Genomic DNA, 118,977 nt, shown 5'->3' with positions numbered 1-118,977 from the left:
TTATGTTGTGTTGCTCTATTACATCTCCAACACTGACAGTTTATAAGCAATTGACCTCAAACTGTTAATTCCAGGTGCTGCAAAAACTGCATGTACTAGTTACAGAACAGTTTTGGATTTGTGGACATAGCTAAACACCACTGTTTTCTCTGAATGGCAAATGCAGGCAGGGGACAAGTGAAAGTAGTATTTTGAACTGACTTGGTAGTAACTCAAGACATATTAGATAAATAGTTAGGAGGATGAAGAAACACCATAGACCAGTGGAAGACTGCTAAGTACAAGGACACCAGAAATAATTTCCCCTTCTAGCCAGACTTCCAAATTACATGTTGTGTTATATTGTTACTCACCACCAACACTGAGAAATCCATCTGTGGTTAATCACAATAACAATTCTATGAAATGCTGCGTTATGTAGAGTACAAATATGCAGCAATGCATCTGTAGAGTACTACATACACGCTGGATCAGGTCTGTAGCTCAGACCAGGTAAAGTTGCTCCTAGAATTTTTGCATTTTCCAGGTGAATAGAGAAGGGAGGAAAGAGCAGTAGTTGTCTTGGATTTTTTATGCTTTACCATAGTATTTTTAGTTACCATGTATACTATGAAAAAAAATCAAATACTTGAATTGAAATCTAATAAACACATTAATTTTAGACATGTCACAGCAACGAATCCTACAAGCTAGCAATTATGGTGTTACAGACTCGTGTCTTGGAAACAAACCTTCAGCTCTTGCAATGAAAACAGGTCAATTTACTTTTTCTTATTCCCAGACTAAGGAAGCCCAAAGAATTGATTTTTATAGAATACAAGAATTTGACAACACCTCCTCTTGTACTTGTTAAATAAGATGAAACACAATGTGCCTATATTGAACTCACTCTGTTAACGTTCCCATTTGCACTTCATTTTATTTCTAGACATTAAACTTTAGTAGTACGTGAATGGGAGTTTTTTTCCATTGCACTCAATAAACATTAAATCCTTTGAGGAAAAAAAATCTCACACATATTAACTACCTAATCTCTCACCCTACCTCTTCAGTAAGTTACGGTTCCTGAACATATATTTTTTTCCTTTAATTTCTCAAGGTTGATCTGTGACAAAAATTTAAAACTAAAGCAAAAATCTTGCTTCAAAGAAAATTTGAAGGCAAAATTTTCTTCCAAGTATTGAAAGATAAACCAATGCTTAAGTATATAGTAAGCTAAAATTCACAATGTTCCAATAGGAAAAGTCTCACAGTAGTTAAAATAGTCGTAGACTTACAGGATTTTCTTCATCTTGATTGTAAAAGCTGAGGAAAGGAGTGTGATTGTAATAACACACAAACACATCGCTAGAGGCAAGGTTCCCCTCCCACTTCATGACTGAAATAGTCCAAATCTGGATTGCATCCTTATCTTGATTTTGGATTTGCTTAAACTGTTCTATTATTGAATGTTAAGAATTTTTATTGGAAGCTGAGCAAGAACTTTAAAATCAGCATGACTGAAAACTCATTGCTGCTTCCTCATTAATATGCCAGAAGGACTGTCTGACATTTCTATGGAATGTCTGTGCTCTTGGGACTGATGATTCAGTGCAGAGCTGTTTGGAATTTCTACAAAATTTCAGCCCTCCTCCCTTCCCAAATGGCTTAATTTTACCAATCTGTCAAGTAATGCTAAAAATAATGAGTTTGTGTGCAATTACAAGGGGAAGGATGGAAATTTCACTGCAAAGTATATTAGGTAACTCATTAGAAAGCAGAAGCTGCATTTTCAAAAGCAGTGTGAAACATATCTCCCATGCTTAATTTTTTTTTTTCCACAGTTAGAAAAACAAACTATGCTAAAATTTTAAGGTGCATAGTAATACTCAAACTAAAGGAGGATGCAATTAAGAATTCTGTGAGGTCAATTTGATGAAAAGTGTTCCTTGCCTTGTCAGAGTTTCATGAAAGATAAGGAAAAAAGTGATTAGGGTTAGCAACTCACAAATTCAGTGGTCAATTCCACTGGAGCCTGCTAGCCCAGAAGAAGCAGCTTAGCCTCAAGAGCTGCCAATGATTCTAATAAACAGGTAAACTCAAAGTCCAAACCCAGTGCAGTTGTTCCTGTAATCCTTCTGCACAGGTCAACTGCTGTTGGAGCAAGTGGGGATATAAAATGTCATAGACATATACAAAGAAGAAAATAACCATATCATTTTTGCATATGCCCAGAAATATAGTCAAACACTTTCTATTTACTATACAAACATTTCAGGTTTCAACTGCTGAGTTTAGCAATGGCCAATCTGAGCTGGCTGAAACAGAAGAAAATCTGCTTCCTTCACAAGGACATCCACAGAGTTCGAAGGATGGCAGTAAGGGTTGAACTAGATGATCTTTAAGGGTCCTTCTAACTCAATCCAATCTATGATTCTTTGATTCATTGCATTGGTAGGAAAAACTGACAGCCAGGGGGTAAAAAGAGAAAGGCTGCACCTACATAAGAGTCTACTTTGGGAAGGAAAGAAACCACTAAGCTGAATTTCAAAGCCAAAAAGGATTTCAACTCAATCCAAAACAGACTCAGTCCATTACTACTTTTATGAAGTTCCAGCTAGAGACCACAGTTCATCAGCCTCAGACATATGTTACCAAAACACCAAATATAAAGATGCCACTAGAACCCTGCTAGCTGATTTTCCTCTCTTATCCCAGCCACTACAACTGCTAGCTCCTAGCTACCCACTTTACCTGCTAGTTGGGTCTGTGGAAGAACATCTGTTACTGGTAGCTACAGAAAATTCTTCTCACAGCCCATTTTTACCTTGTAATTTCACATACCCTCTGCTAGTTGTCGCTACCACAGGTTTTCCATAAGTAAGCTGAGTTCTTGCTACCCGGCTCTGCAAGACAATTTTTATTTCCTGACCACTCTAATGTTTCATGCCTAGGTATAGCAGCTATGTAGTACTGATTAAACATTCGTGCTTCTGCACGTAGACCGCGAAAAAGATATTCACCATTCTCTAACGTTGCACACATGAATGCTTTCCAATTTCTGTCTTCCCCAAAAGTTATTTGCCATTACAATTCACATAGGTCTCCTAGATGCTTAACAGCAACAGTATTCTGCAGGAACAAAAAGGCCACCTAACAAATACACTTGTGATAGGTATCCAAGTCCTCAGTTAACAGCTGGGAAGTGGACACAACCTGAGAGTGAGGAACATTTATGTTCCTGTATAATGCCAGGCCAGGACAAACCAGATTCCCAAAATTTGCCTTATTTTTAAGGCAAATAGCAGAAATAGCAGGACTTTGTGTTCATTTTCATATATTTATTCATTCAACAATGGAGAGGTGGAAAGGCAGAAGACTAATCACATAAGACATGAAGATAAACTAAAATGATTTAGGAGCACAATTTGAAAAGATAACAAAACATCATTTTTTAAAATAATATCCACAGGCATCAGTAGCAAGAAACTGGGGCATGAGGGGGGGAGAAAGGTATGTAAACTCACTAAAAAATAACAAAAAGCCATACCTTCAACTAATAAATCTATAAGCCTATTCTGATGACACACAGAGATTTAAATTCAAAGTATCTGAGACATTTATCTGTCAAAATAAACTGGAAATAAAAAGTGAATAAATAACTTCTAGAATCTTTCTCTCTCACCCACATCAATAACTAAACCTTACCACAGCAACTTTTTCTTTAGAGGTGCCATCATAGACTTGTGATCAGTTGTTCCTGGGAGTACCACTTACCAGAGAGACCCACATGAGACAGTAGCAAGAAGTAGTGTTCAAAATTTAGTCCTTAGATGATGCCTTTTTGGTCTCATCAGCAATCTTCACCAAGTTGATAAATAAGCCTAAATAGACATAGTAAAATGAGCTTTTCCAAATAGTCTCCAACCCGAACAGAAGGGCTGTCTTTCCATGTGTATGACCCTGATACGTCAGAAGGGAACTTAGCCAGGAAAGCCATTTCTAGTGGAAATGTCAAAATAATTGAGAACAGAAATAAGGACTAGTTGCCATCCTGTGGAACAAGAGCACATGTGCATTGATAAAACCTTTTGTATTATACTCTGGATAGAAATGGAAGATAAGCAATGGGCCCTTTAAAATAAGCACTTAAAAAAAGAGACTGTTAAAAGATACCTAAGAAGAAAGCACAACGCAAGACTTAGGTTTTGTACATTTAAGTCATTATACTGCAGCAAGTGACCAGACTTAATGACCACAAAAATTAGTTACAGATTTTCAACAACTCCTCCTCTTAGGAAAACTCTATTAACTCAGTCATTTAACACCACGGTGCTTCAGCACATGGGTAAAAAAGTGACAGTGTCGTAACGAGGCATTTTCCAATGTGTGTTTAATTCCAAACTACCCTCTGATTATCAAATAAACTGAGCAGTATCAGAGACAGGACACTGGACTAGCTGAACTAATTCAGTTTGTGTTGGCCTTTTCTCTGCTTTCCCTTTTTGGCAGTAAATAGCCTTCCTGCACTACAATGGCTCCAGGCATCAGTTACCATATTCTTGTAGTAAATACAGAATGGTCACAATAGCTGGTTACAAAAATTAAACTATCAAATGCTGCTTAATTCTATTTAATTCAATATATTCATCACCCCAAATAAGCAAGCGATAGCAACAATGTTATAATTTCCATTCAGTTGCTAGATTCCCCAACAGAACCTAGGAAAAAGGAAAAGGTTGGAAAAAAAAAAATCTGTGCTTTAGTTTTGGCTAAACTTACATCAGCACACTTCCTATAAAACCAACACTGAGTGTTGACAGTAGAGAGCCTTTATGTTAGTTCTATACAGGCAGAGATAAATAAACTACATACAAGGCTTAGCCACAAAAGCCAATTCCTACCTCCCTCAAAAATAAGTTAATTTCTTATAACTCTTTAAATCTTTACTAAATGTTTTGTAGAATGTGCTACATGCTTTTGAGATGGGGCATGTCAGGGCAATCCATAACTTGTACTTGAAATTTAGCACCTGCCCAAAAGCACTGTGTTGGTTTACATAAGGCCGATCATATGATGGGAAAATAGAAACATATTCAATATATTTTATTCTTCATGCTTTTCCCCCTGATGTCTGACATTGAAGAATCCCCAGGACTATTCTAGATTCTGTTTCTCTTTCCTACAGAAACCTCCTGGTATGTCCTGGATCCTCCTTTAGTCTGCAAGTCTCCATCTATGCTGTTGCAAATAAAAGAATTTCTCAACATTGGAAAGAATCTCATACTGTTACATTATGTTCTAATATCAGCTTTTCCTTGTAAGAATGTGAAAATCCCATGGACTCATATTATCCTGTATGGTTAACAAATACAAAAAGTCGAGTTTGTTTTGTGAAATGCGTGCACCATTAATTGACTTAAAAAAATAACCAAAACAACAAAACAAACAAAAAAACAACCAACCAAATCTGTGTCTGTTCTTCAGAATGCTAACTCTCTGTTGCCATGGTCACAAATTACCATAGTAACATTAGATACATCTGTATTTTTAGATTAAAATTGCTTCTCTTTTCAGAGAAAACAGACCCAACTAAAAGAAAATACTCATCCTTACCAGGAAATACTACTAAAATTCAGAGTATAAAGTAGAGGAACACACAGCAATTGGTTAATTACAAAAGCTGGCGGGGGGAAGAGGGCTGCAGGGAGGGGGTGAATCACAAACATTGCCATTTTCAGAGCTGCTCCCTACAGCTAGAAAATTGTTTGAATATACAACAAAAATTAAAAAGTGAGGACAGTTATTCTGTAACACTATTGTCTCAGCAAGCCTTACTGGATAGTGGCTCAATAAGAATGCCGAGAATAGCCTTTTCAGTCAGATGTTAATAGCAGTATTATTTAATGAAATATTTCTCCATTAGAACCCCAGCTTGTTTTCCCTCTCACTCCCAAGGAGGACCTTCACTCATACCTAGGAAATATTGCTGTTCAACTGCCATAATTGAACTAACTGTTACGAGACATGTCTCTGCTCTCTCATGTTCAGTGGTTTTATGTTATGCTTATACCCTCTAGTGGACAAAAAGTAATTCACAACCCTCCTGGTGCCTTACTGCCTTTAGATCAGCACTGTGCTAACAGGGACTTGAGGATGTTAAAATGCTGAGTCAAACCCAAGCATCTCTTGAGATTAATTTCAGAAATAATCTAAGAGTCAGAAATGATGAATTAATTAATGCAGTGCTTTCCCAAATAAGGCAGCAACACAAACACAGAAAGCTTATATTCGATACTAGGTGTGACAATCATGAAAATTTCTCTTCATTTTATAATTTTAGTCAATTTTTTTACTTCTTTCTTTCTGGTAAGTTACTAAGCATTATTTGTGATAAAAACTTAGTTCCTTGGTATGTAAAACTTTATATCCAGACTTGCCATCCAGACAAACTTTCCTCCCAAACCTACTACAAAGACCATGACTGAATGCCCTACCTTTTTAAGTCAGTATAGCAATGCATTTCCACTGTGGCCAGAAATGCTTTAGTGTTTTACATACTCTCAGTCAGTCATATATTACAGAAGACTTGAGCTTTGCTCCTTTAATGTTCACTAATTTTTGCATTATTCCCATAAATGCTATTTCTAACATGATCTGGTTAAACACTGACAGAATGCTCTTGGTCCAAAGGGTCTGCAGTAAGCACATTTCAGCCAGAATCCACTGCAAGAAAAGGGAAATATGTCAACCTATGCTATTTGCAATAGATACTTACATTCCACCCGCGAATCTAGCCTTAGGCCTTGTTGTACCAGTTACATGTATCAATCTAGGTCATAGGTTTAAATAACAAAAAAAAGGCTAAATTAAAGCTCTAATACAGTATATTTCAAATCTCCACAGTCAGTAGAACGGAAGCCAGCCCTTGCTTAATAAGAATAAACATAAAAACTTCACAGAAAAACAGGAGCTCTGAAATAGAGAAAAAGTAACAGCTTGCAAGGTGCTTTAGGCAAAGATTTTAGGCATATAAATAGCAATGACCTGAATTTACCTGCAAAATTGCAAAAAAAAAAAAAACCAAAACAGCAACAACAACAAAACACCCAAAAAACAAAAAAAAACCCCAAAAAAACAACAAAAAAACCCAACAACAACAAAAAAAAAAAAACAGCTTGCAACTGTTTCTTTTCACTTTATATTATTTTAATTCCTATTATCATCAGAAATAGAGCACTAGAAATTCTGACATTGAGTTGTGGGATTCTACAGATAACTGTGTATATGAGCATAGCTAAGCCCAGCATTTGGTTCGCCCAAAAATGCAGGCTTTGGCAGGGGACAGAGGGTAGAATTTCCCAGGCAAACATATCCTCTGAAGCCTCCTGCTACTGCTTCTCCAGTGTAATGCATCTACAAAAGAGACCAGAGATGCTTGATATTCATCTGGTCCTCCCTGCAGATCAGCTGCCTGCTGAAGTAAAAGAAAAATTTTATTGCTCTGAAGGAGTGAAAGTTTGAAGAATCTTAATGTATGTAGCTCAAGCCCGGTTTGAAAGGGATGGAGAGGCGGGGGAAAGCAAAGGGGGAAAGAGGGAGGGAGGAGACAGACTGACTCCAAGCGAGAACTCAGGCTCAAAAAAGAAATCAAGCTCTCATCTGTAGAATGCACAGTTGTTAAATGTTGCTTGAGGCTCAGGAAGTTAGCAGTATTTACTGGACAGCTCTGTAATATACACAGCTCATTTTCTACTCTAATGCTATCTATCAATCTATTTGTCTCACAGGAAAGGTTCTTAGCTGCTATGCAGTTATTGTCTCCATTTACTGTTGATACCAACTGTTTTCACAATTTACTCTGCATACCTCAAGATCTTTTTTGAGACTCTAGGCTTCTTAACAGTACCTATAAGGAACATAAGAATGGAGTTATGTTTATAGTGTCTTGCAACAGAGCCAAATTCCAGATGAAAAGTGACCAGGAAACATTTCTCCTCAATAACACTAAAATGCATTCCCATGCAGCATATGCATTTCTGCACATATTATCAGCCCTTAGGGTCAGCAGATTCCAGACCAGAAATAGCACACAGGAACTGGCAGTGAGTGGCTCTGACTGAGTTGCAAGGTTGAACCAGATGACCCCCAGAGGCCCCTTCCGACTCTGACACCTCTATGGTTCTACAAGCTCATGTAACTTTGCAGTGCTTTTCCTGTTTTTTCACATCTCTGACTTTGCAAGACAACTCACAAAGCAGCACGTCAAGGTGCTTCAGCCAGATAGCACATCACAAATTCCTAGTGGCTAAAGCAAGAAAAGCTTGCTTATAGTACAGACCCAGTTACATAGAGATGTCATTCAGCATCTGCCCAGTAAGCAGTAATGTGACAATACAGTGTCCCCATTATAATACAACTTCTTTCCCCAGATTTCTCTCTTAGGGAGCAACACTTTACAGCATTATATGCAACTTTGGAAGACAGAAAGGAAACAGGTCAATTCAACAGCTGCTCTCAAACACACAATGACACTTCACAGTTAACTTGTGAGCCTCCTTGATACAACGCTCTATGTGGACCAGAGAACCAGCATAGTTCTCCATATCTTACTTTTCTCCTAAGGCACTAAATTTCCTGCTGATTAAGATGGCACAGAATAAATAACCATTTCTTGAAAGTTGGTGGTTCTCTTGTTTTCCAAGGAAGTATATTGTGAAGGAGTCATACTTCCAAGAGCGATGTATTAAAAAAAAGCCCAGCACTGCAAAAGCACAATGAGTGGAAATCAATTCACTAAAATGAGGGAAGGTAAAACTTCCCCAGAAAAAGCTTTGCAATTTTAACACCAGAACCCCTCTCTATATATATGCTCTACATACCAAGGAAATCATTCTAGTCTAAAGGAAATCAGTCCCAGAAATGTAAAGCTGGAGAATCACAAACTCCATTTTAAAAAAGTAGGTAACAATGATGTTTAGGTAAAGTGTAAAGGGTTAAAACCTGACAGTTGTCTCCCCCATATTTTCATATTTCTTACCCACCACGGAGGATTATTGCCAAACAAGAAAACACTTTCCCTTTTATGCAACAAATTATTAAGTTTCTTACACAGGAAACCCCATTTCAGTATTTTCTTTTCCAACAGCAGAACACTGACTCATCCTACAGCAAAGCATGAAAGTAAAACATTTCTTTTCAAAAGGCAGTCATGGCTTCAACTTTGTATGTCATGGTACAGGTATTTTAGGATAACCTTTAGGCACATGAAGTTTGACACACACATACCACCCTCTTTAGCCTCCACCTTCAAGTATCATTTTCTGTTACTGCACTTCTCTCTATGGCCAGGCAGATTAGGAAAAGGCTCTAAACATTTACCAAACACAACAGGGTTCTACTGCTAGGTGAAGACTTAACCATTTGCTTAATTGCATGATGAAGCCCACAGATGATACTGAAGAGAAACTACATTCCAGCATTTCCTGCTGAAAACACCGAACAGCAGCTGATAAAAGCATTTTATCAAAACAGCACATTCAGCGTTCTCATTAACAAGAGAAATTCTATGCAAGACAGTGCATCCAATGCAGAACTAGATCTAGAAGCTCACTAAGAGGTCACGTGGGTGGTGGCAGATCTGCAGTGGCTTTGATCAAGCAAAGTACAATCTAGCAGTCACACTTGTACTACAAGAAGAAAACAGTATCCATGCTAAGACATTGGTCTTGCTCTGGGTAAGTTCTGCTGCTTGACATCATCAGCTTCATATCACACACTAGACAGTCCCTGACTCTACTGTAGACTCCCTCTTGCAACCAAAAAGCCAATTAGAGTAAAACTGACCCGTATTTACCCACAAGCTAACGACATCAAGCATCAATGCTAAGTAAATGCTACTTAGCACAGACCCCAGCTCAGGAAGACAAAGACAAATCCAAACACCAGAACTGACTGAATCTTCAGAAATTCTTCCCGTGCTTCAAAGCAGAAAAGCCATTACAAATAAATGTATTCTAGAGAGGATTCTGGAAAGTTGCTCTGTGGAAACATAGTAATCGTAGACTATCACAGTGCATGCACAAGGAAAGGGCAAGAAGAACAGCACAAAGGGAGACTTGGCTTCCAAATCAAGTCCCTCACAATGATTTACATAAATAATTTGCTATGCACAATTTTAATTTTGAAAAAAAAAAAAAATCAAGAAACATGGTCACAGACATACTAGGTATATAGAGAACAATGGCTCTCGCTCAGTACAGTAAAGTCTAGGACAGCAATATCTCACAACTGCATCTTCCACATAACCATGAAAGATTTTATCTGTTGTCTGAAGAGAAGAATTTCCTTTGGAAACAGCAAGTATTCCTGCTTCAGGACATGCATTTGCATGTGCTGGTAAAACACGAATATGAAGTGAACAAAATAATTGTTTGGTTTTTTTTTTTATGAAATGCAGAGCCAAATCAAGCATTTTCTACTGGCTTCTGGATAAGGCCTTGTGGATAATTTAGGACAAATATTTCTGACAAGACGCAAGTTTCTAATGGACCGTAAAGTTTAAATTTTTTAAAGCTGCAAAAAATAGTAAACCCAACTTAACTGGCTTCCTGAAATAACTGGTGTATTCAACAGCAAACAATTTGCCACCAAGACAGTGGAAAACAATAAAAAAATTCAGTCCTAATCTTCACCTTTATAAACTTTTGAAAGGCTATTCTCTAGGTCAGAAATACTTGTGGAGCATTAGCTGCAGAAGTGCTTCTATACCTTGTCAACAGCAAAATACTGGGCTCTGTGAAGAATTCACTGTAATTTCAGAAATGTGACAACAAAAGTATGGGATGCTAACACCTGCATGTAGGAGCCAGGTTCCTTTGATAACTAATTTCACTGAAAATTAAGACCATCAAGTATTCATTCAGACATCCATGTCTAAAATGGTGCACCTTCATTATCGATCTTGATAACAAGAACCCAACTCTTAAATTTTCATAGGCTCAGCCAGCATGTGTATAGGGGTTCACCCCTGAAAAACGTTCAAGAGTCTAGTATGGCTTGTCATTAAGCAAATTTTCTCTCTAGCACTACAATTTCCTTCTCACAATACATATTCTACATTCCTTGTAGTTTTCTGTCCCAAGCATTAAGTATTGCTCGAGTCTCAGGACACTGATAAGCACAGCACATATCAGACAGAAAATCTGTGCAAGGGCTGCAGCAGGATAAAGCAAGAGGACAGATTAATCAGTATTTACCAGTATTGTGCCCTAGTGCCTGCTTTTTATCCCCCATAAACAAAATCCTGAAGTTAGAGGAACTCGACCATTAATAAATCAACTGTTTCAGTTCTTATGGCCTGAGGATTGACTCTCCTAAAGCTGAGAGGTGGGGGCTTCTGATATTCTCAAGTATGTTTGCAGACTATTTTGAGACAGATTTTCCCCAGACATCTGCTAGAATAAAAGAATTTGTCTGAAGTAACAAGCAACACAACGACATGAGTTCAACCACTAAATGGCAAAGCGAGTATGCTTGCTATGGAACTGCATGAGACTCGCCTCATTCTGATGCTCTCAGTGAAGTCAAAGTGAGCATTAGAACCTGAAATAAAATTCAAGCAGTTTAAAAAAGAGCCAAAATCTTAGATATGTCACACTTTCCTTCTCAACAGTAACTCCTACCTACTCCATCATATAATGTGCATGTAATAGCACATTTCCTTTATCAGTTTTTCAAATTATCACCCTTCTAGAAAAAATTATCACCTTCCAGAAAAAATAAAATTAAACCCAATCTCTTCATCTTCCAGTATGAGTAGTGGGAATCTAGCATATACCTCCCATGAGCCAGTCCTTTATGTTCTAAAGCACTCAGTATAATATCACTTCGACCACTTTCTCAAAGGCAATGGACATATCCATTCTTAAGGAATATGACTCATGATGGGCACTTCTTAACAACACACAGCTGCAGGAGAATACCCAGAGCAAGAGAAGACATTTTTGAGCGCCACCCACCCTATGGAACTCCAGTGTCTAGTATTTTTCCAGCTTCTGTGCAATGGATGCCTTTAACCCTAGTAGGTTTTTCCAGCAAAAACTCTCAACTAGAGTTATACAGTGGGAATTCCAAAGCATCTGGCTATGTACAGACATATCAGCATTCCCTCCAACAGAGAGATGAAAAGGAGAAAATTTGTGAGGATTTGTATCCTCTACTCTGCTTTCTGAATCCCAGCCTCCCCCTTGCCTTGGAATGAGCTCTGTAAAGCAGTATCAGTTATGTACAAGAATCTCAGCTCCCTTCCTTTGGAGAGTTTCCCCATAAAAAGCGAAAGGCAAATCCCAGGACAGAGACAGGTGCTGGAGGGGGCAGGTTGCCTTAGGATGACTCGCCAGAAGCAAGAGAGCCAGCAGCTTTCTTCTTAGGGCGGGCTTTTACACTTCTCACGGGAAGCTGAGGAGAAATAAAAAGAGGCATCTTAGGCTAGTTTATTTTAACATCTAAATGTGTAACAGAAAGATGCAAGAATGCAGAGTGAAAAATAAGACAAAAAAACAACAACATGACCCTAATAATGTCATCTGTTGTCTCAAAATGTCTGTTTAACCATTTTTTTTTTTTTTCAATAAACAAATCACTCAATATATCCATCAAATAGCAACCAGAAAAAGGCATTCTAGAACAAGGTATGTACAGTAGTAAAATCAAAGCTGGCTGTCCAAACAAAAGGTTAAACACAGATATTTCTGACTGGTAACATTCACATAACATTTCACTGCTCCAACTTTTCTGCTTCTTAACGTCCATCACCAGTGCAGTTCTCCGAAAGCTGTAGAAACAACCTGAACTAATTTGCACACTTTACTTCTGTGCCTTACATTCTAGATACTGGTAAGAAGAGCACATTTATTCATCTGTGATGCATTCAGCCCTGGCTGGAAATCTCAGATCTCAGTCAAAGACCTCCTACAAGTCCTGCATCTGACCCAAACACCCAACAATCTGAGCATAAATACCAATATGCCTGCAAAGGGCTTTATCGGTACTTCTGTATTCACAACAAACAGCAAAGAAGAGTTCTTTCTGTCTTTTCATAATTTCACTTTGAAAAGTCCTCTCTAGGAAGCTTCCACTCAAATTTTGAGCCTCTTTTTTCCCTGCTCCTGTCTAATAGAGAAGACAAGAAAGAAGAGGGGTCAACTCCGAAATAAGCCATAGAAAGATCCTAGTTAAATTAAAATGCATCTTTGGACAGAGATGTCTGTTTTTGGAGAAAATCAAAAGCCACCTGGACCTGGTCCTGGGAACTGGCTCTACATGAGCAGTGGTGAATTCAGAGAACCCCTCCAACCTCAATTATTTTGTGATTCTATTACAAGGAGCACTGAAGCACATGCAAAGGTTTCCCACACACTGTAAAATCAGTTTAACAGTACAACTTCAAATCATGCCCTAAGCAATTACTTTCCTTCAAACTATTTCATATTTAGCCTGAATAGCTCGACAATGTGAGTCAGCTATATAGCATTCTTTATCTTAGATAAAAATAATAACGTTAGAAGTCCAAGTTGAATCAACCCCAACTTCATAAAAAGGGAGAAGCATTTTATCATGTACAAATCAAACCATAAGAAACACGCAAGCAAGTGTCAAGACCTGGAAAGTAGCACCTCAAAAAACATTTTCTACAAAACACAGATGAAAACACCTGGAAAAAAGATTGCTATGCTCAAGTGATTCTTGGACACAACTGCATCTACTTTCATGTATGGTTTATTTGAATAATAAGAAATCAGGCATCTCATATCCCACTGAATGGCTGTAAATACCTTGGATCATCACGTGAACATAAGGAGACAGCTGAGCAATCACTAGTTACTCAAACTTCAGGAACAAACTCCAGGAATGGGGTAGGTAGGACTGGTGTAATTTCCCATACCTAAGGTGTAAAAGTCAAGGGAGGCCTAAGAGGGTACACAGCTGCTGCATTTAGATCAAGAGAAAATGGCTGTCCCAGGGATAAATGTCACTATTATGTATTCAGACTGCAGTAGATAAGAGAGAGGATATTGTCAACAAAACATGTTAAAGATATCTAATGCTCCACCCTTCAATACAAAATCCAGATGAAAGAAAAGCTGGGTTCTGGCTTATGACAGAGACTTACATGCATGATAAAAATGCAAAAGCTAGAGACAAGTATAGCAAGTAGATGACAAGTCCTCTCATGTAGGACTCAACTAGAAAAGACAGTCCAACAAAATTTATATATACAGCTTCTAAATGCTGAGACTATAAAGCTATAGCCTTTCAACCAAGCTCACAAATCAATGTCAGTGCTGGAAATTATCTATACACCAACTAACTCACTTCAGCTTTCATCACCTTTTTAGGAGTTTTGAGACTCTGAGTTCGTTTAGGAAGTTTGTCTCCTGCATCTTCATCTGATGGGTCTGTTCTAGCATCTGATGGGGTTCCATTAGACCGATGTGCCACACTGCTCTCCTCTCCTGAGGAGTAACACGAAGCTAAGGAACAAGAGCAAAAGTTTTAGCAAATACTTTTAAAAAATCTCATGGTTTTAAATGGCCCATCCTCAAGGAACACATGACAGAGAGACCATCTTGAATAATGATTATGGGATAAGTATGGGATAAGTACAGAGATGTATATTAAATAAGAAGGGTCTAGGGAAGACAATGCAACTTCTCACAGATAATTTACAATCTTGTACTACTTTCTGAGACCCAAGGCTCAGGGAAGCCCTCCTGGCTCACTATCAGAGGTCTCATACAATGGCCCAGCTGGTGCTCTGTACCTGAGTCTTCAATAGTTTCCAGAAGACTTGCACCAGAGGGGTGCAGCTGTGGATCACGGCTTCGCATATGCACAGTATCTTCATCTCGGATCAGAGTGAGATCCTGCATGCTGAAACTTCGAAGCTTCTCAGACAAAACTCCCTGGCCCTAAGAGGACATAAAATTAGGGTGAAAGGCACCTCACCAAGATCATCTCACATGGAATTATTCATTCAGAAGAGGAGCAAAGGTGCCCTATTCCCCACTAGGGTACTCTGAAAAAAAACAGAGAAGTGAAAACAACAAGAGGTTAAAGCAAAATCCACTCCACTCCCCCTCTACTTTTTCTAAGTCAAAGGATGGGATTATCTGCAGGACAAACTGGAAGGAAGGAAAAGTAGGTTGCTGCCAAACAAGTACTAGTATCTCTAACAGACCCACAGCACCTAACTGCTGGTACACAAAAATAAACTGCTGGAGAATTCATGAATATTACAGAAGGCACTGCATTACCTTTGCAGCTGCAGTAACCGCTGCATTGGCAGCAAGGTTTAACCCTCTCTTGCCAACTCGCATCATGGTTTCGTAGCTCTTGTCACAAGCCTGAGTAATGTATTCATCAATTTCCTAGGAATGCAACATGGAACATGGCATTTAGTTGCTCGTTACAAACATGATCAAAGTTTCCTCATCATCACTCTTAAAAACACAAAGCTCATCTCTTTTTTCAGACTATTAGCATCAGGTGTCATTGATCACATAACTTGAGTTTCTCTGCTAATTACAGAAAACATGTAAAGGCAGCTTTAAAATACAGTACGCTATTTCCAAATTATAATTACTGAAACAAAGCAGCTGCTTATACCAACAATGTGAAAAAACAGACTGGCTACAGAACATGCTCCTCCTATCGTGATTCAAGAGGCTTAACTACTGACAGTGACTGTAAGGGCTCATGACACTGGGTTAGCCAAACATGCTTTCTAAGCATTAGGCAAACTATTGGCTACACTGCAATCTTCAGTAAGCTGCAGTATGACATCATTGTCAGACACAATCATTCTACATTCACTAAGGTCAGCACAAACAAGATTCATTGATTTCAGTTTTTATTGTGGCATAACTGAATTAGAAGTCAATCAAGTCCCAGACAGGTCAGTATCTTCCAACAAGCAAGTACCTTCTCCTTATTGGAGAGCGTTGGGTGCACAAACTTCCTGTAGAGGACACTGGAGCCCTTTGTGTAAGGGGAGAGCAGCCAAATCACAAATGCGATTTTCAGCTCGAAATAAAAGGGAAACCTGAGAGAAAGAGGAAAAAAAAAAAGAAGAAGAAAGAGAAAGATGGAGAACTGGAATCAAGATCAGCACAGAGACAGATGGAGATAACTAGCAGAGAGCAGCACAGGCAGAAAGAGTGCAGGCAAGGTAAAGGCTCAGAAACAAGAGAATCAATTATTCAGGTCAGAAAAGCAGAACCCTTTTTAGAATCCTAGGACATACCTTCTTCGAGTATCATTTAGTCTTTCATCCATAGCCATGAAAACTCCATAAACAGGGCATCTCTCAGCCCTGCAAACACACCAAATTACAATCTGATAGCTACTCTCATAATTCTGAAGCTTCTTCAGAGAGCATCCACCGGATGTTAACATCACATTATTTTCCCTTCTCAGTTTCCAAAATTTTCAACTATGTATCTTAGTAATGTCACATTGCTGCTAAAGCTGATGGCTGTTTCTGAAACTTCCAACAGGTACTCCTCAGATAAGACACAAAAGCAGGGCCAGTGTAAATGAAAAAGAGCAGGCAGAACGTATGCCTGTCCTCTCTAACCCTTACCCAATAAAGTCTAGAAGATACAATAGCAGAGATTGAAACAAGTGAATAGAAATTCTCTACTGACTCAATCAGTAGGAAGAAACTCCTGTTTTCAGAAGTCCTTTATGTGAATAAGCTGAAGTTCTTATACTTTCTCAATCTTTGTCTGCTTTTCAGATTTTATGCAGGTAAAAACAAAGCTGCTGAGCACGTTTGTATGGCATGTATAGTACCTCATGGCTCTTAAGAAGATGAAACTCTTGACTAACATTGTTTCAGAGATGTATGCAAAGCTCAAACACTAAAGCAATGAGACAACTGAAAATACCCTGGTTCAAAGTTGAAGCCCTGTAACAATGAATTGTCATTTTTGGAGGCCTCCATATTGCCAAGCATGACACAGAACATCGAATGGAGTAACAATCTGCTTTCTTCTATTCCAGTCTGTCCCATCCTTCCTAGAGAAAGCCAAGTTCATCATGCAAACCAATCACAGCACTGACATGTGTGTGATCTGTTCTTCCACATAAAAGGCTGTCAAAGCAAAATAGGTCCCTTCCTTCTACCATTTTAAGGTGTCTTTTAGACTATCATTATTCAAACTGTACCAGTTCACATTAACAGCTTCTCAAAAATATTTCAAGTTATGAATGGATGAAGATCCTTTTACAGATACTGTGCATTTACCCTAACTTTGCAAGCAAAGGAGTTGAAACAGCTAAGATGGCAGATGCTACCCACAGTATCTCGAAACCTGCTAACTCTTCACAGGGACTGAAAACTCCTAAAGGAGACAAGAGTTGATTTTCTTAACATCCCAACAGTTCTCCTCTCTGCTTAAAAAAAAAGGCAAAAAACCAAAACAAAAACACAGCAATAACAAAAAAAAACCCACCAAAAAAACCAACAAAAAAAACAAACAAAAAACCCACAACATGCCGCTAAGGAACTCACCAAGAAAGAACAATGTCTGTGAGTGTTTCTGCAGTGGTGAAAAAGGCAAATACAATCCAGTACATCATCCACTTCACCTGCAAAAGAGCAGTCACTCAATGGACACACATCAGAACCCAGAAAAAAAAGTCAAATGTCTTCTCAGTATAAATGACTCATCTCCACACATTAAGACGGATTCAAAAAGAAGGCATATATAATCTGTAATGGACACATACTAAACGGTACATTTTGGTCTGAGAAAACATGTAGGATTAACTGTGCTCTAAATAAACACAAACAGATACATTGATGAACGCATGCCCTGAAGCAACATTATGGTTCAACAGCATTAAGGTCCCAAATGACCTATCCAAAAGGATTTATCCATTCACTTGAAGTAAAGTTACATTCTTCCATATACCATGAATACCATAAAAAAATATATACATGCACATATGTAAAAGCTTAAGTTTCAGCTGCAGCCCTGTATTTTCCTGATGGAAAAAAGAAAAACAACAAACCAAGCAACCTATTACTTTGTGCTAACTCACTAGTAAGCATTCTTTGCCTTAATCATTACTCCCAGAAATCCCACAAGCAATTAATTTTTCTTTTTAAATAAAGGCTCACTGAGAGAGGTATAAAAGCAAAGAACATGCCACATCAACCTAATCTTCTTGTTTAAGGGTTAGAGTAGATGTATGTACTACTATGACACATTTGGACGCCTTTTATCTATCTCTCTACTTCCTCACACCCTTATCTGGGGCAGTATTTCTTTCAAAGCACAAAATAACTCCCCCCCTAACAAACACAGATACACACTGCTGTTTTGGTAACTGGCTACAAGCTTAGAATTCACTCAGCTTACTCCTCAAGAGGAGTCAGCTGAATTATAAGGGAAATTGCTAGTTTTCTATCCTGTTGAGAATTAAAAAAGAGCAGAAGTAGCAGATAAATGAAGAGGACAACTCAATTAAAAGCAATTTAACACCCTGAGTGTCATCAAGAATTGGAAAAAAGGACTAAACTGAATCGGGGAAATGCCACATACTATATCCATACATTAATCAATCGATTAAAATGATACAAACAATTACGTTCATATAATAACGACTTGTTGACAATCCTTGCAAATACTATAAAAGCAGGTATTTCCCCAACCCTGCACGTATTGGAAAATTTGGTGATCTGTTCTTGAAAGACTCTCCACAAGTTTCTCATAAAAGAAAATTAATCTGTCTCCAGCTGCTCTAACACAGTGATGAGTAGTTAATAATCCAAATTATTTCCACTTTACTTCAAACCTTTTCACAACAGAAAATAGCAAAAACTTGTATGGCTCTCTCCTGCCTTTTTCTTTTTCTTGTATCATCAGTTTGGACAAGACCAGGAGCCATTCAGCTGATCTAAAGCAACTTTTCAAAAAGAATGATTAAGTCCTCAGTGCAGCAACATGAAGCAGCTCGTACATGAAGAAGTGTGTGAATAATGATAAATCTAAGTTTGCAAAAAGGTATCCAAAAGGGTGACAGATTTCAGAAAGCCTATACACCAGTAAATCTTACTTCAGCATTAGGCAAAATGACGGTAATAATAGTAATAAAAGCAATTAGCAAATACCTACATATACATAATAAAACAAAGATTAAGAGCTTTTTTCAGAAAAAAAAATCACAAGTATAGCAGAACTCTTATATTTCCATAAGACTCTGCTAGCTATAGTGCTTTCCTTACAGGGCAAGGGTATATGAAGCTTCTAAATAGTTTATAACAGGTCTATACAAACACTTAAAGAAACAAAATCGTCAGGGATAAAAATGAAGGGACTATTGAGGATTAACAATTGGTTAAAAAAAAGGAAACAAAGGATAAAAGTAAATGGCCACTTTTCACAATGAGGAAAGTTACCAGTGGAATCCCACAGGAATCTGTTGAGATCTGTGCTGCTCATCTTCATGAAACATCTGGAAAAGGCTGTGAATAGTGAGATGACAAACTGTGCAGAAGATACTTTTCTATCCAAGAGATTAGATAGGAGTTGATTAAAGGATTCAAAAAAGGATCCTGATTGATCTCCAGCTGACATTTTGTCTCTAAATGGGATTAAATACAAAGCAATGAATTTACAGTGTCTCCTTTTTCCTAGTGAAAACTATTGCATTTACATATATTAGTAGATTTCACTCAAAAGAGGTCACTGTCGGCAGCCTTAGTGTAAGCTTTGTGTTTATTTTTCACTCTGCTTTGTGTTTTATTTTCACTCTGCTAACAGAATGTTCAGAGTATGAACTGAGAACAGAAAACATTGTTTTGTTACTGTTTAAATAAACTTCATGTTCACATCTTTGATACTGGACACATCTCTCACCTCTGTCTCCTTCTGGCACCCTTCACCCTATGCTTTAAAGCCAAGGAAAAAAAAGAAGTATAGCTCCTAAACAAACTAGAAGGATCCTAGTTTTAGAAGTCCCTACAGATGATCAGAAACTAAAAGAAGAGAAAGCAGATGGGAAGAAGCCCTATTTTTTTCTTACAGATTACAAACACCTTCCAAAATTGTGGGTTGAATGAGGCTGCATTTTTTTTTCAATTTACTAAAAGGAGGCAGGAGTCATTTGCTGCTCACCCTGATGATGACCAGCTTCAGGCACATATATAGTCTCCCGAACTTGCACCAAGAACCTAAACAAATTCAGCAAATGCGGAAGCAAAACTGGAATGTAGACTTGACCAACGCTGAAGACAACACGTAAAAAGAAAGAAATTGCTCTTAGGACAATCTGAGCTACTAGAAGTAGTTTGCCACAACTGATCAAGGATTTATCCTGAATTTTTATCATGGTGGTAGAGAACAGTAAATTAGCACTGTACTCTGGTGTCACTGATGAACTGTTTGTGGTAGCTTTGTCTGTGTCAAGTCAAGCTTCACTACAATACTTAAGCACAGATACACCTCTAAGACCTTTCTCCACCACCAAACCCTAATCAATGCTGGTTCTTAAGCACTATGAGCAGGCAGCAGTACATAAAAGAGCTAGATTTGAAAATGGGCAGAACAGCATTCAAGTTTTCTGCTGACTTTTCACATGAAGAACATTTTGAACAGATATTGCCCCTTCTGCTACATTTTCTCCTGTCTTTCTACTTGTGTTGAAAAGGAAGAAGTGTTTCAAATGTAACTGAATTAGACAGATGGCAGTCCAACATCTAACTGCTTATTTCTGATGCGGTCCTCTCAAGGAAAAATTATTAATGTGCAAGTTTTCGCAGTTCAAATAAATTTTCTTGAACCACTCTGCTGGAATCCAGAGTAACTACTTCAGGAAACCTATACCATTGAATCACTAAACAAAACCCAAAAATTAGTGCCATACTTTTCCACATCATAGGTCTTGTCTCAAATGATCTACTCAGAATATCGCTTCTGTAAGAAGGCAACACATTACCACAAAAAACATCTGGTGTTGTAAGTATGGTAATTGCAGCAAGAGAGAGGGAAACGGTTTCAGAAGGGAAGGAGAATGAAGTTTTAACCAACATAAAACACTGATCGCAAGCAGATGGCAAGCAAAGTTGATAGAAAGCCACAAACTAAGCAGGATTATTCAACCCTTTGGAAGAAAACAAAAGTAGTACTGAAAAAGCAGTAAAGGACACAAAGCAAGGATAAAGTTACAAGAAAGAACTTGTCCTGGACTTTCATCTGCTTCCAGACTGCAGTGTTTCCCCCACTTTCCCCTCCTCACTCAGCATCGCCTGAGGAAATACAGCCCACATTTACGGGTTGAAAGCTCCCGTTTCAGTAAGCACCCATCCTTGGCAGCTTTTTCAGAGACGACTGGAGCTGCTGCTCGGGCGGCCTGGCTGACCCGAGCCCCTGCGGAGCCGGAGTGCCATCGTCCCGAGGACAGCCCAGGGGCTTTCGAGGCGGCCGCGAAGGACGAGGCGGGCGCTGCGCCGGCACGGTGAGCTCGTACTCACATATTCCTTTACGTTTTTCGTCTTCACGGCCTTGTAGGACGAGTACGCGGGGTAAAGGGTGCCGAAGATCAGCCTACGAGAAGAACAGACCCCTCAGCGCCTCGCGACGCCCTGCACCGTCCCCGGCCGCAGTGGCGGGCACTCCCCCTGGGATGCCGGTGCCGGCGTGATGCCGATCTCCGGGCGGGGCTCAGCCGCCCTCACCGCGGCACCGCCCGTGGGCCGCAGCAGCCCGCGCGAACCCGCCCGTCTGCGGCCGCAGCCACCCGCGAGGGCGCCCGCCCCCCCCCGCCGCCCCTTCCCGGGCGTGGGGTCCCGCGGGGCAGCACCGACGCCACCGCCGGAGCCCCGCTCTGGGCCGCGGCCCCCGAGGGACCGCCGAGGAAGGGCCCCGCCAGCGGCCCACACCTCCCCGCGCCCCGGCCGCACGCACTCACACCACGAGGCGGGAGATTATCCAAGAAACCATGGCGGCACCGGGCGCGGCTCAGGGCTGAGCAGCGGCGGGAGGCGGCTCTTAAAGGACAGGTTCCTGCAGCAAGCGCAGCTCCGCCCCGTGTGCTCGCATGGGAGGAGCCGACGCGGCGGAGGGAGAGGCCGCCAGGCCCTCAGCATCCCGCCGCGCTGCGGAGCCCCGCGAGGCCGCCCCGCGCTGGGGAAAACCCCGCGTTCGCTCGCACCAGGTCGGGAGGTGCAGCGGGATCCCGGGAACGGAGCCACGGCGGCGGAACGGCAGCAGCGAGGTAGACGAGTGGCCTTGTTGGAACGATGGCAGAGAAGCAACATGCACAACGTAAGGAAAATTACAGGAGAGTGCTGAATTGAGATCACGAGCACTTGGGAGGACAGAGTAAGAGAGACAGCCGAAGAAGCCATCTTCGTTCCAGTTGCCTCCTCCAAGGAAATCAAGACAACAGCTATTTCATGCTGCAAACAGGGTACTTACGTGTAAGAGCGTTTCAGAGTTCTACGGCTCCGAGTTTCGCCCAAAACCGGATGCAAAACAAAACTCAGCTAGCCAATACTGACGTTTACGTTATCAAACCAGAAGAATAAAGGCTGTTACTTGTAGTTTCCAGGTAATTTCAGTGTTGCCAGATACTCTTTCTCGTAAACTGAGAGGTCAAGGATTCCTTTGCTAACTACACAAACGAGGCTGAACAGTGTAGTGTTGGAATATTATTCTTAGTGTGAGGTGGGAAATGGGTATAAATGTGTATTCTTAAGCATACTGGAGTACCGGAAACTGTTGTATTTTAACAGGTCACCAATGAATACTGTTAAAAGAATCTTCCTCCTCAGTCAATGCCAGAGTTCGTTACTGGGTCCCTGGGAGCCTGTATGTATATTACAGTCATGGATTGATTAGGCCCTGTACACAGATCTCTGAATCACGCTGAGATAACTATTACATAAGTTGGTTTTTAATGGAAAAAAAATCACTAGAAATCTGTCATGGTTCTTCAGCTAACAAAAAACAAAACAAAAACAAACAAAACACCAACACACAAACAAACAAAAACCCCCACAAAAAAACCCCACCACTAAAAACCAAAAAACTCAAATCCAAAACCCTCTCCAAAAAAAATCTCACAAAAAACCCAACCAGCCAAACAAAACAAAACAAAAATGGACGGAAAGCACTACGGCAAAGTCTCATTAGTTACCGATGGTTGCTGAACAGCCTTTATGAAAAGAAATGAGACCAAGGAAAGAGTCATAACAAAAACAAAGAGCTGTTAGGGAAAATATTTCTCATGAATGTATGAAATTCAGTATAATGAGCAAAGAGAAAAATACAAAACATTGACAACTTCCCATTACATGCAAGAGGTGAAAAAACAAATGTCTCTACAGACAGCAACAAAGAACATTTTATCACGGTCTGCTTTTGGATATGAATGGCCACAAAATGATTGCATAAGGGACTCCACAATTTACACCACTGATGGCATAACTGACTTACTAATAGGATAAAAGGAATCTGCTTTCACACGTCCAAATAACAAGCAAAACCTTCAACAAAATGACTACATTTCTAACTGCATCTGTTTCCTACTGGTGACCAACACAGCAACAGGTCTGTTACTTGAGTAATTTGTTCATGCTTGGGTGAGTGGAAGATGCAAACAGGAGAGGGAAAATGCAGAGATCTGGTGAGTAACACACATGATTGTGTGAGAGCGCTAAATAACTGCAGCATGGGTAAGTTACACCTAAATAAAATATGCCTTAGTGTTTTAAGCTATTTAATGTGCCATGGGGCATTATGAAAATCTACAGTGCATTAAACACAAATGGTGATAAGAACAACAGAATCTCAACATCATTAGAGAAGGTGGTGTTGTAAATGTAGTGCCAGCTCACTGTTTAGTAGCATGTTATACTTTAGAACAACTTCAGAAAATATATTTTAAGCCAGCAATTTACATTTAGCAATAAGTTGCTCATTTTTTCCATATCATAAATAAAAATGAAAGATTAATTATTTAACTGACCTTTCCACAAGAAGAAATTACTGGTAGTTTAAGGGCTATTTTTGCAATAAAAGTCAGCTGCAGGTTAAGTGAAAATAAAAATATCAGTAATATTCTTTTTATTAAGTTATTAATAATATTGTATAATGCAGTGTAAATAAGACCTAACCAGGAAAGCAATTCATCACTTTTTTTCAAATTAAGGCTGTATGGGGTTTTTCTGCAGCTGTGTTACTGCTGAAACAACTCATGATAAACTTGTGTTCTACAAATAGTCCAAATAGGTCACCAGATATCTATCAATCTGCTACGGCTAAACAACAAAGCATGGAAATCAAATAAGTTGTTCCTCGAATAAAGCAGCTTAAGCAAAGCTACATTAAGAAAAATGCCAGGTGAGATTCAGAGATCCTGCTGAAGCTGAGGTTCAGGCAGAAGCTGCAGTGATGAAGAAACAGCAATTCATCACGGCTCAAGAATATAGGATTCCCTCTGGAAAAGTTTAGCAGACTAAATATGGGTCTTAGGAATACAGGTGAAGTCGAAGAACACAATGGGAACCCCCTCTGAAGCATAAAAGTGCAGATTGTAGTGGAAGAGTATCAAAAGTTGAAAGAAGCAGAGAAAACAGAAAAAGTGCAAGCTGACAGCCAAAAATGACACCGTGGACATGACAGCTGGAAATTGTTCTGAGAACATTTCTTTAACAGTTTTGCTTTGCGAAGGAAAGCTGTTCTTTTAGAAGATACCTTCCTAGAGGAAACAGCTGTATTTTGTTGTATCCAGCTCTTGAAACTTATATTACCATTTTCCTATTAGACTATATAAAGGCAGAGATAAATAAAAAGCTCCCCTGCAAGGCAAGGGAATGAGGGACATAGGAGGGAAAAGTAAGATGATTTCTGCCTGGTTATTTTTCAAATACATGGTGGGAACGTGCAGCTCTTTTTCAAAAGTTGAGAACAGGAATCTTTAAGACACTGCCAATTAAGAGGAAAGAAGCTGTGGGCTGATTTTAGATTCTGAGATGCACTGGAAGATAGTACACACAAGCAGGCATTGGCATGCATACCAGCTATTGGGGTAAGTTTGGGGAAACACTGAAGTTGACAATCAGAAGATAAGATTCATTACTGTAACCAGAACTGGGAAGATGCACTGTCAACATCTCCTTCTATGCTATGCTTCACTCACATGCTGTGTAGTTTCACAATCATTTTCCACTGAATCAATGCTTACAAGGTGTGGTTGATACATGAATAAATCACTAGTGTGTCATATACCTCAACCAATACCTCAACTGTAGAAGCTCAGAGCTATCTGAGGTATCAAAGGGCTATCAGGAGTGAGGAAGAAAGGAAATTATACATACAGGGGAGCAATAGTTTTAAATAATATTCAGGCCTCGTAACTTTTATCTTATTTGGATTGTAGGTAAATTCCAGTTACTGCTTAGTATCGAACATCGCTGCTCCAATTCTGATTCCACATCTTCAGGTTTTACAAAAGGCTGTCCAAGAATCTTTCACAGAAACAACACATGGAACATAACTTTAGATGTGTTAGGTACTTATTTTTTTCCTATATTTATGTTGCCTGGTACAGTTGCATCAGAGTAAAGATTTAGGTTTTGTAAAATTAAACGTTGCATGCTGCTACATTTTTATTCATTATCAAGAAAAGGGAGGCTTTTGGTTGAAAAGAAGTGAAATCTTCAGGCGGGGACATTATGGGGACATTACACCTTTACACGGTTGAGTATACACCAACTTTCAGTATTGTGAATGCAATCTAAATTCACTAGGTCAGGTCAACAGCTATATATTCCTGAATTCTTGCTTCATCTTGTCTGTAGTTACAGAGGACATTGGCTAAAAGATATCAGAGTTTAAAGCCCATATTAAAAAATGGTGCTGCCCACTGTCTCATGCCCCTCCATTTAGTAATGGCAAGAGAGCATTAGATAGAATAAGTGTGATGACTGCAGCAAACTATATTAAGTCATGTAAACTCAAATTTTTATTCTCCCTCTGCTAAAATCCCTACGCTTTTATGATGTCTGCTTTATTCTGTTTACATTCTATGTAAAATACCAGCTGCCCCTTAAAATCTTGATCTAGAAAATACTGTGATAAAAACTACTGATTTTATATCTTAAGTCAATTCTATAACCACTTTGGCTGGCTACTTGTGGTATAATCTCTCTATGATATGTCAGAACAATTTGATGATCTTTGAGATCTCTTCCAATGTAGGCCATTTTATGATTCTATGGTATTTCTTAATTTTAGTAATCCCTCTGATTTTGGCTGAATATATTACTTTAGGTTGATTGTACTCCATGATTAGTAAAAAAAATTCAAGAGACAGAAGCAGTACTTGATAGACTCAAACTAAACAAAGGTTTAGAATGAGACGCAAAACCCTTATTGTAGATCACTGGATTCAAAATTACTCATGCTACTGTATTAAGATATAGCCAAGTCTCTACCTTTTTGATCTCTATCCAATTCTAATGCTTATACACACACATTCAGAAATGAGGGAAACATCTCAGCTATAATTAATCTGTATGTACAGAGTACAACAGATGTGCACAAGAAATTGTACGCAACAGAATACAGTGAAGCTGAATGATTCATGTGTCTGGAATAACCCTTTTTATCTCCAGCCGATAAATTAGCCCATATTCACAGGATAGCTTCAAGGGTATGAGGCAGCAAAAGCCTGTGACTGGACTTTGCACCTAACAACCAAACTGAGAAGCTGCTAGAATGCCACATGTCAGTGAACAGAACTGCTGCTGCCATCACAAACTCCAATGTCAGAAACCACAGAACTTTTACCACCCCATCCCTATCTCCAGTGGAGAGGGCATCTCTGGACCTGCTGGGAAGATAAGAAACAGGAAGCACAGTACAAGAGATGTTTTTTATGACAAGACAAATCCTCTACCCAAACTACCTTGAAGAATCAACAATTAGCAGGCAGCTTGGTGTGCTCCCAGCACATACTTGGGATGCCAGGCTAAACCACATAAGCCTTCTGGCCAAGCACAGCAGGTCAAAATTAGCAGGCAGCCTATACTGCCAGGGGCAGAGGCTGAGACAACCTCAAGGCAGGAAGATCAGTGTACAGGTATGAAAAAAACTGCCCAGGCTGTTACAGTAAATGACTTTTATTTTTTAAAAAATGAAATAACCGTGAACATATTAACAGGCCTGCAAGTGGCACTACAGTACAGCTGGAGATAAGGTCAATACATTTCCCCATGTACCTGGACAATGAAATCCATTGCATCAATGCTGACATTAGTAAATTCTGAATACAGTTCTATCAAGCAGGAACATTTTACTTAAAATAGTTCTGGACAAAGTTGACACCAAAAGTTAACTTTTCCTTCACTTTGGAAAGGATATATGTTTTATAGATGTTTTCAGGTAGCACTGGTATTGGGTGAATATTGCCTGCAGTCACCAGTGCAGGGAGAGATGTACAACATCTCCTTGTGAGAACAGAGTTTATACTCCTTTTTACTTTTCATTCTGAGGAAGCAGGGTGGTGTAGAGAGAGGGGGGACAATAGGTGAGGTAATATGGGCAAGAGAGGTGGGATGTCAATTTCTATTCAATTCTCCTTTGGCTGTTTTTGTGCTATTTTGGACTGCTTTTTAAAAATCACTTCTTGATTTTATTGAAAGGAAGACTAAATGTAATACACCTTTCCTTGAAAATCCAGGAACAATTGTGGTACTTCAAAAATACTAAAAATATCTACTTTCATGAAATATTAACTGTTTCACTACAAACCTATTTTTTCACTAAATACACAATTCTCTTATTTCTGGAGTCTCCCTGGGGGAAAAAAAGTGGGTTCTCCCTTTAGTTCTGCAACTCTACAGAGTATAGAGAAACAGCTAGAAGAATGGGAGTGCAGAGAATAGCTTTATCCTTTTCCTTGGCCAGTATCTCACACAGGGAGTTTGTTTGAATTTCTGCAGTTGGGCTACTGTTGGTCACATTCTTTCAGCAGTTATCAACCAAGTCTGCAGTAGGACAACCCACCTCCAGCACGTTCTGTCTAACTTTGTGGAGACTAAGTAGGCATGAGGGAAAAAAAACATCCACACTCTTTCTACCATTTTTGATCATAGTATGCAGGAACACCAAGTGGTTTCCATGTTCTCTCAATTTGCGAAGGCCACAGGAAAGGGATATGGCACCTTTTAGAATCTGGAATTCTGCATTTAAGAGTGCGACCTTCCATTAGACCTTCGGTGTTGAGGCAGCGTAGAAAACAGTGGCTGAAGAGTGTAATACTGACCACACCAGCTCCCAGTGAGAAGCTTTTGCTCCTGCAGAGGCAGTCGCGTGCAGTCCCTGTATATACCGTGAGCAATAGGCCTACTTGACAGGGCATTTGGAATTAGCAATTCCTACGATCTAGCTAGTTTAGATTCATGAGCTTTCAGTGTGCCAACAGCATCTTTCACTGCATGGTAGATAATGTTCTTCACCTGCAACAGGAAAAAAGAAAAATCAACTTCTACAGACTAACAAGGAGAGTCTTACATAGCTATGCAATCAGCTTTGACAGCTGAATTTGTAATAGTTGGCAAGTATACATGAAATATATATACTATTTTGCTTCAGAATACCAACAGCACAAATTTTAACTGTCACAGATGACAAGTATCTTAGACACTTGCACTGATTCATTAACTCATTTTCTGGTCACCCAGCAACATATATTTACTTGTGTTGTTTTAAGATAATTCCTTCTCTTGTGAGAGCTAGGAGGAAGTGCAGTACGAAGTTATACATATATATATATATATATACATACATATATATAGATATATTAGTTTATTTTGAAGAAGTCCTTGTGATTGAAGTCACTTAGAGACTCACATGAATCAAATCTAAAAGCTGCAAGATAATTATATGGTTTAATCCTATGAAAACTAATATGATGCAACAAATCATCTTGTTGTCTTTGCATGGCGGCTAGAAATACTTCAAATTTGTGAATCTTGCAGAAAGACAAGCCCATGATGAGAAATCCACTAGTACTCACTGCTATCTTTTTCACAGTTACCTATTTAAGAATCAAAGTTCTGTCTAGTTTCTGATTTTTTTCTGATCTAAGTTTATTTGAATTCTGTTTCCAGGTGCTGAACAGAACAGTTTCGCCTCCTAAGTGAGTAGCTCAATTGCACTTGCTCAACTAACTGGCAACCACCATCATCTTTTCCTGATGTACATGTGACCTCATTTTTGGTATAATTTATGCAGCTGTTATTGTCTCTGTGTATTTTAATATATGAAAATATAGACAGAGGTTTGTATAAAAATATACATTAAAAATGACAAAGTTTTTTTAAAAAAAGATGGAGACAAATAAAACCAGTATTTCTTTTCACAGGGTTACTGAGTTGCACTTTTCTTGGTTTTTTTTTTTTAATAATAAGCATTATTCATTTGCAACCTCTTAATTTACAGAAACATTTCTGCATTTGTATCATCACAGCTGAAGAGGCACAGTGTTAGATGCCAGAATGAGAGTTGATAATACTTCTGCTTTCCTTTATAATCCCATGAAAATTCACATAGAAATTTATAGCAAACTTTCACTGAATTGGTATGAGAAAATTAACAATGTAGATTCTGACATCCTGGGGTGACATTCTGGAGAGTGACTGTACTTTGATGAGGACAATCATTCTTCAGATCTCCACCCTCCTTCCTTTCACATACGTGCAATTACTAATACACAAAAAATGCTGACAACAAAATCTGCAAACAGAGCAGTTACTAAAGTTGCTTCAGAAGCATTAGACAAAATCCAACACAATATCCTATGGCCTTCTCTCCGTACAACTTACTGTCTTACATCAAGTGTCCTTGTGTATCTATTATGTTCTGTGCATAATTATTAGTTGAAGCAGTCATGGTTCCTCAAACCAAATCACATTTAATTTTAGGACTAACATATGTTGGATAAGACCTTTAAGATCATCGAATCCAACCACACACCTAACAATGTCAAGTCCATCACTAAACCATATCCCTGACTTAATTAAGCCATTCGCTTTCAGAGGAGTTTTCCTTTAGGCAATAAAGAAACAAATATAAGAGTACTTGGTCAAAAAAACCATCTCTCTTCAAAACAAAGCACTGCTCTTTCCTTTTTAAGATTTTTTTTTCTTCTGGTCTGCTCTGCTGTCATTAGGATTCAGCCATTCAAAAGCTTATTAACACCAATGCGTGCATTAATCTAATGGGGGAAAGTTCTCTGCAAATGCAAAAGTCTATTACTAATTTTTGTTTACATAATACTGTAGACAGAAGTACTTTATTTTAAGTAACGTACCTATCAAATGAGAACCTCCAGATTTGTGGGAAGTCGTTACTCTTTCCTTAGAGATACATTTCTAGTACTGAAGTAAGCTGGCCAAACACAGGATGTATTTAATATTTACTGACATAAAAAAGGTTACCTGCAGTTTATCCTCATGGTTTGTATGAGTATTAGACAGATGCCTGAACTCCTGGGTCAGACGGAAGCAGTGCTTCACGTGTTCGGGAGATACAAAATCTTCTGCCACTTTAATGCAGCTGTACAAATTATGGACCTAAAAATCCATACCAAATGACTGATATATAAAGACAATACAAACCATACAAAACAAAACAAATAAAACCTCAACACCCAAAAGAAACATCAACAACAAACAACAAAAACCAAACCCCCAGACACCCCCCCCCCAAATATTTAGGGTCTGCTACATTTACTTATCGAAACCAGAAACTGACAGAGTTGTATCTAATAGTAAAATGAGAACAAAATACACGACATCTAACAGGTTTCCTCTTCTCCCATATATATCAGTGTTCCCTAAAGCGAGTTCTCTTAACCTTTGAATTTGGTTTCCTTGGCTGAAGTTTCACTACACAGAAATGCTTTCCCTCCATTCATACCAGTTTTTTTCCCCCTGCAATTTCATCAGTTACGTACACATCATTCAGATTTTTAGTAATGTAAGAACTGCATATGTAGAAAAAGAAACTTTAAGTGTGCAATATTAATTACCAGTTATTTTAAAACTGCAGCTGTTGTGCCTCCAATTCAATTCTATCTGTCAATATGGCCTATAGTTGGTATAGTTACCTGATGGGGAGCACCTGCAGGAATGAACACGGCATCACCAAGGAACTGCACTATTGCCCAGCCTTGCACACCATACTCATCATATAGTCTCTTACGTAAGGTCTGGTCCAAGTACCAGCTTTGGTCATGAATGGGGTCATGATCTGGAGGATTTTCTTGGCCTTGTTCTTCTCCAACCTAGGGCCAAGATATGGGGTGGAAGGAAACCATGACACAGCACCTTGATATTGCTGGCTCACAAAATGGTCTGTATCTAAAAATTTAACAAACTATTTCAAGGTAGAACATGATTTTCATCAAGGTCATTTAGGTCTTAAACAGCAACATGCATTAGTATGAAGATTCCAGACCAGGCTGCAAACCTGTGAACATACTAACTATCAGTGCCCTCAAAGACAGAAGTGCAATACCTACACACTTGATGTTGATAGCAATTTGAATCATTCAGCTGCTATAAGCAAGCTAGTCAAGGAACCCTGTAAGATTAAGCTTTCTTTGCAACTAGCATACCTTCCGGAGAAGTTCCCGTATCTTTTCAGCATCCTTGGCAGCATAGATGTGCCACAATGCTCCAGGTTTCTCTCTTCCTTCATGGATTCGCTGCTTTGTTACATCATCAGCATCTCCCTCATCAATTGTTTTCAGAACCTCTGAAAGGGGAATCCATGTAAGAACTGCTCATGTTTTGACACAGAGAAGAGGAAGGAGCATTTTGAGCTACTAAATTCAGTCACACTGCAACTGATCATATAGTGCCCTTCCTAAGCCCATCAAGCTTCACAGAATTCAGTGAATGTGTCAATTGACAGCTAAAAAAGCTCCGTTCACAAAGCTCAGTCTTGAATTTAAACTAAGCTACAATTATTTAAACACAAGGAGAAGAAAGGGGAGTAAGCTACTCTTTCTTTTCTTCAGGAATGTACCTAATTTCTAGGTACAAAACTCTGCTGCTCCCACAGTTGGAAACTAATGAAGCATTACTGCACTTTTAACTATGTGCTGCAAATGTTGCAAACTGTCTTGTATATCTGAACTATGTATCATAGAAATGACAAGCTTAAACAATAAAAGATACTCTTTTTACAAACACAATTGATTTTTAGTGTACAGAAAACAGCTTTCCTTAAGCATTACCATCATCATGGCTCCCTTCCCCAATGGGAATCCCAACATACACCATGACGTTAACAGCATCAGACACATCCAAGTGTAGGTTTGTGGTACCCACTCGTCTGTCTTCTGCAGTAATTAAGCCTATAACAGAGTGCAAAATAAAATAAAATTCTGTGACTAATCTCTTATAGAAATAACCTAGCTGAAAAACCTGTTTAAACAGCTAACTTTGTACGGCAATGAGAGCAGAAAACAAAGTCAAAGAGCAACTGAAACAGGTATATTCATGTCACGTGTAGCGTAAGTAAAAAGTTTACTGATAACTAGTATTTTTATTTTACAGGAAAACAGAAGCAAACCTTACCCAAGTCATGAGAAAACAAGCATTTTAACACCAAAGCCGTAACTTGTACTTCACAATTTTCTCTTTGAGAGTCTTTTATACAGCCTGTACTAGAGAACTTAGCTATCCAAAGCACAAAGCAAGTCTTCCTATGCTTGGAGGCAAGAGAGAACTGCTTTAAATGGCATTAGCATCCTACTGTGTGCAGCAAGTCAATGGTCTGTTAGAAGTATAAGCCTCCAGCCATTTTTTATTTTCTCATGCTAGCTGTAAAATCCATGACCAGCTGAATTCACAGCAGTTAGTGATCAACTCATCATTAACAATTCAGATTACAATTCAGTAAGGAGAAACACCTGCAGACTCAAGTGCTTGTACCTTTGCACATTGAAGGAACTTATGTCTCTCTCAAGTGACTGTAGGTAATGGAGAAAGATTTCAAATGTTTGCTTCTTAACTCTTTGACCTTCTTATTAACATGTTCCCTTTTTTTCCCTCTGGCCTTTCAATAGCACCCTCTCTTTCTACCTCTGCTTAACCATGTCTAGCAAGGAACATGGCATGGAACCAGAATATAAAAAAAAAAAAAAATAAAAATCTTTGTATCAGCAAACAGTAACAGAAGTGTGTGCCCACAAGAGTTTTCAGGATCACCATCGTATTTATCTATTTTCTGTTTAAAATACAAGCTTCTGAAGTTAGGAACTCAACTCACTGAACAGTACCTATCATAACAGATCAGAAACAGGTCGAAGTCCCCAGAAGGTGAGTAATTTTCCTCTTAAATACTTCAGTTGCTCTCAAAAACATACTAACTTTTCCTTGAACCCTGTATTGGTATGATGCCTGTTATATGTATCAACAATTGCTTGCAAAACTAACTTACTGTATGTACATCTCTTGGATACACAAAGCAGAAAAGGGCACATCTGACAGAGTGAGCTAATGTAAGAATAGTTTTGCAGGACTAAATGAAAAAGAAGAAACAGCAGGCTCCAGGATAAGCACTGTGTTTTGCCACAGTCACAGCCTTGTGTAATGCCACAGCCTTGTATTTGCCCTAAGTGTAATAAAGAGTCACAAAAACCAGTATCTGCAGACCTATACTCACATACCATACGCATTGTACATTTTAGGACCCAAGTCAGGACGGACAAAGTAGCTTGGCAGCCTAGAAGCCAAATTCAGTCTGCCATCTCTCTTGGTATATTCAGGAAGAGGAAGATTTTCCATCAAGTCCTCAAACCTAGAGAATAAAGACAGACAAAGGCAGGTTATCCTCCTGTAGCACCTACAGCTGTCCTGTCAGCACTGATACTAAAGGTTACTTACCTTGTAGGCATCATATCTCTGAAGTCCTCCCCTGGAGGCCAATCCTTTAACTTTAGTACCATTGGCTGACCATCATCTGACCTGAGCCGTTCTGCAAGAAACAAATTAAGATTTCTTCATGCAGTATCTTTTTACCACAGCCCACTACCTTTTTAAAGCTGCAAGGGTTTTTGTACCTCTCACAATGCACAGCAAAATGGATCCTGGTTTTGTTTTGGGCTTCCAAGCAATATCATAGTATGATAAACAACAGTTTAACAACTATATAAGTATATATGCACAGATATAATCACTGACAGCAGAAGTTTGACAGATCTTGCACAGCTGCTAAGTCTCAGAATAGTTTTTATTCAGCTTCAAAAGCCTTTCCAAAACATTCTTCCTTACTCCTTTTACCAAAGTTTATGGGAGGTTATCATTAATTTCAAGAGAAGTGGTACTTCTATAAAATTAAAGTTATTGGTTCTTGTTCTGAAATCAGTCCTAACTTCAGTGTAAAGCAAGAAACCATCGTACACTACATTCAAAAAAGCTAAAGAGCAGGTGCTCACAAAGGAAGATAGCCTTTAGATTTCTTTAATTCTTATTTGCTGGAGGAACTCAAATTAGCAGAGTACCAAAACCAAACATTTGTTCCTCACTTTAGGAGTTTTACACAAGTCCTGACTGGAAACGGAAAACGAGCAGCACAGAAAGATGCCATTACGTATGCAACAGTGGATGTATGCTCTGACAGTACTGACCATAACAACTGCTGTTCTACCTCAGGTCTTAGGGCTAAGAGAGTCTATCTGGAAGTGGTACGCAAGTAGCAGAGAACTCACTGTAACATTTAGAGAAAACCATAGCTCATTCTTCTACCAGATTTTTCACAACTCTACATGAAGCCACCAATTAAAAAACTAGGTGTACAGCAGTCTTAGGAATTTAGCATCCCCATTTCCCCAGAGAGTAACACCCTTCACTGCTTCCTACCTTACTGAGAATTGTCAGCCAAACTGATCTAGCAGAGCTCCTGACAGCATCGGAAAAGAAAGCATATCTAAGAAATTAGGACTTGGAGATCTGTGAATCACATCTGTTACATATCATCAGGCTACAGAAGACAGTCTGAGTTTGCAATATAAAAAAATATTTTATTGAAATTAAAAGGAATTAAGAACCGCAGATATGTAGTGATAAAAGTGACTGATTTAAAGATAAACTTTGATAAGCTACAGATTTTAGAGAGGTGAGCGAACTGAAAAGCTCAAGGACTTGAATTTCAAGATGTTTCACCACTTCCCATATTCAAGATTTTGAATTCGTGAAGGATCTTTGATCTAAAGAAGAAGCAGTTTGTAGGGAGGCTATTCAGAAAGGACAGAGTGAAGAACTACTTGGATGATAACACACAGATCTGACAAATTACATGAAACTGGACAAACCCCAGAAAATACCAGCAAAGAAAAGCAGGTGTAAGAAGGATCAAAACAAAAGTCCAATTTGAGCCCAAAAATATTAAAAGAAACAGCAAAAGATTGAAATTAATTAAAGTATCATACAGAATAATCTCAATAACACCTCCAAAGTCAGTGGCTGTTCTACAGCTCCTTGATAACTTAATGTGAGGGTGGGAGCCAGCCACATATTTAAAAAATTTAGAATTCATGTAATGCAGAGAAGTCAGAGACATTAGGTAATATACCAACAGTTTTCATAAGAATTAGAATGTGAAATATCTGGACTAGCAGCAAATAATATTCCTCTCTACTGGGGATTAACATGGCTGAAGAAACTCTAAATAAAATGTATTTAAAAGAAACTATCATGAGTGATAAGGTTTTCCAACCTAGGTAATTAATATTTCTCATGTATAGTATGGTAAAGGGTTTGTCTAAAAGAAAAGCCAAAGGTGATTTTGCTGAAAGAAGCATATCTGTCTGGAGACAAACTGCAAGTAACATTTCTCAAAGATAACTTGACCCGTACAAATTCAATATTTTCATTCATCACCCCAGCACAAAAGTGAAGAGTTTGTGAACTTTCCCAGTTACTGTTAATACACAAAGACCACACCATTATATCCTCAAAGGCCATTTATTCTGATTAATAACAAAACCACTATGAAATTTAACAGTACAAAATACAACACTCTGTAGTAACCATATAAAAAAACAAGTCAAAAGCAGGGAGTTTATTGATTGGAAAATTACTACGAAAGGCATTTTCTTGGTCTGCAAATCTATAATTTCGTTGACTGTTGAATGAACATTCCATTAAGTCATCCAACACTTCACCATTTCTGCAATATGCACACAGCAATAAATACAGAAAACATTTTATACACAACTCGAAAATCAGCAATACTGCAATGAACTTACACCTGTAACTATAAGACCACTCAGATCTAGGTAAATACAATCTAAAATGGAGCACTCAGCTTGTCAGAAGCTCTTTAACCTGACCTATAATGTCCTCAGAAATTTTAGTTGGTTAGTTTCCCCATCCACACTTGACAGAAGGTTTTCTCAAAGACCTTGAGCATTAAATAATGTGTTATCATGTGAGGCACACATATAGCATTGCTATTCATAATAGATATAAATTTGCATTTGTATGTCAGATTTACTTGACTGATGTATTCCACCAAATCCAAATTTTCATATCGAAAGTCTCCATCTGTTTTAGGAGAGCAGGTTCCCTTTAGTTTTACAATAAAAACTGAGGTTGAAAGGAGAGCAAAGGTAGACACATTACTCACTTTCTTAAAAATGGTAACTGAGGATTAATTTCACTGGGAAAAGTTAAAACAAACAAACAGGCAGTTTCCCATGAAAGTTTGACACATGAAAGTTACACACACCAACACACTGCAGTACAGACAGTTCTCTTGGACAGTCCTGCCCTAATCCCCACCAATAAAGCATTTTCCAGGGTGTGCTACATATAAGGAGCAATGGCTTCTTTGGATGAGACTGATAGGTATTCAGATTTTTTCTTCATTTATTTTTTAGGAAAACAGGTGGAAAATTAAGAGTTGAAGATAACAAGACAGACTGCTCAGTTAAACTAGTCAGCCATAAATATTACTTACTAGATATTATCTCAAAGCCATCCCAGAAGTCACGCACTTTCACGTCTGAAATTATGGCACAGTTCCTGCAGTTCACCAAATCTACATCTTGATCTCCAAATTCCAGGCTGAAAGCTTCTGGTTTCCAAAGTTCTGACTTCAACTTCTTATGGACACCAGATACCAGCACGGGCTGAGAATACAAAGATGAATGCTTACTCCACCATAACCAATTATCTTATATATGCAGCCAAACTTTCTTAAGAGAGCCAAGACTCCTGCTACCACCATATAAAATACACCACAAATCTGTTTTCATCATGTCTGGCTTTTGTGCATCAAGCAAATAACCAGAGTCAAAGCAAGCTTCAGTTCCATGCCATGTGCAGTTGCCTTAGAAGTGGCGTTGGATTAGACTTGCCGAAGCAAGTGCATTAGGTCTCCATGGCAAGGTGTTGGCAGCAGGTATAAGCTCTGTCAGAGGAGGCTGGGAGCTGCCCCATGGTGGACACAGATGGTTCCACCAGGCTCAACAGACCCATCACTGGCAAAAGCTGAGCCCACAACTGATGCTGGTAGCATTCTCTGTAATAATGAGAAAGGGTAAAAAGTTCTCCACAGCTAACGCATGCACGCCTGTGTGTGAGAGAGAGAGAGAAAGAGAGAGAGAGAGAGAGAGAGACCGGGGACACACAACACACGGATGGCAGGCAGGAGGGAGGGAGAGAAACAGCTCTGCATACATCAAGGTCAGTGATGGAGGAGGTGCTCGCAGCCCATTGAAGAGCATGGTGAGGCAGGCTGTCCCCTGCAACCTGTAGAGGACCACGGTGAACCAGAGATCCACCTGCAGTCTACAGAGGATCCACTGCAGCAGAGGGATATTTGCTGGAGGAAGTCCATGGAGAGCCCATGCTGGAGCAGGTTCTGGCAGAAGCCGTAGGGAGAATCCCACTTATAAGCAAACTTTCTGGCAAAAGCTACCCACTGGGGACCCACACTGGAGCAGCCCATGGGGACAACTCATGTTAGAGCCATTTGTGAAGGACACTATCCTGTGAGAGGAACGCCACACAGAGGAAGCAGCAGGAAAGTGTGAGGAGGAAAGGGCAGCAGACACTGTGTTGTGAACTGACCACAACCCCCATCATCCACCCTGCAGGAAGGAGGTAGAATAGTCAGAGATAAGAGAGTAAAGTTGAGTCTTTAGGAAAAAGTTGAAGTGGGTGGGGAGAGGTAAGGTGTTTACTGATTTGTCTTTCTTCTCTTCCAGCCTACTCTATTTTTAATTTGCAATAAATTCAACTCCTTTATCACAAATTAAACCTCTTTTGCCCATGATAGCAATCCCTAAGGGACCTCCCTGGCTTTATCTTGACCCAGAAACTTCTTCACCTGATTTTCTTCCCATATTATGTTGAGAAGGGGGAGTGAGAAAGCAGCTGGGTAGAGGGGTCTGGCAGCCAGACAGGGTCAATCCACCTGTGGCAGTAGAGTAGGTGTAGAATCCCACCACCTGACCTTCTTCTTAGGCACACATACAACTACCACTAGAAACAGCATTTGTAGTAAAGCCTTCTCTAAAATGTGAAATTTTAGTATTTTAATATGAATTGTTTAACTATTTCACTTGTTATTTATGTATAATCACAGATCAACATTAACTCTGTAGGACAAAACCAAGTAGTGGAAAAAAGGCTGCTCACTAGCAAAAGGGGTTTTAAGATGCTTATGCTAATGATGTACATGTATTCCAAACAGCTATTTCAGTGGCCTCTCCCCATAAAAGCATTTAAAATGCTTTAATTAATTAATTAATTAAATTAACCTCAAAGCATTTGCTAAACTGACAATTGGAAAAGTTATACCAGACAAACCTCCCAACACTGCCAAAACTTTCTCAGCTCCTCTCACCCTGCCATCTCAAAAGAGAGTTACCAAACTTGAGAGAAAATGAAGAGGGTATAAAGTGAACTTGCACATGAACTATTCCCACCCAAAAAGCTTTACTTTTGTAACTGCTACCTATGTTCAAATGGCAGTTCCCATGGCTATGCAAGTTTGAATTAATTCCAAGCTGTGCCCTATACATTAACAATGTATAGTGATGGTGGGTCTTGGTTTATTCACATGAAGAGCTCAGCACAACCCTGAGAAGCACACATGACCCTAGATGTAATATCAGTGTGCTAGGCAAAGATACCGACAGAGCTATATACAAGCAACTTCAAAGTTATGCTGCTTAAACACACTCCAGTAACTAACTGCTGCTTCTTTTGTATTGTCCAATAGCCTCTAAAAGGCCTAGTTTTGATTTTAGTCCCTAAATGAGGACAACTATTTTTACATCCAGAAATGAATGTAAAAATCCCAAGTCTGGGGATAATGGGAATGGCCTTGGTTTTCAAATACAATACAACACAGCCATTAAGTTATAGAAGGCAGCACTGAAACCTCAACTTCAGATGAGTGAGATTTAAGAAAACAAAAAGGGGTTGTTTACTTTACTCCTGTGAATTTCAGGGGAATAGGGGAATGAAAAAAAAAAAAAAAAAACCAACACAGAAACGTTTAGACTACCCTCACATCAAAAAAGAGTATTTTCTTGTATTGAGGCTGAACTTTCTGCACCCACTCCCACTTCTCCTGTCAGTGGGCACTGACAAGAAGAGCCTAGCTCCCTCTTAAGATTTCCTCCCCACACTCTCCTGAGCCTCTTTTTCTATAGGCTGAACAGTCCTAACTTGTTCAGCCTCTCTTCAGCTAAGTGATGCTCTAGTCCCTTCATCATCTTTGTGACCCTTCACTGGGATTCCCCCTCCCCTCCTTCACATTGGGGAGCCCAGAACTGAACACAGTAAGAGGAACCATCACTTCCTTTGACTTGCTGACAACCCTCTTTGTCGTGAGGACACATTCTTGGCTCACAGTCACTCCCTTGCCCACTGGGACCCCAAGATTCTTCCAGGCAAAGCTACCTCCCAAATGGTTGCTTCTCAGCAGCTGCTGTAGGATGTTATTCTTCCTTGATGTACAGGACATTACATTTTCCCCTGCTGAACATCACTAGATTCTTCTCGGTCCAATTCTCCAGCCTGTTCGGACCCTCTGAATAGCAGCAGAACCCATCTGCTGTATCAGTCATTCCTCCTAGTTTTGTATTGCCTGTAAACTTGCTAAGGGTGTATGAACCCTACCCCATCTAGGCCACTAATGACACGACAAGTACTACTTACTGCAGAAGTGACTGACGATATACCACTAGTGATAGTGCTCTCACACATGGCATTTCAGTCAGTTTTAAGTCCGTCACACTGTTCACTTACCAAGTCACTTTGATGATATTATGACAGTGTAAAAAACGTTTATTAAAGTTAAGACAAAAAACATCCACTACTTTTCTTTCATGTACCAAGCCAGTCATATCATCACAGAAAGCTACAAGGCAGGTTAAGCATGATTCAACCAGTATTCCTGATCTCCTTTTCTCTTCACGACCATATCCCCATGGGATTCTTCCAAGCAAGTATCTGAAAAGGCAAAAGCCTGCTCTCCCAAAGCCCAAATTTGTGATCATGATTTTTTGTTTTGCTCCCTCCTCTCAGAATCTTGATCTGAATGCCACCATCTAATAGTCACTGCAGGCAAAGGTGCCCCATATCTCCACATCAACCACCAGTTCTTCCTTGTGTGAAAGCACAAGGTCCAGAACAAGTGCCCTTCCCCAGCAGCTGTCTCAGAACATTGACATCAATGTTCTGAGAATGAACGCACTTCAGAAAACTTCAGGACTGCTTGTGACCTGTTGTGTTGTTCCTCCAGCAGGTATCAGGGTGGTCCCATGAGGCCCAGGAAATGTGAACACAGGGCTTCCTCCAGTTTTTTAAGGCCTTATCACATTTTTATGGTCAGCTGGTCTGTAGCAGATACTTGCCATAATGTTGTCCATAATTGCTGCTCAATAATCCTGGCCCCTAAGTTCTTGGATGGCTCATCATCAGTTCCTACACAATTTCAAGCATTCTAGGTTCTTCCTCACAAAAACAGCAATGCTCCCTGCTTACTTTCCTGGCTTGTCATTCCTGCGTTGTCCTTCCTGAACAGCCTCTACCTATTCCTTCCCATACTACAGCTGCATGAGCTATCTCACCACTTTGTCATACCAATGAGATCACGGCTGTGCAAATGCACACTAATTCCTCCTCTTTGTTCAATGTGCTGCATGCATTAGGGTACGGGTACTTCAGAAAGACATCGAGTCATGTTAATTTCCCAGAAACAGTGTGAGAACTTTCTTCACAATGCTGTAATGCACACAGATCCTTACTTACATGCATATACTTGAGGTGGACATCTTTCATCCTTTGTTTCTTGAGTACGGGATTATCCCTGTTCACATCACCTCACATTGCTTGCTTGCCAAATCAATCAATTCCTTCCTTGATATCACTGGTCATACTCTCCATCTCTCCATCCCTTGCTCCTGCTTATAGCTTTTTTCATAAGGTTAGCCAGCCTGTTGGCAAAGATCCTTTTTTTTTTTTTTTGCTTAGATGGATCCTATCTCTTCCACACAACCCTCAATCCTCAAAGAGGTTCCCATGATCACAAAACCCTCTTGGCTAAAACTGGCTGTGCAAACCACAGTTGACATGCAGGATCTGTCCACTCCCCTACCCTTCACTGGCAGGAGTAAGAAAACCATGAGGGCTCCACGGCCTTGATTAACACTTCCAGAGCCATACAGCCACTTTTGATACTCTCCCGGTCTCCCCAGTAGTACTCTGAGTGCCAATATGGAAAAGCAGCAGAGGGCACATGTTTGAGGGACAGATAAGCTTTGGTAGTCTTCCCACTATGTCCCAAACGTGACACCCTGACAAGTAGCAAACCTCCCTAAGATAACAAACCAAATACAGCAATCTCAAATCTGAATATACTCTCATCCCAGCAAAAATGGTAACATTAGGGCAATTAAAAAGTTCAGGCATATTATACAACAAACACTAGGGATCACCTATGAGTAAAATAACTTTTCACAGTACCTTTCACAGGATGTGTAGAAAGCATGGCATGGTAGACTTTAAGCTGACAGCTAAACCAGCTGTCTTCAGTGCGAAAAAATAATGACATTTTGATCCCTGCTGCATTCACCTGACCACTTGTAAACAGCAATTAAAAGAAACCCTAAAACAACCAAATTGCTTAACTTGGTAGAACCCTTCTGGCTATTAAGCAGCAAATTTGCAATGGAAGAAAAAATTATTCTCTCTAGTGAATAACACAGCTAGGGCTCCAAGATAAAATGACAGTGGACTTGCGTGGTAGACATCTCCTGCCAAATCTGCTCTCAAACTACAGGGAGATAAAAATAACAAAAAAACCTAAAAAAACCCAAAAAGCTCCAGTACCATATCATATTTTCAGTGTCTCAAAAAAGAGAAATCCTAACATGGAAAGTCAGAAAAAGTCAGAAAATACCAGGTTGCTATAGGATGAGGATCCTAACAGTATACCCAGATGAGCAAAAACCATTTTCAGGAGAAAAAAATGCTCTTTAAATACAACTTCAAGAATTACTCTTACGGCCTCAGTGAATTCTGGGATAAGACGAAGTTTAACTAGTTTCTGACAATTTCTAAGATGAAGGACTCAAAAAATGTTGCTCCTTTTGAGTGACACTGAAAGAGTGCCATTATTATCTAAGCATTAAGGGAAAAGAATTTTCTCTTTTAACAATTTCGGATGCCATCATATCCAACATCTTCATATGGCACAGACCTAGTGTACAGCGTTATTGCACTGGGGAGGGTGGCTAAGGGTTTTTTTCCAAGTAACTTTTCCCAAAACACAAAACAGGAAGGGGATTTAGGAAATAGTGGTAGAATTAATGTTCTTTCACTTCACTTTTAAAGGTGCAGCTGGGATGTACAGGAGGATGTAAGCCAAGGAACTACAGTGACAGAGAACAGTTTCTTCAGAGAGTCTCTGCTTGAAAAAATTATTTTTAAAATACCCTTGTTGAGACAGTAACACCTGTCTGGGTCACATGCTCTCTTATGTAGGAACAAGGGAGGTTGTTCAATTCCTTTTCTCATTTCAACAGGAAACTCCAATGACTGCAACACCACCTTGAGGACTGCTGAATGAGCAAAGGACTTTCCCAGTCTGTTCCTATTCAAGGGGTCCTCTGAATGCTAAAATGATCCAGAAGCATCAATAGCATACCTTGGGGCAAAGGCTAAAATAGCAGGTGACAAAGTACCTGCTATTGTACAGGTACACGAGCATGGCAATTGCAGCCAGAGTCTCAGGGTGTACACCAACTTGGATGGTGCTGCACTCTGCAAGCTACACACCGGACACAAGATTCATAATCACATCTCTAGACTCCCTAAGCAGTCTCTCAAGACTCATTGCCAGTCAAGAACCCCATGGTCACAAACAGCATGTTGCACATGGTGATTAACCAGTCTCATTGGCAAAGAAACTGACAAGCACATTTTTTGTAGGCATTCCCAAGATGTTTAAGATCCTCCTAGGAGAGGCAGTAGTATTTCCCAACAGAAAGTGTTGAGAAAATTATCAAAGTATGCTAACCAGAAACTAAGAAGCTCTTAGAAAAGATGATGGACACCACAGCACTGCAAAAGAATGATCTGAAATCTCTCATAAATCAGAAAAATATAACAGGATGAAAAATAAAATAAATTAAAAAAAAAAAGAGATTCCCATGTACCCCAAAAAAGTCAGGACAGGAAAACAACTGCACTTAATCGGAAGCTGGCAGTGAAGTTTCTAGTCAGACAAGCAAGGGTGTGCTTCACAGTACCTTCCTCCAACTATTAGGAGCTGGCCAGAGGAATCATGAACAGAAATGAGGCCTGTGGCACAACACCCATCTTTGCAGTTCTCACAGCTATGTGCTAACTGTGCTTGTGCCCAGGCAACCCAGACAATGTGCAGTTCCATGGGACTACATTTAAATGAAAAGTACTCTACTGTCAGGAGTAGACTCTGAGTGCCAAAAGAGGTATATGCAGCCTATTCCTCCACCACACCTCAGTGTCTTGTGAAAAACCACAAATAAGCATGGAATATGACTGCCAAGCGCATTAGCACTGTAACATAAACTATCCGACAACAAGCACTTCTCCAGAAAAGATGATGATGGACCTAATGGTCTAGCACTAATGGCCTCAATTCTGAGTAGTTAGTGAAGGTAACTGTGTCAGAGGCAGCTGCAGAACCAAGTGCCAAAAATACAGTTTGAATGGCAATGGCCATTATCCTCCGTTAGAGCTGTGGGTACACTTCTTTGCAGCAGCAATTACTCATCCATTTTTTAAGATTCAGGTTGTCAGACCAGGCTGATCTTACTGTCCCTCTGAAGAAGTCTAAGCTGCAGCACTACAGACTGACATCTGAAAAAGTGGCTGTGCTGAGAGCAGGTCTAAGGTATAGTCTGTTGTCTGAAGGCCTAACTGCTTGATGGCACCTCAGACAATCCACGAGAGTGCTCCATGCATGAGTTGCTGAGTCCACAACAATACTTGGGTTCCCACAGGCTGTAGGGCTCAGGATGAGACACTCTATCAAGTACATCCAAAATTCAGTAGATTATTGCATGCAGCATTTTCACTCTTGTACACACTGTAGCTGGAAGAAAACGCATATTTCCCTGAGGCTATAAAGCATCAAGTGTGGAGTAGATGCTAAGGTGCACTCAGGAAATCAGAGTGGATTCTCTACTGGGCTGTAGTAGAGCAAAGGACGTTCAGCCCAAAGCACACTACAACTAAAAGGGCTGTCACAGCAAACACTCTCATGATGGTAAGCTGAGAAAAGCTCAACGTGCAAGAGGACATGGACCCAAATAAATATAGCATAAAGTGAACAGGGCTGCTGTGTCCCCTCTTTATAAAGCTACAGTTGAAATATTCATTCACCATATTCACTCAGGAGCCAAAGTTTGAAGAGACTGTTTTTACCAATGTACAGACTGCAATTTCAGGACACTAACAAGCAATAAGGGTTGGATACTTATCACCCACCTGGCCTTGTTTCCAGCATTCCCTGAAGATCTTCCAGTTGTTTTTATTGCTGGGATCATGAAGGCAAAGAAGTCTACCATCACACAGCCAAGAGTGGGAAGTGTGTGGATCCAGCACATTTAATCCCATTACCATTTCTTTCACCTCCTTCTGTGTGTCAGCTAAATTACTAGCTCGTTTTGCAGCATCAGACGTCTTCTTATTTTCCACCACAGAAGCAATGATATGGTCCAAGAAGTTTGGCAGGCTGGCTTTACCTTTGACCCCCTAGAAGACGTAAATCCAGAGGTAAGTTTAGTCTTGCAACAGTACAAGTATTAAGGTATATCTGCTCTCCTTCAGACTTTAGCACAGACACCTTGCTACCAGGAAAACATGCATCAGAAACAAACTGGCTCAGAGACAGACATGTATCCAACAGAACTGAACAGAAATGGCTACGGCTCTGTTTTACAATGGTAGAGGTTAAAATAACCAGCTAAACGCTACCTATAAAAATATTATGCAGACATAAAATAGAAAACTTTACTTTGATTGTAAAAATAGTTCATAGTTTTCCCAACTTCATTAATATCTAAACTCCATTTCCCCATTTTCCTCATTCCATTACTAAGGAAGTCAATTCAACCTTGGGAGACATAAGCTGTTCACATATGTGAACACTAAGTAAACATGGACAGAGAAAGGAGAAAGTGCTTCCTGTATGTTAGTGGAACCACTAGTACAGAGACTCTCTGGTTCTGGTAGCCATGCTCCTCAAGGGACATTTAAAACTCAAGGGGTGTTTAAAATTTGTAACAGGTTATCAACACAATCTTAAAATTTCGTTTTAACTTAAAAAAATAAAAAGCCTGCTTATAGGCCTTGCTTATAGCAAAATACTTAATACACTAAATAAATTTTATATATTCAACAGACGATAAACACTTATTGGACCTTGTTTCACACATTTGTGGGAGAAGGCAGAGCAGTGAAAGATTTCTGGTAGAAAAAACCTTCTCATTCAAGTGAAAAACAAAAGAAACATAGCAAACCAATCAACACCACTCTCTCCTCCCTCCCAAAAACTGCCATCATCTTAAAAACTAAAGTTCAATAGATAAAAAATTCACCATATATAGAGCTATCAATCTAAAACACAACATTATTCATTACTGAATATATTAATTCAGTAAAAAATACTTATGGAATTGTAGAAGAGTCTCGGTCCAACAGAAGTTCTAGAGATCATCTGGTGTAAATTTCTGTTGAAACTAGGTTTTGTTCCCCTGGGCTGGGTCATGTCAACTTTAACTTGACAGGAAAGGAGATTAATTCACTTCTTACGGCAGCCTATTCCACTCTTTGAATGTAAAGGGAGAATTTTTCCTTAGATTCAGATAGAATTTCTCCTAAAAGAAACTTGTATTGCCCCTTGCCCTATTAACCATGCATCTTTATGAAATGAGTACCTCCATATTCCCTACAAACACCTTTTAGAAATTATAAGATTGATCAGATCCCCAAAGCATTCTCTTCTCTAAGATGAAGAGAACCATTTACTAGAACCTTTCTAAATGTGTCGAGCTCTCCAATGCCTTAATCATTCTTTATGGCCCTTCGCTGGATCCCATACAATTTTTCACTGTCATCTTCACCCGGGGAAACCAAAACTGGAAAGTGTTCCAGGTGTAATCTGACAGGAGCTGAATGAAATAACCACATTCCTTGATGTGCTTCAGCTGTATGCTTCCTGATACAGCCCAGGACTGTTTACCTTTGCAGCTGCAGGTGTGCAGTGCTGGCCCAGGTGCAGCTTGTTGTCCTCCAGGACCCTGGGCTCCTTTAACAGGCACTACCTCACTGCTAGTCTGATTCCACTCTCTACTGCTGCCTGGAATTATGTTAGTTTCCTACAGCCCATCTTACCCAAATAAGACTAGATCATAACATCATCCGCTTTGGATGGTCTTAAAAATGTACCATTACTCTGACTTGCTAGAGGCTGTAAGATAGATAATATGCAGCTTAATTATTAAAGATAATGCTTATTATTCTTCACAACAAACTATCAATGCTCCAGAAAGATCGAGATGATCCTCTCCATGAGCAGCAGTCTTGCTTCTCTCAATTTGAGTAACACACTTGTTTCTCAGTGTTTTGTTCATTCTATTTTGTTCATTCTATATGAAGCATCCAGACATTCAAGTCAGGAGATGTACCAGAGTTCTCCATAAGTTCTTTAAATCTAAGTTACTCAGTGAAGATCAGAAGCCAGGAAAGTGAAAAAAACACATTACACAATACATCTGATTAGATGTGGTGAGACAATGCGTAGAGTTGCCAGGACAGGGATACAAGTTCAGACAGGCTATCTCAAGCCTTGAAGGAATAAGTTGCTTTAACACAAGTGACCACAATTTCTTTGCCTGTACTCAGTGATGACAGACAGAAGTATTCTTGGATTCACTTTCCTGTAGCAGCATCATATTTTCATGTATAGTTCCCTCTCCCAAAACCAACCAACATGAACTATTATTGAGGTGCTGGCCTGCCAGCCTGCCTGTCAGAGTTTAAAAAAAAATCCACTATGAGACAAGCCATTTCAACTTCCTTCTTACTCTATCTGCCTAAGCTTTTGGAGAAAGTATTCACCAAAAAGAGATAAGTGTTGATAAATTCCACAGAATTTATCCTTCTCCTCAAACAAAATGTTTCTAACCACTCCAAATAGCATTGATTTGTTCAGGTTTTTTTTCAAAGCTATTTCTTCCAAAATGGATTTAAGTATCCTTATTCCAGAAAAGGCATTCAGAAATGGCAACTACACCTTAAACTCACAGGATCACAGAACCATAGAAAATGCTAAGTTGGAAGCAACCCATCAGAATCATCGAGTCCAACTCCTGGCCCTCCACAGGACAGGCTAAGAATCGCACCCTGTGCCTGAGCATGTTGTCCAAATGTGGCTATTCAGCTGTCTGCTGGACATTTTGTCCAGAAGGATATTTAGAGAGACATCATCAAAAATTTACTTCCAGAAAGATGACATCTACTGGCTTTCCCTGATGAATGAGGTGGTGTCGTCATAGAAGGAAATCGCATTCAACAAGTAGGACTTTCCACCCACACTGCAGTGACCAGTGACTGCATTGTATTCCAGATGCTTTCAAATACTTCCCAGAATAATATTTTCCATTATTTTACTGGACACTTAAGTGAGACTGACACACCTGTGGTTTCCATGGTACTGCTTTTTGCCATTTTAGGAAATCAGGACAACCTTTGCCAGCTTCCAGTCAGCTGGAACCACTCCAGACTCCCAAGACCACATGAAACTCATTGAGAGAGGCTTTTTGATGACATCAGCAGCTCTCTGAAGATTCTTGGATTTATCCCATCAGGCCCCATAGATTTGTAGTGTTGCAGGTGGAGCAGCAGATCCTGGCCAAGTATATTCTAGCTCAAATGCCTTTCAAGTATACATAAGTTTAAGGAACTGGTTTACTCTGAAGTTTTTGTCTTTTTTTCTGTGGTATGCTCTTACAATATTTTTAAAGATGTGAAATTTAATGTGAACTTTGCAGGGATTCTGATTATCAAGTTATAGGCTGTATTTAAACAAAAACAAGTTATAGGCTGTATTTAACCCACTTTCTTGGTCTCTTGAAGAGAATAGCCTCTCCTCAGCAGTAGTACACTAAAACTAAAAATTAGCATGAAAATTCTCTACAAATTTGTGGGGTGGTGAGTTTTGGTGAGGCATTACATTTGTTTCAACATTCAAGAGTAGAATACGATTAAAACATCCAGATGAAAATTCTTCCCTAGAACAGACATCATTGAAGGAATACAAAATTATTTACCGTAGAAGCTGCAGAAAAGACTGGAGGAAAGGGGATTCCTGTGTCTGATGGGACCTGAGGAAGCTTTCCTGGCCCTGTGTGTAGCAGATCTCTGAGGCTGGAGCCTTCAGCTTTGTTGCTAGATGTCACTGGGCCCAACAAGAGGCTATTAAACAGCTTTGGGGTTAGCGGGGAAACCTTTGTACTGGAGTTGAAGGAATCTAATCCAAAGGGTGAATGGGATTCTTTATTAAGCACTGATCTCAGTGATCCTGATTCTGCAAGATAAATATAAACATTACAGGGAGGGGAGAGAAAAAAAAATCCCCAAGAGGCAAAGTCAAAACGATCACAAAGTTTTCTGAAATTATTTCCTCTTGCATTAAATAGGATATTAACAGAATCTTGTGGTAACGGTAAATTATCACTGTAACAGTGAATGAGGCACCTCAATGAGCATCAAAGATACTTCACATAGATTTTGCCCTTCATATGCTGCTATGGTTTTGAATAGCACAATAGATCCAATCAAAGATCTGACACATGTAAACACAACTTTTTAATGTACTCAGTTAAAAAACATTTCCCTGACTTTCTGAATTTATGTTTTGATTTTAAATATTTCAAATTTTAATGGTAGACAAAATATTAAAGTGACCTGCAAAACTTGCAAGTGATTCATCAACATTTAACATCAATATGTAAAGTAGTCCCTTCTAGACATATGGACAGGAATAAATCCTGTGTTAGTCATGTTACCTCTGACTTCTAGGAAGTGTAGTCATTCCAACTACTGAGTATTAGAGATGCTCTAAGCTTTCATCTAACTCTCCAACTGGACTCGTCTCAGCTCCTTGAAAATATATTCTTCACATACCACACAAAAAAGCTGTATTTACTTCAACAGTTATAAAGTGACAAAGCCGTATCTGAAGTTAATTACCGTCATTTTACATCAGGATATCAGCTTCTGAGAAAATAAATATACAGCCTGGCACAGAAATAAACTGTGAGACAGTACTGTCTGCAGCTGCATCATCTTTCCAGCTTTGCATTTTTCTAAGCCTGTAGAGCAAAACTGGTTCTAAGATGCAAAGGAAGAAAACTTACCTTTTTCTTTTCTGTTTAGGGCTAGACACTCTCACAAAGTACAGCAATCAAACAGTATGTTATCATTTATCTTTTAATTGCAACCCCAGTGGGCATTTCTTCTGCTCACCTTTTGTTTCCTCTTTCGCTTTTTGCGTTGCTAAATCTGCAAGCCAGTGTAAAGCTGATGATGGAGCTGTTTCTGGACAAAGTGGTCTGTTAGACTTTACTTCCCCAGTGTTATTGGTTGGTAATGTCTCTGCTTTTGCAGATTCTTCTATCCTAATGTCAGTTGCTTCAGATTTTGATACAGTGTCCATTTCTACTTGCCCCACTCCTGCTGTCCCTGCTCCAGTGGAAAAGGCGTTCTCATTTCCAGAGACTGATGCACTGGGATTTACAGTTGGAAGCTAAAACAAAAAATATAAAAAAAAACCTGCTAAATGTTGAATAAAGGGAAGAGTTCAACTTGGAGACATTTTCAATATCCAATGCAATCGATTTTGTCAGTTGTTTTTCTTTTTCCATTTGCTACAAGCTCACAGTAAAATTCATTTATGCTTAGCAGAATACAGAAGCTTCCTTATCTGCGTGTATTCACCTTTGCACTGTGGTGTGAATTCTTACCATGTCATCTTTTAGACATTTTTTAACTTAAGCCCAATCTTTTTGAGTTCTTTCCTTTTCTTTCTGGGTTTTTTTTTTATTACAGGAGGATTTTTTGTGTTGATAGTTACAGAACTGCTCTAGATTCCTTCAGGAAGCACAACAAAATAAAAACACATGTTGCAAGCTACTCATAGTGGTTTGTTTTAAAATACAGCATCAATATTAATGGCTTCCTCCCCAATTTCTACATAAGAGTATTAGCCCAAATAATATCTTACTTGGTAGATAACAGATGCAATTCGTGTCCCTAAAAAGTGATATGGAGAAAGTAAAATTCCTGTTTCACAACAGATTAGCTTAATGGATCTAACATACTAATAGATCTTTAAAATGTAAATGTTGAACAAGGTAATTTCAGCTTCAAATTACATACCTGTGATATTCCATTAGTGACAGCTGGTCTCAACACTGATTTGTTCTGTCTGTTAATACATGGACAGTTGGCCTTAATACCCCATTTGCCTCGTGCTGCATGAACCATGTCTCCAATATTGTAAAGTGCTGTAAATGAAGTTAGATCTTGAATATCACATGCAAAGAAATCTAAAAAAAGGCCAAAACTACATGTAGTTTTTTTAGTATTACCGCCAAAGTATCTTTAAGGTCACATGCTATATAACAAGACATTGTCCCTGATCAGTAGAGTGCGGCGAACAGTGCTAACACTGCCTTCACAATGTCACTGAGAGGCTGCCAAACCTGGCAAATCCTACAGATTATCATCTGCTTCTACTATTCCATGTAGGGTCCAATGATACTGCAATGAGGTGACTTTACACCACCACAAGAAGCTATATAACCCTTGAAGCAATGCTGAAAGGATCTGGAACACAGGTGTTCACCTCTATCCTCCTGGTACACAGACAGATGTAATGAATTGACCAGATGAATACCTGGTGCCATATTCAACAGTTTTGCTTCTATGACCACAAATCTACTTCCAAGAAGTCAGGTCTCTTGGGAGCAGATGGGATTCACGTGCCCAAGCAGAGCAAGAAAGCCTCTGCCAACAAGTTGACCAGACTTTTCTGGAGAACTTTAAAACTAGATTTAATGGGGAAAGGGGGTGAAGATTTGAGCAACAGGCAAAAGCCAGGGGTTACCAACATATTAGGAAGCAACAGGTAAACACCTGTGAAATAACTCAAAGGAATTTGGGTATGTTCCTATCAAGAGGGGTAAGGTTGATAGCCCAGCTGGAGGGCCTCTTCATACTAATGCATGCAGATCAGGTGATGAGCAGGAGGAGACAGAAGCCATTATGCAACTAGAAAGCGACAATCTAATCTTTATCACTGAAGCATGATACAATTAATTGTGGAACTGGTGAACTGTGGGAAGGTGCTCTCCATGTAGAACAACATACTGACCACAGAGAACTATCTTTGAAAAACAGCGATGAACAGTCAAGAATTTATGGGCAAACTGAGGGACAAAGCCAACAAAGAAAACCTCACTGCTGGGGTTTACTCCAGTCCACTCAGCCAAAGGGAGCCTGTTGAAAAAGTGTTCTTATTTCAACTACAGGAAGCATCATGCTCACATGATGATTAGGGAAATTCAATCACCTTGACGTCTGCTGGAAAAGCAACATAGCAAGCTGCAAGCAATGAAGGACAATTCTGGAGTGTTTTGAGGGTAACTTAATCCATGACATAGAGACCAACCACAAAAGAAGTGTTACTGGACCTGTCATATACCAACATGAAAGAACTAATCAGACATGTCAAGACTGGTGGTACCCTGGACTGCAGCGATCAGGTCCTGGTGGAATTCCCAACCTTGAGGAGTGTAAGCCAGATCAAGAGTAGAGTCAGAATTCAGTCAGACTGAATTTCAGGAGAATCCTTAAGGAATTAGTGTATGGGATGCTATGGAAAACTGCACTCAGGGACAAAGGAACAGAACAGAGCTTGCAGCACTTTAAGAACATTTTTCTTCGAGTGCAAGCGCTGTCAATTCCCCCATGTAAAAAATTAAATAAGGAAGGCAAGGGAAGAACATGGGTCAAGAAGGACGTCGTGATCAAACTAAAATCTAAGAATGAAATGCAGAGGCAGTAGAACCCGGACACATAATCCTGGATGCTGCCTGGATGTGCAGAGATGGCATCAAGAAACCTAACACAAAGACAAAAATGGATTCGACAAGGGATGAAGAGAATAATAAGGGTTTCAACAGTTATCCTGGCCAGAAAAAGACGATTAAAGAAAACGTATACAACACGCACTATCTGCACTAAATAAGATGTCCAGGCAAGTGACAGCTGACATGGACAAAGCTGACATACTCAACATTTTTATTTCCCATCATTTTTCAGTTTTATTCCCTTTTCTCACCTCTCTTGAGACCCTGAACCTCAAAGGAGAAACTGGGGGAATAAAGTTCCTCCTCTCATTGGAGAACCATACAGAATCTCAAGCAGGAAGAAGACCATGAGGATCACTGAGAACAACTCCCTGCTCCCCCACAGGAGCACCTAACACTAAACCATACAACTAAGAGCATCATCCAGACTCCTTGAACCTGACAGGCTTGGTGCCCTGACCACTTCCCTGGAAAGTCTGTTTCAGTGCCCAACCACCCACTCAGTGAAGCAGAGTCTGAACCTCCCCTGATGCAGCTTCATTCCATTTCCTTGTGTCCTACTGCTGGTCACCAGAGAGAGGAGATCAGCACCTCCCCATCTGCTGACCCCCTTGAGGAAGCTGTAGACTGTGATGGGGTCACCACTCAGCCTTCTTTTCTCTAAGCTAAACAAAACAAGTGACCTCAGCTGCTCCTCCTAAGCTTTGTGCTGTGACACCTTTCCCCATCTTGGTTGCCCTGCTCTGGACACACTCCCACAGCTTGGTGTCCTTCTTATACTGAGATGCCCAAAACTGCAGACAGTATTTGAGGTGGGGCTGCAACTGAGGAACTGGAACATATAAAAGTCCATGAAACCTGGTAAGATGCACCCCAGGGTCCTGAGGGATTGGGCTGATGTAGTTGCCAATCACACTTGGAAAGTCCTGGCAGTCTGATGAAGTCCCTAGGGACTGGGAAAAGGGAAACATTACGCCCATTTTTAAAATGGTTCAAAACTAGGACCCTGAGAATTATTGACCCGTCAGCCTCACCACAGTAACCAGGTAAGATCATGTAGCAGATTCTCCTAGAAGGCATGTCAAAACATATGGAAGTTAGAAGAGATTAGAGACAGCCAGCACAGCTTCACCAAGGGCAAATCACACTTGACTAATCTAGTGGTTTTCTTCAATGGAGTGATTGCATCATTAAGCAACAAAAAAACTAATAGCTGCAATCTACCTATACTTCTGCAAGGCCTTCAATATAGTACCTCACAAAGTTCTTGTCACTAAATTGGAGAGATACATTTTAATGAATGGACGATTCTGTGGGTAAGGAAGTGGCTGGATGATCACATCCAAAGGTTATCATAAATGTCTCTAGGCCCAAATGGAGAACACTAACAGGAGGTGCCCCTCAAAGGTCCTTACTGGGACCAATAATATTTTGCATCTTCATCAATGACATTGACAGTGAGATTGACCACTCCCTCAACAAACTTGCGGATGACACCAAGCTAAGGTGTGCAACTGATTCCAGCACGTCCTTGACAAGCCTAAGGAGTGGACCCACCCAAGCCTCATTAAGTGCAACAAGTCCAAGTGCAAGGTCCCACATCTGGTTTGGGGCAACCCTCAATATCAGTACAGAGTGGGGGAGTGAAATGGATTGAGAGTAGCCCTGCAGCAAAGGACTTGGATACATGGCTAGATGGAAAACTAGACATGATTCGGTAAAATGCACTTGCAGCCCAGAAAGCCATCCTGCAGCCTAGGCTACATAAAAAGAAGCATGGCCAGCAGGCTGAGAGGCGATTCTTCCCCTCTACCCCAGCCCACCTCCCCACCCGGAGTTCAGCATTCCAACTCTGGGGCGCCCAGTACGTGACAGACATGGGCCTCTTCAAGCAGGTTCAGATGAGGCCATGAAAATTACAAGAGGGCTAGAACTCCCCTCCTATGAAGAAGGGCCAAGACAGTTGATGTGGTTTGGCCTGGAGAAGAGAATGCCCTGTGGAGATCTTGTTGTGCCTTTTCAATACATCAGGGGGGATGATAAGCACTGAGACTTTTTTTTCAGGATCTCTAGGGACAGGATATGGAACAACGTTTTTAAACCGAAAGAGGGTATGTTTAGATTGACTATTAGGAAAAAATTATTCCCTGTGAGGGTGGTGATGCACTGGCATAGATTCTCCAGAGAAGCTGAGCTTGCCCCATCCCTTCAAGTGTTCAAGGCCACGTTGAATGGGGCTTGCAGCAACCTGGTCTAGTGGAAGACAGTCCCTGCCCGTGGCATGGGGGTTGAAGCCAAATGATTTTTTAAGGTCCCTTCAAACCCAAACCATGTTATGATTCTGTGATTTTTATGACCAGTTATGTAAATAGTCAGAATGGACCATTTAGTTTCCCTCCCTGTCCCCAGAGAAGAAGAAAAAAATCCCCAAACCATCCCCAAAAACCTCTTTCTTGCTATTTAAACAAATTTACTTAAAATACAACTAAAAAACAGCTGACCATAACAAGTCACAGCTAATACTAGAAGGATGCACACTTCAAATCCACAGCTTGATCATACTTGGGTTACCTTCCCTTCAACCCTTCTGCTGTAGCAAGTGGAATTTTCCTTTAAATCAATGCTAGAAGAGGTATCAGCTACAACATCACCTATCTCTATGTTTTTTTCCATTTTCTTGCCCAGAATTAGTACAAAATTTGCTATTTTTCCTTTTGTGTTTCAAGCATTACCTGTACCAGGGATGATCTGTGTTGGCATGAGATTCTCTGGTTCATGAGACTGACCCTTGGCACACTTCAGCCATGAGAAAACTTCTTCATCACCAATCTCCTCTGTATCTGGAATAAAGAAAAATAAAAGATTTTTGTACTAAAGCTTTACAATGTAGGATATCTGTGCATTACTATTGTTTATTTAGATTCTTTACAGTGCAGGAAATTAACGTGGTGATCTCAGAAATAAACTATAAATACAGACCATTAGGACTGGATATACAGCAACTTCTGCCTCCACAGATTATACAGCTACCATAGTAATTTCCCCTCAGTCATCTATAGCAGTTTGTTTTCAATCACCTAAAAATCCTGGCTTCTAACATCAATTTTTAAAATATGATACTCTTGTTCTCATTATACTTTTCTAAGTAATCATAGTGAATACACAGTAGTATTCACATTTATTAACATCCAGTATTTTATACATGTGCTCTATATAATAATGTAACTGTCATTAATTAATCTCACTGGGATTACCATTTGTTTGCATCCATGCTACCAAAGTGGTCTCAGTACAGTAGAGTACACCAAAAAACCCAGCCAGGTATCCACTTTCTCATGCCTCTGCTTCTTAAAATTGAACTTACTGAACTTCTTCCTGAATTAGAAGGCCTGGTGTGTCACAGAGTTTAAAAAAAAAAAAGAAAAAAAAAAAAGAGAAAAACCTTCCAATATAACTCCTTATCAAAGACAGCATTTCTCTGCAGTGTCTGCTTACAAGTTCCCCATACAACAGTTCTGAACTGTTAAGATAGTACATAATTTTTCTTTGATACTTTTTGAGGAAAAGAACTATACAGCCTGAGACAGTCAACTGTCTCAGTAGACACTCTATGCTTGAGTCTGCTGATGCTGTGATTTTAATAATCCCACCCTATGCAAATAGATAAAACACAGGTACATAAGGAAATGAAGAATGAAACAGCAGCATGTAAGACAAGTTCCAAACATGCCTTCCAAGCTGATACTTGGTAACTCTCCCACAAAACATTCTACAACTTCCCAGAAACTATTCCCTGACTATACTCAGCTCAAAGATGACAGCGGGAGAAAAATGCCCAGTACTCACCACTACGTGGACGATTCTTCCTCAGCCGGTAACAGTCCAGACAGACACCAAAACCACACTTCCGACAAACCCAATGAATATTGAAGAGTGTTGTCTCACATACATCACACATCTCCCTCACACCACGTACTGCTCGCTTCCATGCCACCTTCTCTATAGAAAGAAGGCATACTACGAATTATTGCTTTGACATTTTGCACGTCTCCCATCTAATCTGAGAGTATCACAGAAACATTGATAAATTCATAGCAACATGACCTGAAGGAAGAGTATAGAAACACACATTTTTTACCTTCATAGCCCCATACTTTCAGTTGCTAGTCCAGTGACACCATTAAAATTCCCATTTCTAAGAACAGGTAAGGTCAGGTCTCAAAATGCACACTACCAGGAAATGCAGCACCTTACAGTGTTCTGTAATAACTGAATTTAATGGAGCACTAATGGAACTTACAACAAAATCACAAATCTTCTGCTAGTTTTATGAACAAGTGATATCAACATATAAAAGCATAAAGAATGTGTATTTAGTTTTAGTAATCAGATCTCTATCAACTATTTAGATTCTAAACCAACATATTTGCCAAGGAAGGGGTTCTCCAAATGTCCTTGTATGTTCCACAAAATAACAGGAAAAAATTAGATAGTCAGTTATCCCCATGTGATAAACTAAACTGGGTACCCTCCCCTCCCCACCCCAACCCTTTCTCCCTGAAATGGAAAGCTGGCAACTAGATGATCAGTTAAGTCCTTGCGGGATGAATTAAGGTACTGCTCCCACCCTAGAAAACCCTGAGCTTTTACATGAGGTCCCTGGAGCATGAAAGGATAGGAAGACATCAGAAAATCTGTTCATTAAAGCGTAGCTGGTCAGTGTGGTAGGTGTTTGGGCTTATTTCTATTTTCTTAGGAGCATGAGCCAGCTGATTTCTGCATTTAGTTATTAAAGAATAATGTCTGGGAAAGTTACCATTAGCTTCCTTGGTGGTAATGTTGCATTGATCCAAAAGAAAGTCTCGAATTCTGATCCCTCAGTTACATCCCCCACCCAAGAGTGAATATAGCCTCTCTTTGGAAGAGCAGGAGAAACATTTCAAAAAGAAATTTTAAGACATTTTCAATTCTATTCCACTCTATTGTACATGCATTATACAGAAAGGGTGGGAAAAACCATGACAAAAGCCCAACGTACGATGTGGCTCCACCATCATCATTGCCTCCTTCTCTGACATAACAAGCTGGCAGAACTGGTCCCCAACATTGGCCAGGATATATTTGGAAGTTTCCAGATCGATCCCCTCTGCAGGGGAGGAAGAAGGAATCCATAGGCTCATAGCATCAGTGTCACTTTGTTGCGGGTTCAAGAAACCTTCTACTCGTAGTATACCTTTCCGGGTAAATACCAGCCTGCAGGAAATAGGATGGAGTAATTGAGAAACTGCTCAATCACCTTTAATTAACTTATAATGACATCTATATCAGAACATAAATCCAGAAAGGGAGGAAAAATACTTCATCTAGAGTGCTACATTCTACAGACAGTACACTTATTATGCAAATACCAGTAACACAGAGAATAAGGCATAGAAAGCTGTAGCTACAACACCCATTAGAATGAATCCCAAGGTCGTAGTAAACATTGGTGGGAAATGCCACCTAAAAGAAATTGCTACAGTTTGCTTCATCCCACTTCTCTATCTCATTAATAGAAAGAGACAACAAAATTCAATTTGACCTGCTGCATGATGCTGAATGGCTGTCACTTTCAGTTTTAATTAATCAGAAAGTTTTTCCCACCTTTTGAGAAAACGGTATTTCAGCTCTGGCTAGGGCTGCCAACACCTGGCAACTCTTCCAATAGCTCACATGATGATATATGTAAAAAACCTTGTCGCACTGGTCTCCACATAGATGAATCACTACTGTTGTACCAATAGCTGTTAACCCTCCCTTTACCTTGTGTGGTAAAAGGTGTAAAACTGTATGACAGAACCCTAAGCATCTCCTGTCAATATCAAAGATATCTTCATTTTTAAGCAGAAATCATTTTATCTTTAACCTCAAGCTAGATTAATTTTTAACAAGCTTAGGAAAAGAAGCAGCATGCTTACTGGATGGGTGACACATACTAAAAACTCAGTTCATCCTTTACATGTCAGAAAGTCATTTAACTACTTTCGGAAAAAGATGTGTAGCACTTGCTAGGATCGACAGTTAAGGAAGACGAAAAGAAACACAACAGGTCAAAGAAGAGTAATACATGTATATAACACAGAGGGAACACAGACACAGCATTCTACTCCTAAAAATTAGTCCTGTGTTCAACAGAATATGGTGAAACATTAGCCTCATGCTGGCAATGCTTAGTTACTTTTTGAGTGGATTAAAATTTTACCTTTGTTCTGAATGCGTTATGAAGGAGTGAGAGTCATTGTATATTAATTGCCATCCACAAGTAAAATTCTACCCAATAAAGCAAATTCAGCTTCCTGAGGCTGTACCCAGAGGCTCACTTAGTATCTTATAGCTTTATCTTTGAAAAGCAGCTCTTTCTGGGCCAGTGAGGGAATTCCCATCAGGTGATGCAGAGAAATGCAAGACACTCAAAACCTTCATTATTGTACCCAAGCATATTTAATAAATAAAACATTGTGCTTGGACATGGCCCAAGCTCTGCACACAGACTACATATGAAAAAAGGAAGAATTTGAGCACCTCCGGAAATGGAAGAAGCGACATGCCACAGTTGAGTCATCCTGCTCTTGCTCCTTAAATTTGCGGTACCGCTCCAGACGGCACTCCCGACACTTGTGCAGATGTGGAGCTACATTGATGCAAGAGCCATCCTGGAGAAAAGGCTCACCTGACTGCTTCAGCTTCCTCACCTTACTCATATCTTTCAGCACAGACTGGCCAACTGGGTGAGGCAAAGCAGAAGTAAAAATCTATCAGTTAACTGCAACAGCAAAAGGATACTGGCTCCAACAATCATCTTCTCAGAGATCTGTATGTTCATACCCATGTAAAACAGTAAGTCTGTTCAAGCCTACAGCATACCACACTTCTGTCCTGACACACAGGCTTAAACATTTATCAAAGTGAACACCAAATTCACATCCATGAAGCATTAAGCTTCAGCCCTGTAAGCATCCTGTGTGCTGCCTACTGAATATGAAAGAGGTCTACAACTGTGGTTAGTTTACACAGTTCATTACACAGGAGATAACCCAGTATCCCACCTCCTCGTGCTTCCAAAACATAATCTGCATTCAAGTCATCACCTTTTAGGGGAGCTGTGCGGGGCCGGCCCTTTGGGGCTTGCTTCCCCTTTCCTTTACCCAGCAGTAATTCTGCATTGCGCTCCACATTGGGGCCTAGCTTCGCCATCAAATGGTCTGGGATACCCTTCATACAAGCCTTAGCCTGCAACTGGTCTTCAGAGTCACTCAAATCTGACAGATCACTATTTGTACTGGAGTCGGAGTCCTGTTTGGACGTTAAGCTCCGCTCATCTAGCGAGAACCTTTTCACAGCTTCAAAAGGGGCTTTCTTCTCCTGTGGAAACTCTGCTTGTGAAGAGAAAAGGGTAGGTGGATGTCTGCCAAACACATTGGAAAAAGTTTTCAGAAGAGGATTGTCCTGCTGCCCAGGCCCAACAGCTGGTTTTTCTTCTGTTGGACTGGAGGATAGTGTGGGCATCTCAATAGGCTGTGTCAGGCTGCTGCTCGGTGAGCTGGAACGGCCATTCCCTACAGTGCAAGGGCTTTGAACACCAGCAGTAGCTGTTGAACCAGAAGCACTAGAGATCATCTTTGAGGAGTCAGTTGTTATAAACAAGGTTTTCTTCTTAGCTAAAGAGTCTGTACAGGTGAGTGATTCCGGCCAGCCAGAAGTGGCCTTATGACCCACAGGTGTTGACAGAGCACAAACCCCTGTCTGAGATGAAGATGCAAAGCCACTGAAAGGACTGAATTCTGCTTTCTCAGCAAATGCCAGGAAAGGGTTTGAGGGTTCCTCTCGTGACAGCTTTGGGGGCTGTAAAAATAGGTTTTCATGGCTATCAGAGGGACGAGTATTCAACAGACTTCGTGAAAAGGCTGGAGTAAGGGTAGGCATAGATTCCACAGGCAGCTTCCGCTCTACAGAACTACCAGACTGGGCTCCTGGCTTACAGTCCACTGAAAGAATTTTACCTTTACAAGTCCCAGCACCCACACTCTCTGTACACTGCTTGAATGAGTCTCGACTAGAGACATCTTCAGTCAAGCTCTCTGAAATGACCGTGAAATAGTTACTGGAAGGAAGATTCTGGGACATGCACTGAAAAAATAAGTTCTTGGATGAATCAGAATCTTTTTGAGCCTCTTGTCCAGTACCACAGCCAAAAGGAAATCCAGAAGGTTTGCCTTCCGGAGCCATCACTCCATTTGATTGGCTCCTTCCAGCCCCAAATATCAAGGACTGCGAAGCACTTGGGAGAGAGACTCCAAATCCAGAAGAAGCCAAAAGTGAATTTCGGGAATTCTGGAACAAAATTAGTAAGCATTAGTCCATTATAAATTGTTATTTGAAACACGACTACTTTAGTTCATCTTGTAGTACTATCAGCATTCTCCTTACCCATCAGGAAAAAAAAATTCCAGCAGACTTACAATTACTTCTTTAAAGATTCCTACCCACAAGCTATTGAAATTGAAGACACACAGAGAAAACTAATACTTAATATCTTATCATACTTTAGAACAAAGGTGAGGCACCAGACAGGTAAGCTAATTCAGAGAAAAGCAAGTTAGTAAAACTGCTGATAATTTGAATTCAAATCAACAAAAAGGGAACCATAATTGAAACTATTTTTGAATACCCTCCAATCTTTCACCCTCCCCCAAGAGCATTCTGATAAGCTTCATCTACTTAAGTAGCACCCCTGAAATAAGTATCTTAGTTTGCAAGTTAAGTAAACAAAGCAAGCTCCTAGCAGTCAGCAGACAAACTATTCCTGATCCCCATAACTCACATCTGCTGGCAGGTAGACAGATGCCTAGGATGTGGAGCCTTCCAGGGAACAACTCAGTAGAGGTTAAGCACAAAATACTTACTTTTTATGACCATTAAATACAGGAAAGTTTTGTGAATGACAGATTTCTACTAGAACCATAACCGTGCTATAGAATATTCACTTGCTCTCTTCTCAATTGGTACTTGTTCAGATTTTCCAATTCTGACAGTCCTACTATAACTGATTATATACTGTGACTAGTTCCTCACAGAATCATTTAGATCAGCTCTACTCCTTTTCTTTGAGTTTCCACTTAGAAATCTGCTCATCATTAACACAATTTTATTTCAAGGTCATGCTAAATAAAACCACAGACTCTGTGCAACACATCCAACTGGTCACTAGTGTCCCTGCACACCTACCTGACTGCATACTAACGTTTAGCCGGTTCCTCATTACCAATCTACAGCTGTAATAACTTCAAAAACCTATTGACATTTCTTCCAGATATTAGAATTTTCGATATTTCTTTTTAGAGACAAAAATAATTTTAGAAAACTCTGTTCTAAGAGTTTTTAAAAGAATATGAATTTGAATGGAAACAAAGGTTGTGAAGTCATCTCAAGGACCCAGTTACACTATGATACAGTAGATAGTCTGAAATAGTAACATATATGAACTATCTGCAACGCTCTTACTGATTTATGTCAGGTTCCCTCCCTCAAAAAAATAGTTTAAAATGGACTAATGGCCTGCTAGCCAACTCTGAAGCTGAATTATTAATGTTTTAAAAAAGTGATATGGGGTTGGAGAGAGGGAAAGAAGGAGAGGTGGTACCAAAATTTCTCAGTACAATTACACAATCTGCAGTTGCTCCTAACTCTGAATTTATTTATTGGGGGGGGGTGGAGGATAGAAGAGTTCATATTACATTATATTATGCTCATTATGCAACACACTCCTGTTTTCTACAATTCTATTCCTCCTTTACACCTTCCCATCCAGGAATCTTTATCCCAAGGTAAATATCTAACCTTTCCACTCATTCCATTATCTAATACAAAAGATAGGGATGATAACAATGCCTTCAACTTCCTGGCAATCACACTGGACTCTCTTAACATATCTCCCATTTTCTTCACTTTACTTACACAGCAGATGGCAAAATTCTTTATTTTTATTGTATTTAACTGAGGTGAGTTTCATTTTTGTTTTGTTTTTACAAACCTTCATTTGATTTTAGAAGTTTTCTATTTTGCCTTTAACAGGGTTTCCCTTTTATTTTTCTACTCTTTTCCTTGTAAACAAAGGCATAACTAAAAGGCCTTCGAGTTGCTTCCAGACTGATCTCTCATCTCAAATATTTTAATTATTTCTTTGGGTTTAGTCCTATATAGTATACAATGCAACTGGCTCCTTTTTCTACTATACAGGTAACACAGCTCTAACACACAAGATAGGCATCTTTTAAAGGTCTTCTAAATGTAGGCTCATTGTTTTTCTGGTTTTGAGGCTTTTTTTCTTTAAGTAACTTGAATGTTCAATTCAGTGTACATGTGCATGCAGATTTGTTTATATAAAGGCAAGAGATTTTAAGAGGGCTGTCTTCTGTATGACACAACAAAATTAATTAAGTGCAGTGCTTAGCATTATTTTAAAGCTGCATTTCTCAGATTGAAGCTGGATAAGCACAAGAGTGCTGCAGTTATCTCTTACTACTTCACCAATTATCTCAATTTTCTTTTGAGTAATTTCTTAGGTCAGATAACTGGTTTTCTTTGGGAGGAGATGGACTCATGAGAGAAAAAGTATTTTTTTCAGTTCGATGGACACACAATTTAACAAGAGTATATTGCAGAACATCTGTTGCAAACATGTAAATCTTTCTAGAACAAGTGGGACCATGAGCTACTCACCTCTCCCTGGGCTTGCGATCGGACTGTTTTCAGTTTCTCCTGTCCACTAACAGCAGGCAAACTGGTATCAGAGATCCTCACAGTTGCCGGTGTCAAAGCAGTTGTAGTAACTGCGGTTGCAGAAGTCACTGTGCCTTGAACCTGTTCCAGTGATTTTCCTGCCTCTTTACACCCAGATCCAACTTGTAATGGCTGTCCAGCCACAGAAGAAAATGGAGTGAAGGGCAATGGTGTGTCACCAACTGGCTCGTCTTGGACTACTAATGTTCGGCCATTCTCTTTGGTGTAAGTAGCAAAACGAATATTGCGACTAATCTGAGGAAGAAATGAAGGCAACTGCTTGGCCCTTGGATCCAGTCCTGTTTCACTACCGGAGACTCCTTTCCAGGGACCTCTGCTTGCCTCACCTCCATCACTACCATTGCTATCTGCCTCACCCCTCTCCTTCAGCTTCTTTGTTGCAGGATCACAACCAGGATCTGATACATTTTTCCTCCTCCTTCCATCCTTTCCCTCCAGGCTTTCCTTCTTCTTTTTCCCTTTAGATGATGATTTAGTTGCTTTTAGTCCCCCTCCCTATAACAGACAAAGCCATGCAATCATTAAACAGAACGGGCCAGATACCCATTCAGAGAACTTTCTTCTGTTAGAACAGAATATATTACACTGCTCTGAAGTTTAGGAACACTTTATCACAAATTGAGACATCTAAAGAGAGATGATATATGAGCACAGAACACAAGCATTAAGCGCAGTCCTGTCTTTTTTGTACTAGAGTAAGATCTGCACAAGTGATTTTTTAGCTGAGCTACCTTGCTGTAGCATGAACCACATCCTAGCCAATTCTGAGAAATACGCAATACTCCAACAAAGCTCTTCGTGATGTATGAATACCAACTGCACACTAATTTTTGCTCCAAGCATAAACCCCATGATTCTTTTGAATGGCACACTTTCTGTTCATTACACAAAGCCTACAATATTTAACTGCAGGAGATAGCTTGCCCTTTGGCCTAGAGTAAAAATTCAGCTTCAAACATTATAATGGAACATCTCAATCGAGGCAGTGAAATGCCATAAACACATAAGCCTGCTTACAAGACACAGCAGCCAGATGGCAATTTTTAGAAATGCCTTAAAAGGTCTGTGAAGGAGCACAGAATGATCCTATTAGAAAAAGGCAGCAACACTCCACCTTAAAATGGAGTACAACCACCATGGTTACATCGCTACTGATCATCCCTCTAAGATTCATGCTAAATTTAGTAAACAGGCCTGAAAAAAAAGAGAAGATAGCTTAAAGAAAACTACGATCATCAAAATGGTAAACAAAATTTTCCTGTTCAAACTTTAAGAGGAAATTTACTAAAATTATCCAAAATCCACAAGTCAACACTGCATCATTTTTTAGTCTTTTCCAGATTTTACTTATTTCACATCAAAAATTTTATGAAGTTGTACACTGTATATACAAGACCTGAATGAACTGCTGTACTACCTCGCCTGGAGAAGTGTTATCCATCACCACGTGAATCAGTCGAGGATCCACCGACTTGATCTCACCACTCTAATTTTCAGACAGATTGATAATGAGGAAGTAGGAAAAAGGAAAGCAGAGGTTAATTTTAAATTCAAATTATATAGTAACAACATAAGAGACTTAAACACACTGTTACTGTGCAGGCCCTCTCCCATTTACCTTTTCTTCTTTTACTTATTTACCTTTTACTATCTTTATTTACCTTTTACTATGTCACTTTCTTAGTAATACTACAGCCTTCTAGTTTACCTTCTATCCTTTTGCTCCTTCTCTATTTCAAAAACTTTCAGATCTGATTCCTACCACTGTTTGTATATTTGCTCTGTTGAGCATTTCTAAAGGTATTCATTGCATTAAATGTAACTCTTGAATTTCATTTAACATTGTTACATACATGTTCACCCCCTTAGATCTAGAAAGGACTACTGGAAGAAGCACATCAGTTTAGCCCAAGTATCCTCATCAGCGTCTCCTCAAAAGAAGCAACACATATCCAATCTCTGTAACTGTTCTTGGAGGTTCCTTTCTATTTCACAGTAAGTACACAGGAAACTCTGTGCTTCCTAGCACATATCTGCTGAATGCACATAACTCCACAATTTTTATGCCTCTATAAAGTATTATGCTGATTTACCATACAAAGTATACTTTTTTCCCTGTGTGCCAGCAATAGCAGTAGTCAGAGTGTAGGATTACTGCTCATTCAGTGCATTCCATCTACACATGGAAAAGGGTACAGGGGCAGTGGGTGCATGACACAAGAAGGGATCTAAAAACCAAGATGCATGCTACTGCTAGACAGCACCATGGACCTGCTCCCAATTGTTCTGGAAAAAGGAAGCTATCAGGAGCAGGCCACTGGCAAGACTGAGCTACCTGTCAGACTGCACAGAAGCACATAATAAAACCAGCAACTAGCAGTGCAGATTCTCTGTGCTGTACACAGGTTTACTGATAGGAACAGGGCAAAAGTAAATAGTCTGAGCTAAAATATATAAATCAAATTTATTTATATAAAGACTCCATCTGCTTTGCTAAAATTGTTTCAAACTATTTGTACAGTCTGTCAGATGGAAACCAAGAGAAGGCATAGGAAAACCACAATGTAAGGGACCCAGAAGGTAGCTTTCTATGCATCAGCATGCTTTCTCTTCTGGAGAGTAATTTCCAATATTTTTTTCTTACAGCACTAATTTCCAATTAAACTCTTACAGCTTTTTTTTTTTTTTTAATAGAAGTGGCCTGTGTGACATCATTTTTTCAAGAAAGTCATTCTAATAGGAAAAAAAAAACCCTGTGAATCACAACACAAATAATTACTTATCTTTTAAAGCAGAAAAACAACCCAAAATAACAAGTTTTGGTGAAGCTGTCATTCTCCACATACAGATATTGAGGAATGGTATTTTAGGAACACCAAAGTAGCACTTCATATTTTTACCTCAGTCACAGACACTTCCATAAGACGAGTTATTGGGTCTTGGTGGCTCACAACACCACAGAGCCAGCTATTTTCATCCTCTGGTTGATAAACTTTAACTCGCTGGCCTTGGACACTGTAAGGACCTGGAAAAGAAGGACTTTGAGGACATTTTCCAAACAAGCTTTGTGTCATACAATAAAATGGTTCTGTGCACTTAATTAGGGCTTGAAGTGTCATCTTCCAGGTGGAAAGAAATTAAAACACCAGGGCTTCTCCTGCAAATCCTGTGTAAGCAGGCATTTTATCCTAAAAAGTCAATAGGTCCTCATTGCTGTAACTCATGAATACAGCTTACACATTAAAAAACCCAAACGTGAAAGACCAAAATTAACTCACTCCTTTGACAAAATCAAGTTACATGGGGGTTCCTTGCTAACTAAATTATTTTGTTTTCTAACCTACAGGTTAGTAATTATGCACCATCAATCCAGTGAACAGTCCCACTATTCTGACTTAGCCCAGATGTTTCAAATCCCAGATAAAAAGCTATGTGTTTCAGAGTAAAAACATATATTCGGATATCCAACATCTCTAAACCAACCAGACTTAGCTCTTTCATACAGATAACAGATCATCTACAGAAAGGTTTCCTCTCACCCTGCCCTTGCTCTCCAGATCAGCATGCTGAGCTTTCCTCCCACCCTAAGTCTAGACAAAATAAAACCTCTGCTTATCTTGGATCATCAACCTGTATGTGACACAGCCAGAACTAGGCACTTTAGAAGAAGGCTTCAAACTGGACAATTCTTAAGCTACTTGCTCATCAAAAAAGTATTGTCCTCAGAACTTCTATGAACACACGTTTTATCTGACCAAAAGGCACCAAATTCCCATGAAGAACTACATCTTCCTTCAGATGTAAGACAGCGGCCTGTCTGTAGGGTGGCTCTCTGGCACATGAACTCTGGATAGAAATAATTTTAGTACTTGACCAAGATGACCCAAATCTGACAACCAAAGCCACAATCAGGCTTAACCCTAATACACAATCCAGACAACAGATATTAACTCTATGCTGACCAGCCACATCCACACATATATTCAACTTAAACAACTGATGTATTAATTATCAAAACGTCAAAATTTGAATTGCTATTACAAGCAAAGTTTCCGAGGATCAGCAGCTACAAAGGAACTTCACTTCAAAGTTCCCACAGTTACAGAACAGAACCATAGAAAAGGACCAACACTTTAAAAATTCAAAAGTAAAACTTAAAATAGGGAAGTTGTAAATACACAGACGTTGCCCTACTTTAACTACACCTTACGCGACCATTCCCAGTAGGTATTTCTGGTTGTATCTAAGCAACTGCTTACCTGTATCGGTGATAAAGTTACTTTGTAAAAGACTTGCAAAATATGGAAAATTGACCTCCAAATGAAACAGTAACAGATACTGTTACTATCCCCCTTCACAAATTCCAGCGTAGCCTTACAGCGGCTGCGCAACAAAATAGCTCTGAGAAAGAAAACACGTCTCACCTCTACTAAATATCTCCTGAAGCTTCTGGTCACTGATCAGCGCATTGACAGATTCTCTTAGGGAAGGCTGCTCCTGTAGAATCTGATTTTGACTCTCTGTTCCCATCTGCCAAAAACAAACAGTTTTAATAAAGTATAGTCTTCTTGGATAATAGAAACATTAGGTTTTACAAAACAGCTCTTCTTGGACTGCAGTCAGATTGACAAAATAAAAAAAAGTAAAATTAAGAAAAATATTACTGAACATGCCAGGAGTAATAAGGGAATTAACTATGCAAAAGCTGTATATATAAAATATGTATTCATAGAAATTCTGAGGACAAAACTTCCACTGTAATTAACAGCTACACAATGACAGGTAGCTCTCCAATTGAACCATGTAGAGTGTGCCAGTACTTTTTGAATGCAAACAGAGGTCAGTGTAAGGACCTTGAAAGGCAGGGAAACAAATACAAATATGTGACAGGGCAGTGAAAGGAGAAAAACGGGTATGTTGTTGAAACAGTAAATAAAACCCCAAAACTAATCTTACAAGCATAGCACAAGGCTAAATTTACATTTCAACTGAACATAGTTCAAATACCTGAAATAAACGTAATCCACTGGCATCAGACAGGAAACGTAAATGTCTGTCCAGAAGAAACTCCACTGGGACCGCAGAGCCTAATCCCAGCTTATCTACTAGAGGAGTAAAGGTCTGTGAGGAAAAACAAAAAAAAAAAGTTACCAAAATGACTGAGCACACATATAGGCCAACAACAGTTGATTTCATACTACTCAGGATTTTAAAAAGTTTTAAATCGTCATCTCTCAACTTGTACTGCCAAGTACTTGAGTTTTAATGTAAAATACTAGTCATTATGTCTAAGTCAGTAATTCTTCCATTACAAGCAGGAACTACAGGCAACTGGATCCACTTTTTCAGTAAATCTTAAAGAAGAAATGAAAACACCTGTGGGGGTGTTTGGTTTTTCATAGGTAAGCACCTTCTAATGCTCAGGTCTAAAAAAAAAAAAGCTTTGGTTAAGGTTAAAAAAAGCTTTGGTTAATAGTTCAAACTATCTAACATATTTCAGATATAGCCTGGCTAGTGGTTTGTGAAAAGCTGAAGTTCATAGCAAGTGTATTACTGATGTTCAAGATGCAGAGCAAATCACTAAAAATACCTAGTGAATTCAGAAACCTTGTAATAGTAGAATCAGAAAACCTTATAACATAACTTGCTGACGGAAGAGCAAGTTGACAACCAGAGTCTTTGAAATGTGTTACTTGTCTCATGCTCTCACCTATATGATTTTTACACAAGTATTCATGACATTTTTCCTTTAACAGCTCTCATCAAGTTTGTTTACATTCCATTCTCCCGTACACAACAGAATAAATATAAAAATTTAGTTACTCAGTTTATGCAAAACCCTCTCCTGAAAGCAAACAGGATTACAAAAAAAGAGAAAATGAAGAATGAAAACACATTCATAAGTGATATATCTTAAACAAACAAACAAAAAAAAGAACCAAAACGCACCATCCCCCACACTCCTGAAACATACCATTCCCTTTGTAATGCTAAGCAGTTGGTTTCCCATTGCAAGTATGTACTCTGGTGCTTTGACTAACTCCAATCTGCATTTCCATGCAGTTATCTGAGTAGGCCTGTAGTACCTAGAGAAAGCTTCAATGCTCACGTGGCTGTCCAGAGTACAGGGGATGGAAACATTTTTTCAGCAAGCCTACAGATAAACCTTGAGTTGTAGTGGAAAGAGTCTGGAATTACACAGTCAGCATGCAGAACATGGTAACGCCCCCCAAATCACTCAGATTTTGACCAATTTGGAAATGAACTGAAAGACGCTGATCCTGTGTAAAAACAGTTTCCCAGATGAAACTAACTGGAGTTCATTTTTGGAGACAAGCTGGAAATACACTAACAGCAAACTTCACCTATGGAAAAAATACTCTCTACAGAATCACTGCTGTAAAGGCCTGGTCTTCTTCTGCCTTAAGCCAAGCACAATAAAAGAAATCCTCAGAGAAAGATGCAGTGATGAACTTAGTGCTTTGAGCCTGAATGCCCATTCAAAACATTAAATTCAAATTCTACCAAGGCACACGATCCTTGACAGGAAAAAATGTTTCAATGTATCTATGTTCAAAATGTATTAAAAAGCAGAGAGTAGGGTACCAAACAGTCCAAGGCCTGTGGGAGGACAAAAGAAACAAAAGGGACAAATAATAAAAATTAAACAGCATAAAAATGAGGTAAGGATTCCCACATATAATGATCGTTCCTCTTCAGAAGTCACTAAGAGAAGAAATATATAAGTAATGACCTTCAATATATACTACTCATCAAGATGTTTGCAGAATGGGCATATTCAGATATGCTAGCTAAAATAAACTGGCTTTGTTTTTAAGTGTCTTGACATGTAACTGCCATGTAAATAGTAATATGGTTAACCACATCAAGAAACATGAGAAAATTTTGTGCGTCATGTTAGTTAATGCTGACAACAAAACAGAAATAGATTTTTTAGATTCGGAGTGGCCAATTTGTGGTTTATATATCAGGCACAGTATTCTCTTCCTGAAGATTGCCTTCTGGTATGCCTATTCGATTGATGCAACAGCCTTTACCATACAGAGCTCTGGAAAGTCCTTCGTAAGACCAAAAGGCTTATTCTCACAATTCAGAAAAGCCTGACATACACAAGGTTTTAAAATAGGGAAAAATAATCTTTTCAGATATATAACACATCTCTTCAGAGACTAACTTTAAATAGTAAATATCACTTTTCTGTGCAATATGTCATAGCAAGTTCTGGGGTAGGAACTGGAAGCATACTGCCTCTCCAATGCCTTCCCAAAGGCACTATTAAGTACCAGTTAAGGAACTCGTATTAGTAAAAGTCCATGCCCCAAGCAATTTTTGAACCTGCAAAATGGTGCCCTGTACAAGATCCAAGCATTGAGCTTCACAGTGGAGCTGATGATCTCTGAGGATCTAAGGGCTTCTGGTCAAATACTCACCAGCGCAGGCCACTGCGCCTGCGAGATTCTAGTCCCCTGAAGCATAACAGGATCATTTCGAGGTGCCCAAACCAATGATCCTTCCAGCAGCAACACTATAACTTCTTCAGCATGGACTTTCACCCACGCATGTTGTTTCCAGTTACAGCCATCGAATTCCACAAAGATCTGATTTAAAAAAAAATAAATAATCATCTCTTTTCAGACACTTAATAGAAAATGAGATTCCTATAATCCTTATGGAAAATGAGACCACAATTTTAGTAAGAAAAATCAGGGTAAGTATCGCAATGTTATTACTGAGAATACATCTACATAGCTACAGGAATCAAATTAACCATCACTAACCTATGAAAAACTATTTAAGCCCAAACATACATCACTGGCTCCAAATGCTGTGTTTTCCTATACAAAATTAAAGACATGAAAATTGTTCATCCCGAAATACAGATGATGACTCAAGGTAAGCCTCTTTCACAGTAGGATTTTTTAGAGAATCTCAACACTATTACCTGGCACTTCAATAGACAGCCTGTATCAGTATGGTTAACTGACATTCACAGAACTAAATGCTTCAGCCTGGGTTTGTGTTTGCAAAACCCATTCTAAATCGGAAGCTTTGTCTTGTCTTGTACGTTATTAAACTCCCTGAACAAATGCAAATATTTTGGATGGCATGAGATTACCCAGAATTACCTACTTGCTAGATTTTTAATAATCTTATTTACAAGTGTAACAATATAAACTACACTATACACACTACAAATCTAAATCACTACTCTATCATTCTCTTTTTTCTTTCCTATCACAAAGGACAACTGTTAAAATAATTTGAAATTACACAGCAAGAATGCTAAGGTTTCAAATCTCATTCCATGTCCTAAAAACTGGAGCTATTATCTGTTAGAAAAGTCACATTCCAATCTCTCATCTACAGAACTTACACACTTGCCAAATATAATCAAACATGTCAGATGAACAGATCAGTTAAGGAACACTTTAAGCTAGATATCAAAACAGGGTTTTGTAACCATCACTGGGAAGCAACAAGGCTAACCAGAGACAAACAACTCTCTGCTTTACCAATACACCATATTAAAAGAAGTACTAGAGACCACTTAACTCCTCTACTCCATTCCTCCCCCCAGACTCAAAAGGTCAAACCCCAAGGGAAGAATATGAAGTAACTCTCTTGATGAATTCTTGAACTCCATTACTGCTTAAGCTGCCCTGCTGAGAAAGAGTGTCAGACCTTCCAAGATATCCTTCCACCACTTAAACAATTTTCAGCAATATAGTGGAAATTAGACTGAACATCTTTCCGTTTTCAGTGGACCTACAGGTTTCTTAATACTATATTTATGCTATTTTGTCTGTAGTCCCTACTCAAAACACTTTGTGTCCCAGGCCTCCTAACTTTTATGGTATTATAGAGCTTGCCTATCCATTAAAACAGTGATCTCTCATACTTCTATTTCACATAAGAAAAGCAGTACTGCCCTTCATGTGACACATTGACTTATTTTCCCATTAGCATGCAATTTTACAATATTAGGAACAGACTGAGATAAAGCCCAAAAGGTCTTTAATGATCCTGTTCTAGTAATCATTTTGAGAAAGCAGGTAACGCCTGTTTCCATTTAGAAGAGGCAAAGCTGTTTTCTAATAGCAGCATAATTTTTCCTCAGGATTTCTTCTAGATGCTCTGAATATGGGATGACAACTATGACTGACCTTTATATGTATTTTTTTGTGGACTAACCACAATTAGGTTACTCCACATTATATCAAAGTAAGAAGGTCTAAGAGCTACTCTCTGTAACCAAAATTTTACAGGGCGAAAAAACCCAAAGATCTCTCAGAGGCTTTACTCTACCAGGAAAAAAAAAGCCAACAATGAAACCCATACTTTTAAGTTTTATACTTCTTGTCTATTCCCAAGATTTCTGCCCTAGAAAGGTGCAGATATTCAACTGCACTTTTGTACTTCTGTAAGGCCAACATGAGACTACAGGCTAGCAATAGATACCATCCTTGCAGGATGCTATGAGAAAGGACAGACTTATGTAGACCAAAGAGTAGAAAATAAATTTTTCCCAGCCTTTATCACACCTAGTCCACATTGTTACCTCAGAAGAGTATTTCCTAAACAGTGGTTGACTGCTTGGTGCCCGCCAACTCTGACAGAATTACTTTAAAGAGAACTCTTTTCCAATAGCATATCATTGCCAATGTCACAGCAGCATTCATTATGCATGGAAGAGTCCATGAAAACACTGAATGTCCCAGATTACTCTAAATTCTGCCTCGACTATTTTACACATTTCACATCTTACAGTTCTTGCATAGATTTTTGAGAATACACTGTTTAGAGACAGCTACACCCCTGAAACAGTATTAAGTGGAAGGGTACTGATGAAAGGAGCTGGGGAGAGAACTGCAGTGCTGAATGAAGGTAATGAATTCACACACCAATGAAAATGCAAGACTACTGATGACACACATGTCCAATGCAGTCTGCTACAAGAGCGGCTCTTCAGCTGGATCTTAGCCCCGACACACTTTCACAATTCAGATAGTCTCAAAGACCTGACACATTTCCCTTTCGAAGAAACCCTTTATGCATGGGCTTTTCCTTCCTCTTCCTTGAAGAAGTTAGGCAGCAGCTAGAGTACACAACCGCAGCTCTCAACTGCAGACATAGGATGCCAGGCCCACCCAATTTGCAGAGTCAAACCTAGCACACTGCTTTGTACTGACAGCTGTAGGTGCAGTTCTAGAACAAGGACAAGAAAGCAGTAACACTAGAGGATAGATGTCAAGGTAACAGCTCAAATCTGGAGCTCTGCAAACAAGCCCAAAGAACTTATGGTAACTACTAATTTTTAAAAAACTGATCATAAAGAGAACTAAAACTCTTCACAAACATAGAACCTCATTCCTACTACCATGTGACACTAAATCAGACACAGCCCTCCAAAGCATGCCAGCACTTAAAGCAAGTACCTGCAGAATCGACACATGCAAAGAGACACTCCACCAATACATTTTTAGGATCTCCACCCAAACGTTTAACTGAGCTATACTAGGAAAAAACCAGACAAATGCTAGAGTGCTTAAATACATTACATGAAGCCCAAATTCCTACAACTAAATACAAAACCTGAGAAAAATTCGAATGGATGAGCCTCACTCAAAAGTCAGCACTCAATATGTATTTTCATATATAATTCATGGTGATCGAGAATACTTAGCATCTTCCCGGCGGAAGAACAAAATGAAACAACCTAAAAAACCCCAAAACAACGCATTGGGGTTATATACATACATATCCATCAGCAGCAGAAATGTCCCAGACGTATTTGTTTTACACCTATGTTACTTCCAACCAGCGCACCGGCGGTACCGGACCCCTCACATATCTGCCCGGTCGCTCCGCCGCTGAGCTCGTCGCAGGCTGGACCCGCCGCTTCCAGCCCCGGAGCGCGTCCGGCGGGCCCGGCGCTGCAGGAGGGCTCGGGCCGCCGGCACAGTTCGGCCGCAGCACCCCGCCCGCCCCCAGTCTAGCCCGGACCGCCCGCAGCCCTCACGGGAGGCTCGACCCGCGGCCCCGTCCACGGTACTGTGTACCCCACTCTCGCCCCGGGCCTCACCGCCAGGTCCTGGGGCACCGCTCCGCTCATGGCCCTCACGGTGCCGCTCCGCCAGGCCCGTGCGGGCAGCGCAGGCCCCGGCTCGGACCCCGCCGTCTCGCCTTCGCCCGGCCCCGCCGCCAGCAGCAACAGAAGCCGCTTCCCCACGGGAGAGGCCGCCGCGTCCGCCATCCCCGCCGGGCAGAGCCGCCGCCCGAGCGCTCCGGCCGCAGCCGCCGCCCGAGGCACCGAGAGGCTCCTGCCCCGCGCTGGGCCTGAGCGCCGCCCGCCGCCGTCCCGGCGTGCACTGCGCGATCGACCCGGCCCCACAAGGCCCCGCGCGGGACAGGCGGGACCCGGGCGGTCCGAGGGGCCGTCGGGAGGGACGGGCCTCGTGGCGGAGCGGGAGGGCCCGTCGGCGGGCGTGGGCCTTGCCTAGGCAGAATCCCACACGACCGCCAAATCCAAAACCTGGAATTATCGCAGAAATGAAGGAGTTTTAACCTAAATTTTGATGTAAACACATAGGAGAACCAGTGCCCGCGTCTCAGGCAGGATCCCACAGATAGCATGAGTAACTGCTGCTGGCCCCAGAGGACCGGCAGCACCGCACAGATTGGGGTGCTTCACTTTCCAGTGAGGCAGATTTTGGAAAGCAGGTGCATTTAGGAAGCAATTAAGATACAAAATCAGAAGGTGAATGAATTCAGCTGTCATGATTAGCTCATAAATCTGAACAGTTATCATGTAGCACAGCTCAATGTCCTAAACCTGCCCCTTTTCAACATGAACCACAAAATACTTAATCATCTTATAGTATCTGTTTCTGCTTTTGCAGTAAAGGCACAGTAGCAGTGCTAGGAACTGTAATGAGGAGCAGATGCTATACTCCATACCAGCACAAGGATACTCTTGTGAAAGTAGGTTGCTCTTTCGCACATATTGTTTCTTCACTCTGGCAGAGTCCCATTTGACACTGAATTAGCAACAGCAAAGACAACTTGCTTGCTTTCACTTCCATTTATTCAAATGATTGTGCCCAGTTGTTTCAAGCGGATGACATTTCCTCTTTGTTACTTTCTAGTTAAAGGGATGCAATGTACTGACTGGAACATGGGTAAGGCAATGCCTAATACCAACTGAACAACTACACAAAACTTCAAAGTATCAGTGGCACTAGCACTCCGTGCTCTCCTCCTGTGCTGTACAGCATCTCTGAGTTTTGATTTGCTACACACCATTAGATTGACTAACTCCCCTCCCCTGTTTTTCTTTTTAAGTACAGTACTTACATGAAACATTACTGAATGGTAGCAGAGCCATTATGTCTTAGATGTAAGTGCCATGGTAAATCCAAGATCTGCTACATTCTTTGAAGACCAGTCTTTGTCCTCATGTCTTAAGTTTCTTTACTGAAACAGTAATATTACCAGCTGTGCACGACAAATAGTACCACCATGTGAAAGATTCCAAGTGCCCCTATGCCCCTTCGCATTCCACCAGTTCAGACTCCCATTACTGTAATAAAGCAGACCAGCATTTCCCATCTCCCAAGCACAGTGCTGGATATTCCAATGGCATACAGCACCAGGTGGGCCAACAGTGATAAAATTCAGCAATACTAGGGGTTTCCTAAGTGTCATTAATAATTGACCCAGACAGCATAAGTCATAAAACGTGAATTAAATTCAATTTAAAAAAATACCTAACAACTTTTCTATGCTAATTCTGTTGCACCAACCTCTACTACAAGTTAGAAAAAATAGTTTCATAAGCTGTGTGTTAATTTTAAATACTGCTTTACTGTGAAAGGGTAAAGACAGCTACTGCTGCTAAACTACATACTTAAATAGCTGCAAAACAGATAACACAATTTCAGCTTGTGAGAAATCAGGTAAGTAACCAGCACCCTACATCCAAAGGTGTCCCTTAGGCACTGAATGTGGCTTCTTCTCCAGACTGCCACCTGCACAGCCTTGAGTGATGGCAAATGCTACAGCATACAAAGAAAGTAACTTTCCAGAGTGGCTGATCCAGGGACCGATTTTGTGGAATTTAAATAATTTGAGATGCGGACACTCACCTGTACAGGTTTTCAACCCTCCTTTTCAATACTGTATCTAAGGCTACCCCTTCCATAGACAGCAGCCATGTTCTTTGGAGAACTTTATTAAAATATATCCAAGATCAGTAATCAAACATTTTCTAATGAGCCAGGAGAGAACTGAAGTGAGGAAAACATCTGTACAGAGGACAGTGCTGTAATTTTTTGTTTACATGCTTTATTTCAATGTTTCACAGTTTAATCATTGTCTACAAAAATATATTTCTGAAACTCTGAGTCCTCTATAAAAAAAGCTGGTCAGCAGCAGTGACCCTGACAAACAGAATGTACCTTGGGATAGTGTGAGCACCTCCTGTAAGCAGATTAGTGCGGCTAGGGAACACCTGCCTCACCCTGGGAGACTCCTGTTCTTTGGGATTAAAGCTCTGCAGTAGTTCTGAAAGAAGGCATCAAAAAAAAAAGTCACTCCATTTCTGTATACTGCACTAAGCTTGGAAGGGGGAGCTGCAAGTTCAGTGTATCACACAACAAAGAGTGCTGACAAAGTACTTGGCACTCCAGGAAAGAAGATCTCAGGATGCTTTAGTACCAGTAAATTTTTCTTTGAGCTATCCATTCAGAACAGCCTTTGTCTGTGATAATAGGTTCAGGCTGTCAGCAGAGGTACAAACAGCACACAAGCAGAGTAATCCTATAAATGCAAAGAGAGTCCTTTGAGGACAAGACGAGGGTTCTGTTCATTTTTACCTCAACATTTTCTGCTGTGGCTTTAACCAAGAGGAAAATTACTGTCATATCCAATAACAAGTGTACATTGTGTTGGATAGAACAAGCCACTATCAATGCTGTCAGCTTCAACTCCTTGGTACCCATAACTGGAAATATTTCTTACATCATCAATCATTTAATTCCTATGCTTACTAGTCACTAGTGTATCTAGCCACCAAAAATATGAACTGAGAAACTCATATTTCCCCCAAATGAAATTTTTCTACTCTTTCTCTGCTCAGTTATTTGACTTTCTATAGAGATACTTGCAGTAACAAAGAAAAAAAAAATAAATTGCCTCTTCTAAAAAAATAAATCTATCTTGCATTGTGCTCTAGAAAAGACAAGGTCAATGTACTCTGATCCTCAAAGCTCGTAACTAGAAGCCCATTACCACAAAATAATCTCAGTCCTGAACCCCTAAGCAGGGCAGGAATTTTCAGCAGCAAATAAAGAGTAGTTATTGACAGACTGCTTCCCTCATTCAGAAGATGAGCTCTCTGAAAACTTTTCCACACCTGCCTGTCAGAAGATCTTTCTGAGCCAGCAGCTTATGAAATCTGAATTTCCTAGAGATTAGAGAATTCAGGAGAGTGCTGATGGTTATTTTAGGTACACCTGCAATCAACGGGCTTCTGAGCTCCAGGCATTTGTTCAGAAAAAGTTCTCCTGTAACTCATGCCTACCACCAGTCTCAGTCTGATCTGCTAGACCTGAGCAGCCAAGGAGGTATATGAATGTGAAGTAGAATCAGAATCATCCACAAAAACATAGAAGCAAAGAATCTTCACTGAGACAAATACCTTATCAAAAAAAGATACTCAGCACTAGAAAACTAGTATTATCTCACTAATACTAAACAGCTCAAGTGTAAAATTTTTAAGAAAACACCTGAAGTTTACTTCTTGACTATTTTCCTTTCTTGAATTTCTGAGAGGAGTGGAGAAGGGGAGGAGAAAGGAATGAATCACTGTATTAGTAGTAAGCCACTACAGAGAAGGCAGTATTGGAAAAACAAAATTAAACCAGAAAAAAAAATCTGAGAACTTCGTTATTCTGAAAGCTTTCCTTACCTTCCTAAACTAAACAGCCTAAACAGAAGATTTTGTCCATACTTCAAGTTCTTTCACCAATCTGTTCCCATCTGTTCATCTTCCAGTCACAGACACACAACAGAGAGAATAATCAAGGGAGGCAGAGAAACCCACACATAGGGTATGCCTCCCATACAGCACCTACTTTAATATATCCAAACAACATAAACAAATCAATCAGATATTGTTACATCTTGCACATGGAAAGACTATAACTGAAGTGTAACAAGATTAAATTAAAGGAAGATGTGAAATTAAAGAAAAATATTCTTCTGTGGAACCTCTTTGCTGAAGACTCCACACCCCTTAAAGAAGCGATTCATATTCAGTCATTTGTGAAATGGAGAAGACTTGCCAGCAACAATCCTGCCTTGGCTTCAGGTGAAAAACTGCAAGTATTAATTCTCCTTTTAGTATCACAAAGCCTATTCATGTAAAACAAACTGCTGTCTTGCGTTGCCCTGCTGCCCTGCCCTGCTATAGAGATGAGTATATCACAAAATTGTAGACTATGCTGAGTTGGAAGGGAGCCATCAGGATCATGGAGTCCATCTCCTGGCCTTGCAGAAGACACCCCAAGAATCCCACAATGTACCGACAAGCATTGTCCAAGCACTTCTTGAACTCAGATAGGTTTGGTGCTGTGCTAGCCTCCTTGGGGAGTCTATTCCAGTGGTTAACCACCTTCTGGGTGATGAACTTTTTCCTGACTGTTAAAAGCTGCCTTCTCCACCAGCACAGACAAGTGGGATGTTACTTCTAGCCGATGCAATTATGCAAAAAGAAAACAAAATCTGTATCTTAAAGCTTAGAATTCTAGTGTGAGGGATCCCTTGTGGATAAACACTGCCATAGACTACGAGGTACTTTGTGTGAAGAATCTGCAACTGCAGCTGCACATTATTGCTACTTGCTGTCTCTCAGTGCACGCTTTTCCTATTTCAGCATTTTCTTACCTTCTCCAACTTATAGACTCCAGGGTGAAAAATTCTGAAACCTCACAAACATGGTTGCCAACAAAATACATTTGATGACATTTTAATCCCTTCCAAACTATTTAGAAGGCTGGCTTTGACAGTGCTACTTTTAACTTCAGGCCTAGAACTGCATAGAGAAAACTGTGTATGGTCAAGCATTAACAGTGCCTGCGCTATGCCTGTTCTCACAGGAAACGTTAATTAAAACAAGCAAAGTAACACAGAGAGCTTAGCCTGGCTGCCTTTTATCAAGGGCATAATGAAGACAATAATCACAACTTCTCCAATTCACTAATATTTTTTCTAATATTCCCCATGGCTACACTTAAAAGAGGTTCTGCCAAATTAAATTTAAGCTACAAATCACAACTGAAAAGTGTGCACTTAAGTTTCAACCACCAAGGACCATCCCTGATCAGGTGGCTTCACTTCCATTTTCAAGCACACAAAGACAGTTCCCTGTCACAGACAACTGAAGCACATACATGGGAGAACTGATTCATTAAGCCAATGGGAGGCAAGGTCACTGCTGCCGTGCCCCAGAAAAGGAGAAAGATTCATCAAGAAATTATAACTAAAAGGTTACAAAATAAAGGCAAGAGCTAAAGTCTGTCAGCAAGGAAATGCATTCTCCTGTCCCATGTGAACAGGAAACAGTGTCTGTAGGGTGTTAAAAAGGTCCTAGGAGGAGATGCCCTCCTACTTTTTTCTGCTGCCAAAGGAGAGGAGAGAAACATGCTGCTATTGGTCAGCAGGAATCTCTCTGTCTGCATCCAGTTTGCTTGTCTCTCCTGGGGAAGGAGTACGTGGTGCAGAGTGAGAAACAGGAGGGATCCCATGAGCTACAATCCCTTCCACTACTGGTGGTTCTGGTAGCCCAGGGTTGGCTACTCCCACTACTCCTGGAGGAAACCTAAAACCAACAAAAACATAGAAATTACAAGCTTGTCCAACAGAGTTATTCGAAGGAAAAGGAGCTATGCCCTCAGACGTGCTGAAAACAAATCCCTCTTTCTAAGAGAAACGCTCTGAGATAGAACACAGAAAAAGTCTCCAGAGCTGAGGAGAAGCAGTGGTATCCTAATGCCAAATGACACCTGTTTGCAGACAGACCCAGACGGTCTGAGGTCACATACTAAGCATTTGAAAACAGATACAAAATTTATCTCCAGTTGAAAATATTGTGAGGCACTCTATGAAGGCACCTGGAGGCCTAGGAATTCCCTCCCCATCAGCAGGAAGAGTGTAAGCTGCAGTTATCCTTCACTGGGCTCCAAGACAGAAAAAGTAAGAGGCTGAACTGATAAAACAGCTAGATGCAAGATGAAAAATAGGAGAGTGACAGTCATGAATTGCTAATGAACTATTCTTCCATCACTTCCATTCTGCTTCCCTATGCCCTCTCCATAAATACATTTCAACTTCTCTAGATCTCTCATAGAAGGAAGGAAAATATATTTCCTACCTTTGCAGATGGGAGACAAACAGAAGGGAAGCAACCCGTCCACAATCACTTTACAGGTTTGTAGCAGATAAACTCAAATGCACTCTGTTTAGACTACTGAACAAATCCACTGGAACAGTGACTCAGTAATAGTCTGTATCTGGGCTACATGTAAGAACTGTGCTTTGTTTTTATATAGCCCTAATGCTATGCACAACTTCTAATGTAGAGCTGCAGACCTTTTTTAGGACATTCAGCAGGCTTTCTTATATTAAGGTATCTCTTGGGCATGTCTTCCAAGGATTTGGAAATACTGACCAATATGCAGCTGGAACTCAATATGACCAAGTACGTGTTAAATACTCGTACACCTTTAGAAGTGCTGCTGTTAAGTTTCAAGAAAGAACTCTATATATAGAGTGTATAGGAACAGAGACATACCTGTTTGCAGGTACAAGCAGTTCTCAAAAGCCCTGGCCTACTTCAGCAGGAAGATATGCTTGGATAACCTATGTATCTCACCTGTAAGCTGCAGCTCCATTGAGTTCTGGGTGGACAGTTGCAGGATCAATATTGGACCACTGAGCTGCTAACAGCAAGTACTCCTTATTAACACAGTTTCTCAAAGCATCAGGTATATGACCTGCAAAGGCATCAAGAATGACAAAAAACCCCCAGAAAACAGGTAGGAGAGACTTGTTCCCTGCAGCATTTACAAAGGAAAGTAGAAAGGAAAAGCGCAAAATCTTTTCATCCACTTCCACAGGACACACTGGATACATGAGACTCTCCTCTAATCATCTGGTGTCTGGAGATGGCAAGAAACTGATCTTTTCCTCCCACTTCTATGATCAGGTAAAAATTATTGCCACAAACTGCAACTGCCAAGCCTCACTTTTTTCAAGAGACAACATGTACTACTCAAGGAAAAAAACATACAGTAAAACTATCAAAGGAATTATTGCAAAGGATTTGGAAGATGTGGGTAAAAAGGCTTTCCCAGGGAAAGAGCCACTCTGGCACTAGGTACAAGAATTCTCAGAAGCCAAAGATACAATTATCAACTTACACGCCAGTCCCATAAACCACTTAATGAGTCTAAGTTTTCAGAGCAATCAGCATAATCCTTGCAGTGAACTAACAAAATTTAGCAGCAGCTGCAAATCTTCATTACCTGTAATAGCTCTACGGATCTCTTTAGCTGCATCTTCTCTGGATTCAATGGAAGCCTGTTCACTGTACCAAGCAGTGTGAGGGGTGCAGATAACATTGGGTGCATCTTTTAACGGCCCCTGAGCAAAACTGGGGGGAAGAAGAAGGTTTTTTTCCAGAAGTGATAACCCCATCTGTAAGCCAAATAACAACAAAAACCCCAAAAAACCCAAACCCACCAAACCGCCAAAAGAACCATCCAGTTTAGGTGAACCACCAGACAGCAGCAGGCATGCAGGTACAACATTACCTGAAAGGTTCAGACTCATGCACATCCAATGCTGTTCCTCTGATTCTCCCCTCTTTCAAGGCTTGTGCTAAGGCTTTCTCATCTACCAGCCCTCCCCGGGCTGTGTTGACTAAGAAGCAGCCCTGACGCATCTGAAAGAAGAAAAATAGTACATGCATTGAGAATGAGACTTTTCATGGAAGCTAAGTGAATCTTGGGAAATCTACTGGAAATGAGCAGGAGTCTGCAGTGACTAGATGAGGTCTGGAGGAACTAGGAGTGCTTTCACTGCAAAGCTTCCCACAGGGGAAATGCCTGCAAGCAATGCTTGAGAAATTTGCTCTAAAAATCAACAAACAAAACCATAAGACAACAAGGGCAAAAGTGGAACTCTAAGTTCTGCACTCCATATTCATCCTACTACATTAAAAAAAAAAAAAAAAAAGGACAGGAACCATGACTCAAGTATCCAGCTACACAAAACTGGACTACAATGTCCAAATGTCTCTCATAATACTACTGGAAAACATTCATAGACCACTTAGCCTGAGACTGGCTTTGCAGTGGGCTTGGGCAGAGAGGCTTTGGCAGCACTGTGTAAAACAATGTACACAGTCCCAGCCATGCCACATCTATCTCTAACCAGTGCAGTAAATTATTTTAAAGATAATTTGAAATTATGGAATCACCTAAAATATTCTTTATAAAGGAAACTACTTTGCAAGAAGAGCCAATCCTGTTCTTCTCTTAACATAAAATTCTATACAGCACAAAGCACAGGCACCCAGATCCACACGCTCCCAGCCTCCAAAGGCAGCAGGAGGCACACAACAGAGGCAGCAGGATTCACACGCTCTCAGCCTCTGTGAAAGCAGCAGTTTTGGTTTGCATTCATTTCCACAGTGCTCTGTGGGGGAAATCAAGCTCCTGCTGCACCTGTTTAATAGTGAAGTCATTGATGAGGTGATGGTTATGTTCATTCAGGCTGCAGTGCAATGTGATGCAATCGCTGTGCATTAGTAGATCCTGCAGGGTTCCTACTCGTTGTAAACCCAAGGATCGCTCCACTCCATCCGGCAGATAGGGATCATAGAAAATCACGTTGAAGCCAAAGGACTTGGCTCGCAGAGCCACTGCCTGTCCAACTCGGCCTTCACAAAAGAAAACCCACAATCATCAAGGAAAGGTAAAACAAACTTTAAAGACAAGATACTGGGGTAGACTGGGAGCCTACACTGAAGTTTACTACCAGGGGCCAAGGTACTGCAGCCCTGGAAACCCCTAGGATTGCCATAGGGATCCAGAGGAGGCTATTCAGTGCTGCTCCTATGTAACTAATTCTAGTTCCTCCCCATGCAATAGCCAGAACGTAGTCAAGAAGCAGTTCTGTTTTCAAACCAAATCTAGACTCTGAGACAGAGATAATAATCTGGCTACAAGAACTTGGAGAAGGAATTGGTAGCCACCTTTCAGGCAGTTTTGCTACTGAGACAGTACTTAGCACAGAGGGAAACAGTCACTGAGAAGAGCTGTATAAATGTTCCAATTCTTCTAACCATCTGGAATCAAAAAAAGAGTAACCAATCCCCTGACATATACCCAGATCTTGAAGATATCCAGAATAGGGCACTAGCATTCCTTAGGAGTCAGTGTGTTTCACAAAGAACAGTTGTAGAATTATCACTTTTCTCAGTATGTGACTCTTAGCTTCCCAAAAACGTTCACAGTTCTCTTTTCAGTCTAACAATTCCCATCACTTACCGAGTCCAATGATGCCCAAAGTCTCCCCACGGATACGCACAGCACCTCCAGCTACCTCTCGAATCTGTTCTACGCTTGAGGCTCGATTCCCTTCCCGCAGAGCCTGATGTAGCCAAGTAACACGGCGATAGAGGTTCAAGATGTGGCAGAGGGTAGAGTCAGCAGTCTCCTCTACTGAGGAGGAAGGGATGTTGCAAACGGCAATGCCTGCAAAGCCATAGAGGTCATATAAGATTTTTAGCATCACAATCCTAAATCAACATAAAGCTCTTTAAGCACAAATGCCAAAAGATAACTGAGTACTCCAGAACTCAAGAAACACAGGATTCATTTCAGAACCTCATTCTACTACAACACAGATGACCAGCCGTCCTTTCAATCCCCCAGGAAATACCATTCCTTCTTTATAAATATGTATTTGATTATCATACTCAGCAGAAAAACAAAAAAGCTGAAATGAGAAAACTGGGCCATACAAGTGATACATGCAACTAACTGTTTTAAAAGACCTGCGTTCAAAAAGATGCACTCCTTCCACAGATACTCCTGACAAATTAACAGGCATTCTGTAGAAGAATTGAGACAAATGGCTGAGCTCCTCATGCCTCATGGTCCAGATGCTCACTCATTAGCCTCCCCAGGAGCAACAATAACTAACTAACTAATTAAATGCAGACAGAAGTCCCAGGAGCTTCTCTAAATCCACTTGAAGTCAAGCTTAAAAATAGCACTCCCACTCTAGAATAACATACAAACACAAGGACCATAAAACCCATGGCTACAACTATCAAGTAAATTAGTAATGCAAACAGAATTGAAGTCCTAGAAACATAAATTACTATCAGAAAAGGGAAAGATGGAACTCTGCTCAGAACTTCAACCAGATTCTGATACAATCTATGAAAAAAAAAATAGGAGGGTGGAGGCTGGAAACATAAAATTTCATTCCTGCTATCCTTCGTTTGACAAACCACCAAAGAAATAAAAATAATTAGATGGAAAAATGGTCTATTCCCAAATATAACCCTAGTCACTTGCCAAACCAAGGCAACTCTTCTACCTCAAAAGTCCACCACCTAGCTAAAAACTGGAAACTAAATCTAGGCAATGGTTGAAGGCATCATTGTTTCGTAAGCCTAGTCAGAGGAAACATTTGGCTAAACTCAGACCATGCTTTACCATGAGAATTAGGAGCGCAATGGCCACAGACAACCCCAGATATCCGACTGTTGTTCTCTATCAAACTATTTCCAATTTTGCCATAATGCCACACAGACAACTCAGAGGACATGAGCAGGGGTGATAGAAAACACCAATTTCTCTTAATCTCACTGGTTGCCATCTCATTCACCTCTAGACAAGCCCCATGCATTCATCTGTTACACAGCCAGACAAAGATTGTGTTAACATACAGTATCATACCTAAATGTAATGAACAAACACAGACAACAGCCCTTTGGTCTGAAGATTCAGAACTCACAAGGAACAGTATCTTACCTCTGAATGAATTAAAAGGCCTGGCTAAGCATGAAAACAACCATTAATTGCCCATTAAAAAGTAAATCTGGCCACATGTAAGGGTCATTGCACTGTCACTCCACAGCAAAAGTGGCAAGCAATGGTCTGATGGTGAAGGAATTTTGACTCATTTCACCTTGGATTAATGAGTGCGCAGTGGAGGAAAAGGGAAATCTTTGAATCTGAATGAATCAAAGACATGGATGGTGACCTTAAGTAGAGAAGCATTAAGACTAGGTTAGGTTCCAAATTCAGCACAAATATGGCTGGATGAAAGCCAAGGACCTTGACAGGAACTCTTAAGACTATTCCTTTGAATCATCCAAATGAAAAGGTTCTTTTGACCTAATTCAAGCACTAGCCCAATACACACTATTCATTTATAAGAAATTCACCTGTTCTTACAGATCTGAAAATTGCAATGCTTGCCTATTTCAATTTTATATACTAATACCTGTATTTGATTTAACCTTAACAAGACCTGCATTACATTAAGGAAGCTTTAGAATCCCTTACACCTGTAAAACTCAAAAAAGAAGAGGAAGGACACTTGAGTGACACATCTCACCTATGAGACTAAAAGGTCCAGAAGTCTCACTACCATCTGTTTAGTAAATAACATCATCTTGTCACCTGATTCAGACACTTTTCACATGCCTAGGATTCCAAAGGGATAACTAATAAAGTTTTATATCAGAATCTATTTGCATATGCAAAATTAAGGAAAAAACTCATGAAGCATTTACAATGAGTTTATCTGGCATCAGCATTTGCAAGCAGCTTTTTTCAGACAGCAGTTTGCTCAGGTGTCACAAAAAGACCAAAGTCACCTCACTAAAAGTTAGCTAGACATCATATTCAGATTCTTGAATCCCAAACAACAACAAAGACACCAACATCAATAGCAGAGCAATCTGAAAACTGAGAATGTTTCTTTTAAGCCCCTATCAGCCCCTCTATTGGTCAGCTTCCTAAAGATACCTGATACTGAGCAGCTCCAAATCTTTGTACATAGAAGTTTTTAAACGCAGTCAACTCAAAAAGCACAAAAAGATGTTCAGTGTTCAATTTCACATTCAGTTCTGATCACAACAGACACCTAACAGTGTCATCATACCTAGTTCTGCAGCGGATTTGATGTCAACATTGTCATAGCCACTGCCAATACGCACAATGACCCTGAGGGCTTTGAATTTCTCCAGATCCTGACGAGAAAGGGTAATGGTGTGGTACATCAGAGCTCCCACTGCCTCATTCAGCACCTATAACAAAAACCAGTCCAAATCAATATCTGGTTTGATTAACTAAGAGGCAAAGCTCTACTTCTGAATCTTGCACATCTTCTTACCCACCTTTTCATGGATTTCCTGAGTTGACTGAGCATCACAAAATGCCACTGTAGCAACGTCCTTCAAGATGGGCATCTCCACAGTGCAATCTCGTCCATCCAGGAGTGCAACCAGTGGCCGTGCTGGCATTGGGCCATTCACAATAGGAGGCCGTATGCCTATTAAGAAAGTGAGCAGGAGTGATTACATAACAGACAAGAATTCTGGAACCCTCATCTGCTAGTCCAACAAGTAGCTAATAGCATTTAGGAACAGATTAGGCAAAGCAAAACACATGAAGACAAAACACAGGGAAAAGACACTGAGAAAAAAAGCACAACCACCACTTACATGAAGGAAAATAAAGCATGCATTATCAATAATAATATATGAGAGGTGATCTGCTCAGCAGCATGCCGTCTTACTCCTGGCTCCTGAAACGAGTGACAAAGTCGCTTCATACCTCCTCCCCAGTGACCGGCCCTCCCTCCATCCCAGCATGCCCAGATAATATTTCCCCCTTAAGTGAGCAGAACTTGTACGTCCACAGAACCTCCGACAGTCAATAGCATCCGGCCCTTCCCAGAAGGCCGTAGGCAGCGCCTCCGCGTGCGGCGAGGCCCTGCTCGCCCCCGGCCAGGCGGACGCTCAGCTCCACAAGCGCGCAGCGGGTCCCCGTGGGGGCAGGTGCCGCTGCCCACCGCCCGCTGCTGCCGCAGCTGCCGAGAGGCGCCCGCCCCGCCTCACCTTCACAGATCCGGTCCAGACGCTGCCGCTTCACTTTGTGCCGGTCCATGGGCCGGGCGGGGCCGCGCCGCCCTCGGCGCCGCGGAAGGACCCGGGACCCGTCACTCGCCGCCCGCGCCGCTGCAGCGGAACCGGAAAGACGCGGCTGGGCCCACGCGAGCGGCATCGCCGCCACCGAGGCGCTGCGCGCTTCCGCTTCCTGTCCGCTGACCGTGGGCGTGCGAGGGGAGCGGGGCCGGGCCGGGCCGGGCCGGGCCGGGCCCTTCCGGGCTCGTTCGGTACTCCCGGGTCACAGCCGGCTTCGGGCCGGCTGGGGCTGCAGGGAGTGGACCAGGAGGGTGCTTACAAAAAGCTGGGAGGTGGATCCTGGGATGTAGCTGCAGGTCTTCCTAGAAAGCTCTCTCTGCATGAGAAAAATAGGGAGTCATTCAAATCGGTTCTGCTTCTGTTTTGCCACTATTGCAGCCGGGTCTCCTGCGCTTGTCCCGTGCTTCTGGGAGTGGATCAGCGCTGCAGTATCCGCTCATCCTGAGAATCCACTACATAAATCACGACAAGGACGTTACCAAGCAAGTTCTGTGCAGTTTCTTGAAGAACAAATTAAAGTTATTTATTACACAAACCTTCCTAGTACCTGAAGTTCATACAGTTGATCTACGTTCACACGGTCCTTTTTGAAATACCTCCCACATTCCATTCAGATAAACCATGGTATGTTTTAACAGATCTGTGTGTTCTGTGTTGGAATTCGGTGGACAAAAAGCAACGTGATAATTGGAACTGCCAGCTAGCGACTGTGTTGGAACAAATGGGTTAAAAGCAGATGACTGTCTGTAGAGGAGGATTGTAAACACGAAGCTGGAAATAATCCTTACTAAACAGAGGTGAACACTCCAATGATCCTCTGGCATGTCCCCAGTTTAATGGCGCCTATGTCTTCCCTTGTATGCATCTGCTAAGGGTTTGCTGTGGGAATTCCCCAGTTAGCAAAGGAAGGGAAATAAATTACTCTTTAGCCATGGGTTTGTGGCTCTCCTGACTGCTGGCTGCCTGTGCTGACACTCACTAGAGCAGTTTAATAATAGCAAGGTAAATATGTTTGGCAAAGATAGAGTGCTTAGAAAAATGTGTTTCAAGGCCCACTGGGTTAGATGACCCTTAAATATCTCGGATTATTTCATGAACTGGTTGAAATAGTGACAAAACCATGAAGAGTGGCTCTGATCCCAGGCACCTGGAAGAGGCAAAAACCCACCTGTGTGGAAAGAGACAAGAGGATAGGCTAAGGAATATTAATTCATTAATTTGCCTGTAATTAAAAAATAATCTGGTGCATGTAAGTTGTTTGTGGCAATCTGTGAGACTACTACTTGTTTCCAACAGTTTGTCAAGAATTAATTCAGAGTCTGTGCTATATGTGGCTACTTAAAAAAAATGGGTTGTGTTATCCATTTGGCTTGCATGCCAAACCTCAGAGGCAAGCCTTCTAACACATTACTGAAGCAGCCCTAGTCTCCTGGAGCACAATTGCCTATGGCCCAGAGAATCTCACTTTACATTTTTGCTGGCTGACCTTCATGTCTGTATAAAAAACCTCAGTTAAAATCTCCCTGAGTGCATTCAGGTATCCTCCTCAGCTGTCAACACTCTTGCTGATAGCTCTTCAGGCAAGTACTTTGTTGGATGCTTTAAAAAAACAGAAGGAATAGGAAGCAAGAGAGGATTTTCCTGAGGACAGATGAAGAAATTGGAAGTCCTAGAAACCCTGTTTCCAGGGGCAAAATTAGTGAAGAAAGCCTCATCTATGTGGGTACAGCTACTCTGTGCAGTGGTCCAAAGTCCTGTATGTATCAGAATCATAGAATAATAGCATTTGCTTAGTTGGAAGAGACCCATCACAATCATCAAGTCTGACTCCTGGCCCTGCACAGGACATGCCAAGGATCCCATGATGTGCCTGCAAACTGTTCAAACACTTCTTGAACTCAGGTGCTTGGCGCTGTGACCACTGTCCTGGGGAGCCTGTACCAGTGCTCAACTGCTCTTTGGGTGAAAAACCTTTCCCTGATACCCAACCTAAACCTCCATGACTCAGCTCCATGCCTTTTCTTCAAATCCTGTCACTGGTCACGAGAGTGAAGTGATTGGCACCTGCCCCTCTACTTCCATTCATAAGAACGTTGAAGACTGCAATGAGGTCTCCCCTCAGTCTCCTCCTGGTCACAAACCAAGTGACCTGAGCTGTACCTCATAAGCTTCCCCTCCGGTCCCTTCTCTACCCTCGTGGCCTCCTTTGGATGGTCTCTAGTAGCTTAATGTCTTCTTAATATTGTGGTGCCCAAAACTGCACACAATACTCAAGGTGGGGTTGCACCAGTGCACAGTAAAGCAGGACAATCGCCTCCCTTGACTGGCTGGCAATGTTTTGCTTGATGCACCCCAGGACATGGTTGGCCCTCCTGGCTGCCTGGGCATATGTTGACTCAGTAGGAGCAGCTTGTACCTCAGTCTTTCCTGGTAGTCTCTAAAGCACATAATGCTGCTGATAAGATGTAAAGTAAACAGCCCCCGTGCTGCTGCCCTGCCATGTGCCCATCTCTCTCACAAGCAAAGAGGAGAAAATTTACAGGACTGATTAAAAAAGGAACCTACAAGAGTGATTAAAATAAGAACCTACTGGTTCATGTTCTGTGTTCCACAGCTCTGAAAGGCAGTGAAGGTGTCAGCAGAGTGGCATCACTGATCTTTGTGGCCTAATGAAGCTATGAGTCTTCTGTCTCATGGCTTGAATGAATAGAAGTCCAGTCCATTTCACTGTGGAAAGCAGCTGCAGGACTGCTGCTGAAACGAGAAGAAATAATCTAATCCATGTTCTTTAACTTGATTGCTTTAATACCTGTTTAAGTACCTTCCAAGCCTACAGGAAATAAAATCTTTGATTTGGTTCCTGTTCTGGTTTTGGCACAGATCAGTGAGAGTGGGCATGGCCAATACCCTAATATATTTGATACCACCTCAAATCATTGCTGGGGGCAGAGAAAGGAACTCTCACTTCTGAGGAGAAGGGGTTCCTTCTGGTGGGGGAAAGCATGGTTGGGAAGAGCCAATGAGTATTGTTGGACTTTCTGTGCAAATAATTTCTTTGTCTATACCTTTTGTTATTAATATTGTTGCTGTTACTATTCCTTATCTCATTCCTGTTTCTTATCTCCACCCATGATCTTTGCATTTTGTTCTTCCAATTGAAGGAAGGCAGGGGAGCAATCAGCAAAGTTTTAGTGGGAGAACTAAATTGAGAAATACCCTTCCAAAACCATGACATTATTTTTCTCACTACATTGAACAGCTATGACCCCTAAGTCCTGAGTCTGTCTTGCCTCTGCCAGATCCACTGTCCTACAAGCTAATTAAGCTTCACTTGAGACAAGGAGAGATGCATCATGGATATCATGGATCAGAAAAATGGGCTCACAGTGCATCACTTAAATGTCTTTGGATCAAAATACAGCATAATGCACTATTAAAACTACTTATTTTGTCTACGTTCTTGCCTCTGAAAAAATTTAGACTTTAGGTAGTAGAGCAGTGCTGTTACAAGGTACTCCTCCTTTCTTCTCTTAAAAAAATATTTTTGCTTTCCTTTTTTACAAATAATTTTTCTTCTGAGCTGCTCACGCCTTAAATTGCTTCTGTCATCCAAGCATGTGCACACTAACCATTGCCTTAACTAGTTGGTGAAAAGGGACTTAGAGAGTTTCTGATCCAACATCTTTGTACTAGTCAGTACAGAGTCTTTTAGATAACCTGTTCTAGCACTGCACCAACATCTTAGTGAAAAAGTTTTTCATATCACTCAACCTGAACAACCCAAGATGAAATTTATGGCCATCATAATTTCTTGTATCACCTGCCATTTGGGTTTATCACCTTTGCAGCTCACCTTTAAGTAGCTGTAGGGTGGTAGTAGATGGTCTCTCAAAGAAGCCCAGGTCTGATAATCAATTTGTAGGTCATGTGCTACCATCTTGGTAGCCCTCCACTGGACCCTCTCTTGTTCCTCCTCATACCCCTTGAACTTAAGGGGCAGGAAACAGCACACAGCAATCCAGGTGTGGCCACTCCACTGCTAAGCAGACATTAAAAACTTCTTTCAGTCTCTGGCCATGTTCTTCCTAGTACAGTGTGGTGTGTGGGTTGTTTTATTCACAGTCACATCTTACTGATATCCATGGCAACTTCCAGGTCCTTCCAGCAGGACTGCTTCTCATCCACTCAGTCCTCAGCGAGGAAAGATGCATGGGTTGCTGTGCCCTGTTTCAGAATGCGATGGTCCTTCCTAAACATCATAAGGCATCTGTTAACTCGGTTCTTTCATTTCTCAAAGTCCCTCTAGACTGAAGCTATGTTGTTCAGCATGTCTGTTGCTCATTCTGAATTTTTATAATCATAAAGTTCTTATTTCCCTTTTCCTGTAGAATGACTTACAGTTATTCTCACCAAAGATATAGTCTACCCATTGAGCTGTATGACTGTACTTAATCAGACAGACACCCAAACATCTCTGACCTTCCTGCTGAGACCCACACTCAGGGTAAAATACAAGGGCAGTTTAGAATTCTTTACTCATAGGAACAAAAAGTAAAACTGTCTGAGCCAGAAGTGGCCAAGTGTCCCAGGGACTGAAACACAAAACTAGGGGTAGCTGCTATAGATGTCAAAGCCCTGAACCTTCTTTGGCAATGAGCAGCCAGAGCTGTTTAGGGCACTAGCACTCATGCTAGGAAATGGAGGAGGTTTTTATTTGGTTTTCCATAAATATAGACATCAACTTCTGCTGGGTTGTTTGCATTAGGTTAATATTACTGCAGTGCACAGGTGTTACTATTAGCTGTGAATATCTGCTGTCTGTCTCTAGCCCTGTAAAGAGCAGAGTGTGGTGCTGTAAATATTAGCCCAGGCATAAAAGTGTTTCCTCAGCCCTCCTCTGTGCTACCTCCCCCAGTAGTTCTCTGATAGTACTCCCAACAAATGGTCAAGACTCAGCATCCTTTGCACTTCCCAGTAACATGCTCTGGTTTTGACTGAAGAACGGTTGTAGTGGTCAAATCCTCAAAAAAAGCAACAGGAGCACCAGCATGCTGTAATCTTCATAAGATTAACGCTATTCAAAATAAGGTACAACTAAGTAACTCAACACCTACAGCAAACAAAATACATCCTCGGCAAAACCCACTTTTCACTGGCTGTGGTAGTCATGGATGTCAAGATGAAATGTCTAGTGTATCACTGGAACTGCTACTTGCTTTAATATGGTGATATACAGTAAATTCCACGCAAAAGAATTCTCACACCAGTTCCTTGCAGTAAGCAGGAGGACTAATCTTTCCTAAAAACTCAAGAAGAAGAGGGCACCAGTGAATTAGATATTCATGTGCATTGAATACTTAATGTATCTGGACAGTTATTACCCTTTCTGCTGGGGTTTTCAGGCAGATGGGGTAGGTCTCTCTATTTATGCAAACAACAGACTTACTAAAACATTTGCCCCATTTTCATATACTAATGTTTGATGTGCATGTGTTGGACTGTAACTTTTCCGAACTGGTTAATTTGATTTTAGGATGCTGCCTAAATGCCATATGGGCTCTCAGAAATGCCATCTTTAGTGTGGCTGCAGACACACAGCTCAATCAAGTCAGAGCCAGCACCAGGTAAGAAACTGAAATAAGAGCCTTCACAACAAAGCCAAAAGGAAGCCACAAGCTCAGTCATCCCATCCACAGACCAAAGAATCACTTGGGGAATCTATTCAAAAGCCAGTCTGCCTCTGTATCCTCCAAGAACAATCCCTCCAGAGTGAAGGAGACTCTCCTAAGTTGGAGACTTACTGTCCTTTACCCAAATAGGCCCCCGAGGGTGTGCAATCACAGCTCTGGTCTCGGTACTGAAGTATGCTATCAATCAATGTGAAAAACGTCAATCACTTGTTTTTTAAAATTTTAAAAGTTTAATAGTAATAAAATGGTTATAAAAATAGTAACACAATTAGAGTAATAACAATTTGGACAAATTGAATTAGGACAATATGAGTCAATAAAAACAACGAGTTACAGACGTCCAGGTATCTTTTTCTGGGCATCACGAGCCCGAAAAAGGACCCCTGCTAACAAAGGATTAACTCTTAAGAACAATAGCCCGTTGCATATTCATACACTTCATACATGATGCATAAATTCTATTCAAACACAGGATTTTGTCTGGCCATTGTCAACTTCTTCTTTGTAATTCTAATAAACAAACCCCTTGCGCAGCCCCTTCCAAAACGCCCCTTTTGAAGCATCCCTACACCGCCCGGCCCCCGGCGCAGCGGCTTCCCGATCGCCCCGGGGACAGCGGCCGCTGGATGACCCCCGTCACTCGCCCCAACTCACTCCAGCCCGCCGACCGCCTGGCCCCTCCGCCCGCTGCGGCCGCCACGGGCGGGCCGCGGACCCGCGGTGGGTCGGGCCGGGGGCGGTGCTCGCTGCCCGCACCTCGACGGGGCGGGCCGGGCTCAGCAGCGCCGAGGCGGGGTCGCGCAGCATGCGAGCTGCAGCTCCGGCGCTCGGAGCCACTGACCGCCAGCATGGGGCCGGCGCTGCTCCTGGGGCTGCTTCTCTCCCGAGCCGGTAACAGCGCCCGGGGCGCGGGGCGGGCTGGGCAGGGCGGCACGACCCCGTCCCTCTCCCGGCGGGCAGACAGCGGCATCGCTCGCGCGCCGGTCCCGCCGCGGGTTGCAGGGGCGACGCCGGGGTCGCGGTCGCCGGGCTGACCGCTGCTCCCCCGATGCCGGGCGGGCGCGGAGCGCGGCGCTCCCAAAAGCTGCGCGGCTCTCCCGGCCACCGGCTCCAGCTGCCCCGCGCGCCGGCGGCGGGGAAGAATTCGCGATTCAGAGGAAAGGCGGCTGTTGCTTTGGCCCGAAACGGGGGACCTCTGGTGTGGTTGCGGTCAAACTGGAGGGACGCTCTGGGGAGGGGACCGTCTGCCCTGGAGGCAAGGCGTGAGAAGGCGAGAGGAGATGCCGGGAGCCGATCCCTGAACGCGGCCGGATAGGCACAATGCGGAGACTCATTCGCCTGAGCTGGTCCCGGCTGCGCCGCGCTCTCGCTGGCTTCACCAAGAGCAGTTTTTGATGCCTATCCCCCATTCATTCGCCCTCTGAAATGCTTAAGGCCCCTGGTTCTCCGAGACTAGGCTCGGTTTGCGAAGACCAATCCAAGGAACTCCTGCAGAGATGCAGTTGATTGTTCTACTCTGCCTCCAAATGACAAGAGCTGAGGATTGAAATTATTCCTTTGCCCAGTTCAACTCTTGTTCAGTCGTCAGGGTTGATGCGACTAGGAATAAGGAAATTAGAAACTGCTCTGAAGCATTCCTAGTTTCTGTCTAGGGGTGCTTTGCACTCAGAAAAAGCTGCAACTTTTTGACTGCTAAAAGATGGGCTGCTGCACTTACGCTGCAGTAGCCACTGGCGGCCAACGATTGCAAAAGATTTCCCACAATTTGCCATGTCCAAAAGCCAACGCTTCTTTGGTAACTGATAAAGGAAAGGTTCCCTTCTGTAATTGTCATCTCTTTAAATGGCATGGTGCACCAGGGGAAACAAGATAGACATATTTATATGACAGGACATTGAAAAGGGAGAATAGAAAAGGTGTATTGTATTACCTATCAATTTTTTTCTAAGGTATAAATAATCATCATGTGTTAATTGGTTATTACCTTTTAACTTCTTTTTTAAACTACAGATGGGATTCCAATTCACATACATCTTTAGCATGTTCTGCAACCTAGACCACAGATCTAGGAAAGAATTAGCTTTCCCATTCTTTCACATTGTTACTGGACTACTAAGACAAAATTAAAAAAAAATTAAACAACTTGCCAAACTTCAGGGCTTATAACAATGCACAGACAGTAAATGATGTGTTTAGAGGAGGAATGTTTTAAAGTTGAGGTTTAGAGCACCTTCACCAGAACCCACTGTGCTGGATACAAAGGATTCCTGATGAGAGATTTTTCAGGGAGTTTGAAAAATCATCAAGTCTCTATGTAAGAGCCAGATGAATTACAAAGTACAGTAAGTTGCTGGAAGAACAAAGAAACTTGTACAAGTGGGACAGAGGTACCTAGATAATATTACTGAGCTGTAGGGAAAGTAGAAACTTTGAGAAGCAGGCTGGCATTCTATTGCTTGCAGCAAATAAAATGATGCAGCTAGCAAAAATGAGTAAGTGGAAGAACAAATTACATGGGGAAGATGGTACTCTGGGCAATGTGAGTTGTACCAAGATTTCCTCCTAATTTATAGTGATGGCAGACTGAAATAGTATTACTGCACCTGCTGAACAAGAGAATGATAGGTAACATGATGTACCCAAAGAACACTAAAGGTAGATGTAAGGCTCAGCACAGTCACTTCCAAAAGCCAGCCAAGGAATATTGACCTGAAGGGAAGAAACATACCAGCCTATAAATTTTATTAGGAAACTGTCTTGTTTCAAGACTTCATTGTAATTGTACTGTAAACATAGATTCATATGCTGCAGAAATGAAGAAAGATTACAGACTGAATTCATCTACCCACGACAACATAATCATAAAATTATAGAAAGACTTGAGCAGGAAGGAACCCTCAAGATCATCTTGGTCTACCCCCTGCCATGGACAGGGATGCCTTCCACTAGACCAGGTTGCCCCAAGTCTCCTCCTACCTGGCCTTGGACACTTCCAGGGATGGGGCAGCCACAGCTGCTTGGGGCAACCTGTCCCGGGCCCTTACCACCCTTTGAGTAAATAACTTCTTCTCCTAACATCTAATCTAAATCTTGTCTTTTTATTTTAAAACTGTTCCCCCTTGTCCTATCACTATCTGCCTGTATAAAAAGTTGCTATCCCTCCTCTTTTAAAAGTCCCCTTTAAGTACTGAAAGGGGATCCAGTGGAGGTCTCCCTGCAGCCTTCTTCAGGCTGAATAACACCCACTCTCTCAATCTGTCTCATAGCAGGAGGTGCTCCAGGTCTCAGAGCATCTTTGGGCCTCCTCTGGATCCATGCTAACAGGTTAACGTCCTTCCTGTGCTGAGGGCCCCAGGGCTGGATGCAGCACTGCAGGTGGGGTCCAGAACCTACTCTCTCGATCTGCTGGCCATGCTGATTTTGATGCAGCTCAGGACATATTTGCTTTTTGGGCTGCAAGTGCACATGACCAGCTCGCCCCTGAGAATCCCCAAGTGCTCCTCTAGAAGGCTGCTCTCAATTCATCTCCCAGTCTGGACTTGGGTCTGGGGTTGCCCTGACCCAGGTGCAGCATCTGCACTTGGACTGGTTGAACTTCATGAGGTTCTTATGGGCCAAGCCTTCATCTGCATTTTTGGCAGGGATTTTAGGGACTGGGCTCTATGTACTTTAATTGACTGCGTATCAGCCCTTCCATATGAAGCTACTTGCATCCTTTGTTAAGGATTCATTTTATTGTGCAAAGAATACGTATTCTTAAGTCTTCAGGCTCATTAAAATAGTTGTTTTCTATACCCTACAAATGGTTTTCTCGCTACATCTCTTAATGACCAGCATATACTTTAATAATTGCAGCAGTACTCACAGTACATAGTATGGTATTACCATGTGGTTATTGCACTGTGGTTTTCGTGCCCAGATAGAAGAGCTCTTCAAAGCAGGCCTCAGCAACCCCAAGTTTTCCAGGCATTTACTAGTCCCCAAAATACAGAGCAATCCCTGATCCCAGCCAAGATGAACAAAATTATTATGGAGGCTTTTATTTAACCTTTTGTTCCCTCTTTCATTTATACTCATCCTTTTTTTTTTTCTAAATAGAGACAGCTCTTGTCCCTTAACTACTGCACATGAAAGATCCCAACAAGTTCTGTTTCTTGCAAGAAGTCCTTGTTGAAGACAGAATCCCTGCAGAACAATTACAAGATGCTTGTGTGGCATTCATTTTGACTGGGGCCCTAACACTCTTTTCTCTACTTGATCAGGAGACCTCATGGCTCTGCCCAGCAGTGACTGTGTCATGGCAGAGCAGCTATGTCTCTCTGACTCCACCTGCAATGCCACATACAGGACCCTGGAAAACTGTGCCCTGGCCAAGACTCGCCTCCTTTCACTGGATCATGATAGCAGGGTCAGATGTCTGAATGCAGAGCTTGACCTTGGGAACAGCTCTTTGCTGCACTGCAAGTGCCACCGGCGCATGAAGAGACAGGAGCACTGCTTACGCATTTTCTGGACCGTTCACTCCAGCATGACAGATGGTGAGATGAAGTAATATAAATTTACAAGGTACTAGTAAGGCTTACCCCCGCCCCCTAGGTGAAAAACCGTCAATGTCCACTTCTCAGTGCTGTAGGTAATTGCTTTGGAACCATATCTCCTAGTAAAGGGAATTCATTACTACTCTGACGAGCAGAGAAAACTGATCTGGTATGGGACCAGCCCTTCAAATATACCAGCAAACCTGATAGCTACACTGAGATAGTTAGATTTAGTGCTGTGAAAAATACCTAAAAATGGTCCTGTCTATCCATCACTGAAAACACATGTGATTATGACACATATTGCCATAGCATCCCTAAGTGTTCTGCTGCTTTCTTTTGTGGGATGCTTCTACTTGACCTCCCACTAGACCCTGCCTGTGCTGCTCAGCTCCTGACACTTACTGAAGCTGAAAAATCCAAATCACTAGATAGACCCAATTCCAGCTGGACAAAATGTAATGAGGGTTTTATACAGTAATAGCTTTGCATTTCCAGAAGAACCATTCTTGGCATTTGGCTTTGAGTGAGACAGAGCATTTCTGAAATCCAGCCTGAGGAAAGAACCAGGCATAAATAAGAAAAATATCCATTTAAGAATAAGCAAACAAACAAACAAATCTGGTCATAAAGCATTTCTCCCATCTCCTACTGCATTAAATATCTTGTATCTTGCCTAGGTTATCTCAATTTGGAGACCTCTCCCTATGAGAATTCAGCAAATGAAGAACACTGGAAGACAGATTATAATAAACTGGCAGCTCTGGTATCAGGTAAGAATTGTAATGGTTACATGATATAATGCTTCCCTCTCTTATCTTTTCATGGGTTGAAGATTATAAGAACAATTTGGGGTAATGGCCTCTTTAATCAGAGGAATGCCTGCTCTAGGTACTTGCCTAAATTTTTCACTCCTACCATGCATAAATAAAGCCACAGATGCAGGCCCACGAAATCGGTAATAACCCACAATGATCCATATTCCAAAACAAGCGCCCTACTATGAACCCTAGTATAAAAAAATACTGTCTTGTAACTGGTATAATCATGGTGTCATATGGCAGGCACATAGAAGGACTGGTTTGCTTTGTTGCTTTTAATTTTTCAAATCTGACCATCAAGAGAGGAGTGCTCGTGCTTCCATACCAAATCTCTTCCGGAGACTTGCTTCATTGTTTTTGTGTTTCTTGTGGCTCTATAGGCTCACAGTTAGCAGGAGATGCAACAAATCCATGTTTGAGAGCAACACACATCTGTAATCTGAGCAAGAAGTGTTTTCGTCTGCGCACAGACTATGCCTCCATCTGCACCAAGGGAGCAGCAAGTGAGGATGTGTGTGACCGGCGCAAGTGCCACAGAGGGCTAAGGAATTTCTTTGAGAAAGTTCCTGAGGATTTCACCAAAAGGATCCTGTTCTGTCCATGTCAAGATGAATTTTGTGGAGAAAGACGCCGCAAAACTATTGTTCCTGATTGTTCTTTCCAGTATAACACCAAACCGAATTGCCTCTGGCTTCTGGACTCCTGCTTAGAAGACCATATCTGCAAGTAGGTCAGGCAGCAGAGGATGTTATCCAAGAGAACAACATCGAAACTGATGGTCTCATTTTCCTTCCTACAGATCCCGACTGGCTGACTTCCAACAAAATTGTCAACCTGCAGACATATCTCCCGATGGCTGCTCTCTGCACAACCATGCTGCGTGCCTGCAGGCTTACATGGGGATGATTGGTAAGTGATATCCACAGGAAGATACAGGGTGGATGCTTTCAGGCCACAAGCTTGTAGGCACTCTCTGATGCTGTGAAGGACCATTCTGGTCTCCTGCAGGAGGTAGCACTCAGTATACTGGTGAATGTGCCTTACTGATGGATGCTAGTGCTCTCCCTTGCCTCAGAGGTAAATGCAGTCCAAAGAGAGCTCTTCCATGGCATTTTTTTGCTGTACTTTGCCCCATCCTTGTCTGAGATTTCTGTAAGCATCTCTGCATCATCAGCTGGTTCGAAGCACTCCAAGTACCTCAGCAACAGTACACTGTGGGCTTGTTGAACTAAGTCATTGTCATTCCTAATGCTGGAGTTACATCCCATCACAGCAGTGATTAAATACAGCATTCCATCACTGCCTGACTTTTAGATTCCTGGTGGCTTGTTAGCGTTGCACTGTGTTCTCAGAGGCAGCCAGAACATAGCACTACCAGCTGTTAGAAGGAAGGTCGTCTTTGGTTTTAACTATTTACTATCTACCAACCTACTAAAACATTTTCAGAGTAGCTCAAAAGAGGATGTAAAGAGCAGCAGTACCTCAGAAGCTGTAAATTTAGACTATACCTTCAATTTTTCCAGATGGCTCTGCTAGTTTTGAGCTGCATGAACACTGCCTGAAGGGCACACTACAGGTGTGCAGTATTTGTTTGTCAAAAGACACCTGCCTACACAGTGTTGCCAGTTACCCAAGAAGCAAGAGTACCTTTTGCTGCCATATGTCAGCTGAGTCCACGCAAGTCCTTCACATCCTAAAACAAAAATCCTTCACAGTTTAATGCTTGCACCATTACATTGCTTTCCCCTCATCAATTTGCACTGAGCTCTGCAGGTACAGTTCTCACCAATACGTCTGCTGTGTACACATCACAGTTGAATGCTTGCACCAGCTTCAGTTCTCAATACATTTCAGAGTGCCTGTGTCAGGGGTAGCGATCTCAACACTTTCTCACAGCTCAGCAGACTTCAGGTAGGTTCATCAAGCCTGACATTGCCCGGGTAACACACTTATCACAGTGGAAGGCTTCTGCCTCCAGGGCAGCATTTCCTTCAGTATAACATGATTCATAATGCTTCTTTCATCTGGGGGGTTGGGACAGGCACACCCATGACACCCAACTATGTCAGTAACTCCAGCGTGGAGGTTTCCTTGTGGTGTACATGTGAGAACAGTGGCAACCAGAAGGAGAAGTGTGACCAGATACTCGGCATGTTTGAGAGCAACAAATGCCTTGGTAAGCATCAATCACATCACAGAGAAACAGCTCAGCAGAGAATAATTTAAATCCTGTGGTTTCAAGATTCTGTGTTGCATTGCTCTTGTGTATAGTTCTATGTTCTGCAATGATCCATGATCTCCTCTGCAACCTGTGGGACCAGCCTGGATCTGCTCTAAGAACTGTTTCTGTATCTTTTGGCAACATTTCTGTTCACCTCGAACACCCTTGAAGCTATTTCCAAACATCATTCAAATGAAGGGCACTGCAAAAACATCACCAAGGGGAGATGAGACATGCTGTATCCATAGGTTGCTGAGTAACCACATTTGTGCACCAGGATTATGGGGTCAGGATTCCCCTCCTTATCCTGTTTCTGTACTCACCTCTCATTTACTCAGTCAAGATAAGTAGCTTCTGATGCAGCCTGTTACTAGATTCAGCATAGCAGTTGCAAAAGTCCTGTTATATGCAACTGTGCAATCCTAAATCTGTATTTCTTCTATTTCCCTAGTGTTTTAGCAACATACTTCAATGAGATTTAAATATTTTATGTTTGTAAAAGCTTTAAAAGGATATAAAAGAAAACAGCATCATTACATAAATGATTAATACTTAAACCTGCCTCCCACAGTATATAAAAGCCTTACACCCAGCACTACAGACACATCTACAATTTAATCATCTCATCTGAGATACTACAAACCTGCCCCTTACAAAATACAGAGTTGGGAAAGTTGCAGAGGGGCCCCAAAAGTCTTCAAGTACAGTTCAAACTGTTTCTGCAGTCTGCTCAATGTCACAAGTAAACTCACAAACTGACAGGCCATTCAGAAAACAGAGAATATGTATTTTCTAAATCAAGACCACACAGCCTGTGAGTGCCTTTCCGAAAATAGCTTTTCTAGACTTCTGCTCACTAGACTCCAAGGTGTGCACAACAAAAGCACAGTAAGACTCTTACTTTACTTCTGTTTGCAGAAAATACCATTTGGTCTCAAATGCACCTGAAGCAGGCAGCTCTAGAAAGACAGGAAGACTTATTTTATTCATCTTCCCTAAGCTTCCAAGGAGACAGTGCCAGCACATCTCTCTCTTCGGCAATGTCCCAGGTACGCAATGCTTTGTTGCCTTCACAAGGCAGTGAGTCAAGTAGCCTAGAGACAGTAGTTGAAAAACCTTGGATCTGGAAATATGTGACTTTGGACATCAAAACAAGGAATGCCATGTGCATGCAGAACACTGGACTACTCTGCCTTAAGTTAGTCCTTCCACAGACAAGCAAAAATAGGAGGCTGTATGTCTGGCCACAGGAGTTACAATAGTCTCACACTAGTGCTCAGAACCAGAGGTTCTGCAGCCAGAAGTTTGAGCATAAATGTGTCTAACTGGGATTCATCCCTCTTTTTTATTTCCTAGGTGGCTGAAGGGAAGACACAACGAGACAGCTCCAAACAGAGCAATATGCCTATGGCCTCCTCTGTATTTTCTGGAGCTGTTACTTCCTGGCCTTCTCTGGCTCTGTTCCTGCCCCTGTTGCTTAGCCCACATTAATTTGGTATAAAAGGAATCTTTCCTTCCCATATTATTAATATTATTCCACATCCAGGCATGTCCCAATACAGATTTACCTTTGGGAAACAGAAGGCTTGCAGACAAGAGGAACAGCCTTAACGCAGAATGGCAGTCACTGGAAACCTCCCACATACTTGCACCCTGCTTTCCCCCTGTCAGTTTGCACTGAGCTCTGCAGGTACAGTTCTCACCATTGCTTCTGCTGTGTACACATTCCAAGTAACAGGTTAATCTTCCAGCTTAATAGGTTAAATCAAAGGTCTGATTTCTTTCAGAATTTGTGCAGAGTTTGGTTTCTGACTGTAGGGATGATCTGACAGTGTCTCCGACCGCCCCACCATCTGAAGCTCCTTTTCAGGCATACGATCATTGAATGGTTTGGGTTTGAAGGGACCTTAAAAAATCATTTGGCTTCAACCCCCATGCCACGGGCAGGGACTGTCTTCCACTAGACCAGGTTGCTGCAAGCCCCATTCAACGTGGCCTTGAACACTTGAAGGGATGGGGCAAGCTCAGCTTCTCTGGAGAATCTATGCCAGTGCATCACCACCCTCACAGGGAATAATTTTTTCCTAATAGTCAATCTAAACATACCCTCTTTCGGTTTAAAAACGTTGTTCCATATCCTGTCCCTAGAGATCCTGAAAAAAAAGTCTCAGTGCTTATCATCCCCCCTGATGTATTGAAAAGGCACAACAAGATCTCCACAGGGCATTCTCTTCTCCAGGCCAAACCACATCAACTGTCTTGGCCCTTCTTCATAGGAGGGGAGTTCTAGCCCTCTTGTAATTTTCATGGCCTCATCTGAACCTGCTTGAAGAGGCCCATGTCTGTCACGTACTGGGCGCCCCAGAGTTGGAATGCTGAACTCCGGGTGGGGAGGTGGGCTGGGGTAGAGGGGAAGAATCGCCTCTCAGCCTGCTGGCCATGCTTCTTTTTATGTAGCCTAGGCTGCAGGATGGCTTTCTGGGCTGCAAGTGCATTTTACCGAATCATGTCTAGTTTCCCATCTAGCCATGTATCCAAGTCCTTTGCTGCAGGGCTACTCTCAATCCATTTCACTCCCCCACTCTGTACTGATATTGAGGGATGCCCCAAACCAGATGTGGGACCTTGCACTTGGACTTGTTGCACTTAATGAGTTTTGTTGATACCTATTTCTCAAGCCTATGAAGGCATAGAGCATATAATCCTAAAGACTAGAAGCCTGTGCTTCAGGGTGGGTTGCAAGTAAAGCTTAATAAATATAGATGTGAAGTCCTCAGTAAACACCATCTCTGGATTACTTTCAGTTCCCTTTTCAAATCCATTCTTTTAAGTATATGAAAAATACCAGTCCAGATCAAGAACACTATACTGGAATTTATGCTCCATTCTGTTGTTCCTTCAACATACACATAATCCATTATCGCAGCTAGCAACACACTTGGGTTTTGTTGTTCAAGATGAATGGTGCTCAACTCCAGTAGATTTAGGCTTATCCAACAAAAGATGATGCCTGGCCTCAGGACAGACCATCTCTGTAACCCTTAGAGAATACATTTGGCTCTTTGAAGGCGCATTGATCACAAACCCTGGGACATATAGTTGCAAGAATCTCCTTATATCTGTCCACATATTCAAGTTACCATTGTCACCTTCCAGCAACTTGCCCCATCTTCCTCTTCTGCCAAGCACCGTCTCATAACCAGTTTATTCTGAATATAAATGTGTGCACTGTGTAACTACTGTTAGTTTGTACTGCGTTTGTCTGTTAAAATGTGGTGTTAAGTGAATATTGATTTCTGAGCATAGGTTAACAGTCTACAATCAATTGTGTGCAAGAGTTGCCTCACCAGCCAGCCAACATTTTCAAATAGCCAGAAACTCAGCTCAAAACAGCCCCTCCACGCATACATGTCAAGCCCATTGCTCATACTCAGAGAGAGGCAACAGATCTGAACAATACTATACACATCCAAACAAGATTATAATCCTGAACAGAGGCAGAGTAGCTGAGTATTTCTTTTTATCCTGTGTTTTATCTGTTGCCAAGAAAGGACATCACTGTCAGACACCTTATTACAGAATCTTACACCGTCATGTGTATCAAAGTAATTATCCTACTGCAGTGGTAATATTTTCATTTCCAATTCCAGACTTCTGTTTATTTCCTAGGCAGGTATAGAGAAGAAAACATGCATGCAGCAGCATCATCATCTCCTCTGTCACACAGAGAAGCAATGTATTATTTACATGCAGTAGGAATGAATATGTTTTCTTAATACACAGGTGTACTAATGCTGATATTTCTCCTTACCTGCTGAAATATGGCTATTTGGAGCAAGAGACAGCACTGTTCCCACATGTTTGCCACCATTAGTTAATAAATATAGAGTCCATGTAACCCTAATATAGTAAGTACATTAGACGATCCTCCATATTGTGGGACTTAGAAATGTATCAAGATTCTTGACTGTAATGTAATAGCATCTGTCATCTCTAGAAGTTAATGGAGAGTGACAGGGAAGAAGAAAATCTTATTTGTTTCACTATTCCACACAACAGAGAGAATACTTGTGAGAATAACGGAGTAGATTTCTGAGTGATCTGTACCACACACACTGGTACACAATGTACTGCATTCATCTCCCACTCATCTGTGCTGTGATCTTTCCTCTTTCCCAAATTTAGTGCTGTAAAACAGATTGATATGGAAAAAGGGATTAGCAATTTCTTGTTTATGTTTAGGGCACTGAGTTCCTACTAAGAGGATACAACTGCAGTCTTCTGTCATATCCTGGATTGTATAGGAAAATGCTTGACACTTGGACAAATCATACTCTAGACTGAAATTGAAACAAAGCATGTCAGTTTGTTGGGGTTTTTTTTCCAAGTGTCATGTGTCCTTTTTTCATGCACCTTTATATACACAGCTGCCTCTTAGCTTGTTCATCAATAACTGCAAGAAAAATTCACTTCTAACTACACCTTCATTCACAGGTACTCACACTGTTGTGAGTACAAACCCATTTTCACTTAGACTTTTCTAACACCTGGTCTCCATATATCACAGGTTTTCAACTACACAGTATATATCCATGCACAACTTAACTGCTACTAGAATTGTCATGTCAGTATCACTATCAATTCAGTTCTGTCAGCACCATCAATGTTCCAAGACTGGCACATTTCCTAAACCCATTCAGAACAGCTTACTAATCATACTACAGGGCAATTAAGAACCCCACTTCAGCTTCTGTTGCCAGAAAGTGGAAAACAACATCCTGTGAGCACCTATGGTCTCACAAAAGATTATCCACAAAACACAAAATTAATCCAATAAAAATTCTCTATCCAGACAGTCTTAAAAATGAGCAAGCATATAGGAGGAGGGAGCCTTCTAATTACTGTAATGCAGATTATTTTTTAAAGAGTAAAATAATGTGAGGTCTGACTAATAAAATTTATCTTGCAACTCTAGAAGTCTCCTGCCTTCCTTTCTATTTCATAGACACTACACTCCTTATCTCCACTGCTGGAGACATTATGGAACAGAAATGTTAAGAACAGAGTTAGAATCTCTTACAAAACAATCTTAACTTTTACAGATATCATTCACTGTCAGGTACTTCAGCTGTGGCTTCTAGAACTCTGATAGAGCCTTAGGTTCTTTGTAGCATTTACAAAGGGCATTCATGTAGTCCTCCAGCAGTGAGCTCAGCTAAGTGCTAGATAAGTGATTTGTTGTGACAAGTGGGAGAACCAATTCACATTTCTTGCCCGAGGTCATAAGCAAAATGATGCCAGAGATAAACCTTGATTTTGCAAGTCCAAAAATAGTGTCCTTGCCTCGTTCAAATAATTCCCATTGCCTCCAAGAAATGTCTATGTCTTAGTAAGCATCAAGTGGCTGCAGTTTTCCTTTTAGAAGGGGGAACAATATGTTATTGCAGATGACAAAAAGCTAAAGCACTTTTGGTTTCAAACAGTGATTCCTGGCTACAGGTCTCTGGCACACCTCTCAAAATCAGCTGACAATAAAAGGTAACTTTCAATTGATAGGAAAGGGCTACAGGTTCAGCATCTATAAGGAATGGAAATATCTTTTTCAGTACATCCTAAAAATCACTCCATTTGCCAAAATGATAGGCAACTTCACACAATAAACCACACAGAATAAAAAGGAGAATTGTCAAAGCAATCTTTGAGGCGTCCACGTACCACGCAAAGCTCTTGCGGACAACAGCGGAGAAAGAGGAAGCCAATCAGCGCTGCTGAGCTCCACAGGACAGTTCCCCACTGCTATGGCATCACAACTCGCAGCTATTCCACAGCAGCCTCCCCCACTGAAACAGATCCTGGTAAACACAATCAGAGGCTAATCACTTCTACTCCAGGGACTTTGCGGCTGAACCTTTTTTCATTTGAGGCAGGGTCGGTTGAGCCTGAGCTTGGTTAGTCTCTAATGGAAGCTCTTCTGATAGGCGATTAGCTCTCCTCCAGGAAGCGACTTGGTGTTTGGGTTTCTTGCAAACCCCAGGGTCAGCAGAGGTCAGGGGATGCTGCACTTTCTCCAAGTGCCTCCATGAAAATGGCCACACATACTTTCCATTTACAGCTGATCACCTCCATTATCCCCAAGCTAGGAGGAGATGATCAGCAATTGTTAAGTGCTTGAATCAGACTAATAGCTCGTTGCTAATTCCGCCAGTAATGGGAATCTAAATTCCTGGTAAACAAACGGACTGCTTTTCACACACAGGGATGAATGCCAAAAGCCTAATATTAGAGCTCTGGAACTAAAGCTTTTAGAGCAATCCTGTCCACTAGAAGATGTTTAATGAGATTACATACTAAATAATTAGAAAATGAAGGCCCGCTTGGAATCAATGGGTTACTGTCTAATTAAAATGACAAAGGGGCTCTACCCTTTTTTAAACAAGTTTATACTAAAATGGTATACCTGATAAATGGCTCTGATAACTATGTCTTTACCTTTGGGCAGAACAAGCAGACATTAAGCTAGCACAAAATAATTGTGTGATTTTTGGCTCATCTTTCTTCCCATTGGTCCCACCTATTTTCCTGTAAGGTATGTGATTCAGCTGTTTCTCCCCCCATCAGATGACAAAATTTATTAAGCAACACTCCAATCACTTACCCTTATGTAGAGAAAATAATCTTTGCCTTTGCTTTACTGTATGGCCAGAATCACAGAGTTCACATCATGAGATGCTTGAAGAGCTAAGCGGTATGGACTGGACCCTCTAGAAGCACTTTGCAAGAAGAATTGCTAGTGAGCCTGAGAGCACAAGAGAAGATTATTTATATACAGAGATAACTGTAAAAAGACTGAAAAATGTCCAACTGATAATATGGCTGAATCAAAATTGATTAGTAAATCACATGACATCCTTATCTCCAAATTGAAGAAAAAGAGGTTTGAAGGGTGGACAAATTGGTGGATAAGGAATTGGCTGGATGGATGGAACCAGAGAGTTGTGGTCAATGCCTCTATGTCCATACAAGCTGAGCAAAGTGCCATTGTACTCTCCTCCCTTGCACCTTTTTTCCCCCCACCAGTCTAATACTTAAATGACTTTATCTTCAATATAAGTTTGCCCATTAGATACTGATATTATAGGTCACTGAGCTTCACCACAGGAAACTGGAATATCTTTAAACATCTGCACAGTTACTTGTTCTCCAGCTTTCCAAACCACCAGCTTCTTCCTCCCCCCCCACCCAAAAGAATCTTTTGATTAACTGAAGTCAATTTTGCTAAGTGCTAGTGGCTCTGAGAAGCTTGTTTTGACAATGATCCCCAGGGCTCCATTATGTTTTCAGGGCTACAAAACAGGAATTGCTCAGTCTTTCTGTAGAAATGTGAGATTAGCAGCTAATTCTTCCAGCCACAAGCTCTTTGGATCTCACACCCATCATTCCAAATCAGAGTATGTGATATGTTATGATGGTTATACCAGAAACCAGCTAAGATATTTCCCATCTTTTTTTCTCAATTTCAATCCATCATTGTGCAAAAATTTTAACACACAAGGAATCCAGTTCCACCAATACACTACACAACCAACTGCTATGCTATTCCCAACTAGGAGCTGCAGAGGTATCACAACAGAAGTTCTGTTGTGCACTGAACACTTCATTTTTCATATACAAATACAAACCACAGTGTAAATGGAACTAATACAGAACTACAAATGACAGTGAAAATGTCAGTTTTCTATACATTTTGAACACAGAAAGGCTCTGAGAGAAAGACCATGACTTGGCATGAAACAATTTACTAAAATATTTGGAGTAATATCTGAGCTGTTTTATTCATACTATGTAGGACATAGTAGTCCCTCTACAAGGGACTACTAGTATGAATAAAACTATGAAATGCTAACACTAAGAGCTCAAGGCTGGCCCGTCTTCTTAAGCATCACTGAGTTACATCTTCCACCCGGTAAATCAGACACAATGAAATGGTAACGAGACGGACAAGATGATGAGTTGATTGATTTACTAGTCTATTTTTCATTTGTTTTTGACTGATTTCGGTTAACAGATGTCACCAGGAGTCCTGCTATTACTCACAATAGCATAGTATTGCTCAGGTAGCTACCCGAGTCTGTATTTAATTCAGATTTTCAAGCATGAACTTTTCAATTCAGATTCCAGTTGCCTATGTTAAGATATTTCCAAGACTGAGTCTAACTCCCTGTCTTAATTTTTCTTTCTCAGATATCATAAGAGAGATGCTCCAGTCCCTACAACAAGAGAAAGCAAGAAAGCAGTTTCCTGCAGCACCTGCACTGGGTTTGAGGCTTCTACAAAGATAAAAATGTGAAAGAATCCTGACTTCACATAATTTTTCCTGAGACTCCCAATCTTCTGCTAAAGAAAAAATGGGCAAACACATATGTGGCAACAGCAACATAATGAACCCAAACAGCTGCTCGTGATGAACTTTCTTCAAACTAGTGTCTTTAATTTATTAAGTGATCTAAAAAAACATGTTTTACTTTTTTCATATGTTGTTATCAAAATTTCCCAAACTAAGAACTAATTTAATTTTGGCAACATAGATTCATAAGCAGATTGCCTATTCCAACCCAGCAATACTTTTAGCTTGATTTAAATCCCTTACATCTCAGTTGTTTCTTAACCTAAACCATACAAAACGGCCCATTATCCTCAGGTCTTCATAGCCCATCTTTATCTCAATTTACACCTTTCTTGGCAGCCTCAAATCAGCCAAAGGAGCTAGTAGTCCCTGGGGAAGGAAGGTTTAGAAAAGCACCCAGTCAGTGAACCAGCTCTGGATAGGCTTCCCAGCAACACACGCCCTGGAAAAACAGGCAGAAATGGAGACAGCAGAAAGATAAACTTGTTTTACAAGGTATTTAAAAGGAAAGTCAATCCTTTAGATGGTCTATTTTGCACAGACTGACCTAATCTGGGTAAAATATAACAGAAGGACACATTTCATAAAACAAACAAGTGGACAGCTTCAAGCAGGGGGCTCTTATTCAGCCTAATGCAGATGTCAGTTAATTAGAGTAGAAGGTTATATCATTAGCAGGCAAATCAATATAAAAGGAATTAAGAGCTTGAAAAGCAAGCTTTCCTGCTTTCCAGCACAGCACCCGGGGCTGTATTTAGCTAAAATTCAATACACATTAGCGGACAATCAGTGTAGTCTTGTATGGGGATGTCTTCTTGAAATATTTTAATTGGACTCTCTAGCTTTATCAGTGCTAAACAAGATGTCAGGTTATTGTAGGTGCCTTCCCAAATGGGACCGGCAGCCCACAGGCTGGAGAAGCATATTTACTTCTATTAAAACCTCACTGGTTTTCCAACAGGTATTAATAGTACTATTTTCACAGCTACCTTAAGAGTGGCTGAAAAGCATCTTTACATACAGCTGCTCCATCCTGTAAAACTCAGCAGCCCCCATACTGGCAGCAGCAGATTCATCGCTTTTTGCCATTTCAGTGACAGAAATTACTCGAGAGCCCATCAGTCCTGCCAGACTGACAATTTCTACTCTTTATTTAGCACCTCTGCAGAGAATACATATCTAAATTGAAATCAGCAAATGTAAAATACTCAACTGAGAACTCCTGTAGCTGGGATGAGATTTGACATGGCCACGTTACATGCTTCAGCATACACTTCTCATGACAAAAATTGAAACCACTTCCCATTCTGCAGCAACACTATCTTGGTCCCCTAACCAGGAAGTTATTTTTACTGCATTGAATTTTGTCTTTAAAGGCAGCCCACAGCAGCTACACTACAAATTTTCTGCACTGTAGAGTGGATGTTGCAAATGTGAAAGTCAAATCTTTCCTCTGATATCTTTTATCTAACAAGATCAGAAACAAGTAGATCTACAGAAGGATAGTACTCAGCAAAAACTCTGAAGTTCATATCAATGCAATCTGTGTAGCTTTAAAATGTCACCTCACTTTCATTCTGTGTCTTGGAAAAAACATGAAGCCATGATTTCTCCCCAGTAATAAATCATCAAAGCAATCTAGTACTTTCTGTAATGGAAGAACTATACACTGTAGCTTCCATTACCTTCCAGTTTAATGAAATATTCCTTGAATAAATGTTGTGCTTACACTCTTGTGACATGCTACCAGTGCTTCTCCATTTAAATACCAGCTGGATTCAGTCCAATCTGGACACTGTCACTCACTGAAAACTCCAGACTCAGTTCTCCTTGGACCCTTCTTTGCTAGTTACTGATTTGATACAGATGTAGAACTGAATTAATCATACAAGCTAGGTACCAACATACCTCTTGTAGCTCACTTCTTTGGCGTGGCCAAGAGGTTGAAGGAGGATAGGACACCAACATTTTTTGAAGTGAAACTACTAGAAGAAACTCAATTTATAAGCAGCACCACAGGCACCTGATTTAGGTTCCATTTTCAGCTAGGCAGAAAGCATTGATTCAGTGAGCATGAAAAGCCTCCTCTTTGCCTTTGATTACAGAATTTTCTTACCCATCTCCCTTAACAGTACAACGGCAGTGTGAGATGATGACTTCTGACAAATATTGAGCAATTTTAAAAGGATTTGAGTATCCTTCAAATGGCTATACATTTCTAGCCCACTGAAAGGCCATGGTGATGTAAGCTAACCTGCTTTCCCTTTAGTGATAACAGATGAGAATTTATGTTCAGCTGCTTTCCTTCAGCAGATAAAGGGATATCTTTCAGAGAGGATGCAGTTGTCATATTAGTAGTATAAATCACTATTAACTTAATGATTTCAGTCATCTGACCAAATGACACTATGTAACCTTGGAAAAGGTGGTCTCAAGTGCCATAGAAGTCACTCCAGATCATGTCAACACAGAATGAGGATAAGCATAAATCATGTGCCACTGAGAGCAAACCTACATAAAGTGGTATTTTTCTTTCCTGAACCAAAGCAGTTACCAGGAATTGCTGTAATGTTGCATTTTGATATACGATTATAGTTACGGGGATTCATCCTAACTTTTAATGGTGATAAAACCATAAAAAAACTTTTATCAAAAACATCCCTACAAATTCCCTTATATTGCATCTCCATTATGGAGATGCAGTCTAGCAGGCTTTTGGGGGATTTTATATTTCCTGCTCTTAAAAGGGAGGGAAAGAGATATAAACCATACACTTGTTTACCTGGGCAGCTAGACAAAATTCACAACACACTCTCAGAAACAGTTTAAAAGCATGAATTACAGAAAATAAATACTTTAATGGCTAGAGGTAGCGCTGAACATATCAGTGTGAGAGTTAAACTGGAAGTCTCTATTACCTCAATTTCTGTTGACCTGTGGAAAATTCATAGGAAACAAGCTGTCACCAAAGCAGCTATTGGGTTTGTTGGACTTTCTAATCCATCATAACACAGCTAGCACCAGACAATTTAGATATACTAAATTATGTTTCAGAACACCATCACCCTCAAATAAATAAAATGAAGTCAATTATATGCATAACATACTTTAGAAATACTTAATGTAATTTTCCTCAGGAATGTCTAGTATGATACACTGATACACCAAGGAAATAAGTTTTGTACTTGTCTCAGATCCAGTGATGACAGAAAATATTTTTGCATCAACTTATCAACATGGTAGAGGGCTACATGCACACTACTTCATCTTCCATCCAAATCAGTACACTCATTTAACAAGCTAGGAACTTTAATCTAATTAGCACAGGTTAAAAAACCCTTGTAATCTAACTCACTATGACCTCAAAAGTTCTTCTCTTGAGCCAGGCTTGCAAATCATTATGTTCCAAAAGAACTGGTAAAATTTCAGAAGTCATCACAACTATATTGAAAAGTCTATTACAATTCATTTTACCACCACAACAGTAGAAAATAACCTGCTAAAAACCATTTTAAACTTCATTCTAACAACAGACCTAGGAAGCAGAAAGAAAACTACTTACTTAATACATATATCAATTTATGCTGGAGGCCACCCAGCTAGGAAGCTGTGGCAGCAGCTCCCTGGCCACAGAGAGCACAAGCACAGCTTCCCCAGGCCCTGTCCTGAGAAAGGAATGAGAAACAATTCTTATCTTCACTTGCTGCCACCGTTGTTGTGAGCATGTGGAATGTGTTAGGGAGATTTGTTTACCAAAGGGTGATTTCTTGACTGGCTGCTGGTGATGGTGTTTGGATCCAAGGACCGATTGGGTCCACCTGTATGGGACTGCCTGTAAGGGTGATGGGTTTCTCATTAAGTACAGTATAAAAAAGTGATTGATCAGCCTTGGAATCATGGAGTCAGTGCTAATTAATGCTCCTTTGGCGATGCCTGGTTACAACAGGAAGCTGCTTTGCAGGAAAGGACCTGGATATCCTGGAGGCACCAGGCTGCACACAAATGCAGACGGAGGGGGATGCATTAGGAAGAGCATTGTCAGCAGGTTGAGGGAGGTGATCCTGTCCCTCTACTCATCACTGCTGAAGCCACACCTGGAGTGCTTTGTCCAGTTTTGGTCTCCCCAGTACAGGAGAGAGACACAGACCTACTGCAAAGAGTCCTACAAAGGGCCATAAAGATGATGAAACAGAAATATTTCACGAATGAAGAAAGTTTCTATAATGGTCCAAAAAGCCATCTAAAGTACCATGTTTTACACAAGTTTCTTCCTATCACATACTAGTTTTTTCCCATAGGAGTAAAGGACAACACACAGCCCAAGAGTTCTGCTTCATAAACTCCTCAACTATCATTCATTTACTCACCTGCTGAACTTCTACTTACTCTCAAACATACAAAACCAAAAGCAACCAACCGAAGAAAAAAACAAAATCAAATCAAAAGCAAACCTAGGTGACTCTCTTTACTTCATTGTCCTGCTCAGACATTAGTTAGGATTTCTGCTCTTGAGCAGTGATGCTGATAGTCATCAACTTTCATAAGCTGTCCATAGCTGCCAAGACAAGCTATTCTTCAAGGTAAATTCTACAAAGCTATCCAGAGTACCAACATCTTCAGAATATCCGTGAAGATGTCAGCCACATCCTTTTGACAACTATCCACCTTTGTTTTGCTTTTGTTCTCCAGTACGTTGAGCTCTACTTTGCACTGTGCCTTCATTTGCCTCTTAGGAACTTTTATGCAGAAAACAGAACATTCTTTTCTGGAGATTCAGTGGTTTTATAGCAGGTATTTAAAGAATTGCTTTTTCATTGATGCAGTATGCAGAAAATATTAAATGCTAAGGTTCAAAAGAACATCAAAGAAACACTGTATTTTATTTGAAAAGATCAAGTTGATGAGGACATCCTTCCTATTAAATATATGTCCTCTCAGTAACACTCATGCTAAATGGAAATGCTACCTGGCATTCTGATTTTGTGTAGCATTGAGCAACTGTAAATCCCCTTCTACAATCAGGAGGAGCTGTGGGTACCAGGAATTTAGTTATTTTGCAAGGTCAAAACTGTATAAAACGGTACTGCCTTAAAACATAGCAACGGATTGCTGTTCACCATGAAATATCCTCCTCTTTTCTCAAATGGAGAGTAAGTATAATGAAAAGGGGGGGGGAAAGTGCCTGGACACACCAAATATAAATAAGCATTTTCAGAAAGAATTTGTAAGTTTCCTGACTAGAAATCTGTTCTGACATGCTCGGTAACAAAGCTTGCACATAAAGAAAGTAGCAGCAGCTTTTTTATTTTTTTTTACTTCCTTTTTTTTTTTTTTTTTTTTTTTTTTTTTTTTTACCAGCAGCACTATTTACTTCCCTCCTTGAGGGAGGGTAGGGAAAAAGAAATCATTGCATATCAATGACTTCTACTTACTCCAGCATAAGCTTTCATCAATAACAAAAGGGGCAGTTTTGCCTTCGCAAATTCACTTGCCTCACTCTTGACTTCAGTGGCCACAAGAAAAAACAGCAATGGATTTGAAACCAAATTAGTTTTTCATTACTGCCTGGGTACATAGCCATTAGCACTGAAGGGAGGATGACAGGTGTAGGACCAACCTTCTCAGCACACAGCACACGCTCGTGTCAGACAGCAGTGCCAGCAGAGCCGCGGGCTGCAGGCTCTCAGCGCTGCCCAGGCTGCTCAGCAATCGCAGATTCCAGCTGCACGCCTGGCAAAATGATCACTACTCCTTGTGTCGTATGCAGACTCCCTTTTCCTCCGCGACTACAAGGATGCACAGCGGCACACTAAATACGACCCAATCAAACAAATTCCTAGTTTCTAATGTTCAGCCTAACCATAATTTTGACAACTGGTTAAAACAAATTTCTTGGTCTCCAGAAAAGGGAGCAAGTCCATGCTCCATTAAATAGGGAACTGCAGTTTAGTAACAACATGAAGGTTCTTGAATAACAGTATCTGCATGATTCTTTAGAATCTCACTGTGATATCCAGAGGTCTTAGTGGGCAATATGCTAAGCAAATGGTGCGTGCAGGTTTTCTCAGAGTGTGTGGGCTAGATATGCACGCCCAACTGCTACTACTTCCAAGCTCATCAAAAGCTGCAATTAAACCAAATCTCCTAAAACAAGAAAATACATGGCATGAGTCAATGAATTTTTCAGATATGGAGAAGTGATTCAGACACAATAAACACTTTTGCTGCATTAGTCCACAGCTCTCAGAGGCATTTTATATCACTTCATCTCAATTAACCTCCCAAGAAAACAACTGAGATCTGAATAAGGGGGGGGGGGGGAAATGACATTACTGACTTCACAATAGCCTACTCTGATGTCACAATGCTATATTAACTGAGTCATAGGCAGATTTCCTGGAATTCAGGCATCCTACCCTTTGAAACTATCCCCAGTTGGTGCAAATGTATTATTTTGTCTCAATTTAAATCAAGTATAAATTGTTTCCCTCATACTTTAGTCACAAGGTTTTCATGTTTTAACATTAATGATGTCCCAACAGACTACAAAAAGCAAAAGCGGGAGTTGTGTTAACTATGCTAAATGGAGAATACAACCAGTAGTAGAAAATAAGTTCTTATAACATCAGGCTTCTCAGTGTAAAATTATACAGCAAACTGTAATCATGGTTGATCTTCTAAAAAGTTAAAAAACACAGTTTTACAGCATCGTAATAAAGAAGTTCAATTCTCTAACTGTCAACAGATGAAACGAACTGTATTGGCAAGCCACTTCACTTGGTAAAGACCACTTACACAGGATTTCATCGAGATTAACTGTACATTTGAAGATCTCCACTTTGAAAAAAAAAAATTCCTTTTAAAGCACCTACACAACCCATTGGGATGATGGACACAATTCCCACCCTTCCATCACCGACCTTCCTTCTTTTTGTCAATATGTTTCTCTGAGGGACTAGAGCCAATCTCATCCAGGGAGCTGTGGAATAACAAGGGGCACAAGGTCCCCTCTTCCTAGAGCATCCAGTCAGTACTGCTCAGTTAATCTGTATTTCCCCAAGATGCAGTCTGTCTGTTTTCACGCACAGAGGATTTAATTAGTCTCCTGGCTCTAAATGCCAGCCTCGGGTGGCACTTCAGAGCCATCTATCAGAGGATGGAACGGCGGAGAGTCGCGAGTTCCCGTTACGGAGCCGCGGCACCGCCGGGCCCGGCCGAGCGCGCCGCGCCCCGCCCCGCCAGCCCCGCCCCGCCAGCCCCGCCCCGCCAGCCCCGCCAGCCCCGCCCCGCCAGCCCCGCCCCGCCAGCCCCGCCCCGCCAGCCCCGCCCCGCCCCGCCCCGCCCCGCCAGCCCCGCCAGCCCCGCCCCGCCAGCCCCGCCAGCCCCGCCAGCCCCGCCCCGCCCCGCCAGCCCCGGCAGCCCCGCCCCGCCAGCCCCGCCAGCCCCGCCAGCCCCGCCCCGCCCCGCCAGCCCCGCCAGCCCCGCCAGCCCCGCCAGCCCCGCCAGCCCCGCCAGCCCCGCCCCGCCCCGCCAGCCCCGCCCCGCCAGCCCCGCCCCACCCCGCCAGCCCCGCCAGCCCCGCCAGCCCCGCCAGCCCCGCCCCGCCAGCCCCGCCCCGCCAGCCCCGCCCCGCCAGCCCCGCCCCGCCAGCCCCGCCCCGCCCCGCCCCGCCAGCCCCGCCAGCCCCGCCCCGCCAGCCCCGCCAGCCCCGCCAGCCCCGCCCCGCCCCGCCAGCCCCGCCAGCCCCGCCAGCCCCGCCCCGCCCCGCCAGCCCCGGCAGCCCCGCCCCGCCAGCCCCGCCAGCCCCGCCAGCCCCGCCCCGCCCCGCCAGCCCCGCCAGCCCCGCCAGCCCCGCCCCGCCAGCCCCGCCCCGCCCCGCCAGCCCCGCCCCGCCCCGCCAGCCCCGCCAGCCCCGCCCCGCCAGCCCCGCCAGCCCCGCCCCGCCAGCCCCGCCCCGCCAGCCCCGCCCCGCCCCGCCAGCCCCGCCAGCCCCGCCCCGCCAGCCCCGCCCCGCCAGCCCCGCCCCGCCCCGCCAGCCCCGCCCCGCCCCGCCAGCCCCGCCGCTGGCGAGCGCGCAGCGCCCTCTGCTGCCGCGCAGCGGAAGCGCCGGGCCCGGCCCCGGCCGCGGGAAGGCCCCGGGAGCCAAAGCCGCCTCAGGGAGCGAAACACGAACTGCCACGGGCAGCGCCGTGCGTCACCGGTGTCACCGCTGCCAGAAACGCTGTTCTTCCTGAGGAGCAGGCATGGGAAAAGCTGGGTCACAGCTGCCCAGGGCTCACACACAGGAACGCGACTCAAAGGGTATTTTGCCTTGATTTCCGCAAGAAGAGAAGTAGCGCTTCGTGCATTTTTGCAGCAGAATCAGTATTTTGTACTGAAATCTCACTTCAAACATATTGTCACGGTTTCCATTGGGAAAACAGCACATAATACCCAGTGAGCCCAAAACTGAAAATAAACAGACCTTAATAAAATTACTTCATAGACCTCACACACACATACAGATTTCTTTAAATATCACTCCTTGTATTCATGTGAAAACTGAACATCCTTATATTAAAACCAGCAGAGAATCACAGAATCATTTAGACTGGATAAGATCATTGAGTCCAACTAATGGACTCAAACGAATACGAAATACAATGTTTAGGATCGTAGAGCACTAACACCTGATCCCTACATATGGAGAACATAAAAGAGATGGGAAGTACAACAAAAATGTATTATTGAAAAAAATTCTGAAGCTCTTTTCACATGTGTTCTGAGATGGGACAAAGAGAGAGAGAATGAGGTATGAGTTAGGCTTTGTGTTGACTAGGCCCATCTGTGTAGTAACAACAACAAAGAAGTTTTTATTTGCATTTTGGATATATGGGCCGGCAGAGTAATAGAAGTATTTTCTGTCAAAGCTACAACTGAACTTGCAAAACATTTGGCTAAAATTAAGAAAGGGAAAAACACATGTAACACTAAAATTATACTTCAAGTAATGGTCTAATTTGCTTTGTCTATTTGAAAAACCATTGAAGACTATAAATAACTCATCATTTTCCACTTTAAGGACAGGCTGGGCATTTCATATCTCTGTAAACCTTTGTAGAGGAATCTTAATTTCAGCAGGTGGCTCCAGATCAAACGGTTCCAGATCAACGCAACGTTGAAATTTTCATATTAGTCATCACTACAGTGAAGGCCAGTGGTAGCCTTAGACTCTATACTGGAGTCAGTGTAAGAATTAGTGTCATTTACAAATGACACTCATCTAAAAACCAGAAATCTTTTACGGTGCGACACTCTTTTCTCCATCAGCGAACCTGCTGCCAGCTCAAACACAACCGGCCAATCAGGCGGCACGGCTCCTGCGCGCGGCCGCCACAACCGGCCAATCAGGCGGCACGGCTCCTGCGCGCGGCC

General features: G+C 41.2%; 4 protein-coding genes across 4 annotated transcripts; 1 reads left to right on the top strand and 3 right to left on the bottom strand.

Moving 5' to 3' along the window:
* Positions 1–7,248: 7,248 nt before the first annotated feature.
* On the bottom strand, positions 7,249–21,574 carry REEP2 (receptor accessory protein 2). Its single transcript, XM_058815172.1, has 8 exons — positions 21,524–21,574; positions 17,558–17,634; positions 16,286–16,354; positions 15,964–16,084; positions 15,297–15,410; positions 14,804–14,951; positions 14,371–14,513; positions 7,249–12,438 (listed from the first exon to the last, which is right to left on the bottom strand). Exons 2-8 carry the CDS (start codon positions 17,623–17,625, stop codon positions 12,364–12,366), a joined length of 738 nt encoding a protein of 245 aa, XP_058671155.1. The 5' UTR covers positions 17,626–17,634; positions 21,524–21,574; the 3' UTR covers positions 7,249–12,363.
* Positions 21,575–27,162: 5,588 nt separating this feature from the next.
* On the bottom strand, positions 27,163–74,896 carry KDM3B (lysine demethylase 3B). Its single transcript, XM_058815114.1, has 24 exons — positions 74,681–74,896; positions 71,028–71,195; positions 68,584–68,697; positions 68,001–68,106; positions 66,477–66,601; positions 64,994–65,062; positions 63,496–64,071; positions 59,865–61,107; positions 59,299–59,500; positions 57,776–57,990; positions 56,584–56,736; positions 55,470–55,577; positions 51,023–51,150; positions 50,111–50,390; positions 48,913–49,169; positions 45,068–45,334; positions 37,035–37,206; positions 33,959–34,049; positions 33,742–33,872; positions 32,305–32,424; positions 31,681–31,820; positions 31,171–31,347; positions 30,500–30,634; positions 27,163–28,516 (listed from the first exon to the last, which is right to left on the bottom strand). Exons 1-24 carry the CDS (start codon positions 74,849–74,851, stop codon positions 28,436–28,438), a joined length of 5,229 nt encoding a protein of 1,742 aa, XP_058671097.1. The 5' UTR covers positions 74,852–74,896; the 3' UTR covers positions 27,163–28,435.
* Positions 74,897–76,615: 1,719 nt separating this feature from the next.
* LOC131564591 (C-terminal-binding protein 2) lies at positions 76,616–87,903 on the bottom strand. Its single transcript, XM_058815074.1, has 9 exons — positions 87,803–87,903; positions 87,080–87,234; positions 86,845–86,989; positions 84,210–84,416; positions 83,385–83,599; positions 82,470–82,600; positions 82,182–82,309; positions 81,530–81,650; positions 76,616–80,476 (listed from the first exon to the last, which is right to left on the bottom strand). The coding sequence occupies exons 1-9, from the start codon at positions 87,849–87,851 to the stop codon at positions 80,305–80,307; spliced, it is 1,323 nt and encodes a 440-aa protein (XP_058671057.1). The 5' UTR covers positions 87,852–87,903; the 3' UTR covers positions 76,616–80,304.
* Positions 87,904–94,427: 6,524 nt separating this feature from the next.
* GFRA3 (GDNF family receptor alpha 3) lies at positions 94,428–102,650 on the top strand. The gene is made up of 8 exons (XM_058815530.1): positions 94,428–94,470; positions 97,842–98,117; positions 98,798–98,890; positions 99,319–99,664; positions 99,738–99,847; positions 100,980–101,114; positions 102,078–102,208; positions 102,516–102,650. Exons 1-8 carry the CDS (start codon positions 94,428–94,430, stop codon positions 102,648–102,650), a joined length of 1,269 nt encoding a protein of 422 aa, XP_058671513.1.
* The last annotated feature ends 16,327 nt before the right edge of the window (positions 102,651–118,977 follow it).

The sequence above is a fragment of the Ammospiza caudacuta genome, chromosome 16 (assembly GCF_027887145.1).
Source record: "Ammospiza caudacuta isolate bAmmCau1 chromosome 16, bAmmCau1.pri, whole genome shotgun sequence".
NCBI classification, from domain to species: Eukaryota; Metazoa; Chordata; class Aves; order Passeriformes; family Passerellidae; genus Ammospiza; species Ammospiza caudacuta.
This window is presented reverse-complemented; position numbering and strand designations above follow the sequence as displayed.

Coding starts and splice junctions, on each gene's coding strand:
- LOC131564591 (XM_058815074.1), bottom strand. CDS start 87,851: ATGGACCGGCACAAAGTGAAGCGGCAGCGTCTGGACCGGATCTGTGAA. Junction 86,990..87,079: donor CTCAGGAAATCCATGAAAAG/GTGGGTAAGAAG, acceptor TTTTTGTTATAG/GTGCTGAATGAGGCAGTGGG. Junction 80,477..81,529: donor AATGGAGCTGCAGCTTACAG/GTGAGATACATA, acceptor TGTTGGTTTTAG/GTTTCCTCCAGGAGTAGTGG.
- REEP2 (XM_058815172.1), bottom strand. CDS start 17,625: ATGATGTACTGGATTGTATTTGCCTTTTTCACCACTGCAGAAACACTC. Junction 16,355..17,557: donor ACAGACATTGTTCTTTCTTG/GTGAGTTCCTTA, acceptor GTGTGTTTGCAG/GGCTGAGAGATGCCCTGTTT. Junction 16,085..16,285: donor CTAAATGATACTCGAAGAAG/GTATGTCCTAGG, acceptor TCTTTCTCTCAG/GTTTCCCTTTTATTTCGAGC.
- KDM3B (XM_058815114.1), bottom strand. CDS start 74,851: ATGGCGGACGCGGCGGCCTCTCCCGTGGGGAAGCGGCTTCTGTTGCTG. Junction 61,108..63,495: donor GATCGCAAGCCCAGGGAGAG/GTGAGTAGCTCA, acceptor ATTTTGTTCCAG/AATTCCCGAAATTCACTTTT. Junction 30,635..31,170: donor CTGCAGGTGCTCCCCATCAG/GTAACTATACCA, acceptor ATGGATTTTTAG/GTCCATAATTTGTACAGCTG.
- GFRA3 (XM_058815530.1), top strand. CDS start 94,428: ATGGGGCCGGCGCTGCTCCTGGGGCTGCTTCTCTCCCGAGCCG. Junction 94,471..97,841: donor GCTGCTTCTCTCCCGAGCCG/GTAACAGCGCCC, acceptor CTACTTGATCAG/GAGACCTCATGGCTCTGCCC. Junction 102,209..102,515: donor TCTCTTCGGCAATGTCCCAG/GTACGCAATGCT, acceptor TTTATTTCCTAG/GTGGCTGAAGGGAAGACACA.